The following is a 144179-nucleotide window of genomic DNA, read 5'->3' on the forward strand; positions in this document are numbered from 1 at the left end:
TGACACATTTTGATATATCTGAAATTTAGAATATCCCACGTGAATGGTGTTTACACAGACAAATCCCCTGACTGCAATCGACCACCCCGGGGCTCTACAGCTGCTAGTAAAACCGTGGCAAATTGCCAACGGTTATCAGATGCCTCCATAGCTCAGTGGTGAGAGCACTGGTCTTGTAAACCAGGGTCGTGAGTTCGATCCTCACTGGGGCTGGGATATCTTTTATCGGAGTTTTAACCTTTTGCAGTTGAGCCTGATAAACCCTCTTCATGAGGCACCATGGAGAAGTCCTGTGCAAGCAGACTCCCTAGCTCAGTGCTTAGGGTGCTGGTCTCCTACACTAGGGGTCGTGACATCCATGATCAATTGGGGCTATCATATAGGTCCATTTAAAACATGCTAGGATTTTTCTCTTCATTCAAGTGAACTCAGTCTGAATTTTGAGGCCAACTATTCGTCACATGATCGGAAACAGCTGTGTGACCACGACAGTGGCATTCGGGACAAATTCATGCATGAATTCAAGGTCCCCTTTGTTACCCAAGCGCAAGTATCCTTTAAGGTCTGGAAATCCACACCCAAGCCTTTAAATGCCTGGACTCGGCTCAGCCGAAGTTGTAACAACACATATCTTAAAGTGAACAAAATGTATCTTTTGCACTCAATACATGTATTTGACATAAGACATCCAAAGAAATACCACTGTTTGAATGTGTTGTTGCAATCTGTTTGTGTTTGAATTTGTTGTTGCAAGAGATCTTAGTCTAACAGACACGAGTGAGAATAAGAATTGATCAGTTCGGGTCCATGGCTAACTGCCTTCATAGCTCAGTGGATAGAGCACTGGTCTTGTAAACCAGGGGTCGTGAGTTCGATCCTCACTGGAGGCTCATTTTTCTTGTACAGATTTCTATCACCCAGGTGTCAGGATGCCATTGTGTTACCCGGACGGTGAATGTCCCCTCAGAGGCAAATCAGCCACCCAGCAGACATTTCAGTTACATCAACATGAGAGAATTATAGGCTTGAAAGGAAATTCTTCATCTTTGAGAGGTAAAGTAGAGAATAAGATAAACTACCTGAGTCGCGATTGACCTAATTTATGTTTATCTTGACCTGTCTCTTGTTTTCAATTCAGTTTAATATGTAGAATGTTCCAAATTTTCCATATCAGAATGTATTTGACTGCTTGAAGCGTAGCTGAGTAATTTGCAGTGAAAATGTTCAGCTGTTTATCAGCTGCCCCGGTGGCACAATCGGTTAGCGCGCCGTACTTATAGTCAGTACCTTCCCCATGATCACCATGGGATGAGGAATGCGGAGGTTGTGAGTTTGAGCCTCACCCGGGGCATGCATCATTTTGTTTACTTTTCTGACATTTTCACAAAACCCTCACTCCCATTTCTTCTCCAGCGTCATGAAAGGGAGTGTATGGCAGGTGAAAAACATCTTGTAAATCGCAACTGACACATTTTGATATATCTGAAATTTAGAATATCCCACGTGAATGGTGTTTACACAGACAAATCCTGACTGCAATCGACCACCCAGGGCCTACAGCTGTTAAAACCGTGGGCAAATTGCCAACGGTTATCAGATGCCTCCATAGCTCAGTGGTGAGAGCACTGGTCTTGTAAACCAGGGGTCGTGAGTTCGATCCTCACTGGGGGCTAGATATCTTTTATCGGAGTTTTAACCTTTTTTGCAGTTGAGCTGATAAACCCTCTTCATGAGGCACCATGGAGAAGTCCTGTGCAAGCAGACTCCCTAGCTCAGTGCTTAGGGTGCTGGTCTCCTACACTAGGGGTCGTGACATCCATGATCAATTGGGGCTATCATATAGGTCCATTTAAAACATGCTAGGATTTTTTTCTTCATTCAAGTGAACTCAGTCTGAATTTTGAGGCCAACTATTCGTCACATGATCGGAAACAGCTGTGTGACCACGACAGTGGCATTCGGGACAAATTCATGCATGAATTCAAGGTCCCCTTTGTTACCCAAGCGCAAGTATCCTTTAAGGTCTGAAATCCACACCCAAGCCTTTAAATGCCTGGACTCGGCTCAGCCGAAGTTGCACAACACATATCTTAAAGTGAACAAAATGTATCTTTTGCACTCAATACATGTATTTGACATAAGACATCCAAAAGAAATACCACTGTTTGAATGTGTTGTTGCAATCTGTTTGTGTTTGAATTTTTTGTTGCAAGAGATCTTAGTCTAACAGACACGAGTGAGAATAAGAATTGATAAGTTCGGGTCCATGGCTAACTGCCTTCATAGCTCAGTGGATAGAGCACTGGTCTTGTAAACCAGGGGTCGTGAGTTCGATCCTCACTGGAGGCTCATTTTTCTTGTACAGATTTCTATCACCCAGGTGTCAGGATGCCATTGTGTTACCCGGACGGTGAATGTCCCCTCAGAGGCAAATCAGCCACCCAGCAGACATTTCAGTTACATCAACATGAGAGAATTATAGGCTTGAAAGGAAATTCTTCATCTTTGGAGAGGTAAAGTAGAGAATAAGATAAACTACCCGAGTCGCGATTGACCTAATTTATGTTTATCTTGACCTGTCTCTTGTTTTCAATTCAGTTTAATATGTAGAATGTCCCAATTTTCCATATCAGAATGTATTTGACTGCTTGAAGCGTAGCTGAGTAATTTGCAGTGAAAATGTTCAGCTGTTTATCAGCTGCCCCGGTGGCACAATCGGTTAGCGCGCCGTACTTATAGTCAGTACCTTCCCCATGATCACCATGGGATGAGGAATGCGGAGGTTGTGAGTTTGAGCCTCACCCGGGGCATGCATCATTTTGTTTACTTTTCTGACATTTTCACCAAAACCCTCACTCCCATTTCACCTCCAGCGTCATGAAAGGGAGTGTATGGCAGGTGAAAGAACATCTTGTAAATCGCAACTGACACATTTTGATATATCTGAAATTTAGAATATCCCACGTGAATGGTGTTTACACAGACAAATCCTGACTGCAATCGACCATCCCGGGGCCTACAGCTGTTAAAACCGTGGCAAATTGGCAACGGTTATCAGATGCCTCCATAGCTCAGTGGTGAGAGCACTGGTCTTGTAAACCAGGGGTCGTGAGTTCGATCCTCACTGGGGCTAGATATCTTTTATCGGAGTTTTAACCTTTTTGCAGTTGAGCTGATAAACCCTCTTCATGAGGCACCATGGAGAAGTCCTGTGCAAGCAGACTCTCTAGCTCAGTGCTTAGGGTGCTGGTCTCTCCTACACTAGGGGTCGTGACATCCATGATCAATTGGGGCTATCATATAGGTCCATTTAAAACATGCTAGGATTTTTCTCTTCATTCAAGTGAACTCAGTCTGAATTTTGAGGCCAACTATTCGTCACATGATCGGAAACAGCTGTGTGACCACGACAGTGGCATTCGGGACAAATTCATGCATGAATTCAAGGTCCCCTTTGTTACCCAAGCGCAAGTATCCTTTAAGGTCTGAAATCCACACCCAAGCCTTTAAATGCCTGGACTCGGCTCAGCCGAAGTTGCACAACACATATCTTAAAGTGAACAAAATGTATCTTTTGCACTCAATACATGTATTTGACATAAGACATCCAAAGAAATACCACTGTTTGAATGTGTTGTTGCAATCTGTTTGTGTTTGAATTTTTTGTTGCAAGAGATCTTAGTCTAACAGACACGAGTGAGAATAAGAATTGATAAGTTCGGGTCCATGGCTAACTGCCTTCATAGCTCAGTGGATAGAGCACTGGTCTTGTAAACCAGGGTCGTGAGTTCGATCCTCACTGGAGGCTCATTTTTCTTGTACAGATTTCTATCACCCAGGTGTCAGGATGCCATTGTGTTACCCGGACGGTGAATGTCCCCTCAGAGGCAAATCAGCCACCCAGCAGACATTTCAGTTACATCAACATGAGAGAATTATAGGCTTGAAAGGAAATTCTTCATCTTTGGAGAGGTAAAGTAGAGAATAAGATAAACTACCCGAGTCGCGATTGACCTAATTTATGTTTATCTTGACCTGTCTCTTGTTTTCAATTCAGTTTAATATGTAGAATGTCCCAATTTTCCATATCAGAATGTATTTGACTGCTTGAAGCGTAGCTGAGTAATTTGCAGTGAAAATGTTCAGCTGTTTATCAGCTGCCCCGGTGGCACAATCGGTTAGCGCGCCGTACTTATAGTCAGTACCTTCCCCATGATCACCATGGGATGAGGAATGCGGAGGTTGTGAGTTTGAGCCTCACCCGGGGCATGCATCATTTTGTTTACTTTTCTGACATTTTCACTAAAACCCTCACTCCCATTTCTTCTCCAGCGTCATGAAAGGGAGTGTATGGCAGGTGAAAAAACATCTTGTAAATTGCAACTGACACATTTTGATATATCTGAAATTTAGAATATCCCACGTGAATGGTGTTTACACAGACAAATCCTGACTGCAATCGACCATCCCGGGGCCTGCAGCTGTTAAAACCGTGGCAAATTGGCAACGGTTATCAGATGCCTCCATAGCTCAGTGGTGAGAGCACTGGTCTTGTAAACCAGGGGTCGTGAGTTCGATCCTCACTGGGGCTAGATATCTTTTATCGGAGTTTTAACCTTTTTTGCAGTTGAGCTGATAAACCCTCTTCATGAGGCACCATGGAGAAGTCCTGTGCAAGCAGACTCCCTAGCTCAGTGCTTAGGGTGCTGGTCTCCTACACTAGGGGTCGTGACATCCATGATCAATTGGGGCTATCATATAGGTCCATTTAAAACATGCTAGGATTTTTCTCTTCATTCAAGTGAACTCAGTCTGAATTTTGAGGCCAACTATTCGTCACATGATCGGAAACAGCTGTGTGACCACGACAGTGGCATTCGGGACAAATTCATGCATGAATTCAAGGTCCCCTTTGTTACCCAAGCGCAAGTATCCTTTAAGGTCTGAAATCCACACCCAAGCCTTTAAATGCCTGGACTCGGCTCAGCCGAAGTTGCACAACACATATCTTAAAGTGAACAAAATGTATCTTTTGCACTCAATACATGTATTTGACATAAGACATCCAAAGAAATACCACTGTTTGAATGTGTTGTTGCAATCTGTTTGTGTTTGAATTTTTTGTTGCAAGAGATCTTAGTCTAACAGACACGAGTGAGAATAAGAATTGATAAGTTCGGGTCCATGGCTAACTGCCTTCATAGCTCAGTGGATAGAGCACTGGTCTTGTAAACCAGGGGTCGTGAGTTCGATCCTCACTGGAGGCTTATTTTTCTTGTACAGATTTCTATCACCCAGGTGTCAGGATGCCATTGTGTTACCCGGACGGTGAATGTCCCCTCAGAGGCAAATCAGCCACCCAGCAGACATTTCAGTTACATCAACATGAGAGAATTATAGGCTTGAAAGGAAATTCTTCATCTTTGGAGAGGTAAAGTAGAGAATAAGATAAACTACCCGAGTCGCGATTGACCTAATTTATGTTTATCTTGACCTGTCTCTTGTTTTCAATTCAGTTTAATATGTAGAATGTCCCAATTTTCCATATCAGAATGTATTTGACTGCTTGAAGCGTAGCTGAGTAATTTGCAGTGAAAATGTTCAGCTGTTTATCAGCTGCCCCGGTGGCACAATCGGTTAGCGCGCCGTACTTATAGTCAGTACCTTCCCCATGATCACCATGGGATGAGGAATGCGGAGGTTGTGAGTTTGAGCCTCACCCGGGGCATGCATCATTTTGTTTACTTTTCTGACATTTTCACAAAAACCCTCACTCCCATTTCACCTCCAGCGTCATGAAAGGGAGTGTATGGCAGGTGAAAAAACATCTTGTAAATTGCAACTGACACATTTTGATATATCTGAAATTTAGAATATCCCACGTGAATGGTGTTTACACAGACAAATCCTGACTGCAATCGACCAGCCCGGGGCCCACAGCTGTTAAAACCGTGGCAAATTGGCAACGGTTATCAGATGCCTCCATAGCTCAGTGGATAGAGCACTGGTCTTGTAAACCAGGGGTCGTGAGTTCGATCCTCACTGGGGGCTAGATATCTTTTATCGGAGTTTTAACCTTTTTTGCAGTTGAGCTGATAAACCCTCTTCATGAGGCACCATGGAGAAGTCCTGTGCAAGCATACTCCTAGCTCAGTGCTTAGGGTGCTGGTCTCCTACACTAGGGTCGTGACATCCATGATCAATTGGGGCTATCATATAGGTCCATTTATAACATGGTAGGATTTTTCTCTTCATTCAAGTGAACTCAGTCTGAATTTTGAGGCCAACTATTCGTCACATGATCGGAAACAGCTGTGTGACCACGACAGTGGCATTCGGGACAAATTCATGCATGAATTCAAGGTCCCCTTGTTACCCAAGCGCAAGTATCCTTTAAGGTCTGAAATCCACACCCAAGCCTTTAAATGCCTGGACTCGGCTCAGCCGAAGTTGCACAACACATATCTTAAAGTGAACAAAATGTATCTTTGCACTCAATACATGTATTTGACATAAGACATCCAAAGAAATACCACTTTTTGAATGTGTTGTTGCAATCTGTTTGTGTTTGAATTTTTGTTGCAAAGAGATCACTGTTTGAATGTGTTGTCCAAGGGCTGCACCTTCATAGCTCAGTGGATGAGCACTGGTCTTGTAAACCAGGGGTCGTTTGAACTGGAGGCTTATTTTTGTTGCAAGAGATCTTAGTGTTAGGATGCCATTGTGTTACCCGGACGGTGAATGTGAGCAAATAAGAATTCAGATACAGTTCTTGGGTCCATGGCTAACTGACCTTTATGTTTAACCTGTCTCTCAAGTGGATAGAAGTCCCAACTGGTCTTGTAAACCAGGGTCGTGAGTTCTGATCCTCACTCGGAGGCTTATAGTTTTTCTTGTCACAGATTTCTATCACCCAGGTGTCATTTTGGATGCCATTGTGTTACCTCCAGCCGGACGGTGAATGTGCAACCTCAGAGAATGGTGTTTACACAGACAAAATCAAGCCACCCAGCAGACATTTCAGTTACATCAACATGAGAGAATTATAGGCTTGAAAGGAAATTCTTCATCTTTTGAGAGGTAAAGTTGAGAATAAGATGAACTAACCGAGTCGCGATTGACCTAATTTATGTTTATCTTGACCTGTCTCTTGTTTTCAATTCAGTTTAATATGTAGAATGTCCCAATTTTCCATATCAGAATGTATTTGACTGCTTGAAGCGTAGCTGAGTAATTTGCAGTGAAAATGTTCAGCTGTTTATCAGCTGCCCCAGTAGATAGAGCACTGGTCTTGTAAACCAGAGATCGTGAGTTCGATCCTCACTGTAGGCTCATTTTTCTTGGACGTATTTCTATTACCCAGGTGTCAGGATGCCATTGTGTTACCCGGACGGTGAATGTCCCATCAGAGGCAAATCAACCACCCAGCAGACATTTCAGTTACCTCAACATTAGGGAATTATAAGCTTGAAAGAACATTCTTCATCTTGTGAGAAGTCTGAAATCGTCACCCAAGCCTTTAAGGTGAACGGCCAAAAGCCCCTCAGGACAAAAACCCTTTGGTACAAAAGCCCCTCGACCAAAAGCCCCTCTAGACAATAGCCCCTTCGTTAATTTGAGCACCCCTGGCAAACGCCCCTCGATTCATGTATTTCATAATAAAACACTTGTTTCAAATATTTCATAATAATACTTGACAAACAAACATTTCTCATAGCCAATCTCAGGCTTTCCCAAGGAGGAAATGGGTATATGGTTTATCATATCATGTCATTTATAATTCTTGTTGATTTGTTCTTATTTGTTTGATATATATATATTTCTTATTCTCTACAATTATTTGCTAATTAGATATTAATGTATATAGTATTTAGGGTCATTATATCATCAAGCAATACAATGTACCATGTTGTTAATCATTTCTTGTCTTTAATCATATTTTCCCATTAATACGTAAAGTGAGGGGCTTTTTGTCATTTTTCGAGGGGTTTTTTTTTGTCCTGAGGGGCTTTTGGTCGTGGGGCTTTTGTATTAAGGGGCTTTTGTCCTGTGGGGCTTTTGACCTAGACCCGCCTTTAAATGCCTCGACTCGTCTCAGCCGAAGTTGTACAATACATATCTTAAAGTGAACAAAATGTGTCTTTTGCACTCAATATTTGATATAAGACAAGATTGTAGACACCCCCAGGACTGAGAGTAAGTGTACATTGATCCTCGTGTTTGGTGATCATTTAACTCCGGGATCATTCACATGGTGAATTACCTCCTACCCATTACACTTGGACATTCTATTGTCCTATAGGGAGATCGCTTACCATTTAAGACCAAAGTATGATAAAAAAGACATTTTATTAATTTTACACTCCAAATGGATGAAACGTTGATAATTTATATCTGTTAAAGTGCTCATTGCTGAGAAGGAAAGAGTTAAATATATGTATATTCTCTCTATTTATTACATGTGGTAATATTAGGATGACGTCATATAATGAAAATTACAGTGACGTCATAGTTAACAATGTCATACTACGTTGCTGCATATCTCCCATTCTAAGATGCTTCTGTGAAAGATCAAAGGTGCCGACAGTACTTTATCAGACGTTAATGTGCACTTTTTGCATTACGTCACAATGTAATGGCGTCACTGCGCCATTCTAGTCTGCCCCTCGTAATCGAACAATTTTGCATTACGTCACAATGTATAATAGTTCAGGTCGAAAGCGAACTGTATTTTTTAATTTGCCTTGTTTTTCGCGACTGATTATAACTGGTAACAGCCATTTTTGTTTCCATTTAACAAATTGCATGCTTTTCATTCATTTTATCCCTGAAAATGTCTGCGCATCTTTCAAGCTCTATTTCTTAGTCGTATACTTATGGCAGTTCGAACATGGCGATTTCATCGGGACAAGTCTACGTTTGTGTAGTTGTGGTAACCCGCTGCTCCCTATTAAAGATTTTGATTTTGGCTTTTCATTCACTTCACAATGCATGCTACATCCTGTTCCAAAGGTGTTCCAAAAATTCTTAAAGGAGGAATTGTTTAATATAAATGTCAAACCAAATAATACTAAGCAAGAACGTTTATGTTTGTGCAACGGAAAACCATAATACACCAGCAACTATGAGCCTGCACAGAGACCATACATCGGTAAATGGTCTCTGGCTTGCAGGATGTCATTCCTGATTTTGTCACTTTCAGGGGTATTGGGGTAGCCTAGTGGTTAAAGCGTTCGCTCGTCACGCCGAATACCTGGGTTCCGGGACACCGGAAATGGGCTTCACACATTGTACCCATGTGGGGAATCGAACCCAGGTCTTCGGCCTGACGAGCGAACGCTTTAACCACTAGGCTACCCCACCTCCCTCAAGATCGCTGAGGCTCATAACATCTACTGCAGGTTGTAACGTGTGCTCATTGTTTTTATTATTGTCCTATAATTCTTGATAAAAACGCATATCTCTTACAATTTTATTTAAATGTTAACTTATTATACTGTTAATTATGTTTCTGATCATGTCTTGTTTTTCAAGAGTATGTAACTGAAATAATGTTCAAATCGGATTTAACCTAAATGTATCTCTTACTGGCAAGACGCCTGAATTAATGTGTAAGCAGAGTCTCATCTTGACTTCGGCTCTAAGATAACACGTGCCCCCGAGATAGGTGAGGTTGCGGCGTAAATGGATCACAACTGTAAACTTACAGACATCAAGATAGTCGATATGCCTGTACAATGTGTTGCCACCGACCTGACAATCTGTACAGTACAAAGTGTTTTATTGATAACATATTTCACGTGTATGTTTGGTTAGGTATAACACGTGTTGCAGGAATCAATGCGGTGATCACTTCTCAAGGACAATGTTCTACGTAACGGCTGCCTTATACATGAAATGTTTCTCTGAAAATTCAAAACTGATCGATGACCTTGTAGTAAACACGTCAACTTCAAAACATATAACTGCGTCTGTCACACAAACAGATGTAGACAATCAGTGACGTCATCCATCTCAGTGATGCAACATATAACTGCGTATGTCATTGTTAACACAAACAGATGTAGACAACGGATTGTAGGACAAAACCCCTGTGCACAAAAGCCCCATGGGACAAAAACCCCTTGGACAAAAGCCCCCTAGGACAAAAACCCATTAGGACAAAAAAAACAAATGAAGACCTGTGGACAAAACCCCCAAACATGTTTTAACTACTGAGTGATTGGCTTAAGTGACATGATTTTATTGAATCAGTAATAGAGATTATCAGGGATAGGGATTAACAGGCTTCCTTAATTAACTTAGTATTTTGTTTGTAAACAGTATTGAGGATGAAGCTTCATTATTGATTAGGATTAACTGACTTCAAGAATATTAAAAGCTTAATTAATCAACTTAGTATTTAGATATGTACACATTATTAAGTATTTCAACTCACTGTCAACTCACTGTCATATTACAACTGGTATAAATACATGCTCCATAAACTAAGCAGACAGTAGCATTCCAGTTTGTGCTAGTGCTCATAATGTATGTGATGTCGGCTGAAAAAATATTTGACTGATAAACAATCTTCATTATTCATTTGGAGCTTTGGGGTTTTTTTGTCCTACATGGTGGGGTTTTTGTCCTAGGGGGCTTTTGTCCTAGGATTTTTTTGTCCGCACACCAGACAGCTGTACGGAATCAGTGACGTCATCCATCTCAGTGATGCAACACAAGCGACGCCCATCCCAATATCAGTCAGTCAAAGACTGTAGTACGACCGTGGTTATGTTAGTGTGTTAGCGTGGTATATTTTTGTGCTTTAATCACATTTTACGCGTTTCATATTTTTCTTATGTATTTATATGTTAAACTTCTTTTCACAAATCAATTTTCAGGAGACAGCAGATTCTTAAGACCAAATCCCGGCCTTATAACTACCATTATACTTTGTGATAACAACGAACGTCTGATAGTACTCTATAGGCTTTTTTTCTGTTTGGAAGTCACTCTGTATTTAAACACGCCGCTGGACATGAAATGACGAGGCCTTGTGATTCCGAGAAAGGGTTGTATCCTCCCTAGGAGTGATCACTCGTGGTCGACCAGAACGCTGACGTTCCTTAACGTTATTAGTTAGCTGATGTTTTCTGGCCAATCAGCTGATAGACGAAGGATGGCAACCAACATCTCTTGCAATAGCTCTCAATAACATGTCAGCATTCCGCATACTAATAACTTACCATCTTTGAGCAATGAGCAGTTGTCAGTTGAGGAGGCCCACATACTTTGTATCAACGACGAAATAAATTGATTTTTCAAGTTATCGAGTTATAAAAACACTTTACTGAAACTTGATATTTGCTTATTTATGACGAGAACACGTATTGCACGTGATGCTCGATTTTGATCGTAGCACGTTCATATCTAACATCAATCTATCCCCTAAAGGTTAAAACAATAATACAAACAGACATGATTATAATATGAACATAAATGGCTATGACGGTTATAAATCACAGGTGTCGCGATACTTTTGTCCATGTGTATACTTCACGATATCCTCCAAATGTGATATATCACCATGTGGGAATATTCCCTGGGCCCATTCCCGAATCCCGAAACATATGACCCGTACAATCGAACCTGATATTTCCAATGATACACTTTTTCTTAGCTATATAGGTGCATACTGTGGTCATGTTTCGGAAAATGGGTTTCACGCCAATGGCAGTAATGAGCGTAGGTGAGTTGAGTCAAACGCTGCCTCAAATATTCTTTAAACTTTATGGTGAGGAACACCAGCTATGGGCTTCATACATGTACCCATATTGGGAATCGAACCAATGTCTGACGACTAACCACCGGCTATAGGCAACTCCACCACCCTTCTGCCATCACACATTTACGAAACAAAAAATGCAACAAAATTAGTTAGATATGCATCTTTATTTTGTCAAAGTAAGGGGAGACAACCCCGGCCTGAGGATGGAATGTACATCAACCTGTTTCTCTCATAACACGGCAAATATCGAACATACTGTGCCTCATGAAACGAGGGTCAACTCCAGATATGTGGATTTCGTCGTATATGTATAGTTAGATCAAGCTTATGTTATTTGAGAAACAGACACAATGTTATTTGGAAGTGGAGAGGAAGATGCCCTTTCCACCTTGGCGATGAGCATGATGGTTTACATCTCAAACAAGCATTCTCCATATGTCAACAATCAGCAGTTAACGGTATCAGCAGTATGACCATTCATTAAGGCGAATAGAGTCAACAACGTCTCAAAATAGTTCTTATAAAATAGACATAAAACAAAAAAACTTCAGTCAGAATCAGCAGTTTGGTATGTCTGTTGTCGAGGTCGACAAAGGCAGTGAGGTCCTTCTTCCAAATCTAAAGTTCCAATCCACGCTTACCGAAGTGAAGCCATCCATTCCGTCCAAACCTCATGAAGCGTTTTTCTAAATCGCCGACCCTCTCACTCAGAGCTTCATAATCAGCAAGCGGTCGGAGTCGAGGAACTTGGAAATCGTCAGTGGCATCTTCAGATCTTTTCATTGCGTCAGCAGATGCCACAGACGGTTCCTGCACCGACCGACGTTGACGACTGTGAGCGTTGTCGTTGGCCGTTGTTTCGTCCACTGTATCACGCTTACGTCGGTATTGCAAACCATTGTTGCTGGGGGCACCTCGGAGTAGTATGGATTTGAGCATGTCTTCTCCGGGGTCTGAGCGGCCGAACCTTAGGTAGGCTTTGTCCTCGTAGGAGTCGAAACGTTTGTCGATGGTATCTTCCAGACCGGATGTGCCACCTCGACCAAAGCGTAGGAACGGCTCACCGAAATTACGTCCAAACCTGAGGAAGCGTTTATTGAACCGTACGTTGTGATCTGAAACAGGGGAAGGAGAGTTATTTTACAATTTCAATTTGATTGTAACATTCAAAGAGATAAATGAAAACTATTTACTATGTGGTATGGTGGAGTAATGCACTCTGAAACAAGGTCCCAAGTGTAATACAATGTACATATAATATGCAGCGAGGGCATGATGGCGGTGTGCTGTATTTAGATGAAGGAATCAAGGGTTCTCCCCATTTGCATTGTAAAGTATGGGATCCATCTATGAGATTTCAGCTCTGTTGCAACGCGCACCTGCCATGTTACTGATATCAAGGAGCTGGATGTATGTCTAATTAACTCTCAGGGAAAATATGTTAAAGAAATACAAGGACGATACATCCCAAATGTCACTGTGACCATGCCCCGAAAAAATAAAAATATAAAATAACAGCAGGTATTACAAGGTTAAACTCGGCCACTTTAAGTTTACCTTGTTGTACACAAAATGATTAAAGTATTAATTTCTGACATAAAACATCACGTGGATCAGTTACCTGCAAGCAGGGAGATTAATGGTTTAGAAACGTTAATAACTACACTGCAATTATCTCGTGTAGTAAGATATCGATTTACGATCCCACCAGAATGTATACATTAAATGTTGGCAGCGGACAAGGCGGAGCGCTGATCATGCATTTAATTCTCCCTTTAACCACATGCCGCCATCACACAATAGACCCTCTCAAACACCTGGTACTCACATGTATACGTACAAGGAATCTAGTAAAATCTAAATATCGACAAGAACAGCTGGTATGTACATTCTGATGTGTCGGTGAATATAAACATTGGTTGTAGATTTCAACGATAGAAAAGTACTAAGGTCATGAAAATGTCCACGGAGACAGGCCAATTGATATTACAGTCAATTGTATGGGCGTGACATATGTTACGAAGTCGATGTAACATACCCGGGGTGATCGATGATATATCGAGTTATTGACTGTTCGAAACAACCAGACTGACGATATTAGATTTTGGACAACATTAGGTTGCTTCGCCAGATCCATCAAACTGACGGGATTCGAGTTAACGGAGTTCGAATAAGCCATGTTTCAAGAAGACGTGTGCGTACGTAACATGCACATTCGGTTCCATTTCAATATCTAATTCTTAGACTATTTTCCTTGAGTCTCGAAACACAAATTGATCTCCGCTGTCCAGCGTTTAATGGGTATCGATAATATCTGATCAGAAACATCTATTCACCTGGACGCAGATACAAAATAACAGCCGTGGCCGTAGTATTTTTCTGTACACAGTATCAGCATGACAGTTTATGTGAGGAGAAATATAGGAAGGACCTTCCAGTTCAATAAATATTGTTTGAACGGGTGTACATGTAGGTGTTGTTGTTGTTCTGTGAGTTTAAATCAATATGTGCATATATTTATACTCTGCGTTGCCTCACATGTCTGGTGAGCCTGGTCATACATAGCAGCCCGACATCACATGATGCACACGTGTCTTTGTCTCTAGCACGTGTTGTCACCTACAAATGTACATGTAGGGCACCCGTTCTCAAGGAAACATCCGAAAATTTGTCTTTGTGCTCATTTTCATCAATTATACGATCATCATGTGTGTAATACATGTCTGTGATTCTTTCTTTACGTTTAACTGCCATAACTGATCCACTGATGTATAATTGTCTTTTTATTATACTGCTGCAGTGGTCAGTATTTGAGATCGCTTAATTCGAAGTCGTATTAGCGGAGTTAATCCAACATCAGTTTTATGTGAAAGACATGCACAACGTGTAACATGAATGATATACGTCCAATAGCAAACATGTATAGGGCGGGTATGGGAAGTACGGTCTAATGCGTCCCTAAACAGAAGCCTACAGGCGTGGGTTCGAATCCCTGTCCGCCCAGGTTATGTTACAAGTTAGTCCCCAAAGTGGTCAATGTCTAGAGCCTGTATATGTTTGTTCTCATGGACCGGAAATTCGGTCAAATCATTGTACAGCTCCGCATTTGTTGATTCTGTTGAAACTAAAAGTCATATGTTAATTTTGAATTACGTCAGCTGTGTACAAGTGGAGACTTCCTGCTGCTTATGACCAAAGGAAAAACGTAGAAGAAATATTTTCGTTTTGAAGCACAGTTGGGTGCAGTCTTAATGTCTCGTCCCGAACATTTCTTTTGTAGTTGACTCAGAATAATTGATAAGGCTCCCGAGCTAATGATGAAACGCGGGGACGTCAGTTCACCAGATGAAACGCCGACCCAATTCAAACCAACATGGCTTGAGCGATGAGCATCATAAATCTGACAAAGTGATTACTCCTAGTTGTAAGAGCAGGACGATCTGTAATTACTGTACCAAAAGGGCCACGTAAACTAAAATTGTTATTCTCTACATCAAATTACAAGAGTTCAAGAAAATAAAATAATCGTCCTGACTAGGAATGTGTGATGTGTCAACATTATGACTAGCTGTGTGTGTGTGTTGTGTGAGTGTGTGTGTGTGAGAAAACATTTTCGACCAACAGTGTGTGAGTGTGAACACTTATGAGGAAGAGGTGTATGTATTTGTGACTCTCTTGTGTGTATGTGTGACACTCGTGTGTGTGTGTGTGAGAGAGAGACACTCTCGTGTGTGTGTGTGTGTGTGTGTGTGTGTGTGTGTGTGTGTGTGTGTGTGTGTGTGTGACACTCGTGTGTGTATGTGTAATTGCCCATTTCGTGTAATGAACATCTCTCTTGCAAATTTCATAAACAGATTTCTCGCCTATTTCATGACATAAGCCCTTGTCAAGTATAAGTGTTATAATCTTAATCAAAGTACTATTACTAAAGACAGATGCATCATATAAGCTAAGTAAACTTGTCGATTTTGCTTGTATCAAATATTACATTTCTGGTATATAAAGGGTATGTGTGGTTTAACACAAACCGAATTATCTGTTTGATTGGCACATACGAATCTGATGAGTATGTTGTATGTTAATGGTTTGGTATGGCTAAAAACAAGTGACTATATATTCCGGAAGGATGCGTTGTCAGCCAGTTGATAATTTACCAGTCAGACTAAATAGTACTCTCCTCCCCTCGAACTTAGTGCATATTTTACGTACGCTTCTCTCAGTTGTTGCGCCCGTGACCTGTGATTGCAGTGGGTATTATACTATTGGAGATCAATGATATATGTTTTCCGTGATTATATTGGAGATATACCAGCCTATCTATAGAAGCCCTGACCCCAGTCTGGCATTCACTACGTACATGTAACTGTTCACCCAAACAATGGGAGAAAGTTGAAAAGCGCATGTGTGACAGGAAAGAACACCTTAGTTAAACTGTATTCCCGGTAATAGTTTACGATATAATCGCCGTAAAAACAAGTACTGTTGCAGCGGTACGGGTAATTTGTATGAGGATATTCATGCATCGGGCCAAAAGACTGGCTACAAAGCATCTAAAACGGAATTCTATTCCCAGCTTTCAGTAGAGACAGAGCACCGGGGGATATAAACCATCTGCTGAGCGTTGAAATTCAACATGGACAACATCCCCAAATTCGAGAATACAAATCTGACATTTTTTAAACAACGGAGTTGCAACATCACACGCTCAAAGGCAATATGTGTGTGGTCCCACTTTAAGAGGGAAAACGATCCACAGAGGCGGATACAGCTTTTTGAGATTTTTCATCGACCACCAAGATGCCTCCTTTGTATAGGGGTATAGTTGATGGATGCCGGTACCAATCCCAGACTCGCTCAGATGCCCAGGTTTATATTTACATATAAAGTGAGTGAGTGGCACAAATCAGTCTTCCGTTGTAGTGAGGGGTGGGTTCACGTATAGAAGTTTAGGAGAGGAAGGAAGAGGGCTCTCGTCAATTTGCACGTATACTTTTGGTTCTATTGCGCAGCGAGTTTTCTCTAAAAGCTAGGGTGTTCTCTCATTTTAGCCGTGTCATTAGTCAAACACAAAATGTAAGAAGATCTCCAGAAGGATATGGACATTATCTCACTTCGACTTTTGTCAACAACTCAGTAAAAGCGATTCAACTCGTCGACACGTAGACGCTGTGCTGCTGCTGCTGCTGCTGCTGCTCGATCCCAGGATGAAGAAAGGTGTTGTCACAGGGTCAATTAAATTAGGAGACAAGGAATTGAAGACCTTTCCTCCTTCTGACCTTTTATTTGATTATCTTGAAAATGTGATAAACGGCTCGGTGATGGCACCTCTATCTACGTCGCAACATATATATTTCAACACGTCAATAAATTTCAATTCGGAAGTGAAAACACCTATTCTATCTGTTTTGAATAAGAAATCAAGTCCTAGTGATGTGTCAATGACTCGTCGGCGGACACTAACTATCAACTTCACCTATTCCGACGAGGTGGAGACGAACCCAGTACTCATATGTGATCAGCGATCACTCTATCAACTGAACTACCTGTAATGTCACGTCAGATCAACAATGATAATGATCTACGACACATAACATCCCTTCATGGACAACTAGTGCGGCGAGGTAGCCTTGTGGGTAAAGCGTTGGCTTGCCATACCGACGGACCGGGTTCCATGCTTTTCATTGGTTCGGTGCTGGAAGCCCATTTCTGTTGTCGTATGCCCTTTAAAGTGTACCTATATTTCTAAACAAATGTATGTATGTTGTATATGGGCCTGTGGCCTACATACGGAATAAAATACTTGACTTGACTTGACTTGTTGTCCCCCTCTGATCATATCAGGAAATGGTGGACACAGTGGTCTACATGCATTGTACCCACAGGAAATAAAACTCGGGAACCGCCTCTGTTGTTTTATCGATAGAGGTCAGTTGTTCGATCTCCTGTCTTCTTCAAACATATAGACAAACAAATAGCAAAATTGTTGTATAAGTGAAGAAATCTTGAACCACATTTTACATCAGCTCATCGCCTAAGGTCTGCGGCATGACGAGGTAGTGCTGTGATAAGGCTACCTAGCCGTCCTATACTGACTTTTCTTGATAATTGTTTTAGTTAATATTGTTTAAATTCCACTAATACAATTCCTATCCCATCTCGTCCGGGTGTCCTTGACAATCCAATGTGTTATGTCGCCGTTTCTTATGACATCATTAACACAATAGCTTCGTGATTAGTCCAGTCCACAAAGGGCGGATTTCAGCCAATGAAATTGCAAACATTTGCGAGAGAACGTCGGCGCGATTTCCCTGCTTGACGAGGAGACAATGACGTCCCATCTTGAATGAATGTATGGTGGCGAATGTTGTGTTTGTTTGTTGTGTAACGCCACACTCAGCAATATTATGATATATGATGATGGTCTGTAAATAGTTAAGCCTGGACCAGACAATCCACTGATTGACATCTTGAGCATCGATCAACGTAATAGGAATACGGCGACATGTGTCATCCAAGTCAGAGAGCCTGACCACCCGATCCCCTTAGTGGCCTCTAAGGGTAAGCATTAGTTGCTGAAGACCAATTCTAACCAGGATAACCGTTTGGTAACGAGTAGGTGCATGATAATTATCGTACCAGAATTGACATATGTCACACTGGATTATTGTGGATGAGTAATAATATTCTTCACATGTTGTATTGATATGGTGAATTAATTTGGTTTGTTGCTTAATGGCACTCTCAAACTGTGTGACGAAATCTGGGACTTTTCGGTTTTGGTCCAGACATTCCAGTGATTGATACGATGACCAACGATCCACGCCATCGAGGTACGTTAACAAACCGAACCTGACCACCAAGTCCGTGAAGTTGTATTTTCCAGCTGGCATAGTTGATGTCGACCTAGGTTGTTGTTTATTAAACCCGGTTTCTGTAACGCCCACATAAGGTTCCCAGATGCTACCAGATCTAACATCTCGCTGCATTTGAAAGAGCCTTCATCATATGTCAGACCAAAGAAGGGTGAAATGGCGATTTGATCACCGACCGCCGGCGCTCATCTCTGATATACATGTCACACAAAAACGGTAAACGCTAAACATGCTCGGAAATGAATGGCCAGTTGCTCCAATCATTGCTATATTCTGATCAAAATGATGGTTCTTTCTTTAAGTTTACCCGTTTTTGTATCAAATGCATAGCGAAACTTGGGATGAAAAAGACAAAGCAGAATGACATGCATTGACGTACAAAAGTAAACAGGACTTTGTCTTCGACAACCAAACTTTGATAAACGACGTAGTGGGGATTCCGGAAAAACAATCTCGAGGACGCTTATTCAACGGAGGAATGTGTCTTTCCTTTGGGAAGAGTTTCTAAAGAAAGTCAGTAACGCGACAGCTTTAAATACAGCCTGTCTTAACCCGATACGAAGATCAATTTGTATGTGTCAGGGTGACAGTGTTATCTCTGTAATGAACCAGCACAGTTTAGATGCGTTGTCAGGTGCCCCCTGTATGGCCTGGTTATCTCCCTGTCTCCCATGTACGTCTTACGCTGTATCAATAGACGGGCTACACAGTCGGCAAGGGACACTTAATATGCAGCCACGGGTACCAGATATACGTTTATCGTGAATAAGTGAATATATTCTCTCCGACGTCATTCTAGGACTAACTTTTCAGCTGATGTTTTGAAGTGAGATCTTAGCACCTGAAATACAATAAAACCTCTGTTATTCGGACAGTAGCGTTTAAATGCCAGGTAGCCTGCAGGTGTTTACTGGCTCTGAGCAATGTTTCTATAGCAACAGTTTCCTTTAAACGTTTTCTCCAAATGTGTCCACGGAGGTGAAGAAATGAACTGGTCTCACTTCTGTCTAATTCTGCCTTCTTTTGAGTTATTGTGCGAGGTTGAATATTAATTCATTTATTGCATATGTCCCAAGCCTTGACAAGACAAGCATGTTACTGGCAAACCAAACATCATGGACACAACTCATGAAAAATAACCAAGAAAACTTTACGTCCCTCCATTTTGGAATGATGCAAATAGCGATCCTGTCCTTATGTGACGGCAGTTTCTATACAGCTTATCTTCTTGAATGTAACACAAAGACTGATAACAGGTGAGCGTCGGGGGCCGATCAGTTCCACTATCTCAGCCTACACGTATGTGTTGTATCACGATTAAACACAGGAACTCTAGGGTAGGTATAGTCCCTTAGTTATTAATGTGAACAACAATAAATCAGTTTGCTGTTCTGTGCCTACTTCAAGTTCGGTTGTTGTTGCTGTTCTCGTCAGTTTAACTACAAACATCACCGTCGACGCCACAGATTCTCTTACCCCCGGTCTGTCTCCACACATACAGTGTACGCCCACTAAAGAACCCGGTCTCCTCAGAATATGCCTCCACCCCTCCTGTCTCCTCAGAATATCACCTTCACCAACCGTTTCTTCAGAATGTCATTTCTAGCTCTACCGTCATAACATCTCCTCCTTGTTTCTTATTCTCGCATTTCAACCGTCTATTCGGGTACTGTTTTAATATTTTCAAGTCTCAATATTTCGATTTCTCAGAAATCGCATTACTTCGAACATTTCCGTTCTTGAATCCCTACCTATATATACTCTCCCAAAAAAGAAACGCATATAGGAATTCCAACTGTATTTTTATGTTTATGTTGAAACATCTTGTAGGCTTCATGAGTCAATGAAATATAGCGAAATTGCACACTGGGAATGCAGACTTATCCGTCTTTGGCACCAACTCGAGGAAAGTCAGTTTGAGTGTCACATGGAGACGTGTGGTGGCGCTGAAGTCAATACCTCGTGTGACCACCGTGGGCATCCAGAACTGCACGGCATCGCCTCGGCATCGAACGAATAAGTCTCAGAATCTCGTGTTGCCCAATCGCAGCCCACTCTGCCTGTAGTGCCTGTGCGAGTTGCTGAAGTGTCTGGGACTGAGGGTTACGGCGTCGCATCCGTCTGTCCAGGGCATCCCACAGATGTTCGATCGGGTTTAGTCCGGTGATCTTGAGGGCCAGGGGAGCACATTGATGTTGTGGTTCTGGAGGAAGTTTCTAGTGTGACGTGCTGTGTGGGGCCTTGCATTGTCCTGTTGAAACAACTCCCTCTGGCGATCAATGATTGGAAGGAGGTGTGGGCGTAGGATTTCGTCACAGTACTGTTGAGCTGTCAGGTTGCCCTGGATCATCATCAAATCACTTCTCCAAGGGCAGGTTAACTCCCCCCACATCATAACACTTCCCCGGCCAAATCTGTCCACCTGGGGAACGCAAGCGTCGGCGAAACGTTCACGTCGACGTCTGTACACCCGCATTCTTCCATCGCGTCACGCCGAAATTGAAAATCATGCTGTTAAATACGGGTATTTTACGGATGGTGCGTTTTGTTGTGATGTTTCAAAACATAAACACCATAGGACTCATAAACAGAGCAAAACCTTTTGTAGAATGAATCACGTTTTAATTCATTGCTACATGAAATTGCTATTTTCATGATGCGTTTCTTTTTTGGGAGAGTATATTTACTTAAACAAACTGACAACTGTACATTATTTACAGAATTTCGGTAACTGCCCCGCCCCCTTCCTTGCCAAAGTCAGGTCGATCGCTAAACGCCCAGTCTGCACATACTACACCATAAGTCAAATGTCAACAAAATAAAACGAAATCTGCTTCAAAAATAACACGACCAACCTTTATTGAAATTTAATTAAGTCTACAGGGCTTGGGCTGGAAAGGACGCAAGCATCTATCGTTGAACGGGAACTAATTACTGGTGAAAAGGACAAAGTTGAATCTCAGTGAATGAGTTGACAGAGCTTGTGTATTTCCACAGAGACGACAGAGGTCGTTACAGGTGCGTCACACGACCTGACTCACGTGTACCGGGGCCAGGGTTAGGAACCTATCTGCCGATCATCGTAATTCTCCATCAAACTGTAGCAAAACACAAGCATGGAAGTTTATTGCTCCGGGCACCAACACCCACATGGCATGTCCATCCTGATAAATGTTTACCCATTACGGATGGTTCTAGTCTGTAGAGACCTGGCGCCCGGTTCCCTAAGCTACCGTAGCGCTAAGTCGTAAGTCTGTGTAACAGTATAGGAGGTACGACAGTCGTAGCGTTACGATACCTTTGGGAAACGGGGCCCTGGCATTTACCAGGACTGATGATCGTTCTAGAACCAAGAGGAACCTTCCGAAATGTGTTGGACTTGTTTCCAATAGTTTAACACAATTAAAAGAAAGCTGACAATAACCAGGGTCCCACAATGTATTCTCTCATTAGAGACAGGGCCCCTTTTGCCAAAGCCATCGCAGCACTACGACTGTCGTAAGTCTTTACAGTACAGGAGGTACGACTGTCGTAGCGCTACGGTAGCTTTGTGGAACGGGGCCCTGTATATGGCTAATGGACACCGTGGTTAAAATAAGCCTCCAATAAGAGTTAGATCATATATTCAGTTTTATATGATAAAACATACACTATCACCTGCTATATGTATTAATATTATGATTATTTATGTTCATGCATTAAAAGATCATATGTTCTTGCATACTGCCGGTATGGCTATTTCTGTGCCACCGATCATGTTCCAGTGCAGGGCGTATTGTACAATGATGTACAAATATATCAAACACCAAACTTGGTCAGAATTATCTCAACGGTCCTACGTGGATTAAGAGAAGTGAACCTGAACTCAATTTCAGTTCATGGGTATTTAGTTCTTATTCCTTTTCAATCAACTATCAAGGAATCAATAAGTTTTAAAAGTAGACACCTTCAAGTGGGGGCTACACAGCCTGACATACAGCATCGAATCACGATATTAACTACATTATGATAACCTTGGAGTCATATTAAGGATCCTATTTTCTAACTTGACAATTTTCCAAGAAAGTAATCCAATCCGGAAAAATAATATTCCCTTCGTTTTATAAAATAATGACACTGTCATGAGACAGCAGGGACTCTCAGTGTATGTAAGGTTTTCTGGATGTCAAATGAAGTTTCTTTCACGCCTGATCGATGATGAAATTATGTCTGTCGAGATAACGTTGAAAACAAAACTGTTCGTTCTGAAATATGTCACTCATTTTAGTGGGGTTTTTTTTGCATGGTAACACTTGCCGTAGCACAAAGTCCGTGACATTGAGGTCGTTATATAAGCATTATTCTCTTCAGACAAAGCACCAAGTCTCTGTGAATGTTCTAATACCGAGGAGGATGGCACAGCAGGTGATTACTTAGAGGATATGGACGACATTATATTGGAATCCCCTATAACAGAAAGCGAAATCTGTGATGCGATTGAACATTTGAAAAGAGGAAAATCGGCAGGCGTGGATGGAATTCTCTCTGAGATGATTAAATGTTTGCTACCAAAATAACTGCCTTTTCTTACCAAATGTTTTAATATAATATTCCAAACAGATGTATTTCCGGAAGTTTGGTCGAAGTCTATCATTGTTCCTATTTTCAAGAACGGAAGCGTGAACAACCCGAATAATTACAGAGGGATCTCGCTTATCAGTAACCTGGGAAAACTGTTTACCAGCGTTGTTAATAACAGACTTACACAGTGGGCAAATATGCGAGATTTATTACCAGAAGCTCAGGCTGGATTCCGGAAAGGATACTCAAGATAAGACCACATATTTACCTTGTTTGCAGTTGTCGAAAAGTATCTTTCATTTAACAAACGTAAGCTATATATTGCTTTTGTGGACTTCGCGTTTGATTCTGTAAATAGTCATTATCTCTGGGCTTGCCTACAGATGAATTATCTACACGGGAAGATGTATGCAATTCTCAGATCCATGCACCAGAACGTAAAATCGTGTGTTCGTAGCTACAAAGGCATAACTGATTTCTTCGACTGTCCACTTGGGTTACGCCAAGGATGTGTATTGAGCCCCCTACTGTTCTCTCTGTTCGTTAACGAATTGTACAATGAAATAACGCTTTCTGGATAACACGAAGTTCAACTATTTCCAGATATTTTTGAGCTCTTGTCGCTTCTGTTTGTGGATGACGAAATCCTCATATCAAGTTCCGTAACAGGTCTACAGAATCAGCTGAACATCCTAGCTAAATACTCGGACGAATGGAAGCTAACGGTTAATCTGGATAACACGAACATTGTCATATTCAGGAAAGGTGGTCAGTCGCAGCTCAAGAGAGATGGACATACAGAGGTGACACAGTCAACGTTGTAAAAGAGTATAAGTATCTAGGCGTCTTGTTTACACAAACATTGAGCATGAATAAAACTGTACAACAACAAGCAACCAGAGCGAAGAAGGCATTCTGTCAACTACAATCAGTCTTATATAAACTTGATGTTATAACACCCCAAATATTCTTTAAACTACATGTATTTGACGCCCAAGTACTACCTATTTTACTCTATGGGATGTCAAAGCTTTCATTCTATAGAAAAGGTGCACCTGTTTGCATGCAAGAAATTCTTAAATGTTGGACTTTCAACTCCTAACAGCATGGTGTACGGAGAGTGTGGGCGCTACCCACTGTACATCGTGTCTTTCACTAGATGCTTACGCTACTGGCTTAAACTGATTCACATGCCAGCTCATTGCCTACCGAAGAAAGCGTATAACATGATTTACCACCTAAACGAAATCGGCCTTGGCTTCTTCAATAAAAAACTTATTATTCACCTATATGGATTCGGTTTTGTGTTGACTTCTCAAACAGTGGGCGATTGCAACTCCTTTTTGAAGATGTTTCGTACTCGTGCTATAGACATGTTTAAACAGGATTGGCATTCAGGTCTGGAGGAAACCTCAAGATACAACACATATCGCACTATTAAATCCAACTTTGAAACTGAGACGTATCTTCACAACGTCAAATCTAAATCTCTTAGAAACTGTCTCATTCGATTTCGACTAGGTCTCAATGAACTGGAGGTCAATAAAGGAAGACACTACAACATCGAAACAACAACCAGACTCTGTAAAATATATACCATTTTATGTATCTCTTATGTATCTATGATGAACTCAGAATTAAATATTAACCTACATCTAATTTCATATCCACACATACTTTTAAGAAACTGTTATCTTGCAGAAATCCTACTACCCGATTTCACATTGCCTTATATATACACCATGCTTTAACATTACGCCAAACTTCGTTTTGTTAATTGAATTTATATTTTTGTTCAACCTATGTATATTCCTATATTGATATATACATGTAACTCTATTGTATATGGGTCTATGGTCTTTTGTGCAATAAAGCATTGATTGATTGATATATTGTCCGTGACGCTGAGGACGTTATACTGTCCGTGACACTTTGGACGTTAAACTGTACTATACAAAAAGTCCGTGAAACGCAGGTTGTTATACTGTCCGTGACACTGAGGATGTTATACTGTGACACTGTGTCCTTGACATAAAGTACGTGACACGTACGACGTCATACAGTTCATGACACGCGGGGTATTACACAGTCCGTGACATAAAGTCCATGGCGCGGACACAGATATACAGGGATGTTTTCAGAACGTATCTTCAGTTCAAATCGGACAATTTAACTTCAGTTGACATTATAGTTGTCGACCTGTGTTGGACGATTGCGGGTGTCTGGGTGTCTGGAACTGCCTTGGGTGCCACCGCTTATCTACAGTTGACAACTGTGAACGAGACAACACTGGCCAGTTGACAGGACACATTCACTGCCATGTAAACATCTACGGACCTCCGTAACACAATAGCCGCCATCTGTCACCTCCGTGTACTGATATGAATTGGTGACATTATCCATGGAAAGCGGTTAGATTTGCTCTACAGAATTATGTCCCTTATACGTGCCTCAAACCTATCACTGTGGACTCAAATTCTAATATCTGGTTGTCATGAGTAAATCGTTATCGTCGGAATTACTAGAGAGTTAAAACCCCAGGCTGTCTTCCGACATTAAGATGACACAGCTTGCTTTAACCATTGTTAAAAAGTGTTTTAAACCCAACTCACTAACTCACTCACCAACTAAATGTCAATCACGGAGGGCAGGTACTCATATCACTAGTTATTTAGGTACGTATCATAGTATATTTACTTACTTACCAAAGTTAACGTATGTTATATTTGGGATTACATTTTCTTAGTAAAGTACAGATTCTAGTAATTCCACTAAAATGGAAGTTGGACAACTGGTAGCTTTCGACCGTGGGAGCCGTGACAATCCCGGATGGGACTCAACCCAAAAAAGTCCTAGAATCTGTAATTTACTAAGAAAGTGTAATCCCAAATATAACATACGTTACATTTAACTACTTTCTAAAATGGCATTGTGTATTTACCAAAAAATTTACTCAAAAATACGAGTCGTGTATAACATCGATTGTTCATTTTAATAAATAATGTGTGGGCTTTTTTCAAGCACACGTGTCTCGCTTAAAGTGCAGGGGATGAGTCACGGCTATTGGCACCGTGACACGAGGATGAAGTTGCAGACATCGTGACGTGCCTACTTACCACGCAAGAGCTTTCCCTGCCGGGAGGTTTATACATTATAGGGGCCACCCCAGTGGACTTCCATACCCCGTACACAAGCAGAGCATTTACTCACGTAACACAATCTGCACTGTATGTACGTGCATATACGTACATTTATTTAGTGTTCATATGGACTTAACACGGACAGAGTATTTAATTGGTGTAAGACACACATATTCATTAGTCTGGTCATTGCTTTCAATACGTAAAAGTTGTTTTCTCAGACACCATGAGAGGAGAGTTATCTTCCATAGCATGTGCGTCTTTCATGAATGGTCTTCAAAGGAAAGATGGATTTGGAATCAAATTGGCAGAACAATTTACATCCATTCATTAATGAATTTTTGCATGAAGCAACGTGTCTACGTTTTCACTCCTTGAAACATAATGAAAACTCTTTCTGACCATGTGTGGACGCCCGCATTCATGTTTGAAAAGCTGTTTATTGAACAGCGTCGTTTTCAGAATATAGAACGTTCGCCAGTTGCAACAGATATATGCAGTTTAGATAATCCTTTGATGTTGACTTCTACGATCACATATACATACAATTCATATATATACCTATATACATTTACACCTTTGTACCTGGGGGTAAATAAACACTTATGAGACTTGTAAACGCGATCACATGACAAGTAAACCCACATAAGTATAGCCACACAGGTACTCATATGTTAAATACACATATACAGATTAGTGGTGTAACGATTCATCTACAGTATCGATGTTTGCATAGTCACCTATGCGATACGAGTGTATCGATACAAAACACATTTAGGCAATATATCAGGATATATAAATCGCGAGGGTCCATGATACATCGATGTATCGCCACAAGAGACGATATATCCCGATACTACTTAACTATTTCTTTGAGTGGCATTCTAGAAGTTGGTGGTATAGAGATGACAAGACTTTATGGATGATCAACTAGTGGCATTCTAGAAGTTGGTGGTATAGAGATGACAAGACTTTATGGATGATCAACTAGTGGCATTCTAGAAGTTGGTGGTATAGAGATGACAAGACTTTATGGATGATCAACTAGTGGCATTCTAGAAGTTGGTGGTATAGAGATGACAAGACTTTATGGATGATCAACTAGTGGCATTCTAGAAGTTGGTGGTATAGAGATGACAAGACTTTATGGATGATCAACTAGTGGGTATAGAGATGCCAAGACTTTATGGTATAGAGATGACAAGACTTTATGGATGATCAACTAGTGGCATTCTAGAAGTTGGTATGGTGACAAGATATGGATGACAAGACATTCTAGAAGTTGGTGGTATGATGCCAAGATGATCAACTAGTGGCATTCTAGAAGTTGGTGGTATAGAGATGACAAGACTTTATGGATGATCAACTAGTGGCATTCTAGAAGTTGGTGGTATAGAGATGACAAGACTTTATGGATGATCAACTAGTGGCATTCTAGAAGTTGGTGGTATAGAGATGACAAGACTTTATGGACTTTATGGATGATCAACTAGTGGCATTCTAGAAGTTGGTGGTATAGAGATGACAAGACTTTATGGATGATCAACTAGTGGCATTCTAGAAGTTGGTGGTATAGAGATGACAAGACTTTATGGATGATCAACTAGTGGCATTCTAGAAGTTGGTGGTATAGAGATGACAAGACTTTATGGATGATCAACTAGTGGCATTCTAGAAGTTGGTGGTATAGAGATGACAAGACTTTATGGATGATCAACTAGTGGCATTCTAGAAGTTGGTGGTATAGAGATGACAAGACTTTATGTATGATCAACTAGTGGCATTCTAGAAGTTGGTGGTATAGAGATGACAAGACTTTATGTATGATCAGCTAGTGGCATTCTAGAAGTTGGTGGTATAGGGATGACAAGACTTTATGGATGATCAACTTCTATATTTTGACAATGGCTTAAGACACTACTTAAGTACTACTTAAAGTTGTAAGGAGTATTGTACTAGGAATAAGATCGGAGTCTCTTTGAAATTCTTCTGAAATTTAAAAACAAATTGAACCTTATAGGAAGTTGTTTGTATCCGTTACATGAACAAAGGAGTTGGTGTAGAAGTGAAAGAGTGTGAACATTCTTAAAACTCTGTTTACTGAAAAATACTTGTCTGCAAGTAACTGAAATATGTTTAGGTGTTTGACGAATAACACCATTTATTCACAACTATGAATGATGTCTTAGCTTTGTTAAGAAAGAAAACCAAGATAAGATCAAACTTAGATAGCAGACTTAAGAGGTTTTCTTTCAGTGATTCTGAATTCTGATATAAATTACATTGAATTGTTTGTGAAAGAATTGGTGTAAGGGAAACTTCAGTTTTAAATTTATTTTCAGGTATACTGAATATGTTTGACTGTACCTTCATCAGCATGAAATGCTGAAATTTTATTAGATCAACAGCTCTTTAAGTGTGTGTGTGTGTGTGTGTGTGTGTGTGTGTGTGTGTGTGTGTGTGTGTGTGTGTGTGTGTGTGTGTGTGTGTGTGTGTGTGTGTGTGTGTGTGTGTGTGTGTGTGTGTGTGTGTGTGTGTGTGTGTGTGTGTGTGTGTGTGTGTGTGTGTGTGTGTGTGTGTGTGTGAATGTAACATAAATTCTGCTGTATCACAAATAAAGTTTCAGTCATTTTATCTATCATATCTGGTCTGTTTTTAGAAATTGTAAAGTATCGGGGGATACGTATCGTATCGCCAGCACTGTATTGTGATGATAAACTGGTTTCGGGATAGATCGTCTGTAGACTTAGGCCATGATACACAGCTCTAATACAGACGGAGGAAGACGCACCGGGTAAGCCGCCGCGACACGATGTACACAGTTGCGTCCCTTTGACGTGCCAGAAACCGGCAAATGTCAGTTCATAGGTCAATTCCGCCCTCTGTATGTGTGTAGGTTTGTCAGGTTTGTCAGCATCAATCCGTGCTTACTTCGTGCTTTCCTCGGTGCGGTGTGGTGGCCCAGTGGTTAAAGCGTTCGCTCGTCACGCCGAAGACCCGGGTTCGATTCCCCACATCGGTTCAATGTGCGAACGCAACAGAGCGCTCACATTTGAACCTTTGCGGTCTGGGAATGGTCTGACGGTGACCGGATGGTCATGTACCTCTAGCAATCAGATTACCATTACCGTATTTACACTTCCTCTCAAAACAATATCATAACCTCGGTTGCCAATCAAATTACCACGACCTCGGAGGAACACACGTGTGAAATGAGAGTTGGCGGGCGAATCATCTCATGTTAAACCTTTGTTCGGGGAAGCAGCTCAAGTATAATTTGTCTACAGCAGTTAGTCGAGTCGGCAGTAGAACTGCTGAAGTCGCGCCTGATCGCCTGAGGGACACCGTGCTTCCCCTCTGTGGTTAATCAGCATCACAAGTAGGTTTAACATGATTAATTCGGTGTCTATATTGACCATCTTCTGATGTAACGCGAGTGGTCATTAGATGTAATTTAGCCTCGTGTGTCCGAGTTGGAGAGTGTATATCGATATGTCTTTGAACTCTTCCCCATCAGGTCGGAAATGACATGGGATCTGTTATCTACACACGCCACAAGACACTGCACACTGAAATATGTATAGATATGACAGGTTGGGCGTTAGGCTCGAGACTCGCGTGGAATAGATATATTGTGTGCTTCAAACAGGATCATTTAGACTGAACGTAGGCCCCAGTTCGTGATTCCCAAGGTACAATGCTATTGTCTATGTTGCCAGTGATAAGCAATGTCTTAATGCATAAGATTTGCTCATTGATTGTTTGGAAGGGTTTGTGCATTTACAAATTCAATGCCACAACACTGACTACAGATTACATTGTTCTCCATGGGATTTGAATATCTCTCTCTGTCGGGTTGGTTTCTGTACTGAGTTGTACGTTTTAAGAACCTTGATGGCTATATCAACAGAATATATTGTGAGTATATAAGTTCGTGATATAACTTTCTGGGTTGTTTCTAATTGATTTATCGCCCTGTGCGTCTCTCTTTGTTTAACCGCAGACATAATGAATAAAACAGCATCCCGGGTGTCGTAGTGTCTATAGAGCGAGTGCCCCGAGGGTGGGCTGTCCGTGGTTCGATCCCCTGGCCGCGTCAGAAGTGATACGATATGGTACGTGTTACGTGGCGTCCTGCCTTCAGGGACAAACACCTGATTGGCCCGGGGACAGTACACTGTGTCTCAGCGGGTTTTCATGTAAAATTGCATTAGGTTTATCCGGTCTAGTGCCTATAGAGCCAGTGCAAGTGGCCACCCACGCTTGCCTTTAGATTAATGTAACTATCTTGACAGCTAAACACCCTTTCCCCACACCTCTCCTGAATTTGACAGTTTGGGTTTTTGTCTTTCGGCTGTTGCGTGAACTAAAAACTTGGTTTCACCTTCCATTAATGAAAGTAATTCATACTTTTAGACAGTTAGGTTAACGCTGTTTCTTTCCTTCTAAGTGAGTGATTGATTGAGCATTATTTAAGTCACAACACTGTTTCAGTATCATGTGTGCTACGTTATGGAAATCCTGAAATTTTCACCACTTTGATGAATCCTGCTATTACGTGTATGATTCTGACAAATCATTAAAGTACACAATTAGGGCGGAACTGGGATTTTAACCTTCAACTTGGGTTTCTGGCAAACCAAAAGTACGGGACGTTTAAAGGGCATGTTCTCTCCCTTAGAGTGAGTGAGTTTAGTTTTACGCCGCACTCCGCAATATCTCAGCTATATGGCGGCGGCTCTCCCTTAGACGTTTTTAACTATAACTGATATACTGAGCGTATTCCAAACATGAGTGGAGATTATTATCAAATAATGCGATATATTGTTTACTATTGTATATAATAACGGTACTACCAACAGGGCAGGTCATGCTTACCCTTCCGACGAACACCTGGTGTCATCAATAATTATCAGTGACCCTTCCATATAAGACTCTGCACTATTTATCCTTTAAAATGTGATTCAGATTTACACAGATACTCGATTATTCTCAGGATTCATTTTAATTTCGTTAGGTGAGACCAAACAGAAGATGGTGACTTCTTTGAGTGGCATTTTAAAGTTGGGAAGTACAATACAGAACTAACTTTATGAACAACTTCTTTTACTTCGTGAGTGCGACGTTTCGATACAGATTCTTGTACCATTAACAGTGGCAGTGAATCGGTACAAGAATCTGTATCGACACATCGCACTTACGAAATAAAAGAAGTTGTTATCCATAAAGTTTGTTCTATACAGAAGATGGTAGTTAAATAGTTTTGTCCAGCCTTCGTGGACCACTATGGCTACCATGAATCACACTACTAGCTGTCTAGATCAGTACAGTGCTCGATTCTAGTGAACCCACTTTGGCCAATGTATGTTAAATGCTTGACCAACTGATGCTGGAATGCTTTGCCCGCACCTACTGGACTCCTTGGTTGCGGAAGGTTCCAGATTCCAGGTTAATTGGTTTCATTTTAAAGAATTAATTCATTAGGATTTCATACTGTATCTGAGGTTCTTAACTATGTTTTGAACATTCTTAGCGTTTAACGTACATCGGTTAGTTTTGATTTTACGCCGCTTTTAGCAATATTCCAGCAGTTTCACGGCGGGGACACCAGAAATGGGCTTCACACATTGTACCCATGTGGGGAATCGAACCCGAGTCTTCGGCGTGACAAGCGAACGCTTCAACCACTAGGCTACTTTAACGTACATGAAATAGAAGGGATACAGTGACTCTGTCAGGCTGTACAACGCTTGCTCACCTCTCATAGTTATATGCGAAATACTCCTCCTAGCAGCTGTTATGTATCGTATATGAATTTTCCCTTGTCAAGTTATCCTTGACTGACGGTGGTGAGCACAAATTAACTTAAGTTAATTCTGACTGCCCGACGACTACGGTAACCTTTCCTGACTCAACTAACTTACATCCTAATAATCGGCTGCATGTACTATTTTGCATGGCCCGTAGTGGGCTTACAACAGAATGCGATGATATGTATCAAATATTGCAGATGTCCACGTGAAGCAACCTTCATTTACTCACTATGCAAATTTGTGCGAATTTTTAGAATCACGTGTGCATAAAAATGTCCTTGGATACGTGATTTATTCTTGTAATTTCGCCACATGTTAGCTCTTTAAGTCATGTGGAATCTGGGCGGATGATAGAGACTGGCTATTACAAACAGTATTGATTCATATTGCTCCAGGCAAAGATCGCATATTAGCTTTTTAATTGATAATATTGCAGATTGATTTTTCTTCTTGTTTCTGTGATATCTGACACAGAACATATGTACATGTAATATTGAGTTCAGTTAACCAGAGTGTGTTGTTGGCTGTTAGTGCACTCAACAGTATTCTACCTATACTCTCGAGTCTCGACCACGCAAACGAGTAAATAATGGAATCGGAATTAATACCACGCATCAACCAAATAACAATAAATTATTATAAGCTTTTCATTTCTAAATCACATTTGACATTCACATATTAACAGTTAGCGCTACATTTTTGTTAAAAGAATAAATACCCTTCAAAGATATGTTTTAACATGCGTATTACGGGATGTGTACTTTATGTACTTTGTGTTTGTTCTGGACAATACTAATCTAAAATCTGACATTGGAACGATGACGCTGTATTGCAGCTCAATGTTTCAATGAGTCACACTATGTGACATCCGGGTCAGAACATGTCTCAAGTAACCTATGCTGGTCGAAAAAGGCGGACCGCTCAACAGCTAGTCATCGTACCCCCGCGGCGTTGTTCGCTCACAATATCGATCACCGCAATGTCTGGTCCATACTTACCGATTGCGACATTTAACGAGTCATTAGATTCAGCAAATAACTCAGATCAACAATCGTCACCAATTAAAGAACAGCTTTCTTTTCTAAGAGCAGGCTTATACTTCATAAGTTATATTTTATGTACGTTTTGGTCGAATAAAGATAGGCTTATCTGATCTTCACATCAAAGACAAATCAGTTTCGTAGAAAGCTGTAAATGGACAAAAAGCCCAATTCGTTTTAAAAAATGACGGGTTTTTTCAGGAAATAACGCAAGACATAGGTATCATTGAGTTAATCAATCAAGTTCGTTAGCTTTTGATAATTTCATCTAGGTTCTTAACACCTGGTGAAAAACGATTATATTTTAGTGAAAAGGAAAATAGCGGTGGTATCTACATTAATCAATGTGCATGAAGAATTCATAAGAAGCATCTTATTCACGCAGAGTCCGAGGGGAGCAAGTCGATGGGGGGATCCAAAGTTAATGTTTAATAATTGATGGTTTTTACGAGAACAAATATTTTCGGGTCCGAAGGTACTGCCAGCGATGTGTCGCCCTTAATGTGTTATTTCAATTATCCCAGACCTGTCCGATGTTCAGCAATGTTAATTGCTATCAGAAACTAATCACTGCCGTGTATCCTAATTTGGCAAGGGATTTGAACTGCGCTTCACTGACTGGACTACTGAAATAGGAATCTGCTTCTAATGTTATAGTAACACAACATTCGACGTCAGGACTTAACTTAACAAGAACAACATTTTTAACTTAAAAATAAGTTAGCACATGTCATAATGTCACAATTTATGAAGTGTCAACTTTACAAAAATATTCGGTGCACCAGATGACTTCACACATCGTACCCATATGGGAATGGGCCTGACTAACGACCCCTCTCGGCCAGCATACCGCCCACTATTCCGCTGAGGTCGTCTCTGGATCAACCATGTACTTAACAGTTGTGCACTAACATACATTGTCACACCGACGGCCCTGAAGAACGATAGTGTCACGTCGTCTAAATACGTTACAAAGAAATTCATGTCAACAAGCACAGAGCCGCAAAATGACTACTCGATGGTTACCCTCTTCTTCATTTCTTTTCTCAGCTTGATTTTCCTATGTGCATGTTGAGTGTTACCAGTCGAGCAGGACTGTCTTTGTCTTTTCGCGAATATCACTGATTTTCTGGGATCTATTCATAACATTTTCGCCGCTATTCGGCTTTCAAGCCCAAGGGAATCTGTATGGACAGATAATGGAGACCTGTTATTCTCAAGGCTGATGTTTAATGTATAAGTGGAAAATGATATGGTATGAGTACGAGAACTTTACAATCAAATCAAGACTTAGTGATATATTGTAAGTTTGTCAAGATGATACATTACATTGCTTTTATGATATGTTACAACGTATAGATTACTCTGTTTATCAAAGTGCGTCGGTATAGAATGGCTATTCTCACGGTTATCAGACATGTTGATTCACACGGAGTATGTAATGAAAGTGGTGTAGAGTGTTGACGTTTACTGTTTCTGTGATCATAAAAAGCGAAGGTGCTGAGGAACCGATGATTGTTATCGAACACAAACTGTGTTTCGAATCCCCAAACAGCGTATCCAGTTAGCTAAAGGGACATAATCCTTCGCAGAGAAGAGACCGGCAGCGTGTCTGGAAACAAGTGGAGTTTGAAATAATATGATTTTTAAGTCTCTTTTAGAAACATTATCACAATATCACTATTGGATTCTAGAAATGGGCTTCACACATTGTGCCCATGTAGTGATTCAAACCTGGACCTACAGCGTGACACGGGATCACCTTATCCACTAGGCTACCTCACCACCCAGTCATAACTGTCATATAGACATGAGCGTGACACTTCAACATGACGTCACTGCCATGTTATAACGTTAAAGCAATTACCCATGTTCTTTGTCTTCAAATCTAAACGAACCGACCTTTACAAATTTGAAAAGAAAATGAAGATGATCCATGTTTGGATGGAATTTATTTACAGTTTCATTGTAAATACTTCAACAATCAATCAATGTATGTACGTAAACAAAGGTGAACACCCAACATGGCAGCTGGCCACAGTAACCTGCAAGGACATGTCAAGCAGTTTCAGAATGATAGACTCACGTTCTTTAATGGTGGTGGGTGTGAAACAGCGAACAGTCCATACCCCTCACTCTCGCCCCAAACAATTTCTGTATAAAGAGACATATTGCCCAAAATATGATATACTATGTTTAAAGAATCATAGTCTTTCTGATGACACAACCTAACTCTCGGCAGTTTCGGCTTTCTCTGTACTGCCTTCACCAGAATCTCGCTTTCCGAACCTCATAAACCTCTTGCCAAACCTCATGAACCTCTTGTCTTGTCCGTCACGGCCAAATCTCATGAAACGTTTGCCGAATCGCATAAATCTCTTCTCATCTTCTCCACTCTTTCCGAATCTCATGAATCGTTTCTCGTCTTCGCCGTCACGACCAAATCTCATGAAACGCTTGTCTGCTTCGATCCCTTCATCTTCATCTTCAATTTCTTCACCATCTTCCCCAGCCCTGCCAAATCTCATGAACCTCTTCTCCTCTTCGCCGCTCTTTCCGAATCTCATGAACCGTTTTTCGTCTTCTCCATCACGTCCAAACCTCATAAACCTCTTCTCTTCTTCCCCAGCCCGGCCGAACCTCATAAATCTCTTCTCTGCGTCTCCCGACTTGCCGAACCTCATAAACCTCTTTTCTTCTTCTCCCGACTTGCCGAACCTCATAAACCTCTTTTCATCTTCTCCAGATCTCCCGAACCGCATGAAGCGCTTGTCTTCACTGGTCAGCTCATCGGCGTCTCTTTTCTCAATGTCCTTGTTTCCCACCTCCACAGCCTTGGTCTCGACCGGGGCAGTAGCAACGGATCGCCTGCGTCTATTGTTTGGTGAATCGTCCAATGAATATGCGAGTAAGGAAGCACGTATGACGTCATCAAGATCTGAATCAGAACGCCCGAATCTCAAAAATCTTTTCTCCATATCGTCCCCATCCTTTCCTATTCTGTAGAATTGTCTGCCAAACCTCAGGAAGCTGTCCCCTGCCAATGTACGACCGAAACGAAGGAACCGTTTTTCTTCATTTTGAGGGGGGCCACCTGTAATTTAGAAGGAAAACTGGTTTATGGTTTGAACGTACATCAATGTGAGAAGACAAGGACGAAAAGTGGACGTAGATTACAAAACATGACACCACAAAACACACGAAACATGATCAGTGGAAGAGTTTCACCACAACATCAGAGCTCAAGCGTCAGCGTATATCGGGAGACAATGCGGTTTAGATTTGAAAGGGAAAGTTTCCAAGTGTTTTAGAGACAGGATAGTAACAAGATCGTTCACTACTTACCTAATATTGAATGGACTTGACTTCAGTCGACATCAGTCTTCGTACAAATATAACACGTACTTTCTACAAAAGTTGAAAATCTATTACAGCTTATAAAATCGCGATTGGTCGAAACGCACAGTGTCCCGATATACTAATGTCGTTGCTGTCTGATTCTGGGATTGCAAACATGGATATATTGGACATACATTTCAGACATTAGACGGACTATTTAACAGAAAAGCGTGAACTAGTGGCATTGGTAAACAAAACGATGCTGATGCCACATAAATATTATTCCTCATTTTCTAAGGAAAAAATCAATATATAGTGCTAAGATACCTATTACACAAAACAGATATTTGGCAAAAGACCAATAATAACGTTTATAGCAGTAACATCCCAGCATATCTATATAATAATAATAGTCATTTTCTGCATGAGTGGTCATTGTATCAATCACTTAAGTATCGTGTTGTCAGATTAATTGCAAGGCGCCGAGGTGTGGTTGTGATAAAGCTGCAGAAACACCTAGTTCACTACCTGAAACACTGAACATAGGTCATTCACCAGGTACCAGAAACTTTCTTAACAAATTGTGAAGAATCGAACCCGGTTCGTGGCATGTGGTGAGCGAACGCTGTAACCACTAGGCTACCCCCTCGGTCCCGCCGTAAACGAAACCACTGCGTGAGTCATATCACATGTGGGAGGGGATGCAGGTTGTAGACGGTTAGTTGAACCAAGAAGTAGAGCCAGGATAGCCTTGGTAATACCAAACCTTGTGTTATATTTGCAGTCAGTGGAAGGCAAAATGCACATCAAAGACTTGATAATATGTTTGAGTGAGTTAAGTTTACGCCGCTTATAGCAATATACCAGCAATATCACGGCGTGGGACACCAGAAATGGGCTTAATACATTGTACCCATGTGGGGAATCGAACTCGGGTCTTCGGTGTGACGAGCGAACGCTTTAACCACTAGGCTACCCCACCGCCCCACATTATGTTTGACAGTAATCATGTTTGTGATGAAAATGATACACACTGAAGTGTTTTTGACACACAATGAAACACAATGACACACAATGTGCACGTTTCTTACACACGTGTTTAACATTCGACCATTAATCGGTTTTAACAGAAGAACACTTATGTGAAATATGTTTTAACGCGCATCACCCTTGTTTATCATTATTAAAGCATAAACTATACCCATTGTGTCTTGGGTTTATGTTCCGGTAAGATAAGAAAGATACGAGCATTAAGATTGCATTCATCTCTTTAAAATCACTTGGATGTGTTCAGAGAGTTCAGTAAATGCTATGCAGTATCGGGTAGAACATTATATAACATGGTATAGTGAGGACATTATCTGTCCGATATGTGTTGTGAAAATCAGCTTTTCTGTGAAACCATCGTTGTTTCAACATGCTCCAATTCCTCCCGCGAGAAGGAACGAGATATGACAGGCACATTAATCTGAGTGATCATTTTACAAGCTGAAGACTTTCAACAGCGAGTAATTAAATTCCCCGAGAGGAAGCATACGATGTTATTTTACGGAACTCTCATATGGAGGACGATGTCATTGGATGGGAATTATTGCCGGTAGATTCCTGCCGTGGCCACACTTAGAGGGAGCGAACAACTTGCCCAAACCCTTTTAACCTTAAATGTAGTTAGGCCATTAACATCTTCTACCGTCCATGTAAGTCGGTGTCTTAGGACCTTAAGGGCTCTTTTGAAAGTGAACGCCCCTTTCGACACATGCATATTATGTGCTAATTGGGTATCAACTTATCAAGGCCGCAATGTTCTGAAGACAATGGGCTGATGTCAAGCACGTTTGCGAGGATACAGGGATAGAGAATCGTCGTGATGTGTAATACTCTTTCATAGACAGCTAAGTAGGATTGTGTTGCGCTTTCCGTTTAGCGTGTCTCTGAATGGTTGGAACCATGCCCCGAGCGAGACCCAATGGTTTGTTATCGGACGAATGTATGAGATTTCTTGCCACTCAAGGGGTCTATTGTGTTTGTTCTTCGGGAATTTAATGACAGTGGTTGTGAATGTCTTGTTCATTCTTTCAACGGTAGCATGTACTGTTGGAATTGTTTAGATTCTTAAATCTCGAGAGATCAGATTCCTCCGAACAAGATGGGGTGTTTACAGTAACGCAATACCCTATTGAGAATATGTTTGGGGGAATGGCTTTTATTTATTCTCTTTCCAATGCAATGGTTTTCGTTCTGTTTCTCTGCTACCGTTTTAGCTTTATACTGAGGCTACCTCTCATGAACATCCGTGCAAGAAGAACTGACTTCCCGGTCATGGCTCTGAAACATGTAGAACTCTGTTCACTATAATATTTCCATGATCAAACTGTCCAGTGTTGAGGTATCAGCATATGAGACATGCTTAGCTCTAAAAGTGTTGGTTAGGATTTCCTAGACTTGTATATTCCCGTACTTTTTAGATAAACAGTTGACTCGCCTTTGAGTGTGTTTGTGACGTGCGACGCCGACGGGCAGGATAAGCTTTCCTTGACGTGAACACCAGGTGTTATCACAGTCTGATAGCGTTTCATAAACACGTGCTTATGATATCGTCGGAATCGTGTAGTTTCTTCTGATTATGGAAAAGTTTGTTTCTCCGTATTTTGATACTAAACGTAACAAAACATGTGAAAATGTACACAGTCCGAAATCTAGAAATGAGTTGTACTTCATAAAAACCGCCCACCTCTCCTCCCTGGTCTCAGGCTAATCCGACCAACATATAATTGATTTGTTTTGGCCATCTGTAGAATTGCCAACGGTACTGCTTAAACAGACACGGGAAGAAAGGTTATCTGTTGATCCCCTTATACGGTACATACAATTACTCTCGTGGCGTTCATTGGCGCTGGCAGTTCATGTCTAGGCATTTACCAGTGCATCAGAGAATTAACACATGAAAAGACGAACATTTCTTTGTACTTTTGTCAGCCTTTTTATACAAGGTATCTTTTAGCACTTTGTTCAGAAGGTGTTTCGCGATGAGCTAAGATATCAATTGTATGCGGGGAAAAGAGATAAGGGAATATAAAGACAACAGTCATGCATACAATTCTCTCGACGGGCCAATGGTCACTTTGACATCCAGTTTATGCTGTCGGCGATTAAATAAGCCTTGCTTAAGACACCAGAGCTTAAACTTCTTTCATAACGTCATATTTGCATGACGCAAGTGTCTACTGTTCAAATCCCGAGGTCATCCGTGATGGGAGATTATTCTATTCCTTACTTCTACAAAATCATGATCTGATATCAAGTTACAAATATTTATTTTACGTTTGATGCTCACGCAGAGAATATACACGAAAGAGATACTTTAAGCAGAGGTTAATAGCCAATCGTATAAAACATATTTTCACAAGTTTCTCATCCGACCCCTATTCAGCGACCGTCAATAAACAATCTGCCAGTTCAATGAAAAATACACAAAAACGGACTAGCATGATTTGGCCTGTCTGGTTTCCACACCAATCTGGGGATTTGCTTCTGAAGACATTTAAACTGCCCCATATGAGAAGGATTACTACAAAGTTTGAAATGAACATCATCTTGCTGATTGCTATCGATTTCTGTATGGAAAAGCGGATTGGGGAATACAGCAAAGATCGGACACATTGATAAAATTGAGTGTCACTGAGAGGGAAAAACTGAAATATCATTGACCCTTTCACGTTATCCGCTTATGTTTGGGAAATTGACAACGATGAGAGGGACGACGTGTGATTGACAGGCAACATACTTCCTGAGTTACAGATATGGGCCTTAATTCCATCATAGCGAACCGTTTTCAAAGCCACTGGCAATATTTGTCTTTGCAATGCTGGGATAAAATGTCATCCGCTGATACTCTATTAAACAAAAATCTTTCTGTTATTGAGTGAGTTAGTTGAGATTAATTTAACGGTTTTTATAACGGCTTGTGAGCTAGTTGGTTAAACAATCCAGCATGATGCAAGGCGTAGATAGTTATCACTTTGACGGCACGGGGACATTTTACTTTAACTGATACGAACTTTACAAAGAAAAAAGAACATTTCTTCCACACAGGTACAATGTGCATTAATTAAACTTCAAGAGTTTAAATGCGACACATGTTAAACTTGTCTTTTAGAAATAAAATACTTCAGGTAAGGAGACACACTGCCCCGCTGTTGCCATTGCATCTTTTGCAACATTTGTGCTACTTTTGACAACATTTTCCCAGTAAAGTACAGATTCTAGTACCATTTTGGGTTGGGGTCCCAAACGGGATTGGAACCAAAACCATGGGAGTGAGGCACCAAATCGCCGGCACACAAAGTCAGCGGTCTAATCTACTCAGTGCTGGCGATCAGGTGCCTCACTCCCAAGGTTTTGGTTCCAATCCCGGATGGGACTCAACCCAAAATAGTACTAGAATATGTACTTTACTGGGAAGGTGTAATTCCAAATATAGCCTATATGTTACATTTGACCACTTTCTAAAGAACATCGTGTATTCACTGATATTTTGTAGAATTCCAATCAATTACTTTCATAACAACGTCTACTTTCATGTATTCATCTGGTGCCTGGGGAGGAAGTAGCATTACACCGGCAGTATAAGTGATAAAGATATTGTTATCACTAAAAGATTGATGACTTCTTTTGTCAAATGCCAAACTCAAACCTCACATGTTGTTCACGTAGATATCCACAGTGCACTAGCAAGCTAACTATGTAGAATGCACTACAATAGGAACAGTTGAAGCTGAGAAGATGTACGTTCTTGCCGTAGACACCAATCTGCTGACATTGTGTATGCTAGTCAACGTGCTTGACAAACTTCGTTTTATACAATGAGGAAGCACATTGTCGAGACGGGTGTATTTTGATGGGGATGAAGATGACGATACTGATGTTTAAAGACCAAAGTGGCATCTACATCACCTCTGCTTGCGATCACTTGTCTGTCATCGGAAACAATATGGGTTTTGTATGAACATCCTCAGTATGTCTGCGTGTCACTTCATTAACTAAGGTTAGTACTAAAAGACAGTGTAGCATTATTGGAAGATAGAAAAGATAAACAACCAGCAGAGGCGTAGGGGAGGACCTCCTGAGACCTATCTCCTGGAACTGTTTATTTGGCATTAGAGGACGCAACGTGCCCTGCAAGTGAATGTACAAATTCACTTCTGTTTTAACACCACGCTGAATATTGATACGGCCCTCTATGTTGGCATCAAATGAGCTTTTGGTTCAAATTTAGCTTCCTTCGTAATTTCTGTCACTTTTTTATTTAACATTAGTATTTGCATTTTTGTTTTACCATGACAGCAACTTATTCGTGTGTATTCGTTTGTATTGCCTTCAATTGTTCACCATTTCTTCAAGAACACTTAACACGGAACTAAACGCTGCTTGGTCGCCATTAAAACCCGGTGTCGGCGTATCTGTGCGTTTAAATTGAGCCGCAGGTCAGGGGACAAGGATATGATACTGACCGCCATCTCCCCAGTAAAAGGCAAGTGACTTCCTCAGCTGTATAGGAATCAATTACCACAACAGACAGGCCAACCTTGCTGATATACACTTTCGTACATTTCGTTCAAATACTCCACGTCTTAAGCTGGTTTGCGCTACGATATATCCGCTGATGGCGATCCCTGTTAACTTGTGGTCTCAACGGATCTTAAGAACAGATCTTGAACCTGGTTAGAAATCAGGTGTAGTTTTTAATGCTTGGCTTTTAAGTTTGTGTTTATTTCTAATTCTTTTTATGAACCATGAAATTAGCCTCGGATACCGTTACCTTGAAATGAATTATCGCCTTATCGCCCCTTCTTTTTATGGGAAGGCATAGTGCAATGAGGAAATTAGTTTCACCTCTACCTTCTTGGATTCTCGTTAGAGATGAAAAAGATCATTTTAAAAATGTTTTAACGTCTCACAGGACAAGACATCTACATAGGATCTAATGTAAGTTGCAAAACAAAGGACATGGATGTTTCTTCGTGTAGAACACCCGGTGTCACTATATTGAGTTACAAGTGTCTCTAGAGGCGAGGCTTCCGTGGTATGTCGCTTCTAGTCACAGAACAATCATACGACTAAATACCCTTGAGGTATCGATTTTATGACTCACAAGGTAAAGTAAAGCCTTCAGAAAGTTTTATGGTAGACATGATAAAAACATTTCCAAAATTGACAAAATGCCTGATGCAATTCCCTATTTAGACGAATTATGCCCCCGTGTTTTTAGGTGAACAACTGACATGTCTGTATCTCTGTGTGATGGATGGCATGGGTGAGGCAGGGTGAGCTCATCGTTTCCAGAACAACTAGCGCCATAAGTAATTTGTAGCGATTCATAAATACATGTTTATTATGTAGTATTACTATGCTGCTTTTAGCAGAGAGTATTATTTGCTATTGAAAAGGTTTTGTAGTATTTCTTTCTAGAAACGTTGCTTAATCGCTGAGTGATATAAGCGTCCATCTGGGAATAGCTGAAGGCCATACAATGGCAGAGGACTTTACTTCGGTGAAACCACGGGATTGTCCTAAAGGGTCATAATCGATGAACCGAGGATTCGAACACACAGTTATCGGATCCTTTTGGTAGTAAGGTGGTCATAATTAGTATTTGCCATCTTGACATGGAATTATATCATCCCAAGGCAATGGTCTTCACCTTTGTTTTGTTTCACCCAAGCCCCACTGTACCCAGGTACTACTGGAGTAATGGCGTGGATGTCAGGAACAGAGCCCAACAAGTGGTGATGTTAAACAAACAGACACTCCCTTTAGAATAAATCTACAGAATTGATCTGGTAACCGGATTCAGCATCAGAAAGTCGCTATTGACAAGTCAACACAAGACAATGCCAATCGAGATGCCAATTTGTGATTTGAATGTGAACAAATCAATTCTCCAGTTGGCTTGTCATTCACATCGGCTCCCATGACACTACCGAAGGTCCCTATGGCTTGAGATCATGAACTCGCAAGTTGGTATTATTTAGACGTAACCGGGAATTTCGACCAATAATTGCATCAAAATCAATCAGTTGGAGATTCACCTTACCGGGTCTATAGTTATCATTAAACGGGAGCAAGTATTGTTTTCTGCTGCCTTTGTGGTGAAAATGGGTTCGTTTAGCTTTAAATTTGTTTGGTCGATAGTTGGGGGCAACGACAATGGGTCTCACACTATGATGAGTACTTGACGGTATGACCAGTGAATGATTTAACTGTAGGTAGATTTTTATAAGCACACACAATGATATGTAGAGCATTATCAAGACAGAGGCCTTAAAGTGACATATCTCTTCTGATATAGCATATACAGCATTGGCTGATTTCAAAACGCCTCAACTATGCCCATTGTTAGAAAAATGGGTACCCGGTGGTATAAGTCATGTGACCATTAACCTTCTAGAGCCTCACAAGCAACGCCCGGTTACCCGGGGTAATAATAATCAGATTGTGCCCACTGAGCATGCTTATGTATGGAAATAACGCCTTAGAAATACACTACTATTATGATCATTATTATCAAAGCTGTTGATTATTCGTTATCCCAGTTATATCATGTAAGCATTTTCACCTGAGTGCCACGTTAAAGAAGGGCAGTCGTCCTGGGAACACTAATCCTCGTGTTGTATAGGTCGCGGGTTCGATCCCCGACCGCGTCATACCAAAATACGTTAAAATATGGTACTTGTTGGTCCCTGCCTGGCGCTCGGCATTAATGGGTACAACAAGGACTGGTCGGCTCGGAGTCAGTATAATGTGTCTGAGTGGGGTATTCATGCTTCACTGCGGCATTGTATCTCAGTGGGCTAGCACTATAAAACCAGCTTCAGTCTGGGCTAGTACAAGCAGCCGCACATACACATACACACGCATGCACGTCATCATATGAGCGAAATATTCTCAAGCACGACGTTAAACCCAATTTCACCTCACCTCACCTCACCTCACCTCACCTCACCTCGTGTTGTATATTGGATAGTATGAAAGTACTGGTATTGGATATCGTCGGATATATAATATTTATTTCCCGTTACTGTTTGCAATATATTTGTTCTCTTAAAGGGCGAAGTGAATTGTTATTTAATTACTTTACTTTTCGTGTCAAGAGTTGCCCAAATAGGAAGGTGGTAATCCAGGGAATATGTCATTATACACCAGTAGCACAGGTGCTTGCTGGGTTTGTCTCGTTAGAAGTACATGTAGACCCAGTGTATTTTCAACAACATAGATAGCAGAGGAATTATAAAATTAATTATAAACTATATATCGACGAACCATTTCACTAATCTCCTTCCCAAACAATGTATGTGTGAACGCCAAGGTCAGATAAACAAGTTAAGGACGATAAAATGCCCCTGTCTCTCTTTTGTGAAAAAGAAAATCGAAAGCTTCCAAAGCACCTCTCCTTTTCTTGCGAACCAACGCGTGTGTATTCCCGAATACAGAAGGTTGTGGCGAAATACATTCAATCATACATGGCGGAAAGGAAATCTGATAATGAGGATGAAGACCTGTGTCAAAATGAGAGTACATATTTGCGATGTGTCAGAACGACTAGCTGACAATATTTGAACTTTGATCTCATATTGTACCCCCTACTTAACCTCTAGATCTGTCAACGGAAGTTTAAATGTCGCAAAACTCGAAATATTGAATTCTCCGCAAAAAATATGATGATAAACTGTCTGTGGGAATTGAATTGGTTTCAGTGTTGACCTCAAAGGTCTGTTTGTGAAAAAAATCCGATATTGACTGACAACCGTTCTATCTACAACGTCTTGGAGAACAGTAACTGAATTGTTAACATTCAATGTTGAAGACTCAGGAGATTTCTTTGAAATGCTGATGTTTGCCAAATTGGATTTATGACTCTCATTTGTCGACTCTCAGTGACACTCTCTGTTAATTGATGTAATTTTTTGCTTATTTCAAAACATATCGTTTTACAAGCACACATGACCCCTGCTTCAAACAGATACCGTGTGGTTATAAAACTGTATGTCTTCGTTGAATGACTTGCACTGGATGACTTTTTTTGCCAAGGATTACACACAATAATTTCCTGTTGTCAGTGACGCCCACGGGGCTTCCTGTAGCGCGTCAACTACGATGTATGTATATACAAGAACACGCAGTTAGGGCTACGGGGGCTTTAAGAACTATTTGATCTTGCTCCTCGAGACGGGAGAGATGAACCCGAGAAATCGTTGATATCTGACACTAAAGCGTTGATGCGTTGAAAGAAGCCCTCAATGTTGCCTCACTCTTTACCCGCACGTCCTTCACAGATTATGGTTACCACGTCTCCCGACCTAAAAGTTTAGCATTGTATCTGCATTATAGACTGACTCGGGTCTTCAGGAGTGTGATTACAAATCCTGAAACGTGATCAGCTGTGACCTTCAGTAGACGGCGTTTTTATCGTCATGAACTGGATGTCATTGCGCCAACATAGATTCTTTAAGAATCACAAAGGAAATAAGTCAAGATATGCTTGTGAAAAACTTCGTGTCGATACTGTAATGATATTAGTATATTTAAAAGTGTTTGCGTGTCCAAAGGTTGCTTCAGTAAAATCATCTGATGAATGGATTTCGTCATGTTCGCTATTTTCACATGTGCTGAGAACATTTTGACAGGACCTCTTTTACCAACTGAAATAAAGGCAGTTAAACGCTACCCACCACCAAATCACGCATTACTTAATCTATCAGTTTTATTGAGAACTGTATAAACTAATTATTTAGCTTTACCGGTTCAAATCCCTTGACAGTGATTGGAATTGAATAGACAGGGTTTAAAACTACTTATAGACAACAGTAAGTGTCTTACTAATTACAATTTTGATACTACGTATTATTTTTACCATGGAAGACTTATAGAACCAGAGATTTCGGGAAAACATTTGGTACCAAACGTTTGCAGATGTCGCTTTTTGTGTGTGTTATTAATTTTGTTGGTTTTCATGTAGTTACTCCGAAATGCTGCCAAATGTGTGGAGGTTATGTATGGTGTAGCAGGGTGGTCAGCATACTTGTAGAGCCTAAGGATGACATGATGACCGTTATAATAAGTCAGGACCAAGATAATAACCACACCGACCATATCGCGACGGACCAAAATATACATTTGTCAACTTTCCAAGTGTTGTATATAGTTTGACACAGACACATAACGACCAGTAGATTATGATACCAAAAGCAATCCTCAACATGTGATAAGGTTATTTGAAAGGAGGGCTTTAAATTCTCGGAAGGTTGGAAGTTATTGGGCACTGCGCACAAGTTTGAAGTGGGTTCATTGCACTTCATGTTCATGTTTGGAAAGTTGGAATTTTCGTGCAGTATGGTGTACGCATGCGCCGTATATAGCAGCCTCAGTGTAGTCTGTCCTAATACGTGGTGGTTTATGGTAGCTATCAGTTGGCTTACCGACTTTTTACTCTTGAAAACCGTTGATGAAAAATGAAAGCAGACGCTCCACTATTTTCTTGTCTTTTTTGTCATAACATACATGAAAGTTATGTTGAATGAGAAAAGAAAAGGAAATTTCTTTATACTTTTTACATTTTTTTGAACAATGACAGAAAAGAAAATGATTTTAAAGCAACATATTTCATGTGAGTATTCTCAAAGAATTCAACATGTACTTCTTGTCTTAGGGGCGGCGTGGTAGTATGGTAGTTATATCATTTTTCGTTACGATTGAGCCCCGGGTTCGATTCCGCCCATGGGTCCGATATGTGAAGCCCATTTTCCTAAAGCTATACTAACTCACTTTTTAGTCAGGCAGAGGGGCACTATGATTTCTTATTCAGTCGCATGCTTATCAAGAACGACAGTAAATGTCAAAAAAGCTTCACACAGGAATCTTGTTCTCTACCCAGATTTCTGGTATTCAGTTTCAGTGAATCCTTAAACACCCCTACCATCAATGGTAGGTGTACTTTGACTTTTCAGTTCCAGCGTGTAAGTCCCATTACGTTCCTTACGCCCATCAAGCTATTGTGCCCTTATGAATCTCAGGACATCGTATCGATCTGCCCACGTTTGTGTTGTAAAGCTGACGTTTATTGGGTGTTGGGGGATTCCTGTAGAATATCACATGTAACCAACCCTTGAACTAATGCTGGAAAGACGAAGCCTGTCTCGTAATTGCAAAGGGATCTTGTTCTGAATAACTACAAAAGTAATTGTCTCACGAATTCTCCTCACTTGTGTCTTGATCTATGACGAAAGCACCGAAACTTAATATGTTACATTTTGTTTTTCTTGACCACAGTTTCTCTGCGTCTCTTCAGCTGTGTAAATTACAGCTGTAGAAATACATCAGAAACTGAGTTGTCAGGCTCATAATGGAATTAAGAGGAACGTAAACGATGGTTTCATTGAAAATGTGTTTTGTATGAATTGTATGTCTGGGACCTGGTACTTTGTGCTCTATGTCCGTGCCAGTGTTGGTACAAGATGTACTGATTCCTGCTCATTCGTCCCAGACATAGCACGAACGACTGCATTAGTGACTCACTCTTACTGAATACTGTCAATTCCATACTGATTAATAATGATTAAAAATTGAGTGTTAATTATGGTTCCTGATAATTTCACCTTATAGTAAGTAAAACCTACCGCAAGCCAGTGCAACGGGTTGAGGGCATTGTTTGATACACAGATCTGATGGGGATTTTGGCGTCCTCGCAGAGTGAGTGAGGGAGTGTAGGTTGATACTAAATTCGAATGCCAGATTAATATAGGAGAAGTGCCTAAAATGACGCAGGTCCTAGATGGTATCACTTTTATCAACCCCCTAAAACAACTAATGCGAATCTGTACTTTGTACCACCAGTCAAAGACTTCCACGTGTAAGGGACCCTCTGCACCGCAAACTGCGTCGACGTAGACGGCTTGACTACCCCTTCCTTTCCGACGTTTCTGACGACTTCAGAAAATACGTCCACTACACAGCTATTGACATGTAACGTAGAAATACAACGTAGTCGTTCATCGATGGTTCATAGAAGTATACTTTCCTAAAGCTGAATAGATACAGAAGATGCTGTATGCTTGTGGTGATGGAACTTGACAGCAGAGGTTTTCTACACCCTATATAGTCTAACCAAATACCAATATAGCTGCAGAACATCAACCTAGCATCGTGGGCCAAGCACTGTCTTTCGCCACTTACGAAAGCACATGCGAACATATTACTATATAAGAAATTGATAGCAAACCACATTGATTCAATTATGTTGGACTACAATCCTGAAAATAGCTGGTTCAAGGAGACCTCGGCATCAACACAAGCACCTCAAACACAGTTATACATTAACACTTCAACACGGAAACAAATTGATCCTGAATGGGAACTCCATCAAACAGACTGTGTTGTGAAATAATGATGGATGTCATTTCGCTCTTTCTACGTCCACAGATATTATCTTAACACGTCCGAAACAAAACCTACAAAACCAAGCTGACACTCCATATGCATTATACACGCTATAAAGACCGGAGACGCCTGGCTCTGAGAAAGGAACGCCTCTCATTATGCAAAATGCAATAATACATTAGCGTTTAGGATATGATTTTGATCAAACCGACACCGCTCGTGTGTTTATGACAGCTGAAGGAACCCCTGTCGATAAATATGTAAAACTGACCTTATTATGCAGTAATATGTACGGCGAGGTCTATATGCCTTGACATGGCCTGACAGGGTTACTTTGGAGTGAGTGGTGGGGTTGATTGTGTTAAACTGCTTCCTCTCCAACAGTGGTGAGGTCGTGTAGACCGGTTGCTAGAACGTTAGTGAGTTCGGTTCCATATACGGATAGGTTTCGTTAGGCTCAGTGATGTTTAGGTACAACTAATGTTTCGGAAATATTGATGTTCAGGCTCAGTGATGTTTAGGTACAACTAGTGTTTCGGTAATATTGATGTTCAGCAATACTAATATTGCACACAAACTGGCATTTCGGTAACACGATTATTCAGTAACGATGACATTGCAGGAACACTGATGTTTCAACAAAAAACACATACAGTTTGCGATTTCCTGTTTCCTGAGAGTTTGTTGGTGTTTTTGTGTTCTTGATTACAGCAGATTACGGTTGATTTAATTGTGCCCTGTTATTTAATCTTTTACAAGATAATTAAAAGAGAAGAGTGCTCCAAAAGAAGTTATCCAATTCCGATACCTTTCATTCGAAATAGATAAATAATAGAGCCAGGTTGGATCCAATTTCGCAGTATCGGAGACAAATTAGTATGTTTTCACAGGCATCAGGTGAGAATGAGGTTTACAGGTATAGAATGCCCATCTTAACGTATTAGTCCAACTGAACTCCGAAATTCTACACCCATCAGTAGAACCGCTGTAGATATTCACCGCATTACAGCATTAAAATGAAGCCAAAGCCAACTCCCAAAGCATGCCCACTGTGGACCTAGTGAAAACATCGAAGTAGTGAATGAGTGAGTTTTAGCGCCGTTTTGAACACTATTTCAGATATACAACGGCGCGTCAACTGGAGGCGGTGGTCTTGGACGAACACCTCTTTCATAGAGTCGATGTCTTACAAACAGACACGTAACGATCGTAGGTTTATGGCACGTCCAGAGGACACGAATCTGAACAACTTACTGTACGCAGCACGTTCATCTAATGGAAAACAGGTGCATAGAGGTAGACTGTGCAATAATGGTATTCTTTCTAGATGTACAAGTTGAAGCACTTGAATAAGTGCGGCAAGGTTAACGGCGTAGAAACAGTAGTGAGTGAGTGAGTTTAGTTTTACGTCGCACTCAGCAACATCCCAGCTATATGGCGGCGGTCTGTACATAATCGAGTCTGGACCAGACAATCAAGTGATCAACATCATGTGCATCGATCTACGCAATTGGAACCGACGACACGTGTCAAGCACGTCAGCGAGCCTGACCACCCAATCCCGTTAGTCGCCTTTTACGACAAGCATGGGTTACTGAACATCAATTCTAACACGGATCTTCACGTTAGGAACAGTAGTTCAATGGTTAATGTTTGCTAATCAGGGAGGGAGTATCGGAAACATCTGAACTAAACCCTTTTGGTGAAAACCTTAAACCATGGAAATTTACCAAGGATGGTGATCGTGGCAAGTATTGGATCCGAACCCTTGATCAACGAATCCTGTGTGGTGTGGACAAGGGGTACAGCTCCTCAAGGGACAACCTGTCTGTTTGTGCCTGTGCGTGTGTGTGTGTCTCTGAATGTGTGTGAGTCAGTCTTTGTATTTGTCTATTTCACAGAACATCACCAAATGTTATTATTCGAGGTGGCATTAATATATGTCATTGTATCCTCATTCTGTTTAAGATTTCCTTGTTTAACAAAGAACCATAATTAGCTCCTAAATTGACAGGGTTTGTCTTCCTCAACACTTTAAGATCTCAGTATTCTCTCATTTGCAATTTCATCTTTTCGTCAGGACCAACGTCCATATCGCTTGTTACCTATAAATATCTGAACATATGACCTAAGTTATGCATTAAGCATTTATTTTATAACCCAAAGTAACGGTAATGTCAGCCGCAGGTGTGGGGACGTACTAATGGAGAGCATTTAACATACATCCACTAGTTTGTCCCTGTTCGTATTTGGCACTGCCGAACATCGACTGAGTCTAAGTGGTTCCCAGATTAATGACCTTATCATTTACTCCGGGAGATTTAATTGCCCTATCAGTTTGTCAACACAGCCACTTTTTCTCAATACGAATTGATGTTCCGAATTTTAGACTTCTTTTAAATGTGAGAAGCTGGATTCTTACCACTCAGGATTGCACAGATTCTGGAGTTGACGGGTTTGTTGCAGAAGTCGCTGAAGCCGTTGATGCAGCTGATCCACTTGATGAGCACAACCGCCAACAGGGCTACTGATGTCCAGGGCCGCATAACTTGGCCTTCTGCTAGACCACGGAACAGGGGACCCTTCTGCAACACAAGGGTACGTCTGTCAAGTCAACAATGAGAAACTTCAATAAAACAGACCTCCTGTACATATACAACGTCAGAGGAAACACAAGCATCGTGGTCTTTATTAACACAAGCAAATCCGTTAAGTAACCCTCTGGTAGGCAGCAACCGATGACAATTTTCAAGTTTGTTTGGTTTTACGCCGCTTTTAGCAATATTCCAGCAATATTGCCGGGGACACCAGAAATGGGCTTCACACATTGTAGCCATGTGGGGAATTGAACTCGGGTCGTCGGCGTGACGAACGAACGCTTTAACCATTAGGCTACCCCACCGCTCCCTCAAGTTGAGGAGCAGCAAGTAAGGGGCCAGTCCGGAAGCATGAACGTTATGGGGACCCGAGTTACAATAGGTCACCAACACTCTATTGCTTGCTGACAGAGAGACGACTAAGTGACATCGGAATGTCGGAATCTGTGGCTGGTTTAACTGTGATTCACAGCGCTATTGTTCATGCTCTCACTCACTGGTTTAGAGATAAGTATAGACCACCGTGGTATAACATTAGAAGTATCAGGATATGGAAACACTCTGGTAAAGCAGGGTCTGCTCATTACAGGAGAGAAGCCTTCACGAACATATAGACTATAGCACACAACTTTTAAGTGCACACATTCACCGGAGTGACAGACAGTTCGCATGCTGTATAGTACCCCTTGTGGTGTACACTTGCTGGTTAAATAAAGTTTCAGTAATACAATCAATTACTCGATGAAGAAACTACATGCTGAAAAAACGTTTCCGAACAAGGATTCCACGGAGATTATATTAACATACAAAGCAAAAGAATCCTAATTTAGATTTCAAGCCTCCCCGTGATGCTTCCGACCTCAGAAGTATATTTGAAAATAAGCAGCCCGTATATTATAAAAATCATCCTTAATTAACTCTCTTGATGTATGGGGTTCGTTAAGATTGTCTTCGTGCGATCAATGGTTGGTGTAAACAATTTCATACGAACGTTCATTATGAACTCAAGGCTGAACATCTTCAGCCAATTTACAGGAACTCTGGGGACAGTGGCAGGTACTCTACGCCATTAATCATCAACCCTGCTTGCCACGAGCAGCGGCAATACAGGGCGCCTTTGTTTCTCCGCAAAGTAAACAGCGGGTCGTATTCCAACCAGACATTCAAAATCAGCTCACTTCCTATATTTGTTCTTTCACGTTCACGGTTATTTTAATTACTATTGCCTGGAGATTAAAATTCGGTTAATTAAAATCGTCATTACTATTCACGGCAGTATATTACTGGGATTATCAAAATATTGTTAACCTGATCAATGTCCTAAGTGACCAATTCGAACTATTCTGTAACGCTTTGTCAACGATACCATGATATATTGACTACACATGCAGTAATTAACACAAGGCATGTTGCGATGTTGTGTTGTTGACTGTTTCAAATGGTTTCAGTTACTGTCAAAAAGATAAAATAGAAAGGTCTTACAATTGTTAATTGTTTTGGATTCCACGAAATGGAAGGATCGAAACGAGTCCAAAGAAAGGTATTGAAACATGGATTACGTCCTTAAAAGAAAGTCTAGGAAATTGAAACCCTGTTGATTTAGATTGATTCGATTGTTTTTCCTTTGCCATGATCCCAACAAAGAACCTTTTCGGAAACTCTTTAAAAACCAAAAGATCTATTTATGATAAGGTGATCAGGCGTTTTTCTTTAATTCATTCTAAACAAGCTCTCCAAATCTTTTCGTCAGAAATATAAGTCGTTTTAGATTGTGTACTGATAAATTAGACTGAATGCAGAACATTGACTGGCCCATGTTTTTACAACACGGTGAAAGTGCCCTTCTGATGCGCTTAACATGCTTGTTGCATTGTGTTTTGCTTTTAACCCCACCATTAGCACTCAGATCAGCGTTCATGCAATGCCCTGGCATTATCGGTTTCAAGAAACGTGATGTATTGGTATAATGAAACAATACCACGAAAAATATATTTAACGAAGAAATAGCTATATCGATTTCTTTTAGGTAATGGAGTGACGGAGATGTTCGCGAACACTTCAACGTGATTGGTTGTGCAAGGTCCTATTTGTTTTCCCATGTAAACTTCATATTTGGTATGGTTGTGTCTATACTGAATAAAACTCTGAAAAAATCTAAGTTGGTGCTGCACGTCTATCTCTGTGCACAAGCTCATAAAATTAGTATGAAATGAAGTATTTCCTATGTTTATGTAATCTTAGAGACTTGTTTTCAACACCAGAATTGTTAAAATATATTTCTACATCAAACATAGCCTCTTCATTAGCCTAAATTAACAAACAACTTATGACAAGATTTCCAGAAGACACTAGAATTACCTTTTTGCACTTACAAAGACTACAATTTTATAACTACTATAAATACTACACTTCATTGCCGTAGAAGCAGTGCCCGCTTCCCAGGAGAACGATTCTCATTATTCACAATATATTTGCTCTAAATAGGTTCTCAGCGTATCTAAAAAATAGATATGACAAATGAACATGACACCAGACTCGAGGTTACTTGGACTATTGGAGGAATTGTCTCCCAAAGGAATTGACTTTCATCAATCAAATATGTCTAAAACAAATATGATACATTCATACAATATTCTATTCAATCTGTCCAAAGCTTTATTGGAACACCTGGCATCACCACGTTTTGATAGAGGTTCATTCACTCTCACAAAGTCAGTACATTCTTCTGATATAGATTTCGTTTTCTTTCCATTTGGTTTCTAACAGGTGCCAAGCAGCAACAGAAGCGAATACGTCAAGCGACTCTCAACGATCAGCAAACATATTCTGTACTTTATTTGTTTACAGTGACAAACACGTCGCTGCCAGTCAGAAGGGAATCGTCTGTTAAAGTCAAATATATATACAGATTGGTTCACGGAACATCCTTGAAGCACAGTGATAGAGCCCAAGGGACTGCGATGTCCGTATCCCCATAAAGAGTAATCTATTAGACAAGTAAGGAGTGAAATGGCCATGAGATGCTATATCCCGGAGTTCGGAGGGTCAGGGGAGTAATAGTTCTCCTTGTTTCATGCATCCTTGTGTGAGAAGCGACGGCGGGATACAGCACTGCCGTTATTCACGTAGAGGCACGCTCTGGACAATTATAACATATGGGAGGGATTCTCAATGATCTCTTCTTTAGTTATTTCAAGATTCGATGACTTACGTTTGTCAAAACAGCAAATTTGTGAATAAATATTACATTCTTTTCTTGGAGCAGAGGTTCGTTCGTGATTTTGTCTCACCAAATGGTAAACGTCTGAGTCCTTCAGTTTGGCTTCCTTCAATAATGCTGCACCGTTTATTGGAGAAGAGATATCCTCTACATGATGAGTCCTGGTTGCCTCGTTAAAATGGTAAACATTAAAGTACTGTACTTTCTGGCCTGTATGCTGGTGTTAAAGCTACTAACTCTCTGTGTGTGTGCCACTTTTATTGTGTTTGAATTGTGCTTCTTTTCGTGCGGATATAAAAATCTTAACGACATCGTTATGGACTCAGTTGTTCGTATAATCCCAAATATCAAAATATGGAACTTTCAATGACATAAACAAATCAAACGGTCTAACTGGTTTAAACCCAACTTGATATAATCCCAGCAAGGTTTGCTGATAGTTGTTCAAGGAATAACAGCGACCACTTTCAGTTTATATTGAACAAGTTGCACATTCAGATACAGAAGCGAGAGGATTCTCTCATTTTGAGGATTAATCGATAGAAGCCAGTTTGTAACGTAATTATTGAAGACATTTCAATTCGTATCTCAATAGCACATGTTATTAGCAAAACCCTTCTTCCTGTTAATGTCAAATGGACAACGGGAGGCCACAAAGAGAGGTGGATGTAACCATAAGCTGTGCGCTATGTGCAGCCTGTTGTCTCGGGCACGTATTATTAATGTAACGGTTGACATTTAGATACGGTGAATAGATCACGGGTGTGTATCTCACACATAGCCTGCATGGTACCACCCTGTTTGAAAGTTTTACAGGATCATACCGGAGATTACTGCAGCGTTATTATGCAGCGTAATTAATGTTTGTGTGCGTGTGTGCCTGCGTGCGAGTGTGTGTGTTGTGTGCGTGTGTGTGTCACTGTCTGTGTGGGTGGGTGTCTGGTGCGTGTGCGTGTGCGCGCGTGTATGCGTGTCTGTCTGTGTGTCTGGTGTGTGTGTGTGTCTGTGTGGTGGGTGTGTCGTGTGGGGGTGGGGGTGGGGGTGGTCTGTGTGGGGGTGCTAAGGTTTTATGGTGCTAACCCACGGCGGTATTATTCTAAACATTTCTTTACCAAGGATACACCTCTCTGACATAGAACACCTCCCACTCTCCGGGATGACGTCACTTCCGCAGTAAAGCAGTAAACGAATACCTTCATTGCATTTGAAAAACCTTTCCTACTGTAAAGGTCCATGTATCGCAATGAACGAGAAACCTGTTTTTCAGTGAATTAACAGCATTAATTCTGCAAAACATTATTTTCTAGTGAGTACTGAAGTGTAAATAATTGTAACTGTAGTTTTCTGAGGAGGTGTAAAGAAAGTATCTATTCTTGTTTTATGCGCATTTGATCATGTGCATGTTAATTGTAAAAGATGTTTCTGTTTTTCATTCAAACCGGGATGAAAGCTAGACCATTGATCGCGCTGCTACCTGACACCTACACGTTAGAAACGACCCACCGTAGACCATTGTTGTTCCTTAACTACCCTCGGGTCCAGCTAAACCATTCGGGCTTAGCATGTGATATGATTTTTACCATGACTCTTTTTCTGCCACACGGGAACTCACATGCTTGGTACATTTCAATATTAGACGAATAAGCGCGTAGGAAAATATCTCCCCGGAACATAACAAAGTTATTTTGAATTTTTTTACCCTACACAGCTCAAGAATCTACCAAAATGGTCAGGCCACTGGGTTAGCATAGTTTCTGATGTGTAGATTTTATAACTTTTTGTTCATTAAATCAATCTCTATCATCGAATAGCCTTAGGGGAGATCCAGAGACGCTGCTGGTTTCTGGAAATAAGGACATATTCCTCTAACAGACTCTTAATCTGATTCCAACCTTACCAAAACTCTATTAGGTTGGCAAAAACCTGGCAAGAAAGTGACATTGATGCCGATGCCGAAGGTAGAATGGTGAAGATTAGAAGGTAAGTTTGGTAAACACAGCTAATACACTAATGCTACTACACAGATGCGATTAGGCATTGCATTACACAGTCTGACCCATGCGTCTGCCTACGCTGCCAGATTGTGTTCCAGGGAGATCCGCCTCAAGCGACAGGACGAAATAGCAACATTGTTGAGTTTTGACTTAGAGACAATCTGCCTTGTGTTTTTGTTCACATATTTGACACACTTTTGTGAATACCATTAGTTGTGTTTCGCTAGACCTTCGGCGTTTCCTGTCCACAAATCAAAGTCTGGCACTGAATAGTCTTTGTGGGAGTAGAGTCATGACTCGTAATTCTTCGGGTATCAAAGAATCATTGGGGCTAAAGAGGCCCTTGGGATGGTTCCAAGCCTAGATTCGCCCTGATTCTGTACCTTGTTTTGTCAGTCACAGAAGGGACAAAACCATGATTCTACATGCGGAGGAAACCTCTGCTAACTGCAGAGTCTATTGTACAATTCTGACTATATCATGAGTATATGTCTGTTTGTTTGTGGGGGCGGTGGGGTAGCCCAGTGGTTAAAGCGTTGGCTCGTTACGCCGAAGACCCGGGTTCGAATCCCCACATGGGTACAATGAGTGAAGCCCATTTCTGGTGTCCCCCGCCGTGATATTGCTGGAACATTGCTAAAAGCGGCGTAAAACTAAACTCAGTCAGTCAGTCAGTCAGTTTGTGTAACGGTGCATTCAGCAATATTACAGCTGCATAACGGTGGTCTGTAAACAAATGAGTCTGGACCAGACAATCCAGTGATTGACATCATGAGGTAACAGGGCAGATGTTTATGAATCACTATCAAACAGTGATGATACCAGGTATATCCTCCCCAACCCGTGGCACTTGTCATAAACAGGCAGTCAGTAGTTCACATGGAAAAACTGGGAGCCTATGGTTCAAGTTAAAATAGGGAATTTTGGCGGTGTCTGAATTGCTTTTGGCGGTCTCACTTGTCGCCTTAAGTCAGGTGGGTAAATCAGTGGAAGGGAATTGTCTATTTGCTGGTTACTAGATGATATCATATCAGCTAAAGTTAAACTTCTTGCCAGAATTACATAGTTTTGATTTTGCCACCCCGAGCAGAATTTCCGATTTACACTCATTCAGAACAAATCCGCAAGAAATGGAACACAGTTTGTGCCCAAGGGGAGGCCTGTTTCTTTATTTACAGACTTTATGGATAGCAACTTCTTATTTTTTGGTGAATGCGAAGTTTCGATATAGATTTTTGTACCGCTGTCAAGCTTGACATGAAGTCAAAATTATACTTCCCATCTTCTAAAATGCCACTCAAAGGCGTTGTCTGTTTCTTGTCTAAATGTTTTACCGAAATGTTTTACATGTTCAGCAAAGTGGTAACCGTCTAGGAACTGCATCGCATTGGCTTACCTCCCTTACCTAAATGAAACACGATTTATGCGATGTAAAACCAAACTTACTCACTGGGTCTGCTCCTTATATTTATTTGTTCTTAAACATGTACTTACATCACTGACGCGTTTGTGAACATTATTGTTCCTTATTATAACTACACAAGGAATGTCCACTGCCGTACGAAAGCTAAAACAAGTAACAATGTTTTCTTTCATTGGAAACAAAATGATGTGTCTTCTTCAAGGTAGGACTCCTTAAGGGTTAACTGAATTCTTGATTATTTTAACGCGCCCCCGATGCTTTGATATAGGTTCGTGCCATATGTTGCTTCAAGACACTGTCCTGGAACAGGTTCTAAAAATATTATATAGGCGTATGAACTTTACAGTATTTCATTTTCTGGACACCCGTGAAGGTCCGGGTTAGAATTGATCTTCAGTAACCCATGCTTGTCGTAAGAGGCGACGAACGTAATCGGGTGGTCAGGCTCGCTGGCTTGGTTGACACATCGGTTCCCAATTGCGCAGATCGATGCTCATGCTGTTGGTCACTTGATTGTCTGGTCCAGACTCCATTATTTACAGGCCATCATATAGCTGGAATATTGCTGAGTGCGGCGTAAAACTAAACTCACTCACTTATTTTCTTGAAGGTTTGCTTAAAAGAGAAAGGAAGAAACGTGTCCGTCCGATGGTACAATTTACGTCTTTCCGGCGGACTGGTCAGGCAACTTTGTCTATGGACATTTCGTAAATGGCAGGTGCTACCTGTAATGCTTACCTCTTTGTGAACACCTGGTGTTACAACATGCTATAAGTGATCCATTCATATAATTCTCACCGCTTTTCCTTTAATAGAATATTTCAGCGGATAGCCGAGGCTGGTTATCGTCCTGACTTTTTATAACTTGATATATAACTATTTATAGCCAAGGCATAATTTTGTCATATCCTTGTTGCTTTTCATATCATTTCATTGTGAACAGTCAAAATTAATTCAAAAGAAGGCCCTGATCGCATTGTGTAAAACACTGTTGGCTTCAGAAAGCCGTCACCCTAACATATATTTGGGCCACCGGTCCCTGTAATGTCGCTGGAAGTAGGTTTGACTGAGTCTAGGGCGCAAGACGGTTTATAATGCTATAACGGTAATTAACATGACAGTAATGGCGGTGTGAGTTGGGAAGATGAGGATGGTGATGATGCTCATCTGGTTACGGAAGGATGAGATGCATTTATTGGAACAGCGCTAGACAAGCCAGATGCTCGACTAGAGTAGTCGCTATATTCTCAGTAAAAACCCTACACCTACTGGAGTCCTTGTTAACAATTCATAGACTTCCTTGTAAACAGAAGACGTCTCAGCCAGAGAAAACCACAGTCTCGATTATCATCTGGAAAAGGTTCAATGGCGGGGACAAGTATATGAATGGATCTCTGAAAATCACTAATGACACTAGGTGTTCGCGAAATTGGTAAAATATTCTGAGGCTGATATCATAAAATATGTAGTCACATATTCTATGAAGAGCGAAAACGCAGTCTCACATGTTTTATACTGACAAGATGTATTTATATTTTAATGAATGTTTAGTATTTGCTCAAGTGCTCACTTAGGTCATGAAAAGTATGGTGATATATAATTAGTTGCTAGTCGGATAGATTATCAATACATTTTATCTTGTAAATTAATATCAGTATTTGAACGTCTTCGTTATCTCGAGGGTAATTTTCCTGATCTTGATTACCTTCGACGAATGGGGACATTTTTCTATCAATGTATATTCAGTCCACACCTACCGTTCCAACAGTATTTACTCTTTGGTATAGAAACTTTATACAATATTCTGAACAAATATTGTTCAACTGTGATTGTAGTTTTAAGAAGGTAGTTTAATTACAAACATGGTTGTAAACTGGTACTATTTACTTACAAAAGTTTCGATTATGTTACATATAAAGCTTGGGGATTGATCTGTTACACACACTATAACCGTTCTTCCATCGTGCCTGCGACAGCGCGTGGAAGTACGAGATTCTGGTATATAGAGTGAGTGAGTGTAACACTGCTTTGAACAGTTTGTGGGAGAAAGGCCAGAGGAAATTCAGGCGCCAGGTGTTATGACGCTCCACAAACCGAGAAGGTTTGCCGTTTGGCAACGACCAACCGAGAAACATACTTCGAACCTAGGATGACTTCTTAACGGACACAAGTCTGCACAGCGAATGGTGGTGCGTTCGACACCTGGGCCTCCGTACATTCTCATAAAGCTCTTGAATTAACATAAGCATAAATATTTCTCATCTGTGATGAAATAATGACTGGTGAAATTCCTTATTTGAAGTTGTACCATAAGTGTTTCCTTCAGTTGAACATTTGACTTTCCTTTGGCTGTGTTTGTGACGCGGTATTGATAAACAGATGCAATAGGTTTCTTAATGTGTAATCATTTGTTTATTGTTGTTATGTCTGTATGCCGCTTTGTTCCGAGTTGCTGCTATCTTAGACGTATTATCATTGTATGCATATTATTAATACGTCAGTGTAGCCTTGACAACAGGGCAATTTAGTGTATTTGATAGTGCATGTATAAATATTCTGTAAGTACCTATACTGCCTTTTGTTATAGAAATCATCGATAAAGGAGGCCAGGATCTACTTTATTTGAAGCCCAATTGGATTTGAGAAGTATATGTATGAACACGTACAATGTTGTTATTTTGACGTGATAAGTAACATAAGTTAACATTCTTTCATTATAGTTTATGAAGTAATCAGGAGAAGTTTTATTACATACATTACATGTTGTTCCAGATAATGTTGAAATGTATACTGAAAATATACCCAAGTTTTAATCAGCACAAGCGATAAATACTTTTAGTTTAAAAGAACAGGAATAAATTCAGAATCCCGACAAAGGCCTCCCTAATACAACCTGTCGCATCTTTAATTCAAGCATTGTTCAATTTTATTTTAAAATGCCAGATTTCCAGCGTCTTGTTACCAGACCACTGACTGAATATGCAGTGTGTGCAATAAAGGTTTTTTCAGACTTCCAGCTCGTTCTCGCCGCTTTACTTCATCGCTCTTCAAACTAATTCAACTATACCCCTGTGTCTACCGATTGTTTGATATAGAGCTCAGCGGCGTCAGAAAACCACCGCTGTCTCACCTCTCACGGGCTCACACAAACCGAGGAGGACAATTCGCGTGACGCTATTATCTATTTGCTGGAATCTGGTTAAAATGTTAAGAAGAACAGCCTGCAAGACGGCAGTCTTATCTCCACAGTGTAATTATCACATGATGCTAAATTACACATGTTCTGAAGGAATCAATGGTTGTGGATTAAAAGTGAGAGTTGATTCATGACCTGTGTGGCTGTGTAATTGATACCCGTCTTCCTTACATGATCGTCAGCTGCTTTAATGTTATATCCATGCTAACACGAGTCTTGGTCATGTCGATAGAGATTGTTTTACATGTTGAAATATTAGTCAAACTAAAGAGGGTCTATATTGGTCCCGAATAATAGCAATATATACATGAACTGAAGAAAACAAGTTTCAGAGAATTTACTTTCTGATAGAGTCGGAATCGTACAATCGGGCAAATGGATTTCTTCTGAATATGGAAAGTGTTTTGTCGCTTTTTCACACATTTGGGTTTAAAGGAAGATTTCGTTAATGTTTTGGGTTTGCTATTTTCTATTTGTGTCTTCATCAGCATTTTTAATTGTATTTATTGCTGTATGAAAGAATCCGTGTTGAATAATTTTACTCATAAATATGATACAGTTGAAACCTGATAAGTAAAATTTCAAGGGACTCGCCAAAATTGTTTACTTATAGTAGTTATGTAGTAATAATATAATATCTACAATTGGTATAGTATTAATCTCACGTTAAACCTTGTCTATATCATGACTGCGTGTAACGACATTTAAACCTACTGAACTAACTGCTGTTGACCACACGTCAAATCTTCGTAAAAACCTATTGATGAAGTCGGAACAGAAAGTATCACAAAGGGGAACGGATATAAACTTCTCTTCTCGTGTACATATATCCACACTTCTGCTGCAGAATAAAATAGTTCACTTACCTGTTTTCAATATCCTTGGTATGTAGTGGTCTAGCGTTTGTTCCTACGGCCGTTATACCCTGTGCGCTCGGAACTGTGGGTTAGTCAATGGAAGAAACTAGGTACGGTGCGTCTTTTATGCCACAAGTCACGTGACCCATGAGTGGATGTGGGCAAAGTTTAAACAATACTTTTGGACCTCCCACATATTCTATCAATATGCAAATGTGCACGCGCGGCAGTGTAGTCAGCCTTGTCCACAAGACCCTTCCAACAGCCGATGTTTAGCCAGCAAGTTGAAGTTTCTACCAATTATCGTCATGTTCTAAATGATCATTGATCGTGCTATTGCACGGACAAGCGGTGTATGAATTTTGACTGCGCCTTCGGTTCAATCAGCTGGGCACGCGAGCAGCAAAGATGGTCGCTTAATTTCATTGTAAGTGTATGGGCCTCGGCTGAGGCCAGGCAGGATGTTCCACCATCTCATGATTCAAGAATCACGAAGACAAAAACGATGAAAAAATCAAACAAAACAAACTTTCATTAGATTGTAAAAGTGCCGGCAAGATTCCGTAACTAGCTTGGGAGTGTCTCTGAAGGATAGAATCTCCATTTGTCTTGTAAACATGTCCTTCAATAACAAGCTATTGTTTCATTCAAATAAGAAACGGAGTGGTTCCTAATCTTTGGAAAATTTGATGCTTTGTTTTAGAACTGTATAAATGCAATTGTTTATGATTAATCAATAATTTCATTTTTTGTCATTTACGATTTTTCGGGATAATATATTTGGAAAATAGGCTTATCTGGAGTGTTTGACCTTGGACAGGATACTGTGACCCTGGAAACGGTGTGCTAATAACAACATGCAACAAGTCGCTTCCTATTTCGAATATGACACGTTTGATAGATTGTCACACCTCAAAGTCACGGAAGCAATTTAGGAACGTGAAATAACTATTATCAACATGTTTAAACAAACGAGGGTACAGACCATGCTTGACATTTAAAGGCTGTAATGCAACTCAAGCTATTTCTCAATACGACATTGCGCGATCATCAATACTCTTCGAAAACTTTCCTAAGAAATATGATTCGCTGAGAAATTTATCTTATACCTGATGTCTGGGGTATGTTCTATACGTGTTTTACAATGCACGTACATCTCCTATCTTGTATGCGTCGGATCATAGGCATTACGTTATATAGAGAAAAGATGTGTCTGGTGTTCAATTCGAACATCAAAAGGATTCCTTAACTTAGTATACGTTCGTACGGGGCGTATCCGAGCAGTTAGACTAAGTTAAACCTAACTGTGACAATATGTATAGTTATTTGATGATGATTTCCGGAATTGAAACATAAAGGTACATTTATAGCCTATCATCGTCATCTACATCAGCGTAATTGTACAGGTTAAAGTATACCAATGCAGAAAAGAGTGTTAGGCTGATCCTGGTACAACCAAGACTCGTCATCAACTCAAGGACCAAGCTCCCTCTTACACGCAACCAAGACGTCGAAGGAGGACAAGCTCCCTTTTTCACAGGAAGTACTACCCAGGTGAACTCCCAAAGAACTTTGCAGAGAAGATGAAAACTATCCAACACTGCAGTTTTTTACTTTAAACTTTCAGAATATCTGTGTTCCTGGCAGAACACCCGGGCACCCGGGCACCCGTCCAGAGTTAAGACATTGAGGCAACCAAACCTTAGGCAATGAGAAGTTGGACAACTTTGTATATGAGATTATAGCGTAACATTTTATGAGCGAGGAACCAATATTTGCCGTGTTTTCCTGAATCTTGTCAATCATCTTAATATTAAAATGGACGGGGAATTCAATTATATAATTTTAATTGAGTTCTAAAAGTGACGAGGTCTTAGACTGTACACGAGAATACTATGCTAATAAAATGATCGAGCCACGCAATCAAGTCGCTTAAGGTAGTGCGTTGTGCCAAAGCTGGACAATGTGTTAGACACTGAATACAATCATAGCATAATCTACATTTCATATTTGCGTTATTATGCAAAGTCGCACATTGCGTGTGTCGAGTGGGAATTGCGGGTGTCCTGAACAGCAAGCAGAAGGTCTTCAGTTTCACGTTTGGAGCCAGAACGTTTACGTTTGGAGCCAGAATTTTGTTCTTCCCATCATACTGCATTTGAACTACATACAAATAGTCTTTGCTTGAAGACCAAGATTTGGGGATTTCATATGTCTGTTTGCATGGTTGACACTCATTTCTGTACCGCTCAGCAGTACGACGCCGGCAACAAATATACATTGAGACTGTCCGGCATCCTTGGCTCGTTTAAAATACTGTAGAATGCCTTGTCATCGTCTTGTGTTTTAACAAGTTGCAGAGAAATATATGTGTGCAAACGTGCATGTCATGACGAACCTCTATGCCAATCAAGCCACGCCATTCCATTGTATTTGGTTAATGTAAGCGACTGAGGGAAGAGAGAAGGTCTAGGGATCCAGTGTTTGACATGTATCTGCGTGTGAGCATGTCAATACCTGAATGTTTAAATTCGAAAGGACGGGTACATTACAGGTATTTATGGCTTTCACCTCTTAGTGAGCATTCAACCCTGAACTCAAGATTTTCGAAAGTCCATATTGGTATTCTACCTGAATTTGGTCTTGTATGTGGACACTCTGGAGTTTGTCCTTTAGTTGCCACGTTTCAGGTTGGGAATTCTGCGTTATAGTCGAATCGAACCCGAATGTCACGAAAACTTCATTGACATAGGACTTGACAAGGCTAAACTTGGGGTTTTTCAGTTTGGATTTATCCTTGGCAAGACTGTCATTCGTTTCAAGGAGGCGATAGGAGCTTGAGCTGTGGAAGTTCAGTATGATAATCTTCTTCGTTGTTAAGCCAAAAAGTAATGGATTTATTGACAAACAGGACATCGGGGACCAATGGAATCACCCTGAAATATTCATCATTTGATAGAACTGGGATCCGCCACCATCCCATGTGTTGTGTTGACCGGCAATTCAATACTCGAGTAAAACAAGTCAGCCTGCCCCTTCGGGAAAGTCAAAACATTGCAATGACCTCAAAATCCATTCATAAGGTACAGAACTATACGTTTGCCTTTAGTCAATCGATCACATGAACGGTTACTCCATCACAGCAAGTTTTGTCTTATCAGGGATAGTGTTTTAAGCCAGTAATGGATCCTTTCTACCCCAACATCCCTTTCTGGTTCCTTTCTGCGCAATCTATGTTGAAGGATTCTTTGAGTGCTGACTAAAGGCTAGTACACTTCATTTATTTTATAGAATATCACAAAATTAAAATAGTTTCAATTGAAAATAGAACATATTATAAGATAATCAGAGACAAACTTACAAGTAGAGAAACCCTATGACACTCGAAGCAGGAAACTAATATTCTGTAATTAGTGTAAAAAGATTAACGGTTCATATGTTAAAATTTTTAGTCTGTGTGCCCGAAGTATAGTGTTTATAGAGTTAAAGATAGATAAGTGAAAAGTCTTATAAACAATCAAACGCAAACAAAACGTAATTAATTTGTGTAAAACATATTGATATTGTTCAATGTCATCCTATACTCATTCAGTGTTTGATTTATGTGGCATTGAACTGAAATGAAAGAAATCTGTCCATGTGTCCGTCACATTCTAGCACCGTGAGCATTACCCCTAACAATGTTCAAGTATTGTCTTTGAATGCTTTTAGTTACCAATCAACTTCGTCATCACGAAATTCCCTCCGCTTTAGATGCTTGAGTCTGCCTCTTCTGGTTGGATTATTGCGACTAGAGGATTTGGCTTCCGCCTGACACATGTGCATCCTGCACCGTGGATTCCCTCGTGGATTCCAGGGCAATGTTAGCACCCATTACTGTCGCAAAAACTTGGAAATTAGAATTTCCTTGTCATAATGGTTTTTTTCAGGATTTATAACTTTAAAATTAATTGGCGGCTGTTAGCCTAGTGGTTAAAGCGTCAGCCCTGCGTTCCGAGGAACCTGATTATATTTCCATGTGGGTACATGTGCGAAGCCAATCCCTGGTTTTACCCCCGACACTCACTCACTCTATCGACCAATGGTCTGCCAGGTCTGAACTCGAATACTTATATTTTCAAAACTCGGCAGTTCTAGAGCAGAGTTTCGGAATCTTGGGCCACTGGGTCTCTTGTAAGCTGGGGCAAACTTGTCATACAGCACAACAACTTAACTATATGCTGAATGTTTGACAATATCTTCAGCTTGTTAGTGCTCACGATCGTTATCAAACAGTAGTGATACAAGGTGGCTGCGGAAAGGTGCCCTTGTCTCGTCCCACTGCTGGCCCCGTCACAAACACACGCACAGGCAAGTCAATTGTCCAGCTGAAAAACATACGTTCACACATGTGAAAACAGGGAATTGCATGGACCATCATCTTTGTAACAGTGTCGGGGTTGAACAAGTCCTCTACATGTCTACCATACAAGCCCCCTTACGATATATGTGTATTCATAACCACATCTTGTTGACAAGGAAGAATGGAGTTATGATTGACAGGTCGATACAAATGATATTCCGATGTGCTACTTGATAGTACGTGAAAGTCTGACCGATATTTGAATATCCAAGTTACTTCCCCCGATATGTGCTCTTTTTAATGGCCATCTGTCTGAGGGAATTTGTGATATGTCCATCTGTCAGAGAAAGAATACCCATCCCCTGTAAACAAATACTTGTATATCATTTTCGGCATCTGTACAAACCCCTGAAATACATGTCATTCGATTCCTTAGAGTATCTCGTCGCAAATAGTTGCAACACTCACTCACTCACTCACCCGCTCACTCACTCACTCAAAAAAGTCAAAGATTAAGATCCCGATTTCGTCATATCCCGAATACATGATAAGAGGGAGTTTACTATTAAATACGGATGATACCAGGCGTTCACGAACCGGTGGGAAAGTTCTGCTCCACTGGTGGCACCCTTCACAAAAACATGCAAAGAAAAACCAAGTGGGCATCTGAAATGTTAGATCTCATGCATTTACGGTAATCTGTTTCATTTTTGTATTGGTTGGGGACGGGCTGACACTGGCCTCAAAGTCGTGTAGGGGACCGCAAGTCACGTGCAGAGTTGCGTCCCTTACACATGCTAGGAACCGATGATCGTGGGTTTGTATCCAGATTAGCCCTACGCTTCACGACAGTGATTAGCGTCTAAATATAACCGTTGAAACCCTTCCCCCTCATCACAAGACAGCAGAATTCAGTGAACTATCATAAGACTTGCACCACCTTGGGACTCCTACGTGAAGCTGACAGCCAGGATAACACTGACCAAAGCAGACTTAAATCAGCCTCTTCCACAGGAGATCAAAGATCTGCTTCATACTGGTGTGCTTAAATCACTCAATTGTGTTCATATCATAGTTAAATATTGAAAAAAATACTTTTCTTTCGTGGCTATAAAGTCTTTACCGGAAGCAGTTACACTATTTGTAGATCGATCTGTGTTTCACAGGAATTAAATTGCTCCATAAATATAACTTGGCAAATAATTGTTCAGTATAGTCGTTGCAGACGGTTAATCCCTATAAAGGAAACCGTTTATACACTGCATCCAAAGACAATAGCTCAACTAGGCATGATCACATGACGTGGGGTGGAAATATATGTCAATATTGCCTCGTTTCATATGAATTTCAGATAGACAGATGTTCATAGCATCTATTATTACGACGATGTAATATTCAACGAAATAAAACTGACACAAATATCAGTCCAATATCATTGCCATTGTTAAAAATGGCATTTTAGAAAGAATCATAGATGGGAGTGTTGCTACAGTAGATAAAGAGTGTTGTGAAAGGAGTGTTATGCTTTGAAATCTGGTACCGTTTTCCGGTACATGTCTAGGAATAGTTATTATTGTCATCTGTAAAACTACCAAATTATAACTGCATGATAATGGTAATATAACTTAGTAGTCCGATTTTGGAAACAGTTTCTTTCATGGTCATTTCCTGCTGTTTCATTGGTTTGATTCTTGGCAAATAGGCCAAACTACTTAGAGTGAAATGAATGCATTACAACGTTGTTTAAATTTGGATAGCTTAAGCTTAAATCAGCTTGGACTGCCAATTTGTCTAATATTGTTGCCTTTTGACACATAAAGTGCATTTAAATATAATAAATAAACAGTTTCTGTCATTAAGGAAAATCATAAAGTATTAAATTGGAAATTAAAGGCTTTGGAATCACCAATCGATGTTTGCAGGAGCATGTTCATAAATGAATGCTATTGTATCAACTATCAAGTAATTATAAGGCTCTTACAAAATGGCATCAGTTAATTGTGGAATCCGAAAGAAGGTGACGGGTCGTTACATAATTCCTGTATTGAAATGCAATTACGACGCAATAATCAAGGATTACGTGACAAATATTCAAACAAACATTACCTAGGGTATGAACGCTGTTTACAAACTTAATAATTACAGAATACCAAGTTCCCCTGTGGCAGTGCATCCTCATCCAAACTTTGGCCATCTGGCAGTGTTAAATAATGTATAGATACGTGTTGTAATGTGGATGTCATAGCAAGGCCTTGGTGGTCTTCTCGATGGTGTAACCGGCTGTGTGATGCAGCACTCTCCTAATGGTGTCTGTTGTCATCGTTAGCCACCTGTTAAGCTATAATGAACAACGGCCGGTGTACATGTACCCATGGCTATGTATTAGGTTAAGTATCGGCGGCGATAGGACTTAAATTAGCTGACCAGACCTGTTACTATCCGGTCGATTCATATTGAACATTAGGGGGACCTTTGACGCCGTGTTAAATTGCTGTTTAATGTCTGTCCGTCAGTTGAAACCTGATCAGTTGGTGAGTAAATGTGTTTACGGCCGCTTTGAAAGCTACTTCCGTTATCTCGCGGTTATGGGGGTGTATAACATGTATATCGTGTTCACAAAGAAAACAGTTTGATTCATTTGTAATCCACACAATTAAACCCTGTCCCATAACCAGCAATCAATAATGCGACTAGCACGCACGTGCATACATCAGTCAGTTTCCTCTGCAAAAGTCTTCCAATGTAGCATATGTTAATTTGGGACAGTGAAGTACACAATTCTTGAACTTTCTTGAGTCACATGCGGGATTCGAACCCATACTATCAGAGTCAGGCACCTAATCGCCAGCACACAAAGTCAGCGATCTAACCCAGTCAGCCACCTCCACTAACATGGAAGTCTGACAGCTGGTAGTCACGTACTTTTGTGTACCCAACTCATAAGTGTAAACTGACGCATCGCTTCGCTTGTTCATACACAAACATTGTATGAAATTGAGTTTATCACAACTGCATCATAATCAGAATCAATACGATTGACACTAGTAATGTTCCCCCTTCTTTGAAAGTGTCAACATCAGGAACAGCATCCCACGCACAAATGTAGCGCGTCAGCGTGCGGCACGTGCAAAATATAGGATGAGGTTAGGTTTAATAGACATAAACGTTCTATTATAGGATATTTGTCGACAGCACTTAACTTTGTTCTGCCACTCGATATTAACATACATATTTCATGATCCACTACATTTTGTAAGGGTATACCAGAACATATCAACGACTTGGAAGATAAAGTTCCCATTCGTTACACCAGCGTATGACGTATATTGCTGCAGGTTTCCAAACATAATACCATGCTACATGTTGCTCACAGTCTCTATCAACACATTTAGACATCGATATGGCACTTATAAGCCCTGTTTACCCAATACACACGAATGTGATAAATGTTTCTTTGTCAAACAGCTATTTCGCGTATTTATTGTTGTCTTGTAAATGCTACTTGGGAACTATCAATATGAGCAATTGCTTACAAGAACTTGCTTACACTCAAACAGTAATATCCCGGTACTGGAAGACTACAGTCGGCTCTTTCCTCGTCAGTATTGATTTATCTGTCCAAGCTTCATGATACAGTACTTACAGGAGAGGTCTCTGGCGAAAACAAATATGTATATAACAACAACTATACGAGTGTCTCTAAACTACTGCTCGCGGTTGTAACAAGCATTGGCATGAAAAGGGATCACTTGAAGCAGGACCTAACGACAGGGTGTACTTGGTTACCTACAACAGCAGGGCGTATTCGGCTACCTGTAACAGCAGGGGGCATTTGGTTACCAATAGCGGGATGTATTTGGTAACCTGAAACAACAGGGTATGTCTGGTTACCCATGATCGGGTATATTTGGTTACCTGAAACAACAGGGTATATCTGGTTACCCATGATCGGATGTATTTGGTTACCTGAAACAACAGGGTATTTCTGGTTACCCATGATCGGATGTATTTGGTTACCCGAAACAACAGGGTATATCTGGTTACCCATGATTGGATGTTTTTGGTTACCTGACACAACAGGGTATATCTAGTTACCCATGATCGGATGTATTTGGTTACCTGAAACAACAGGGTATATCTGGTTACCCATTATCGGATGTATTTGGTTACCTGAAACAACAGGGTATATCTGGTTACCCATGATTGGATGTATTTGGTTACCTGAAACGACAGTTTGTGTTTGGTAACCTGTAGCCCTAATGTGTATTTGGTAACCGATAACAATAGTGTGTACTGGTGTACCTGTTAAAGGATGTGTTGGGTCACCTGTATAGTAGCAACAATATGTATTTGGTTACATATGACAAAAGTGTGTATTTTGAAAGCAACAATTGTAATGCTAAAATTAACTCGATAATACCAAGAGGTAAAAAAACTGTGAGCTTATCTTGCTCCACATATAAAGACACGTCAATTGTTACACTGAACAGACAAACTTACAAACAATATAACAAATACCAACACTGGAACTACGAACTATAATAGAAATGACTAAAAACTTTAATCACATAATGTCGAGCTATAAAACAAGTGACTCACAGTTCAGCTATATCGTGAAATTATGATATAATGAGTTGTTACACTATGTTATCGCGTCTATTGTTTTGATTCATCTATTGTAATATTCACTGAAGGCGACAATAAGATGCAACACTGTTTATTCTCCTGATCACCTGGTATAATACCAACAATAATTCCCTTCGATGTCAGATGTAGTTCAAATGTCTTGATCAAGTAAACCTGAGACACAACTAAAGTGTGTGAAGAAGAGTTTCTATACAACAAATCCGTACATACAGACAGGAAGACAGGTGTATTCAGTATTAACGGCCTCATGAGCCAGGTTACATTGGAAGATGATATCAAAATTGTACTTTCTTAACATGTTATATAGGTCAAAAAGTCTTTTATACAACTGGTGTGAGTGAGAGTGTTGCTGTGAGGGCAAGACATGCTTACCCTTTTCTCCAACACCTGGTGCCTTTCCTGATTCATACACTTGTCACAACTATTTTGCCATTAAGGACTAATCTATTTCAGCGGATTGTCGAGACTGGTTAGTGAATATGTCTTTGCAGAAAAGACGTCCTCCGGGCTGAGATATAGGGCCGTCTTCTGTGGCCATATCTTCTACTGAAACTGTTCATTTTCACTTAATGGTTTGGGTGGTCAGGATCTGTGAGTGGGTTCATTGTCTTCATCATACTCCTTCAGCGAAGGTTCATTGTGCTCATTATACTCCTTCAGCGAAGGTTCATTGTGCTCATTATACTCCTTCAGCGAAGGTTCATTGTGCTCATTATACTCCTTCAGCGAAGGTTCATTGTGCTCATTATACTCCTTCAGCGAAGGTTCATTGTGCTCATTATACTCCTTCAGCGAAGGTTCATTGTGCTCATTATACTCCTTCAGCGAAGGTTCATTGTGCTCATTATACTCCTTCAGCGAAGGTTCATTGTGCTCATTATACTCCTTCAGCGAAGGTTCATTGTGCTCATTATACTCCTTCAGCGAAGGTTCATTGTGCTCATTATACCCTTCAGCGAAGGTTCATTGTGCTCATTATACTCCTTCAGCGAAGGTTCATTGTGCTCATTATACTCCTTCAGCGAAGGTTCATTGTGCTCATTATACTTATACCTTCAGCGAAGGTTCATTGTGCTCATTATACTCCTTCAGCGAAGGTTCATTGTGCTCATTATACTCCTTCAGCGAAGGTTCATTGTGCTCATTATACTCCTTCAGCGAAGGTTCATTGTGCTCATTATACTCCTTCAGCGAAGGTTCATTGTGCTCATTATACCCTTCAGCGAAGGTTCATTGTGCTCATTATACTCCTTCAGCGAAGGTTCATTGTGCTCATTATACTCCTTCAGCGAAGGTTCATTGTGCTCATTATACTCCTTCAGCGAAGGTTCATTGTGCTCATTATACTCCTTCAGCGAAGGTTCATTGTGCTCATTATACTCCTTCAGCGAAGGTTCATTGTGCTCATTATACTCCTTCAGCGAAGGTTCATTGTGCTCATTATACTCCTTCATTATACTCCTTCAGCGAAGGTTCATTGTGCTCATTATACTCCTTCAGCGAAGGTTCATTGTGCTCATTATACTCCTTCAGCGAAGGTTCATTGTGCTCATTATCATTATACCCTTCAGCGAAGGTTCATTGTGCTCATTATACATTATACCTTCAGCGAAGGTTCATTGTGCTCATTATACTCCTTCAGCGAAGGTTCATTGTGCTCATTATTATACTCCTTCAGCGAAGGTTCATTGTGCTCATTATACTCCTTCAGCGAATTGGTTCATTGTGCTCATTGTGCTCATGATACTCCTTCAGCGAAGGTTCATTGTGCTCATTATACTCCTTCAGCGAAGGTTCATTGTGCTCATTATACTCCTTCAGCGAAGGTTCATTGTGCTCATTATACTCCTTCAGCGAAGGTTCATTGTGCTCATTATACTCCTTCAGCGAAGGTTCATTGTGCTCATTATACTTCTTCAGCGAAGGTTCATTGTGCTCATTATACTCCTTCAGCGAAGGTTCATTGTGCTCATTATACTCCTTCAGCGAAGGTTCATTGTGCTCATTATACTCCTTCAGCGAAGGTTCATTGTGCTCATTATACTCCTTCAGCGAGGGATATGGTCCATATAACAGCCATAGTGTACAGGTTCAGGTATCTATGACAGTACTACAGTACTACACCACAAAAGCATCCAGAAACTCCAGTCCTCAGAGAGCTGGACGTAACATGCTGACCAACATATCACGTTCTCTGGAACGGACGAAAAACGATTACCGATTAAGGTATTGCCCACAACCTCTTTACCATAATACATCTTAGCAACCACTTGTGTATGTCCTTAGTAAAATGTTCCTGAAGGCATTTCCACGTGACTGTCAGCAGCATGTGACAAGGACGGTTTTGATTGGTCCCAGGTGGACCGTACTCTCTCCGTCCCAATGCTGGGCACATTCCATGCTTCATGGTGATCTCTGGGCTGTTCAGCTTTAATTAATGTCCGCTTTTAATGCAATAGTATTCTGATTATACTCCTGGTCAAGAGGGGAAGAGGCAGGGAAACGTGGTTAGTGCGCTTTGCAATTGCCAGGTGGATCGACAGGGGGCAGTCATTTTGGAGAACCAACATTTTAGCTGCGCCTTGGCATCGGTTCGATTGATAAAGTGAACAACAACATCATACCATTAGGCAGATGTGTGGGAGTTAGGGCTAATGTATAAACCACTTTTGCCCTTTCTGCTCTACGGACATGGTTAACGCATTACTTATTATGGTTTTCAAACTACCCAGTTTCATGAAAATTATCAGATATCTTAAACCTGACTGATGTGAGGTGATAATGAGGTGAGGTCAATATAGTGATAATGAAAACTGAGTCTTTCATTAAACTGGATTAAATCTTGAATTCACAAATTAAGGTGGGACTCCTGTAAACCCAAACCTACAACCACACTCACACCCACACCCACACCCACACCCACCCACACACCCACACCCACAACCACACCCACAGACACACACCCACATCCACACTCACACCACCCCACACACATTCACACCCACATTCACACCCCACACAGACACACCCACATCCACGGCACACATGTAGCAGAGCGTGGAGTCATCCCACAGGTGACATCCATTCTTTGTCAGTGTAGCAGAGCGTGGAGTCATCCCATAGATGACATCCTTACCTTGTCAGTGTAGCAGAGCGTGGAGTCATCCCATAGATGACATCCTTACCTTGTCAGTTTGTGGACGGGGTTAACATATTTGGTCATGTGGACAAGATGTTCGACTTCTGATCAGAAGGTCCGTTGTTCGAATCCCACCACGGGACCCGGAGGACATTTATGGCTGCTACACACCCACGCCACACACACACTCACACAAACGTCACACACACTCACACACACGTCACAAACACTCACACCTACGTCACACGCACGTCACAAACACTCACACACACGTCACACACACACTCACACGTCACAAACACTCTCACACACGTCACAAACACTCTCACACACGTTACACACACTCACACACGTTACAAACACTCACACACACGTCACAAATACTCACACACACGTCACAAATACTCACACACACGTCACAAACACTCACACACACGCCACAAACAGCCCTACATGTGTTAATCAGGACGATATTTAGCGTCCGTTTCGGTTTTGCTATATGCAGTATCTCCCCTGAGTGTATGAACAGCGATAAGGGCAAAGATCAAATACAATCTCGTCGTGCAGGCATAATGGCTTACTATGACGTCTAAACATTGTCTTCAAATATATTTATTAAGGTATTTAAAAAAGGTAAAGACATTCCAACATACAATCTGTCATGCATATAGCCAATAAAATATGCTATAAACGAGTCACCACAGACATGACAATGTTCTCCGTATCAGTACTGTGCCCCGGAGACCGATCTAGTGTTTTGTTATTGGGGCAGACCGTTGACCATCCGCATGGGTACAACGCACGGGCACTCCCTGCACTTGAAGCTGCCGCTGATGCCACGATAATTCATAGTCTTTGATATATCAAGTCAAACAAATAGCGGTCCTCCTGTGAGATGAAAGGCCGTTTGTTTCAGTGCTTAGGTCTTGTCTAAACATCACTACTATCAATAAATCCTGAAGCCCTGGGGACCCGGATGACGGGGTCCGGCTAGAAGCACACAGCTGGGGACCCCTGGCTTATGAATAGGAATGTACGGCTGGGCAATCTGTTCACTAGCTTTGAATACAAATTTGTTAATTCTCACAAGTATTTATGTAGCATGAATGTCGGGGTGGTTTTAATAACTCAATCGATCTTTTGATCTGTTGTTTCCATGATGTGGGACCCCTGACATGCTACACCATGTTAAGTCGACTATGCTCGTTTCAAGAGTAGGAAGGGGCGGTGGTGTAGCCTAGTGGTTAAAGCGTTCGCTCGTCATGTCGAAGACCCGGGTTCGATTCCCTACATGGGCGTAATCTGTAAAGCCCATTTCTGGTGTCCCCAGCTGTGATATTGCTGGCATATTGTTAAAAGCGGAGTAAAAGTAAACTCACTCACTCTGGAGTATGAAGGTGATAACTCAAGAAGGCCGATGTATTTTGCATTCTGGAAGATTTTTATATGACATTCAAAACGTCAAAACACTAGTATATTTTATCTTCGTTTCTGTGTCACAAACGTTATGGTTACTGCAAATATAAAACTGAAGCGATAAAACCCTTTCAATAATCATAAGAAATAACGTATACGCACTGTCATTGAGAAAGTGATCAAATGTAACACATTTAAAGCACATTTAAGCACTGATTTTCTATCACTTTTCTACACGTACCATCCGGGATTTGAACCCATGCCCTCAGAGTCAGCCATCTAAGTCACTCAGCCACCTCCCCTTCCACAAAAATAAAAGTCAGACAACTTGTTGAACTTGTAGTGCAGACCACGGACTTAGTGTACCCCTCTGACAAGTGTAAATTGGCACGGATCCCACGGCGGAAAGCCAGGAATACACAATGCCATGTAGAAAGTGGTCAAATGTAGCACATGTAACATTTGGGATAGCACGTTCACAGTAAAATACAGCTTCTATAGTACTGTTGTTGTGTGGATCTGAATCCCAGATGCGACTAAACCCAACAAAATTACTAGAAAGTGCAATCCCAAATATAACATAAATCATAAGAGATCTCTGGTAAAATCATAATCCTCTGTTAATATATCACTATCAAATAGTGATGACACCAGGTGTTCGGGAAAGGTGAAAGACATCGGGCACATATACGTCAAAGTGTAAAATTGCCTCCTGTGTCCAACTTAATAGTTTTGAAAACTTTACTGAGGCCTAGAATGTTGTAACATTGATCAAACATATCTTGAGCAAGAGTCGCATGATGTAATTTTGGAAAAGTTCTCAGAAAGCAAATACTCAGTTGTCATTAAACTGTGAAACGTTGACACCAAGGGCTGGCGCTGCTGGAATGTAGCTCGACAATGTGAAATTTCGCAGACATTGTAAAGTATATACGAGGGTTTCGGAGAGAGTGTATGGTTTTCCAATCAGCGTCTTTTTGGATACTCTTTCTGGTGTAGTGGATGGGTATTCTACAATGGGTGTTCAGACGTTGATATATGGACATTCATTCATCCATTGACAAATTGATATTATATACAGTTACTTGCACGCCCTATTTGCGTCTGTATATACTGCCCATTATGATCCTGAAGTTAATTTCATTACTCGTCGCGTCTAGAGGAGAGTCCGATGCCAAATTAAACGTTGCTTGCAAAGAAACATCCCATCTGACATTGAAACATTGTACGGTTTCCTTAACACATCTCTTGTCGTAAGAGTGGAATTAAATTCGGTGTAACAGTTAGACGTAGTGGTCGCAGGGGATTTTTTTGATGTTTTGTATGGTATAAAATGAACACTACGCTTCCTATACATGGCTATTGTTCTATGGGACCCTTATGGGACATTGCGCTGAGGACTTGGTGATGAATCTGAACATTATTCCTCTCTAGATCTTCCATTACAGGTTTATGCTCCTGAGGGGAAGGTTCTGGCAAATTTAGGGCGATGCTTTATGCCTTGTTCTAAAACGTTTCTCTGTCGTTTGGGATTTGTGTGTAAACTTGGTGCTGGACTGAGGAGGAGGTAGGTTTATATCCAATAGGAACGGACAACATGTGGCAGTTATGCCCCTACAGGCTGTAGCTCGTGAGGATTGGCGTATCCATTTGTTGGCTTTAACACGTGTGGTCAGCCGGAAGCACGTCAACTTGTACCCAGGGAGGCGTGCACCCTGGGTGTTATAAACACAATACTGGATAGCTGCCCTGCGAAATAATTTACCAGGCAGAGAATATGTACAGCGATTTATTAGAAGGAGAAAAAGGTTTCACGTGCTAACTCATTAAATAACACAAACTCACAGCTAACCTTTTTATCGGCCATGTATTCTCGATTTCACAAGGGTCGTTAAAGAGGATAAGGGAGATAACTCCCGGCTCACCAACATATGAACCAGTAGAAATTCACGGGAGCTATTCAAAATGAGATTGCAACTATTGCACCGTAAGAAAATATCAAAACGAAATCAAAAGCCTGTTTCATTCACCCCTCTCTGGTTAGGTCAAATACACTTCGATTATGATTTTCGTTTATTCACTTTATGGCTTAAAATTGTTAATTATATTTAAGCGAATCAGAATAGTCTCTCAAACATTGAATAGTCTTGTACAACCGAATTTAGATGCCAAAATGATTTCTTTTTTAAATTTTTAAAGCTATGCGTGGAACTAACCGTTTATTATGTCGTTCTATTTCAAACGCTTAATCGTGTAACACTTAATCACCTAGTATCACATTCCGAAACGTTAAGAGTCATCAATCATAATCGATTATGACATATCAGTAGTGTGTGAGTACATTAGAATCACGCCAAGCCAGCGTGTTACACGGATTACTTTGTCAAGGTGGAGTGCCCGTAACAACCCAGAGCCTGATCAAAGGCCCTGCATTGCCACATGATGACACTGGGATTATCCTACAGCCTCATTTTAACACACAAATCGGAAGTTACCAGGGTTTTAACACAACCTCTCAACATGACAAATTTCTGATTTTCAGATACTGGGACTGACACAACTCATTTCGTGTGGCATGTCAAAAACCGGTTCCCGTTTTCTTTTCTCATTGTAAGTCCGGTCACGTCTCGCCATGAGACTCTCCGATATATGGTCATCGTGGGGTTCATTACGAATCAGAGAGACCACAGTGTCATGTTTCATCTTCCCTTGTCGTCTCAGATGAGACGGGTGAGGGCGCTGAAAACATAACCCGAAAAAACTTTATTCAATCAGGTGTTGCCATGGACACGATTCAGTCAATCGAAGTTGAAAATTCAGACACAGAACTTGCATGTTGCAATGTACCAAATACATAGGAACTGCCTCTCTGAAGACGTTCGCATCGTTCCTTGTACCATGAATAGAGTTCAGTTGATTAAATCCCACCTCTAATTTGTTCGAACGAATTTATCTGTTATCTGGACGATCGCTGCTGGTAACAGGGTCACTGCTTCCTCCCAACTCCTCCCCCCCTTAACACCACACACACACACACACACACACACGCGCGCGCACGCGCGGGCGCTTCATCCCTCATCCCTTACCCCGTGCGGTGGGGTAGCCTAGTGGTTAAAGCTTTCGCTCGTCACGCCGATGACCCGGGTTCGATTCCCCACATGGGCACAATGTGTGAAGCCCATTTCTAGTGTCCCCCGACGTGATATTGCTGGAATATTGCTTAAAGAGGCTTAAAACCAAATTCACTCACTCATCTCTCACCCCAACGCACCCGCACACTAACTTGTCGAAGAGACAATCACATCTGCCCATTCAAACACACATTAACAGGGCCTTCGGACCAACAGAACCACGATTCATTCACGAATACAGTTTTAATGTTATGAATATCGCTATATTTCTCTAAAATGTACAGAGGGAACCTTCAGAATGCAATATGACACTCAGATGCCCACGGGTGTACTTAGCCGTATATGTAACCCAACACTGGAACCTCAACTCTACATGAAATATTATATAATACTTGAAAACGGTATAAGAGACCATACCGAAACATCGCCATTGTCAAAATAAAGAAGTTGATGATCCATAAAGTCTTGTCATCCCTATTCCACCAACTTCTAGAATGCCACTACAACACATAATACATAGCCATCTGAAAAAAGGCCGTTTCTCTATGACTGATTCGGATTTTCTATTACTTATCCTTAGTCAAGTGTCACGTTACGAGAATAGATGCATAACATCAATGAGCGAGTTATGAACACAGTGAGGCGCCATAGACAGGATGACAGACAGGGGCAACGTCCTACCATTGATCTGTATAGTTGGGCGTCTACTATGGCTGTTGTGTACGTCGCAGATGATATAAACCATTCAGCTTGACAGATTCCATTGAAACAAACGTTCCATGTCCCGGAATTGGCTTTACTTGGGTGTGAATCGTTCTGGATCAGGTTCCTGATAATTTACTACCCGTGTAGTTGATAAATTTACCATTTTGCTAGTTTCATAACATAGTTTAATTTCGTGTTTTTGTGAAACAATTACCTTACATGTTGCCACTTACAAATTCCACCGTTTATCATAAAATCCAATTTAAACGTAAGCAAAACCAACCCGATTGTGATGCAGAAGATATAAAACATCCACGCAACAGAATAATCAAACTCGGTTTTAAACGAAAAAAGATTGCACAGGGCGTAGTAGTGGTGGACATTATAGGAAGGGATCACTGTAAATCGGTGATGACACCACGGGTTTATGAAAGGAATAAGCATGCCTTACTCTATCGGTAGCATCAGCCACTCACGCAATTTTTATACAAAAAGTAATGTTTGCATTCTTTCTTGAAACTTTAAAACCTTTTTTATTCTGTTATCAATTGCCTCCATCGACCAAAATGACAACACCTATTAACGTAACATTCAGACAGTCCTACGGAGTCACTTAGTATTGGAGAAGCAGGAAGCGTCACAGCATATTGTTAACTCTGTCTTTTGAGAATGGAGGTTCCAAATATGATTTTGAAAAAAACATAACTTTTTTTTTTTCGCTAGAAGCTACGCCGCAAACGTCCACAGTCAGCTAGCCATTTTGTTTTCAACTGGTCTCGTGTGTCTGTCATTTGACGCTGACGTGAGCGTAACTTTTCTCAGGAAAACAAACAAGAATCAACGTCATCGACAAGCTTTTTGTCCATAGGTAACGTCTTTTAGAAGGGAAAATGTCAGGCAAAGCCCCTCTCAAGGGGCACACACTCACACAGAATTCCCAAACCAGTCAATCATAGCATTTCGATAAGGTTTTCGCATGCTTAGGCCATATCAACCCCCCGTCAGGGGAACGGATGATCGAAGCACTACCTTCGTGGACTGTGTCCCTTCGCGGAGGAATCCAAATTGGGAAATTAGCACGTAATTGGACCATTATGATTGGCTGCGTATCTTGTAACAGTTAATCAGGCGAGGTGATCAAAAGACCAACGTTACGTTTACATTTGTCGTTTGTTTAGGAGAGTCGTCCTTACGCAATAACGATTAATGCGCTATGTCCGATCAGACAGCGATTAGGCGGCTCTTTGCCGAGAGGACATGCGTGAAAAAGACAGTGTATCATTACGTGAAGTGGAGTTCGGCGCTTCCCTTGTCTGTCATTAGATGGGAAAACTGACATCCTTGAAAAGAATCATTGTGACATCGTGACTGTGACGTGAATTGTTTCTGACACATACAAAACAGCGAATGACAATATGATCTAAGAAAAGGAAAATGGAATTATATGCAGAATCTTGGAGGCATAGTTTCCCTTTGTTGTGATATGAAACGCTTCCTGTAGTTAGCACTGAAAATTTAATGTTTGAAACATTTTGAACCCGCAAAACTGCCATTTTGAATTCATTAATATGTCAGTAACTGAGATATAATTATACGGCAGATTGGGTTCTTTGTACGGTTAGGCATTGGCGAGAATTACAAACGAAAAACGTCCGACTTGAATATTTATTAGAACTGTTTATATAGAGGAAGAGAAAGCTGGACTGGAAAATTTGGATTTGGACGTTATATCATTTTATCTGAACACGCTTAAATCTCTACACACGAAATGCATTGAAATTGCGAAACGCCCACATCACCTCTATCTGTTTATGTTTTGGAATACAAAACGAAGCGTCTTTTGCGTGTTTAGGACAAGAGGACAGTTTTTACATTTGGACAAGAGGACGAATTTATTAGGTAACATGAAAGCACTACACGCGGAGGAGTTGACGTATTGTGACATCACAGTTGAAAACTGACGTAACGTTGCTTCAATCGCAAGGAATCGAATATCCCAGTGTGTTTTTTGTGTGTGAGTGCGTGTGCTTGTGAGAGAGAGATATATATAGAAAAATACCTTAATTCAGTTAAGTATATATGTATACAGCGATTATTGCGGATCTACTTTCAATCATAAAGTAAGTTGCTAAAATATCAAGCGCAGCTCTGCTCAGCACACTGCCTCCGACAACAAGGTTACCCCCGGTGGCATTTGTAATGTCACGACATTTTTTAAGTCTCCTGAAGATGATAGACAGTTTCTTGGCAACATCAATGACATCAGATGCTAACCTGTCACTCCTTGACGCTTTGTTCTGCTATTTTGATTTTGTCTGACCTGATTACTGTTTTCTATATAGATGTTTCAGTGGTTAGCTATGTGACTGTGAAGGGAGAGGGACCTTATCTTAAAGTCAGTCCTACTACTCCGACGGTTAAGTATGCGTGTGCTTTAAATCACTATAAGGGGCGGTGGGGTTGACAAGTGGCTAAAGTGTTCGCTCGTCTCGCCAAAGACCCAGGTTCGTTTCCCCATATGGGTACATTGTGTGAAGGCCATTTCTAATGTCCGCCGTCATGATATTGCTGGAATATTGCTGAAAGTGGTGTAAAACAATACTCACTCACTCACTATTCATGTTTATATACCAAGTGTTCACGAATATGTGGGCTCACCCTGTCCCACTGATCACACGTACAGTCATAAACACAAGCAAAGGCAAATCAATTGGTTGGCTGAACAAACGCGGGCTGATCCTGATCTTGTCGGGTTTATATAGTTGACTTTCCTTTCAGCAGAGTTTCTACTTATTATGAAGGTAATTAACCCGCTTTTGTTATTAATATCAGAAATGTCAGCCGTCAACTACTACTTTATGAAATGAATGCCCACAACAGCAGTATGACATTCTCGTCAGCTGATCAGGGAAATACACTCAGAGACATCGCATAATGGTCGCTGGTTCTTGCTGGCACCACGGCAACTGTATGTAAGTGGGAAATGGGAATGACCCCCCCTAAAGTAGAGTGGCCAGATCTTCCCACTGTAAGGCATGGGTTGCCTTCTTTCTCACGCACCTGCCATGAAGCTGATTGTGCTCTAAGCATAACGTCTAGGTTGACAACACGCCCATGCAGCTGTTTGCGTCCACGGTTGGTCTTTCTAAGGCAACATCTATAATATTACATTCACTTGAAAAGGCGTCACGGAAATATACTTGTGAGGACTTATAGTCCTCAAGACAAACCTCTAAATTTCGGTTTATTCACACATGCAACTTTCGACCAGGTGACATGCTCATGACTGACTGAATTTAGTTTTACGCCGCTTTTAACAATATTCCAGCAACATCACGGCGGGGGACACCAGAAATGGGCTTCACACATTGTACCCATGTGGGGATTCGAACCCGGGTCTTCGGCGTGACGAGCCAACGCTTTAACGACTAGGCTACCCCACCGCCCCTGACATGCATATGCTCATGAATATAGCATCTGTGTATTTGCTACCAGCCAGTGTCATGAATATAGTATCGGTGTATTTTCTTTTAGCAAGTATCATGAATATAGTATCTGTGTATTTTCTTTTAGCAAGTATCATACCACACTGTCCTTACAGAAACAGAATCCGGATCTTCTCAAAACCGGTATTTCGTTCAGCCGAAGAAGCGTTTCTCCATAAAAGGCATACAATTATTTTTTTATATTGGATGTTTGTGAAGTCTAGGTAACCAGCTTGCATTAAACGTCGAATTTGATATTCCTTTATTATTATATCATGCAGGCAGATATGTATTAATATTTAAATATTTACACCCCAAGGAATCCAGCAACCCCCATTGGTATGAGCAAGTATCAATGAAACAAGATCTGTTATGAATTAATTTGGTTCATGTAATTCGGCTATATATTCCGGCAATATATCTACATTTATGAATAGGTTACACCCAGCTCCGAATAACGTGTAATCACTCCGATCCACAGACATTATCCCATTCATTCCAAATTCAGGAAAACCACATATTTCTACTGGAAAGGTCAACATACATGTTATTTTTATGAGACGTTAACAGGGCGTTGGTAAGTTGATTAAACAACATTTCTCACATAACTGGTTGATAAGTAATAAACTTCTAGATAAATTATTTTTTCGAAAGGAATGCAGTTGTAAACGATTAAGTTAAACTTTAAGGGAACATTTAAATGTGGCAAAACAAAAACCCACTAGTTTTTGTTTCTGATAACTATCTGGTTCTAAATTTAAAGATTTTCATATTCTCATAAAACCCTAGTCATCGTTATGTCAGCCTATTCGAAATAAGTATTATACTTTTAAAGTTCCTGTAAGTACTGTAAGAGTCGTGTAATGTGCACCCACTGGGATTCCAGGCTGGAATTGGACCGGTGGCTCGCCAGAGACCGTATACAGATGGAGTTGACACTCCACCGATTGAGGCAATATACCCTGACGTCGTCGAACGTTCCTCATAATATCAATCACTGGGTTTTCCTGGCCTAGAGTCGATTATGTACAGGCCATAGACTTTTGCTGAGTGGGCCGATAACTAGAAAAACGTACAATGCGCCTCTATCTTTTCAGAAAACATCTGATTCTGTTTAGCCAAGAAGGAGGACATTTGTTCATTTTTTCCCGTAAGAAGGATACGTTAGAGAGAAAAAACATGTAATGTAGACAGAGGCAATTGTCCTTACTGATCCTGGTCTTCATTTTGTTGCCTGATTCTTTTTCTTGGGACATGACGTTATTTAGGTTTTTTATATTATTTACAGGAAATTACACAAAGTACGATTGTATTTCAGAACCCTGGGGGGAAGGGTTCTCTCTAACCAAGTTCCACTTTTTGTTCCGGGATGAGAATATAAAAATCAGAGGGTCAAAAAGATTTATGCGTTGGTTTAAAATGTTACTACGAACAGGAAGTTTTGAATGGTAATGTTGATTATAAACACATTGTTCTCATGAACAAGTTTTCAGGATGAGCGCTCACGGATTATGTCAGTTATGACTGGAACTATCCTTTCATGCTTTAAATCGAATCAAAAGCTAATGCTTGCATTTGTATGCCAAAATGAAAACATGTTTATATGAATGAATAAATGTTTCTCATGTCGGATCAGCAATATTTCCACCAAGAGAAGAGTCCGTGGTATGACTTCGACTGCATGTGTTTATGAGTCACTATTAAACAGTGACGACACCAGGTGTACTCATAAAAACGCATCATCACAAACACATGCAGAGGCAAGCCAATGATCCGCCAGACAAAAACAACGTTGAATATCACGTCTTCCTCCTTTAAACGTGAGGAGACGGAGGATGCTTATGTTTTGAAATAAATGAAACCATATTGATATGATAATTTTGTATGTGTCAGTTGATATTTCATTAACTCTTAGAGTATTAAAATTTAGATTGTACTGTAGGTTAATGGTTTACATTTTCAAATTACGTACAGCACTTCAAGTACGTGCTGGGGATCTAGCTCGTTCAATAGTAGGCCAGATAGACCTGTTTGTACAAAATCAATGCCCTCACCCAGTACCCATATAGTCATAGACGAACACACGAACTACCACACACCCTAAAACACACACACATTCTAAAACATAGACACACAAACACTAGGAGAGAGAGAGTGAGAGAGAGAGAGAGAGTGAGTGCGGAGTGAGTGAGTCCTAAGCACGCATACTCTCATCCCCGAGGGCGTGTCTGTAGGACATGTACCTGAGGAACTATTCAGTAATCTAAATTGTTCATTCTTCATTTGTTTGATTTGTTTTCCTTTTATAAAACCTTATCAAGCATTCAAAGCAAAAACTATACCTTTGCCCCCAACCATCCCTTACCAACCGTCGCCACTCTGCCATCTATAGAGCATAATGTCTGACCCGCGTACGTCAAGTCCCCGTTATAACGTGTTTACTTCATAGCCGGTGTAAACTCACTTCATTAATGTTCAAAGGTATTGAGAAAAGTCAATAAACACCCACCTCTGTCCGTCACTAATCAAAATTTGGACACAAGGTATCTACATTCTCTCTCATCGAATTTCTCTAAATAGCCTGTGTAATGATAGCCTGTGTGTACCTTACTTCCTCTTAATGCCTTCACAGACAGTGACTTTATCAATTCCCGTAAGGCCATGTAATTATGTTTAGATTTTCCGCTTTATATTAATCCCGAACAATTTCATTGACGTATTATATCAAGTACTTCAATTCCTAATTCTGACATTTCAAATTAAATGGCGTCCCCGCCGTGATATTGCTGACAACTTCAAAACGCGGTGTAAAACTATATTCACTCACTCAAGGTTCTAAGGTTCGGATTGAGACGGACTGGGGACGTAAACCCCCTTTGTCCCGACATCTTACATGTCTGCATAGGTGACCCGTGAAGGTCCGGGTTAGAATGAACCTTCAGTAACCCATGCTTGTCGTAAGCGGCGACTAACGGGATCGGGTGGTCAGGCTCGCTGGCTTGGTTGACATATGTCATCGGTTCCCAATTGCGCAGATCGATGCTCATACTGTTGATCACTGGATTGTCTGGTCCAGACTCGATTATTTACAGACCGCCGCCATATAGCTGGAATATTGCTGAGTGCGGCGTAAAACTAAACTCACTCACGCGCTCACTCTACATAGGTCAGTCTTTCCGTCGCCTTTGTTCCTGCCTTGGGCTATGGGCACAAGGTTCCCCTCTCGATACAGTGAGTGAGTTTTTTCCAGCAATATCACTCTTTCGTTACAGCTTATATGGCTTCATTATCTTTGATTTCATTTAACACATATGGTCACAAATGTGAAAGGGATCTGGGACAAGTTGTCTAACTTGAAATACCCTGATATTACATGCATGCATCTTAGGAAGGAACAGAAAGAAAGTATAGAAACTTTATAGACACAAGAAAACGTTTTGAATGATAAATAAAAGTTTGTACACATTTGAAAACATATTCATTCTGTTGAATAGTCTAAACTGGACTTCCAGTTAGTAACATTAATGACAATGTGATCGGAGAGTCACGTTATACAATACTTTTCAAATTTAACATTAACGTATCTCTTTGAATGTTACACAGTTTACATTTAAATAGGTAGTGATGTATATTTTCCGCATTACCGCAGTAATAATAAGAAGAAACTTTCATGTTGAAACGATACAGGTCATAGTATAAAAATCTCAACTTGACTTGAAGCTTTGCAATGAAGGCCGATCAGAAATATTATTGCCGTGATCCTTCCAGCTTCTGTATCTAGGACTTCCCCGGTAGATGACGACGCGTAGTGATCCGTTAACTATCATTCACGACGTCAAAATGACGGAACAATTGGCTCGACGAGACAACGTGTAGACCGTTGCTTTCGACATAGCGACTGATGAATTAGGCGAATGCTCAGAGGGATTTTACCGGTGTGTCTGAGACACGCGTCAGCCTGCCAGTGTTGAATAAATATGTAATGTAATGAATCATGAATTTTTACATCTACTCAATTATTGAGAAGTTGGGCGGTGCGGTAGCCTAGTGGTTATGCGTTCGCTCGTCACGCCGAAGACCCGGGTTCGATTGCCACATGAGTACAATGTGTGAAGCTAATTTCTGGTGTCTCCCGTGATGTTGCTGGGATATTGCTAAAAGAGGCGTAAAACCATACTCACTCACTCACTATGGAGAAGGTTTTCATTCCAAAGGTTTGACAAGTAGTCTGCAGGGATTCCTCACTAGTTCGAACCTCCCAAATCCGGACACTTATATTGTCGAATACCTGTTTTGTGGGCGTCTATATTCCTCTATAGAAACATAACTATGCACCTATGATCTGTAAATCTGGAATTCTTTTCATCTGGATGATGTCAACAGGAACATAACGTCCGGTCAACCCGGGGTTTCGCGGTTTCTGAGCGCGTTAGTGCTGTTCATGTATATCTTTCGTTTACTAAGCTAAAAATAATTCCGAATATTTTAGGAATCGTTTTAGAGGGCTGAAATCATATTGGGGCAAGAAACCATACACTCTTCCTTTAGACTGGGTGTCTATGACTGGGATTCACCTGAGGCAATCGCCTGTGGAGGTGTCCTCAAATCTTCACGTCGAGAGTTACCGTGTCGGAGTAAACGAACTGATTGTAACTGTAATTAAATTGGACAGACACCTAACGAATTAGTCAGTCAGTGAGTACAGGGTTTGTGGTGTACATGTGTGTTGACAAGTGATAACGTTTATTGGTCCACAGCTTGTGGGGAACCGACCTATATCTATTATCTTATCAACTATTAATCGTTAACAGTACAGCAACTGTCATATATACGGTAGGGTAGTATTTTTCATCTCTGAAAAAGTGGGTTCGAGTACCAAAATGTTGCTAAATGCAACTTCTACTCAGTAGATATCTGTATCCTTCACAACTCCTCACACAGCAATTTGTCCCCAAACATTATATGTTTGTATGTTTGATTGTGTTTAACGCCGCCCTCAACAAACCTCCAACTGTATAACAGCGGTCTGTAAACAATCGAATTTGGACCAGACAATCCAGTGACAGTAAGATGGTGGTTTGTGGTCTATTGCTTAAAGCATTGAAAACCTGATATCCATTTCCCATAAGGAAATGTTAAAAGTAGATCTATTTATAGATATCGCGAAATATATCAGGGAAAGCGTTACAGGTTCGAACACCTGGTGTAAGCACTATTTGATCACTGCATTGTCTGGTCCAGACTCGATTATTTACAGACCGCCGACATATAGCTGGAATATTGCCGAGTGTGGCATAAAACTAAACAATTTAGTATTCATTAGCAAGTGTTTGGACTTTTCATTTAGTACAGATTTCTTATGAATATATGAATATGTAACTATTTTCGCATAATATATATGGTGTATCTTTGTATATCTAACAGAGATGTAGTAGGTATGATTCAATGAAGGTTGGGGAGTTTAGCGTCAATGCAATCATACTGCGAGGGAGTAAACATGTAAACAGGAAATAATTCTGTATCAGAATATGCTGCACAACACTTCCACCATCAAATAGAACGCCAATATGACCACTTCCGACTTTCCTCCCACCACCAGCTGACACGCCTTGATATAACGGACTATTATTTAAAGCAGCGATCAGCTCCATCATTCCCTCGGACTGTATGAACTCTCAAATATTGATGCTTGCTGTGTCGCTGAAGAAGGCAAACGGGAGACAGATGCTCATGTTGTATTTGATGCTCCTGTTTGACGGGTTCATTATTTTTGCATGTTGTGTAACGGTTTATCTGCAAATGGATATTGGCTTCAGAATGTGGAATCTGCAAAAGGAAAGCCATTTTTGTATCATATGCATCTTTAATCACGCTATCTAGAAAGCACACATGCCTGGGAATTATTTTGGGACATATTACCACATCTGTGTTCTGTCTCTTCAGAGGCTGGTTTGTACAAGACGTTTATTCTAACCTCATTACAAGATCCAACCTAATTGTGGACCAAAGTGGTCATTGCTTCAATCTTTGACACTCCAGTAGCACTGACTGATTGCCACTGTCCACACCTCGGTCGGTACTGGTCAAGGAAATGAATGCTTAGCAAAGAAGGCATAAATGTTGCAAGGGTAACTGAGGCGCTTACACGTGTACTAATATCTTAAATAGAACACATCACCTACTCGTTAGGTTGATTATTCTGGCGGTGATGTTACATATATACTTGAACTGGGTTGAAGTCACCTAGGCTCATCACAGACTCAGGGGGATTTAAAGGAGCACTGATCCAAAGCGATTAATGTTTCACGCTAACTATCTAATTACGAATCCGAGCTGCAAGCTGGTCAGTCTCTGCTCCTTCGACCGTGACGGACACGGTACTGGCCGCCTGTCCACATTGGCAGAATTTCCTCAACAGTGGGACATTAGGAATGGTGGATGTCCATCAGACGCCGTTATTTGAAAATATCCCCCGCAGTTCCTGCTTGATTGTGGCATCCCAGCAGTGTAGGCTTTGGATTTACTAATGCGTGGATGGTATAATGACTGATACAATTTGATCCTATTTCTGCTTTCGTTACCTCGATATTTAATCACGTCATGTAAAAATATTATATCTATTACCTATGAGATTATAAACACACATTTGATTTATTGGAATCCGTAAACTAAACAACCCGACTTTGTCATTGCTAGAAAAATCTGAAAAGTTACTTAGGTAAGGAGGTATATAGAGTTTTTGACTTAAGTACACAGCAAATGCTTATATGTATTTCTCATGCAACAATCAAGTTTCGTTCTTATCCTCAAAACATTGTCTACCCCTACGTGTTTTAGGCAATTAAAATTGTATGCAGTACAGCGATTACTACTCCCTTGCTGTATATGTGTCATTCACTTGATGGTCAGTTAATGAATTCAGAACAGGCATAATGAGATTACCCGACAAATGTTCCTCCTTACTGCAAACACAATACCTGCTTCTACAACGTAGTGTTTAATAAGTATAAGTATATATATAAAGAAAGACTTCTATTCCTTTGAGGGAGAGAATAGAAGTTTACAGCGCATTAGATACCTAACGTTCATAAAGCTTTCCTTCAAACAATAAATATACTGTACAGTTCTAGATAAATACAGACTTTTGAAAATAACACCTTCGTAACTCGATTCATTGCCCCATGGGGATGAAAATAGCTAGACCGTGTGTTACCTGCTATGGAGTTAAACACTCTCGTATTAGACAGTGGTATGTGGGTGAGCGAGTTTGGTTTTAGCTAAAGTCGAGGTAAAACTAAACTCGACCAGCCAGTTACTCACTCACTAACCCATACGTCCATACTACGTTTCCTACTTTCATATGGTGCTACGTTAAGATCACACCATAATTGAAGAATCTCATTCTTTTCCTTCCCACATTACACCAGATATATACTTCACACATTATACTCACCTGCAAATATTAGATACAATGTCTCGGTCCTGTTTATCTGCAATTGACACTTCCAAGAAGCATGGAGCCTCATCGCTGAATAGCAGATTGTCTACCTGACGCGGAATACTATAGAAGTGCTCCCAGATCTTCACGCGGATGTATTCATAAGCAATCACAATTTTCTTAACAGTGCAAGTATTTATAGCTGTGGAAGAGCTGGGCCGGTAGTCATAAGCAATCACAGTTTTCTGACTAATTTATTTACCTCGCTCTTCACACCTAGCTAAGTGTAACACTAGGGAAGATAGTTAGGATAGATCTGAATGGGCATGAAAATAAACTATTCTAAACCCATTTCATTTGATTTGATGCTAAAGAATCATTCCTACTAATGTTTTCAACAACTAAGACCTTGACGTTAACGTGTTTATTCCTACATTTACATTGTCTGATTTAAATATTCATCAGTCTTCAATCAGTAACTTTCTATTCTATAAACAGGTATTTCTCATGACATAATTCAAATACAGATATCTCATGTTTTCCTGTTGATACAAGTAAACTAACTATCATCATGATATACATGCAGCATATTTGGATCACGCTTAATTGCGTACTTCTGCTCAATACTAAACAAGTAGTACGGGTTGCTTCAGAGAGATAGGTTGCAAATCTACAATATTAAATAACAAATTACAATTTTACCACAATTGTAAATTTCCCCAAAACACATTATTTATCTTCTCGAATTACGAAAATTACCGGGGAAATAAAATTAAAAGCATTTCCTTTAAATGTTTCCTGACAACAATAAGTATATTTCAGTAATTTGTATGTAAGGATAAACATACCGATATCAAACCCACTCTAATCATAACAAGCTAGGGAAGCGTGTTACGTGAACTCCTGTTCTCTCAATGTAGCACGACATTGTGTGATACTCGATTCTGATTGGCTGAGAGCTCATCAAAACCGTACTTAAATGGCAGTTTAAGACCGCTAATTAAAGTGACCGATTCACCGCGTATGAATACAATGAACGCGTTGACCCTTTTGTTTGTAAACAAACATGTCGGACACCGGCAATTTCTACCTCGGCAGCATCTTTGATGTTTTTGAAATAAAAAGCGAATAGTTTGAAGAAGAATTTCTTGACCCTAATCCCAGTGAAGAAACTGCGAAGCTGGAAAATTCGTCAGCAGCGCAAAAGCGGCAGTATTCAAAACCGGGTCTAGATCTAGCGGGCATGACGTCGACAACACACGTCGGCCCATACGTCCTAACCTGACCGCTTCCGTCCCGGCCGTAATGCCCAGTCCTTCCACTTCCACTGTCCATATATCCCACATAAAACGTGGCATGTCAGGTCTTTTCCAAATTGGGAATAGTAGGGTGGTTATCAACAATTATTTTCGCGAATAAACAGTGTATGAAATAATGTTGTTATAAATGTCTGATTTTGTTCATTACACAACCTATGAAGCTGAACGGGACGATTGCTAGCGTCAATGAAACCACACCATACGTTGTTTAATGCATAATTTGAGTTCGTTGAGCAGTCAAACAGCTCTGTTGTTTATCCATTTGGTAAGCGGGCGGTGGGGTGGCCAAGTGGTTAAAGCGTTCGCTCGTCACGTCGAAGACCCGGTTTCGATCCACACATGTGTACAACATGTGATGCCCATTTCTGGTGTCCCCTGCTGTGATGTTACTAGAATGTTGCTAAAGGCGGCATAAGACTAAACTCACTTCAACATTTAGTTTGTGAGCCTAGGCTTATTAGCTTATTTTTACATGAATACTAATTACTTCAAACAACACTGTGCACTTACTGAATATATTCTTTCTGATAAATATTAAAAATGAATCTTGCCAGAAAGCTGTCGCAGAAACAATGCAAACTTAAGGTCAAAAACACAACTTTCATATCCGAATATTATATCACAACAATTAGGCATTTGTTGTTTCTTTGATTTCAGTCACTAACACAGATGGATGTGTTCTTTCTTTGGCATGTGAAACCCGATCGACCTTGCTGGTAGATATCACATGGGTGGTATAACTCCCATATCGGCGGCATGTTCCTGTCCATCTGTACATTGGGTAATCAATCAGTGAACAACGCAGGAGCTGGAAGGAGTTTCGGATTTCTGTATCGAGTGAATGAATGACGCAGGACAACTGTCATTAACCTAGATGATGATATATATCGTTCAGTGTAATAATAGTGACAATTTTGAAAAAAACTCACCGTAGGTAATAGAAGGCCAAGAGAGAGAAATCACTGACGTCAGCCTGTGGTTCAGATGGTGTAAAACACACCATTGGATAACGACATGCTATATTATTAAAAACGAAGCAATGTTGCATCATATTGCTTGAAACAGACCCCATAGCATCAAACATTGTTGAAATCAACATGTGCAAATTTGTGTTTCTTTGTGAAGTTAGAATCCATATTAAACCCGTAATATACATTTGACCACATATCTAGCAGTCAGAGATACACTGTTTCCAAGAATTTGCGTGTGACAGCGATGTTTGTTTACGAGTACATTTCAGTCTTTTTTGAGTGTAGATTGGAGTTGTAAGAGATGTTATTCACTGTCTTATTATATTCAGGGTATGATAGATTATTTCTGGCAGTGTAGAGTTTAATCTCATTATTTTATTGTTCATGATACAGAGAGGAATAGTTATGACGTCACAGATATTATACGAACACTTCATTATATGAGAGATTTTCTAAGCGTTCCTATAAGAGATTAAGTGTAAACATTTCTGAATTATGAAGAAGTTATTTATCTAAGTTTTATGAGTGTACAAATGACAAAGAGAGAGAGTAGATAATAGAGAATCTATTGTATACTTATGAGAGCTCATTATTGTTTTCAGAACTCCATGATCCAAACCTCCTTGTGTTTGGGAATAAATGGTGTTGGAAGACCTCCCACAATAGACTTGTTCTTTGACCCGTGAACCACCACCCATTTTGTTTTCTTATCAATTAATGTAAAATGGCTTTTGTTACAATTTATGACTTCTGTTAGCAAAATTGCTACATCAGTACAACTCCTATTTAATTTGAAATAATCGTTTCCGAGAATCTCTAAAGAAAACTAAATCTGACAGAATAACAACAATCTTCCATTGTTTTGCAGGACAATGTCAAACAATTTGATGTCAAGAATGAATGTTGATGGGCAAAACGGCAAGTTTTCTTTTAAGAATACAAGGTTGTATTCAATCATCTCTGGTAAGTTAATTACCAAATGCAGCATTTTCATCATGACCATAGCAAATAATATATGACAGTAAAGCATCGTCTAATTCATCCTAATTCATAGTCTAATTGAATAATCAACTTGCAATTGAGGATTTTCTTTGAAAATGTTTAAGAAAACTTCCATTCCTTTAGTTGAAAATATAAATTGTTTACACTTTTCGTCATATTTTGTATGGATGCTGTTCATATACATGTTACATATGTTCACATGCCAAGTTACAGCAGTGAAATGAACCTTTCAAGTGATTGATTAAACAAATACTTGAATCATTTAAGACAATATATCTTCCATATAAAATTATTCATGTATTTAAATATAAAATTTCAGAATGTGTCCTATCTCATGGGAATGAGATGGGAATGCATCCGAAGCAAATTTCAAGAAAGAGTTACGAACGTTTCTGAAGTATCCACCTGACCGCCAGGCAGGGAGTGGCAGAAAGAAGAGGAGCTAATAATTGTGTTTTTGGAGTTGTAATTGAGTTGAAAAATCTGAACTGTGGTATTGAAATTGGTGGCGTAAATGTCAGTTTAATGCTATATGCAGATGATATTGTGTTATTAGCACACACCTACAGACTATGTCATGTGTGATGTTTTACATTATGCATTAAACCACGTTTCTCTGTGTGTGTGTGTGTTCATAAAGATTTCATGAAAAGTGACTTGTTTTATGTGCTGTCTTCAGGTATAGTTCCTGGTCATCTTGGATTCCTTTCATGGTGAAAGTAATTGCATTGTGTTTATTCAGGGGTCTGTCTAATACCTGAGATTCAGACAAAATGTCTTCTCGGGATAATTTCCACCTTTTCAAGATAATACAACAGTAGATAGTTTTTCCTAATTTGGAATACTCTTTTCTTCTTACTGGAATTATACGTCCAACTGACATAAATCAGTCTGGGCAGGGAAAATCTTTTCAGGGTAGCTTTTTGGGTGTTTTAACTGGGGGCTTGGGGTGCGCACCGCCCCAGTTTAGTGGTATTGACGTCATGACGTCGTATGTCAATACAATTATGCATTAGAATCAGTCAATTTCTATCAGATTGGAAAACCTTCATCTAAATACTTTACATTTAATCTGCATACGAACGATCTTCATGAACATTCGTTCTCCTCATTTCATTAACTGAATTGGGCAAAAGATATTGGTGAGATCAAACCCAACACTTAAAATGCACCACGGGGAATATAACCCGCATGCCGTTTTAGTCTTAAGGGACCACGTGAGACAGCAGATGTACTCACCACGTATCCAGGGAGTCGTAGAACAAAAAACACATATCGTTCTGCTCTGACAATACATCACATGGACTATCACTCATCACGTGACAGGAAGTGAGATTCCCAAAGGGAGATAATCATCCGAGAAATAGGATTGTGCACGGAATGTATGTATATGATATTTGTGGTATGGTTGTTTGTACAGATACCAGAGATTGACTTACAGTCCAAGCGGCACCAGTGTGTAATGGTTATCTGGATAACAGTGGTGAACTGGAGGTGAAATCTAGATTACTATATACATACAATTCGCAGTATTGTTTTGTTTCCTAATTGTTTCACATTTGGGAGTTTCAATTTGTCGCTTGTTTTTTATGTTGTCTTTTTCTTCAGCGATGAGGAAAAGGTTTTCATCACGTGATCTAAGCTGTTTCAGTACTCCCTATTGTGAGATTCATTTCACTTTATTGATGTGTGTAACCTCTTTACTATGGACTGTAAGGTTTCAAGGTTACCCTTGGCAGCGTGTTATACATCCGACATCAAACAAGATCACAGAGACTTCTACTGTTACATGTGTACGACTACACCTGTTACGGCTACGTCTGCGACGTTTTGTACAACTGAGACTACATGTACCACTACGAATATCTCTGTGACTGCAATTATTTCTCTGACTCTATATGACTGCGATTATTTCTCTGACTCTATATGACTGCGATTATTTCTCTGACTCCATATGACTGCGACGATCCGTAGGACATTGACTACTACTACAACTTCTGCAACAGAGACTACTGCCATGGTTATGCGTGTGGTAGCGACTACTACTACCGTTATCTGTATGACCACGTCTAGTACTACGACTATCTGAGTGACCACGTCTAGTACTACGACTATCTGAGTGACCACGTCTAGTACTACGACTATCTGAGTGACCACGTCTAGTACTACGACTATCTGAGTGACCACGTCTAGTACTACGAGTATCTGTACTACGACTATCTGTGCGACCACGTCTAGTACTACAACTATCTGAGTGACCACGCCTAGTACTACGACTATCTGTGCGCCCACGTCTAGTTCTACGACTATCTGAGTGACCACGTCTAGTAATGTGACTATCTGTGCGCCCACGTCTAGAACTACGACTATCTGAGTGACCACGTCTAGTAATGTGACTATCTGTGCGCCCACGTCTAGTACTACGACTATCTGTGCGACCACGTCTAGCACTACGACTATCTGAGTGACCACGTCTAGTACTACTACTATCTGTGCGACCACGTCTAGTACTACGACTATCTGAGTGACCACGTCTAGTAATGTGACTATCTGTGCGCCCACGTCTAGTACTACGACTATCTGAGTGACCACGTCTAGTAATATGACTATCTGAGTGACCACGTCTAGTAATGTGACTATCTGTGCGCCCACGTCTAGTACTACGACTATCTGAGTGGCCACGTCTAGTACTACGACTATCTGAGTGACCACGTCTAGTAATATGACTATCTGAGTGACCACGTCTAGTAATGTGACTATCTGTGCGCCCACGTCTAGTACTACGACTATCTGAGTGGCCACGTCTAGTACTACGACTATCTGAGTGACCACGTCTAGTAATGTGACTATCTGTGCGCCCACGTCCAGTACTACGTCTATCTGAGTGACTACGTCTACAACCCGACTCCCAGTCCGACTGCGACTGCTACAGCTCTCTGATCAACCGCGACTACTACTGCGCCTGTCTGTGCGACAACCACAGCGTCTATCCTTGAGTATGACTACCACTGAAACTGAGCGAAGTTCTTCGTCTCTGAATACGAGCGTGACCCCTGTGACTCCTACTTCTACTGAAATGGCAACAACGTCTACTGTTACGTGCACTGTGACTTCCAATACGACCTTGACAAAATGAGTAATCCATATTTTCGAGTGGGACAGAGCGAGATCAGATCAAACAAGACATTGTAAACAGGCTTCCTGGTCATGAAGGCGAGGCTTTGTTGTTTGACAAGGTCTGCAGGAGACAAGGAGATCGAGGCTCATAAAACCATCTATAAAATCTTCCAAACAAGTTTTCATTACCATAGCAATTTCAACAGAAAAGTGTTGCTAGGCAATATCGCAGTTTCTCACAACTGACAGTAATTAAACTCCTGGTTTCTGTCCGTCAAACCACTGGATACTTACTCAAAATGCCATCAAGTTTCCGATATCTGATAATCTGCCAGGTTCCAGAATCCGGTGGACGTCAGTAGATGCCTCACTACTGGGTGTCAACATCGGGCGTCATTGATTGGTCGCTTCATTTGAATAAGCCATGAATAATTAATGGTGTTAATGATGTCGGGCTGAAGAGCTTCCTTCTTATACGTACCACGTTAGTGCTTAGGGTGCACTGTGTGACAATACTGGGTACACAATCATAAATAATGGAAAATAAACATTATTGAAGCTCACAAGCCATTTCGTCACATAACGAAAATATAACGAGTATACTCCTAAATCATATTGCAGAAGTTGACATCCTTAAATTTCAACTCTATGTACGTACATCAGTGAGTGAGTGAGGTTAGTTTTACGCCGCACTCAGCAATATATATATGGCGGCGGTCTGTAAATAATCGGATCTGGACCAGACAATACAGGGATCAACAGCATGAACATCGATCTACGCAAATGGGATACGATTATATGTGTCAACCAAGTCAGCGAGCCTGACCACCCGATTACGTTAGTCGCCTCTAACGACAAGCATGGGTTACTGAAGATCAATTCTAACCCTGGATCTTCACAGGTTGTACGTACATCACCATTCAAAGACTATTTCATTACTACAATCACAAATTCAGATATGACAGAAAACAGATTATCTATTAATGTAAAAGTCTTATAACTGAACGTAAATGAAAGTCGGAGATTTACTTCGAATACACGTGTTTAGTTTGACATTGACTGCCTGGAGTATCGGAGAAAACATTTACTCTGGGACACTGGAGATTTCCTGAATGAGCAACGTTAATTCTCCGTCTTCTCCTCATCGTTGTGTTAATTCATTCAGCACATCAGTAAGTGAGCTCGAACTCTTGTCAGCTGACATCCCGTTCTCTGTCCTCTAATTGCCTGCCATGGGACAAACACCTATATAATTACGTCCTGGGCTTCTCCAGGATTTAATTAGGAAGTACGAGACAACCAATCGTTTTTGAAATATGAGGTGATTTGTCGTAAGGTGGTGGAGCTTTCACTTATGTTGAATTATGCATATATTAATAAACAAATTTGACACTGAAAACGTGCTTAAATAAGGCAATGTCTGACGGAATCTAAAACTGTAATACAAACCATTAATTAGGGACAACTGGGAAATAATGAAAGCTATGTCATCCCCATCCTCGGCATCCGGACGATCCTGTAGGAGTGAGTGAGTGAGTTTACTTTTACGGCGCTTTTTAGCAATATTCCAGCAATATGACTGCGGGATCCTGTAGGAAGCAATGATGTACGTCTGTATTCATAATCCAGTTGTCAGTATTAATGAGGCTGAATTTCATGTCGAGTTCCGTACTTCGAGTCAACCAACATTAGATCTGGATGGTGACCCGGCTTTAGCGAGACGACGATATTATAGGTTTCTGGTGACGCTGCCTAACCGATACAACCTGCTGATAGAGATCTGTCACTATCGATACATGGAGATTAATATACGTTCCGAGTTACAGCACCTTTAACGATATATGGAGATAAAATGGACAAAAGTACATCTTGGAGAAATAACTGAATAACACGTTCATTCGCTTAAAGAACTGACATGTTTTCATCCTCTAAGTCATTACGCATGTCCAATTCATAACGTACATCTAATAGTGAAGACAATCGACACACAGAATAACAAGCCTTTCACAAATTACATCTCTTTAATTTTTTAATGTTAATATTCGTCAATCATAATGCCCCTACAGTGCCTTCAAATAGTGTTATTACCCTCTGCCAACAGAAGACAAATGATGCTCCAACTACAAGCGGTCAATTAGTGTTTTTCCACAAAGGTCCCATCATTTGATGAACGTAACAACACGGGGCCAGATTATTATCCTGGACTGTTTGTAAAAATGGCGACATCCGAAACGGTGCAATTTTCCTGCATCTTGCGGGGTTCAATTAAGTCGCCGGTACACACAGATGAAGATAATCATATCTTGACATAATCAGAGAAGTTGAACTAGGGAAACTTTGGTCAGCTATACAGAAAAGTTGTGGAGATTAATATTCTGCTGCCGCCAACTGAAACGTTCTTCCTGTGAACCCACTGAATCTGTCCCATCGTCATTGTTTCAAAACAATATGTGTCACGAACTGAACTCATATATGTGGACGGGTGTAGATAACGACAATAATTGATGAACACTTCCCAGTAATTATACCCCGGTCATCAATTATTGGTTACATGTCATATAACATTGTTATACAAACATTTGACTAAATTTGTTTTTCAAAATGTGTCTTGGGTGAGGTGATCTTAGTGATCCTGGACATTAAGGACGTTGAGCCTGCTTATAAATAATGACCACATGCACAGTCACGTGTGTGACAAATGAGACGTTGTCACAGCAGATGTTAGCAGGAGGTGAAGACAGATCACGTTGTGTAACAAGCAACGCATGAGTTCATTTACATTCTCTTTAACGTTGTGTTGGATCAATCCGATGACTGATGGTATTTTGCTGCTGCTCAAAACTTGTTTGTGTGCTCATTTTGATCAAAACGTTTGCGTTTATTTCCTCAGTTTGAACAAAAACAATCCACATCGGAAAGTTAGAGAGTAAGTTAATTAATACGTCATTAATGTCTGTATAGGTATTTAACAGATCTTTTACCTAAAATGAGTAATTGCAACTGGTTTGAAATTTGAAAACTCGTCTAGGCAAATAACAGGGTGTCAGTTTAATGAAAAATGAAAGGCATGTAATTTAGGTCACGAAATGTTTGACCTAACTATGTGTCATCGTAACCCGATATGTGTCATCGTGCTCATGCTATCAACTACCTGTTCTCTCAGTCCAGAACCTGTGATAAACAGGTTTTGTATCATTTAATGCTAACCGTCAAACATAACATTCAAAACCGTCCAAAGATGACGGATGTCGGGCTGGGAGAAGTAACCAGCAACATTAAAACTGTCCTAATTTGGTTATAAAACGAATACATTTCTCAAACATATTTCTTTCTTTACGAGCGGCAGGATTTCTGCATTTGCGAACATCAAACGTAATTCAAAATGATCATGTCATGTTTATTAGACTTAACAGCGTCATTTAATGAGTTATTGTGTCACTGCATTGTCTGGTTCCTCACCTGATTGTCGCAGGTGAGTGTTGTGCGGCGCCAGGCTGTAAGTACCCTCTTTCTAAACATATCGTGTGAATAATGGCAGATGCGTGTTGTGCGGCGCCAGGCTGTAAGTACCCTCTTTCTAAACATATCGTGTGAATAATGGCAGCTGAGTGTTGTGCGGCGCCAGGCTGTAAGTACCCTCTTTCTAAACATATCGTGTGAATAATGGCAGCTGAGTGTTATGCGGCGCCAGGCTGTAAGTACCCTATTTCTAAACATATCGTGTGAATAATGGCAGCTGAGTGTTGTGCGGCGCCAGGCTGTAAGTACCCTCTTTCTAAACATATCGTGTGAATAATGGCAGGTGCGTGTTGTGCGGCGCCAGGCTGTAAGTACCCTCTTTCTAAACATATCGTGTGAATAATGGCAGATGCGTGTTGTGCGGCGCCAGGCTGTAAGTACCCTCTTTCTAAACATATCGTGTGAATAATGGCAGCTGAGTGTTATGCGGCGCCAGGCTGTAAGTACCCTATTTCTAAACATATCGTGTGAATAATGGCAGCTGAGTGTTGTGCGGCGCCAGGCTGTAAGTACCCTCTTTCTAAACATATCGTGTGAATAATGGCAGCTGAGTGTTGTGCGGCGCCAGGCTGTAAGTACCCTCTTTCTAAACATATCGTGTGAATAATGGCAGATGCGTGTTGTGCGGCGCCAGGCGCGGCGCCAGGCTGTAAGCACCCTCTTCTAAACATATCGTGTGAATAATGGCAGCTGAGTGTTGTGCGGCGCCAGGCTGTAAGTACCCTCTTTCTAAACATATCGTGTGAATAATGGCAGCTGAGTGTTATGCGGCGCCAGGCTGTAAGTACCCTCTTCTAAACATATCGTGTGAATAATGGCAGCTGAGTGTTGTGCGGCGCCAGGCTGTAAGTACCCTCTTCTAAACATATCGTGTGAATAATGGCAGGTGCGTGTTGTGCGGCGCCAGGCTGTAAGTACCCTCTCTTCTAAACATATCGTGTGAATAATGGCAGGTCGTGTTGTGCGGCGCCAGGCTGTAAAGCACTCTTCTAAACATATCGTGTGAATAATGGCAGGTGAGTGTTGTGCGGCGCCAGGCTGTAAGATCGTGTGAATAATGGCAGCTGAGTGTTGTGCGGCGCCAGGCTGTAGGCACCCTCTTTCTAAACATATCGTGTGAATAATGGCAGATGCGTGTTGTGCGGAGCCAGGCTGTAAGTACCCTCTTTCTAAACATATCGTGTGAATAATGGCAGCTGAGTGTTGTGCGGCGCCAGGCTGTAAGTACCCTCTTTCTAAACATATCATGTGAATAATGGCAGGTGCGTGTTGTGCGGCGCCAGGCTGTAAGTACCCTCTTTCTAAACATATCGTGTGAATAATGGCAGATGCGTGTTGTGCGGCGCCAGGCTGTAAGTACCCTCTTTCTAAACATATCGTGTGAATAATGGCAGGTGCGTGTTGTGCGGAGCCAGGCTGTAAGTACCCTCTTTCTAAACATATCGTGTGAATAATGGCAGGTGCGTGTTGTGCGGAGCCAGGCTGTAAGTACCCTCTTTCTAAACATATCGTGTGAATAATGGCAGGTGCGTGTTGTGGGGCGCCAGGCTGTAAGCATCCTATTTCTAAACATATCGTGTGAATAATGGCAGCTTAGTGTTGTGCGGCGCCAGGCTGTAAGTACCCTATTTCTAAGCATATCGTGTGAATAATGGCAAGTGCAACCGGTGGGGCAGGACAATCATGTTTATTTTTTTGTGAACACCTGGTGTCATCATTGACTTTCATTGATCTTTCAATATACCTTTCACAGCTGTTTCGCTGGATAATCAAGACTGGTTACTCTCTTGCATTGGCGCTTTGAATTTTCACATACGAGATATTTTAGGTCTTCCACAGCTTAGTAAGAACTTCTTGTGAAACGTGACAAGGAAAAAGGTTGATGAGAAACTGACGGTTACCAGTATGACATCGACTTGACTTCATCATGTTTAGAATGCTATCCCAAGTAGGCATGATCAGTGATATCACCATTTAGTCAAATAGTGTCCCACCTCTTTTGCATGGGACCAAGATTTGTTGCCAACTGTTAGAACGTGGAGTTAATAAAGTTTTTGAAGGTTGGATATTCGATTCCATTCCATTGGCTTACGCCATCGGTTCTAAATGTATGTTCACTCGGCAAATAAACTGTCTCCATAGACTGTTCAGTTCTTACTTCTACCACCAAGGATGTTCTCCAGCTCTCTCTCTCTCTCTCTCTCTCTCTCTCTCTCTCTCTCTCTCTCTCTCTCTCTCTCTCTCTCTCTCTCTCTCTCTCTCTCTCTCTCTCTCTCTCTCTCTCTCTCTCTCTCTCTCTCTCTCTCTCTCTCTCTCACTCTGTGTGTGTGTGGAGGGGGGGGGGAGCTGTTTGTGCTGGAAAGTTTTAGGGGGAAAAGCAGTTCTGAAATTGCACAAGTTTTGTCATCATGTTTTACGTACAACTTGATCGGAGATGGTCTTCATAAACCCACGTTTGTCCAAGGAGGTGACAGTTGGTCTTTTATTGATGTGTTCAGTGGCTAATTCTTACCACTAAGGCACATATATAGGTTGTTGAAATAAATATTTCTGTTTACCGGTTTCCTTTTCCTTTTGTTAAGGGGGCGATGGGGTAGCCTAATGGTTAAAGCGTTGGCTCGTCACGCCGAAGACCCGGGTTCGAATCCCCACATGGGCACAATGTGTGAAGCCCATTTCTGGTGTCCCCCGCCGTGATGTTGCTGGAATATTGCTAAAAGCGGCGTAAAACCAAACTCAGTCAGTCAGTCCTTTTCTTAAGTGTCATGTTTTTAACAGTAAGTCTTAACTGGCATGCAATGAAGAAAAGTTAACTTACTACTTCACGATAACACGATGACATACCCTAATGCGGTCGTCACTCAAGATAATAACAGAGAACAAAAACTATTTTGTCATGACAACTTCTTTAAATGCATCAAAAGCCGTGAAAAAAGGGGGATTTTTTTCTCTGGCGGCTGAACACATTGAATGATGAAGTTGAGACATGGACAACAACTGTGGGGTAAAAGTTAGACAAATACCATTCCCACGTGTCGGGGGTAACGTGATGACAGGCAACAGGGAGGTATTACCCCAAGGTGTCTTTTTTTAAACTTCAGACTCACTCCAGCACATGTTTCCAGCTCACAGTATGATTAGACGCGAGAGCAATTTGCAAATATGCGATAAGTCGACGTCGAGACTGGTTTGGTCATGCATAAACAAAACCCGATTACGTTCAGTAACGTCCCAATGCCGTGCACCAGCAAAATGGCAAATCCTAACGACCTTTGGAACCAATAGAACTTCATCAGGCGGGAGATAGATTTAACACAAACTCCCTTTACATGGCATCAACACTACAGCTGTGCGTGCATTCTCCATCAAGCTCATGATTAGCTGCTGGCTTCTGAGGTTGCACCTCCTGGTTGACGGTGCCCCGAGTATTGCCTCATAAACAATCAGTAATTGACGGGCACAATTTGCATATTAATTACTTAACACCAATCCTTGGTGAGCCGTGTTTGGTTGTGACTGTAAACGGAGGTATTATACTGCTATTATCCCGGCACAGTGTTCCTATGGGGCGTTGTTCACTTCTGGACTTCCCGCCAAGAGATTTATAGCAGACGTACGTACGGGCATCTCGAGGCGCAGTTGTCAACGGTATATATGGACCGACACGCTAGAAAGCGTTGCAGTTTCGTTTGTCTTTATTAGTATGTTAATTGCCTTGTTTGTATTTCAGTGGTCAGCTGTTCTGGACACATGAACCACGTAGTCGGTTTGGCTGCTGTTGAAGAGGTGTCCAATAGAGACTGGACGCCACCAAAGGTTACTGACCATCAACAATGCCCGCTTGTCTGATTGTCAGATCCTCCCCCTCTATAGTATTGACCTTCTCAAGTATCTACAGTTGATCAATCAAGTAAGAGATTGAAATAGGCAGGAAATGATTGCAGTTTGTACACACTTGCATCTGATGGTATAGATAACTGACATTGACGTCAGAGAGCATCCCCATGGTGTTATAGGAAAACAACGTCATTTGTTTGTGACGCTGGAAGAACACATACAGAAGCCGTCCTAGGAATATTATATACACTGTGAAATCTAACCCTTTGTTTTAGGGCCGGTCCTTCCTTGTTATTTCATGCTTTTAAAGGGCTAGTCAGGAACGGGTGGTCAGGAATGGGGCTGCTTATTTGTGTGTCATTTTGCCCTGACGGCGTGATAAGTCGACTGGATGACACCTGGAGGGTCATTGTCTCAGCTGTTTAGAGTGTTCAGTGACATAACTGAACTGTTGCTGAACTTATACTGAACATCTTCCCGAAGTACTGTCCAGTGTACAGTCAAATCCAACATATTATACATTGGTCGTAAGAGGTCATAGGTCTAATCAATACGACGTTACATAATATGTCACTCACTCACTCACTCTACACAAGTGGGTACGAAGCATATGATCCAAGGGAGTTAACTTGAGTAATGAACACTCAGTTATTTCCCGAAGGGCTCTAACATTGTCACCGTAATGACAAACACTCATATACCACTGCCGTGTGGGGTATAAGTGCTGTACATCGACACACGTTCTTCTCCCCGTGGGCCACCGACGTTCAAGCGTTCTCCATGACACGGTTTTACGGCCTAGCTCAATTAGTGTTCGCCAAAACTAGGATCACCCTTGGGTACACTTCATGACAGGGCTACAGATAGAAATATTTAAAGACATCTAACTAAGCTGCTCGTTGTTTTCACAAAGACGTTTGAACGTATTAATGTGACGTTATTTTGACGTCTGATAGACAGGCGTTAACGTTTGTTCACATTTCAGCGTTGAGTGGTCATGGCTGGATTATTGGCCACGATAGTTTTTTAAGACTCCCCTGACAATATCAAAGCCCGTTTCCTCGTAGGCCATCATGTCCATAGGGGCGGTGGGGTAGTCTAGTGGTTAAAGCGTTGGCACTTCACGCCGAAGACCCGGGTTCGAATCCCCACATGGGTACAATGTGTGAAGCCCATTTCTGGTGTCCCCCGCCGTGATGTTGCTGGAATATTGCTAAAAGCGGCGTAAAACCAAACTCAGTCAGTCAGTCATGTCCATAACCCTACACCATGTGTATATAGGGAAAGCATTTGTTTTTATTTACTAGGCCGTGATGTGTTACAGTGATTGCAGTATATAAGACAGGACGGAATTGTGATGAAACACTGACAGAAGAAGTAATGAAAGAAGTATATAGAATGTGACAGTTTCAGAGACCGCCTCCTTGATCAAGTGGTGAGAGGGTCTGTCCTTAGATTGTAAGGTTGGTGATTGGCCGCCAACCATTAGTGGATACAAAAATAAACCTGTGGTCTGAGAGGGACCCCCATCTTATACTGTACATGATAATTCAGTAGTCTAGCTAAAGCATACGGTCTAGCTAAAGCATAATTCAAGCAGCCACACATGCACGCACGTGCGTGAACATCGATATATGAATGCAACGCTCTTGAAACCGACGCAATCATATGATTTCCATTGTTTTATATTTGTCACATAAATAGACATAAATTTCCACACAGTGTTTATTTAAAAGTTATAAAGTCTCAATCAAAACTAACTTATTTGTTGATTGTAAAATTTCTTCATTTGACATCATGACAACCCTCATGGAAATTAGTGTTTCAAACTAAACTAATTCAACACGTTTATCATATCCGACTTTGCTGAACACTTTTTGATTGTTCATTGTTAGGGGGGAGGTGTAATGTATTGTGGAACAATGCTGTAACTGCAATATACTATATGAAATGCAAAAACAAAGAAACGCAAATGTCGACAAATTGGAAATATCTGACAAACAAACTCCATTCATACAAAATGAATAGTTCACCTGAATATCAATTTCTCATGTCTGCATGCACCGGGACTAATTTGTGCGGTTATAATAAAGTAAGTTTAAGAAATACCGAAAAGTAGTGGAAACGCAAAAACGCAACCATGTCCACGTGAAATGAACGTGCAACATGAACTGACAAAATATTCTGCTGAATTTCTGTTTTCTGAATGATGTTTTCTGAATGATGTATTAACTTCTGTATGATGCTTTCTAAATGAAATCTACAATGTAAATTTTAAACTGGAGTCATTGACCAATGGGAAATTTTTTAAAAATATATCTAAAAAAATGAATTTGTCTGTCATCACAATCGTACAACAAGTGAAAGGGAAAAAAATGTCAACGCAACAACACCCGGCCAGCTGCAGGCACAGAACTCCGGTCCGGCCTCAGCCAGGCACCATAACAAAACTACGGAACCGTTATCAGACCTAAGGGTCAACAGTTGCCCTACCCAGAACGTATCAAAACTGCAGCTTAGGACAGGTTCATGCGGGTTCGTCACTCTTGTGACAGCCTCAGCACGACCACCGCCACAGCTGCAGCAACACCAGGCCAGAGAGGGAAGAACCCGTGTACGTGCTGCAGGTATCCGCCCGAGATGACCAGTAGGAGGCGTCATTCTGACTGATCAACATCGTCGGGTGCCACTTCAATATAGTGACAGGGGCGGTGGGGTAGCCTAGTAGTTAAAGCGTTTGCCCGTCACGCCGAAGACCTGGGTTCGATTCCCCACATGGGTACAATGTGTGAAGCCCATTTCCGGTGTCCCCTCGCCGTGATATTGCTGGAATATTGCTAAAAGCGGTGTAAAACCATACTCACTCACTCACTCAATATAGTGACAAGGTCACAGAGTATGGTTTAGTGATGGTTATGGTTATGTTTAGTGAGTGAGTGACTTTAGTTTTACACCGCACTCAGCAATATTCCACCTATATGGCGGCGGTCTGTAAATAATCGAGTCTGGGCCAGACAATCCAGTGATCAACATCATGAGCATCGATCTGCGCAATTGGGAACCGATGGAATGTGTCAACCAAGCCAGCGAGCCTGACCACCGATCCCGTTTGTCGCCTCTTACGACAAGCATGGGTTACTGAAGGTTCATTCTAAGCCGGACCTTCACGGGTGGTTATGTTTAGGGGGCGGCGGACCAGCCTTATGGTAAAAGCGTCCGCTCGTCACGCCAAAGACCCGGTTTCGATTCCCCACATGGGTACAATGTGTGAAGCCTATTTCTGGTGTCCAAGCCTTGTTATAGCTTGAATAGTGCTAAAAGCGGCGTAAAACCAAACTCACTATGGTTATGTTTGGTTTAGTTTCTGTTTGGATTCAGTTCATGAGGCAGTGTTTAACCAATAATTGGTGGATAAGAATGCACTACCGTCTGCTGTCAGCAGTAGTGTGGAAGTTAGTATCTTTGGATGCATTTGGGGGGTAAATGAAATATGGAATCCTTTAGAACAGCGATAGACTAATCCAGCATATCATAGAAGGTTTTTCGAGGTATTTGGACGTTTTTATATTGAACGATGCAAGAGAATGTGCCCACTGTGTAATATAGATGTGGAAAGTGAAATCCATTTTTTACTTGTATGTCCTTTGTATAAAGATTTGCGTACGAAATATATAGCTGAATATTATCTATGTAAGCCACCTTCATTAGCTTTTAAACTACTTCTTTCATCAACTGACCAGCATGTAATAATAAAACTGTCGTACTATATCAATTATGCTCTTATTAAACGTAACAATCTGATAAAAAGTTTTGTAGACCCATCGTATTTCACTACTAGTACATAATTTACTGCCTGTATCATGATTTGCTGTTTGGATCACTAATTACTACTTATTGCACCATATGTATAATGTATATGTATAACTCCAATGTATATGGGCCGGAGGCCTTTTGTACAATAAACATCTTTGACTTGACTTTGACTATATAAGTGAGAAAGCGCATGTCTATCATCTCACACTATATGAATATTGTGTGAAGATCATATTTTCACCCTGGATATCCAGCTTTGGCGTATTTTGGAAGCTGAACCACTCTGCCCCGTAGGTTATCAACACCGACGTCATTGTTGTTACCGCTGTTATTGTATTACCTACTACCAGCGTAACTGCATTCAGTAATTTAGTAAACCAAGTTAATTATATAAGGTTTTGTTAACATATCTTTGTTGTTTATTGGTTAACTTTAAGATAAACGTATTGTTTCAATTTGGAAATCGGCACGTAACAATATATCGATCTACCAGTTATCGAATACCCTCGTACAGAAATAGTAGCGACACAAACTTTCCAGAATCAAATGAAATTTCTTCTAAAGCAAAGTTCATTGTATGATTCCGTAGCTTTTGTTTATGGATCAGTATCAGATATTGCTGATACGAGGTGACGCGAGAAGATAAGTTTACCCTGCCATACCCGTGCCACCTATACAAATACAAGCGAGAAGATCAGTTTACCCTGTCATACCCGTGGCACCCGATACAAATACAAGCGAGAAGATCAGTTTACCCTGCCATACCCGTGGCACCTATACAAATACAAGCGAGAAGATCAGTTTACCCTGCCATACCCGTGGCACCCGATACAAATACAAGCGAGAAGATCAGTTTACCCTGTCATACCCGTGGCACCTATACAAATACAAGCGAGAAGATCAGTTTACCCTGTCATACCCGTGGCACCTGCCACCCGGGATACAAATACAAGCAAGAAGATCAGTTTACCCTGCCATACCCGTGGCACCTATACAAATACAAGCGAGAAGATCAGTTTACCCTGCCATACCCGTGCCACCCGATACAAATACAAGCGAGAAGATCAGTTTACCTTGCCATACCCGTGCCACCGATACAAATACAAGCGAGAAGATCAGTTTACCCTGCCATACCCGTGCCACCCGATACAAATACACTCGAGAAGATTCTAATAATAATAATAAGAGTATTTATATAGCGCTGACTTCCACCACACAAAGGCAATGCTCAAAGCGCTGACAAGTCACAGTTCATATGTACAAGAAAATGCATGGATTTATGAAACATATTGTTGAAAGAGGTGAGTTTTGAGTCTATTTTTGAAGAGTGGCAGAGTTGGTACTAGTTTTAGATCGAGAGGCAGGGAGTTCCAAAGGGTAGCAGCTGATAGTGAAAGGACCAAGATCAGTTTCACATCCATATGGAATCTCTGCTTAAAGTAGAATCGTTGTACAATTGTGTAATGAACATATGAATCACTATCAGATAGTGATGACACCCGGTGTTGGCGGAATCCGGCCCTACAGATGGCTGGTCAGTTGTTTACGGCAGTACGTGTAGTACGGTGCAAGTCACACTAAGGAATTGCATCAGACATATTTGTCACTGATTAGTCAGATTTGGATATGTCATCCACATGTCTACCATAAAACAACTTGACAATTTTACATTGCGATATGACGCTCTTTGAAATCTTGAAAATATGAGCATACGCTGTGGTCAAAAGTTGATATGTACACACCAAGGCTGGATCGGTTGGAATATCGCCCAACATGAGGTGAGGTGAGTTGAAATTGGGTTTAACGTCGCGCTGGAGAATATTTCGCTCATATGACGACGTGCATGCGTGTGTATGTGTACGTGCAGCTGCTTGTACTATCCCAGACTGAAGCTGGTTTTATAGTGCTAGCCCACTGAGATACCATGCCACAGTGAAGCAAGAATACCCCACTCAGACACATTATACTGACTCCGAGCCGACCAGTCCCATGACTGCCGAGCGCCAGGCAGGGACCAACAAGTACCACATTTTAACGTCTTTTTGGTATCGAACCCGCGACCTTCCGCTCTCCGGGCGGACGCTCTAACCCCTACACCACGGAGGCGGTCCCCAACATGAAGGGAAAGTAAGTCTTAGAATATATATATGAGTGTGTGTGCGTGCGTGCGTGCGTGTGTGTGTGCGTGCGTGCGTGCGTGTATGTGTGACATCAAGTGATATCACTGGTCTATCCAGATGGCCAAATCAGTGAAAGTGTCTATTTGACCGCTATTGAGCTGTTTCATATCATCAATACACCTGAGGGTATAGTTAGACGTGTTGGCCTAATTATCCTCGTTGTTTCAGTTGTTTTCTTTTTGTTTTCCCATTCTGATCAGAAATTGCGATTCATATGAATATGGAAAGCAGGACAGGGACAGTCGGTACCAATGGAGATTCCTACATGAGTAAATGACAACTAAACAACTAAACGCTGAGTCAGTCAGCGAACAGTGTATGTTTTCCGTATGTATTTGATAACATCTCCATAAAGAAGGTCAGTGTATAGGATCACCAGTCATAACTATCCTCAGAAATAAATTCTAGATGTTTCGCCGGAAACGAGACCAAATCGTTTCATCATTAAGGGACCCGGGTAACAATACTTTAGAACGTGGACGATGTTGACACAGTGGACAGACTTGTGACTGATGGACTGAGCACCATAGCGGATTGGTGGATCTTTGTTCATAGGTACTCGTTTAACTGGTCTAAAGCAGGAATATTCAGCCCTGGGATATCGCTAAGGATAAACAATATTCACTCACTCACTCCAACAATTATTAAGCGAAATCGAAAACTAGTAATCTAAGCGGGATGTCAAAACACTGACCACCGAGCTACCTAGTGTTCGCCCTTAAGAGACATTCAGTAGACAATCTTTACCCTGAATCGGGCTGACACAAATTCGTACTTCCGCATGACAACTTTGCACAATAACTATCTTAAACTTTTCTCCTCCACACAAGTTACTTGCTCGAATGCTTCCTGAACCGACCACACAGGAAGAATTAGCCGGACGGTGCCTCGAAGATTCCCATATGAAATTCAATATAAAGGTCTTGACTACTGTGAAATGTCTTGAAATGTTGTCTGCGTCGATATCGGGAACATTTTGGCATTTTGTAAATGAGGTAAACGCATGTGACAGGTGCCCCACGGGAGGGAGGCCTGTCGATGCACAGATACCCGCGGCGGGAGTCGGACATTTGACTGTGGATTAGGCAGCGGAGGGTGTCGATAACACTGCGTTAGGTCCTCCCTGGGCCAGTCGTCCTGCATATAACGTGTATCTATTGTTATATTAGTATTGTCAGGAGCAAGTTGTCATGGGAACAGTATGTGAATCGTGTTGTTTCCTTTCATGCTGCATTCATTAGACCACGTAGAAGGGTGTTGTTAATCTTTATTGTGATTTCATTAGAACATGTAAAAGCAGGTTGTGCTCATTCATGACGTATACGATAGATGATGTGGAAGTATAACGTTGTATTTTTATCCGCTACTATTTTCCGTGTCCACGTGACACGCTGAAATACCTGAAAAAACGTAAACACTCTCTTGATATATATTTTAAGGATCTTAGAGTAACCGTCCTACTGTTAAGACCAGAACAATAATATATATGTTCGATGCCGTAAATTCTGTGGATAATTGCTGCCCCTTTAGATGGCAGGATCCGCTAATCATGCGCTCCAATGCATTTTTGTCTTGTTTCAAATATAAGGTTTTACCTGTATCTGTATGGACGGGAGCCTGTCGAGACACGACGGACAAAACGAACTGAGGTCACGACGGTCAGTAAGAGCGAACAGTCTAATGTTTAAGCTGTGCAGGGTAAATCTGTATAGGTCACGTGTCCGAAATGGCGTATATTGACGCCAGTGTTTCCTTGGACAGTTAACTTGAAAAAAGGTATATTGAATACAATAGTGCCCCAAGAGCGTTTATACACATTTCTTATGAATGTCATGTTTCGTCGCTAAGTAAATGCCTTAAGTCTGACAAACAGGATTATCCCATTCCACAGATCGCCTTGAACAGTCATGATGAGATGCGGCTTGTGTGTCCGTGAGCTAAATGAAGTAGGTACCTTGCGTGAGATTACAGTTGGTGTCAAATCAATACGTGTCTTCTTATCAACAGCGTGAAAGGATGTGTCACTTAAGGAAGTGTTACCATACTGTAGACTTTTATGGGAAGTTTTTGTGATTAGAATACCAAATATATATCTGTATTTTTACCGTATTTCATGTAAAACACGCCGCTGCTCAGATAAAGCTGCTAATGAACAAATTCTCCTCATTAAAAAAACACAGAAGGAGTTTTGCCCATATGCAATAACTTCCGCTACATAGTCTGGAGTCCAGTTTTACAGAGTGCTCGTATACTACGAAAGTCGTTAGTCGAAAGTGTGGTCCAGCGTTACTTTGACTTTGTAAATGAGCTCAGGTGAGATGTCAAGTTGAGATTGTGAGATTCTAACCAACGGTAATTGGTGTCTCACTCACCCACTCACTCACTCACTCACTCACTCACTTAAAAAAATTTAAGAAACTTTAAGAAATGAAGACCAAAATACCTGTAACTTTGACTGTACTTGGTGTGCCTGTTTAACGGTGGCTATGGGAAATCTGCATATTGAAAAGAACAAAAGACCTGTCTTAAAAACTCATTGATTCTGCTGTGTTTTGGTATTCAGTAAATAAAAACTATTTACAGCAAAAAAATTGGTTGTTTAATTTGAAGATTTTGAATTCATAATACAGATTGCACTGTAGCAGAGAACGACAAAGAAAATCGGCAGAGAACATCAAAATAGATTGAATCAGATTATACTGTCACAAAGTTACACACCTTGGTCATTATAAAGGTTTTTCTATAATACATGTATATGATAGGATATCAAAAAGTGAAATGTAAGAAAGAAGAATGTTAATACCCAGCGCTTAGCTTTCTTGTTAGCTAACACTTGTCCTCTACCTGCAGCCTTCATCCCAGCACTGACACAGGAAGGAAGCAATTGAATGAGCAGTGGGTAGTTCCAGAGTCCGAGGAAATACAAAACTGTTTTTTTTATATTGAGTAGGCGGCCAATTTACAGTCGGTCGGGCTATGAGAAGCACAGAAATAAACCCACGTTGCCCTAATCATAAAACCATACCCCTCAAACACTCACTCACTCTCGTATTTGAGCTGCCCTGTGAAATTTAAAAAGCATCCCGTGGTACTTGTATCAAAATTGAACCACATCTGTCTAACTCTTGTGCTGTAAACATGTAGCGGGAACAGAAGGGCCTAAACAGGTTATGTTGGACGACGGGCTGTTGACGGTGAATAACACAGCTCTCCTTGTATTACAGAGGACATCAGTATCGTTACTATCATTGTAACTTCATTATGGCGTCTCGATGGCTCTTTGTAACTTGCTGTAATACATCCCAAGGTAACAATTGCGACTTTCATTTTTTTAGCCATCTTTTTAGGTGCAAGTTGTGCCACAACTAGTTTTTTCTCCGTCCTTAATTAGCTCACCTTTCACGCCTAAAAAACTGCTTTCCAAACAACGTATTTAAAGTCTTGATGAATCCTCAAATGACCAGAGACCGCGGATCAATCATCATTATCTATTTAGACGCCTGGGCAACCAAAATGGCAGCCATGAGCTCCCTCGGGAGTTAACGATCAATAAAATTTAGCCAATAGATATTCTTCCCACAGAACCCGGATATGTCACTGTCAGATTGAGGAAGGTTAATTAGATGCTATTTATTTTTGATCGAGGAATGAGGAATGCATAGATATAAGTTAATAAGAACGACTGCATCTGCAGGATAACTGTATTTATGAATCTTTGTAAGTAGTTTACCTCTTCCAACGGAGAGTTCATTCGAAAGGGCGGTAACTCTTTAGGAGACTTTTCGCCACCGTGCACAGAATAAATACGTTTGTTTTCAGAAATGCATCGTACGGCTTCCCAATGGACGAAAGCGCTTTGTAGTCATGACATTTAAATATTTTGCTTAAAGATTGCTGACAGTTGATAATAAGCAAGAAAGACAATTTCGCTGTTTTTACCTACTCTGAATTCAGTACTCTATCAAGAGATTATTTTAGCCGCCATTTTGGTTATGGAGACATGCAAACTTGAAATACACTGGCTAGACTCTACATGGGAAATTCTCAAGAGAAACAAAATCTATTTGTATGTAAATGTCGTTTATACACTGTACAATTATACCATCAGAACAAATCATGGCCAGAACATAGTAGACTTAACTATCCTGCACAGGGGAGAGAAGGAGTGCGTGCGCGCACATCAAGAAATATGGATATGGACGGCTTGTCGTCACGAAGCGCTTGCTTAATGTGTCATCGAATTCATCCCTTTACAATGTTTACTGTGTGATCGGGCTTTACTGTTCACTGTGTGATCGGGGCCAGCTGTTCGGCGAGAGTAAAGTTTGGTGTTTACCGTCTACTGTTTGTGTGACTGAAGTTACCGTCTATTGTTTGTGTGACTGAAGTTACCGTCTATTGTTTGTGTGACTGAAGTTACCGTCTATTGTTTGTGTGACTGAAGTTACCGTCTACTGTTTGTGTGACTGAAGTTACCGTCTATTGTCTGTGTGACTGAAGTAACCGTGACTTTTGTTGGGTTTTTTTGTGTGACTGAAAGTTAAACTTCTACATTTGTTGTGCCTGTTCATGATACTTACGTCAATCATTGTTGTCAAGCAGATAGTATTTGTCCCCTAAAAAGGCAAAAAATAGAGTTTTCATTTCTCTTGGGGAAAACCGATATAATTATTTTCTGAAAATCCTTATCTAAAACTTTAATGATTTAATCAAATTGAAATGCACATAGTTGATCGTTTGCACTGGAGAAAGTTGCCCAATTAACACTGGCATTTTTAATCTTATTCATGAAATAGTATGAAGGTATTTAACACAAGGTTTTCGATAGCATATAGATTAAGGGTTTATAGGTGCCTCCGAGCGACATGGTCAAAAACGGAAATCTATTAAACACGGGATATAATACAGAGCTTTCGTCGAGAGAATCTATAACTAGCAGCTTTGAACGCTGGTGCGGGGGTGACCATCGATAGTGCAATATTCGCAATAGAATGTTTCGAAACGTACTGTTAATCAAGGGATTTTCCATTCGTCAAAATGCAAAGTTGGAACATAGATATTTCTGAATGTACTGCGATGCACTTCAGCAAATACGGTTGGGATATCAGTTCTCATACCTGTGCTTCGAGACCTTTGCGCTGAGGGAGTTTCTCCCGAATTAAAATCAGCTGGATTTGACCGAAAGATTCCCGAACGTGGGCGTTAAGCCACATAAAAAATATTCTTGTTTCTCATCACTTTTCCAAAAAAATATGGGTCGTCGGGCGGATTTACATTTTATTTTATCTTATGTCCAAAACCCCTTGATTTCTATGGAAATTTACACCTTTTCTCCGATAGAAATTCAAAACTTATAAGTTTGAAAGATTCATGCACATTTTCAGAGTCAAAGTTTTTACAAACTTAGGATCGGGTTGAATTGACATAACAACCAAAACCCTTCAGATATCAAACAGTGTTGTGGGAGTTTTTGTTTTATTTTGATTTTGTTTGTTTTTTACTTCGGCAATCGTAACAAAACAAATTGACGGTTTTTCTGAAACTACTGAATGGGATGAAGGTGACTGACAAATCGTAAATGGTATCTTTAGACAACATGTATATGTGCAGTATGTGCTTATGTGGCAGTTACATCACTGCCTGGACGAGCTTCAATTGCTGCTGTACGCCTCACCGATCCGCGACCACTGACATTGTAAAGTATATTATGCAACGTTTCGTATCGTTAGTTCGTGAGTGAGTAAGTTTAGTATTACGCCACACTCAGCAACATTGCCGCTATATGGCGGCGGTCTGTATTTTATCGAGTCTGGACCAGATTTGTTTTATTGCTTTACAAATAAAATGATGATCATACTATCAAGGTATCGTACACTGTCATATAGCTGGAGTGAGTGAGTGAGTTTAGTTTTACGCTGCACTCAGCAATATTCCATTTATATGGTGGCGGTCTGCAAATAATCGAGTCCGGACCAGACAATCCAGTGATCAACAGCATGAGCATCGATCTGCGCAATTTGGGAACCGATGACATGTGTCAGCCAAGCCAGTGAGCCTGACCTCCCGATTCCGTTAGTCGCCGCTTACGACAAGCATGGGTTACTGAAGGTTCATTCTAAGCCGGACCTTCACGTATCGCATCGCATCGCATCGCATCATATCTACAATGCGTACACTCCTCTAAACTTGGCATCTGCCCCGACAATCGCCCCTTGCTGCCCCGACAATCGCCCCTTGCTGCCCCGTGTTGACAAAAAAAACCGACATGTCCTGGACAATATGTCATTCCTTATAAGTTGTATTACTTTCCAACTTGCACACTCTATCTCGGCCACATTATTCCAGGAGCTGGGTAAGTATACAGCCACCAAAGGCTGCCAACAGTCTGTGGCATTTCTAAAGTTCACGAATCTGATTAGTTAAAGAATCAAAAAGAAATAAATGAGGTAACCGTACCCATGTTTCATTTTGTGCGACTTTTATTCGTAACTATATCCCATTTTCTATTTACCGAACTAACGGTGACGCAAAAGCAGGACTCTCCACATCTACTTCCCCGGGTTTTCAACGTAATCACAAAGTCCTCAGCTCAAAGACTCGGACTGAAATTGAAGATGTTTCTGATAATTATTCAAGTTTTTTAACTAAATTTTAACAACCCTAATTGCATTCATGTTGAAAATACCCATTTTGCATCGACAGTGATGCGGCGCTAAATCCTATATTCGGTGTAACACAAGGCAAGCGTTATTAGAGAACTCGCCTCAACGGAGTTCTAGCAAATCTGTCTTTTATCACGAAACCAAAGGCCACCAAGCTTAAAGGTCACATGCAACGTAAAACACAACTTTGCAGATTCTGATACCTTTCGGTATGGACTTACCGAAACAAAGCGTAAAAAATGCAAATTCAAACTTATAAAGTTGAAAAGTAACGCGATGAAAAAAAACGCGCGAAATCGGAGTTCAAACGTTTCACTAATTTTCCCCAGACTTTTCTGGGGAATACGGGTTTCAACAGCTGGGCTGCGCTCATAGCACGTGCGCAGTGAAATAGGTTCGCGCAACTTGGAAGCGGGCTGTCTGGTGAATACTCGGTGAAGGCTTTGGTGTGAGCTATTTTCATAATGTTTTGTTGATATCTCACAGGCGCGAGGTTTTTATATGTTATGACAGTAAATAAACTGTTTATATAATTTCATTTGTCTATTTCACCACACGTTCTTCTTACCGAGTCACTTTCCCAGTTCGATACTTAAAAGCAATGTCATTATTTAGCGTTGACACAATTTCTAACTGTGATATAGATATGTCGCTGTCACAGACAAAACTCAATGTCTTGTTTTCTTGACACCTGTGTGTCTGCCTGCCTGTCTGCTAATGACAATATTCAATACACAACTGCGATCACTGACCACATGCAATTTGAACTTAACACCAATCAGGCTATACACCATAAACAAAACGCATTGATTTATGGCCCGAGTTCGGTCTCTGTCACATTATGTAATTACACAGACAGGCAGGTGTGATACTTGAACACATGACATGTTATGATGTCTGTTGATTGCAAAATGTTATACACAAAAAATGAGCATGTACAGTTTACAAAACCCAACATCTCTATATATACACACACAATGAGCCGTGAAGGCGGCATCTGCAAATGAACCAGCCGTTACACTTGAGTGCACACCCACCCGCTCTGACTGGGTTCGGTATCCCGGCTGCTTCGTTTCGAGGGAGGTAAACCCAAGTACAAAATATTGCACTTTTGATTTGCGATTATACGCTTATAATTTTGTTTATTTGTTTTTTCATAATCAGCCATGCATATTATATGTCATGAAGAAGTGATAATTGTGTTTTAATTATGTTTGATTTTTTGGTTGCATGTGACCTTTAAGATTTGGGAATATGCATTATGCTTCAAGTATACAAACATCTCCATTTTATCTGTCGTGTTAGAATTGGGAATATGCATTATGCTTCAAGTATACGAACATCTCTACTTTATCTATCGAGTTCCATCCTACATTTGGAACCATATTTCTGGGAAGCCACTGGATACACTAGAAGCTAAACAACATGACAAGGTGTTTTCCTCAGAAAGGTTGCTGGATTCAAGTAGGAATCCCCATGACAGAGTCCATAGGTTCTTTAAGTTTTAAGCAGTTTTTCAGCAATACATGACGTGGAAAACAAGAAGAATAGGCTTGGCATAGTTGACCCATGTGGGGAATCGAACACGGTTCTTCGATATGAACAGCAAACATTTCAAGAACATTTCTACTCAGCTCAACAATTCACCCTGCTTATAATTCTTGTCTGACAAAGTAAATCTACATTTACGAAACGCTACTATTCCGACTTATTATTTAATCTATTGTGATCGAAATGTCGTTGCTATTAAATACATTTTCTTCTTGTAGGAATTGTGTACTTGCTGTTCTGCAGCGTCCAAGGCTTGCAACTTGTTCTGCAGCGTCCAAGGCTTACAACTTGTATATTTACGGTATGCAAACTGGACAACGAATGCCGTACAATTTTATCTACTTCCTACTTCCTCTCGTTCTCAACATCGTTGCGATTGGTGGAGAGTAGCGTCCCTTAGCCGTGTCAAGATCCGCTGATCGTAGGTTCTTAGCCGTGTCAATAATCTCTGATCGTAGGTTCTTAGCCGTGTCAATAATCTCTGATCGTAGGTTCTTAGCCGTGTCAATAATCTCTGATCGTAGGTTCTTAGTCGTGTCAATAATCTCTGATCGTAGGTTCTTAGTCGTGTCAATAATCTCTGATCGTAGGTTCTTAGTCGTGTCAATAATCTCTGATCGTAGGTTCTTAGTCGTGTCAATAATCTCTGATCGTAGGTTCTTAGTCGTGTCAATAATCTCTGATCGTAGGTTCTTAGACGTGTCAATATTCGCTGATCGTAGGTTCTTAGGCGTGTCAATAATCTCTGATCGTAGGTTCTTAGCCCCGTGTCTCTGATCGTAGGTTCTTAGATCGTGTCAATAATCTGATCTGATCGTCAATATTCTCTGATCGTAGTTCTTAGTCGTGTCTGATCGTAGGTTCTTAGCCGTGTCAATATTCGCTGATCGTATTCGCTAATCTCTGATCGTAGGTTCTTAGTCGTGTCAATAATTCTGATCGTAGGTTCTTAGACGTGTCAATAATCTCTGATCGTAGGTTCTTAGATCGTGTCAATAATCTCTGATCGTAGGTTCTTAGCCGTGTCAATAATCTCTGATCGTAGGTTCTTAGAGCCGTGTCAATAATCTCTGATCGTAGGTTCTTAGTCGTGTCAATAATCTCTGATCGTAGGTTCTTAGCCGTGTCAATAATCTCTGATCGTGAGGTTCTTAGTCTGTGTCAATATTCTCTGATCGTAGGTTCTTAGTCGCTGATCAATATATTCTCTGATCGTAGGTTCTTAGTCGTGTCAATAATCTCTGATGATCGTCAATAATCTCTGAGGTTCTTAGACGTGTCAATATTCTCTGATCGTAGGTTCTTAGTCGTGTCAATAATCTCTGATCGTAGGTTCTTAGTCGTGTCAATATTCTCTGATCGAGGTTCGTAGGCGGTTCTGATTAGGTTCTTACGTGTCAATATTCGCTGATCGTAGGTTCTAGACTGATCGATAGGTTCTTAGACGTGTCAATATTCGCTGATCGTAGGTTCTTAGACGTGTCAATATTCGCTGATCGTAGGTTCTTAGTCGTGTCAATAATCTCTGATCGTAGGTTCTTAGACGTGTCAATAATCTCTGATCGTAGGTTCTTAGTTGTGTCAATAATCTCTGATCGTAGGTTCTTAGACGTGTCAATAATCTCTGATCGTAGGTTCTTAGCTGTGTCAATAATTTCTGATCGTAGGTTCTTAGCCGTGTCAATAATCTCTGATCGTAGGTTCTTAGCCGTGTCAATAATCTCTGATCGTAGGTTCTTAGCCGTGTCAATAATCTCTGATCGTAGGTTCTTAGACGTGTCAATAATCTCTGATCGTAGGTTCTTAGACGTGTCAATAATCTCTGATCGTGGGTTCTTAGTCGTGTCAATATTCGCTGATCGTAGGTTCAATCGTTGTTATGATCCTAATTCTGTCAGCAGTTGGTTGGTTTGTTGTTTAACGCCGCACTCAGCAATATTGCAGCTATATGGCGGCTGTCTGTAAATAATCGAGACTGGACCCGACAATACAGTAATTAACATCATGAGCATCGTTCTACGCAATTGGGATACGATGTCTGTCAGCAGTAGATCCTGTGAGTCAGAACGAAGAGTTATAGTCAACTGATCACTTTGCGCCGTCCCAAACTCAAGATCATTCCAGCTATATGAAAACGTGAAGATCCGGGTTAGGATTGACAGTCAGTAACCCATGCTTGTCGTAAGAGGCGACTAACGGGATCGGTTGGTCAGGCTCGCTGACTTGGTTGACACATGTCATGGTATCCCATTTGCGTAGATCGATGCTCATGCTGTTGATCACTGCATTGTCTGGTCCAGACTCGATTATTTGCAGACCGCCACCATATAAATGGAATATTGTTGAGTGCAGAGTAAAACTAAATTCACTCACTCACTCCAGCTATATGACAGTGTACGATACCTTGATCGTATGATCATCATTTTATTTGTAAAGCAATAAAAGAAATCCCAATAATATTCGTGTTAATATTATGATTCTAGAAGGTACATTGTACAAAAAGTGAGTGTCAAATTAAAATAGAGACATTTTATTGATGGTGCTTTTGGTGCAACTGAACTACCTTGAATGTTAGTTACATTCGGCCCCAGTATTCAGACATACACTTGTACATACAACCTGCACCCTAGACAATAACCAGGCTCCACTATACCAGGCTGGACACAAAGGACATGGTGCCACAACTGTTGCTCGAAGTGTCTTGTTGCCCCCGAAAACTATCAGACGGTGCTTCGCAGACAATAGCTGCAAGATTACTGACGTGGCAAATACGATTTGCGTTCAAATGTGAACGTCGATGGGACCACGTTTCAATCCCAGAAAGTAAAATCTCTTATCTTGTTGGGAATTTTTTATATTGGTAAGTAAAGTTGGACAGTAACTCCCCGTAAGACAGATGAAGTGTTCCAATAAGGCTATTCCTGGGTGGTAGATCCCATCAAGGAGGATGTGTATGTACCGCGAGGCCGGTGGGGATTGCTCCAACACTGGGGGGATTTACAGGTTTACCTCTGATGTCACACGCTGGTGGTCGGCAAGACTTTACCGGTATACTTCAAACAGACAGACACACAGACAGGCAGACAAACACACAGGCATGCAGACAGGCACACATGCAGACAGATAGACACACACACAGGCAGACAGATAGACACACACACAGGCAGACAGGCACACAAGCAGACAGATAGAGACACACACAGGCAGACAGACACACAGACAGGCACACAGGCAGACAGATAGATAGACACACACACACAGGCAGACAGACAGACACACAGGCAGACAGACAGATAGACACACACACAAGCAGACAGATAGACACACACACAGGGACAGACTGACAGGCACACAGGCAGACAGATAGACACACACAGGCAGACAGACAGACACACATGCAGACAGATAGACAGACAGACACACACAGACAGGACACACACACACACAGGACACACACACAGACATACACACACACACACAGGCAGGCATACAGACAGGCAGACAGAAAGACACACAAGCAGACAGACAGACAGACACATAGGCAGGCAGGCAAGCAGACACACACACAGGCAGACAGGCAGACACACAGGCAGACTGATAGACACACACACGGGCAGGCAGATATACAGAAAGACAGATAGGCAGAGAGACAGGCTGACAGACAGACACACGGGCAGACAGACAGACACACAAACAGACAAACAAACAGGCAGACAGAAAGACAGACACACAGACAGGCAGGCAGACACACACACTGGCAGACAGACAGACACATAGGCAGACAGACAGAGACACTGGCTGACAGACAGACAGGCATGCAGACACACACAGGCAGACACATAGGCAGAGAGACAAACACAGGCAGACAGACATACACACAGACAGACAAACACAGACAGACAGAAAGACACAGGCAGGCAGACAGACAGACACACATGCAGACAGACAGACACAGGCAGACAGACATACACACAGACAGACACACACAGGCATTCAGACAGACACACTGGCTGACAGACATACTGTCAAGGCCATCTATGGCCGACAAGTGAGTATGATTGCCGATGGTTTTGGAGAAAATGCCTGCTTACTGTAGAGGAAATGATTTGTAGATGTCGCAATAAGTTTTTAGACCCGTGGAATGGCGCTGCCGATCGAATCTAGCCCTACATAGGTGCTGTCAACGTGGCTGGAATTAATAAACGAATTTAAAAGGTGAGTATTCGCTGTCTTGGGTGATCCATGATTTTGGCTTGGAATTGCGGAGGTAGTTGTTTTCGGTGAGTCGTGGCGTATAACTTTTGAAATAATAATCCGATTGTGACCATTTATAGCTCATTTTGTAGGGAAATCATCTCGCTTTTGATCCGTATGCCTCGACAGTGCCTTAAAAATAGTTTACGTGGTGAAATCTAACTTAGATTGAGGAGGGGGTGGTTCCCTCGTTACATCCCTTTCCTTTTATATAGTACTAGGGTTGGGTCTATATACCTATATGTCTTTCTAACGCTGTTTCTAAGCGTGACACGCCCCTGTGATCCGAATCCTCCAACAACGCCGCGATATCTCTGCCAAATCCTTTCTCGGATATGGATTCACCGACGTTTTGTGACCTCAGTGAGGCGAAGGTGCCAGACCTGCATCAATGTACACGGTGGACATCCTCGCTACTGACCATGTGAACTTGCTTGTGAACCCCTCATGTCTTCGTGACTCATTTCCATATAACAGGTGCGCTGTTCTTATAGACTGTTGATCAGTACCGTACCTTGAAATATTTGTCTCTCCATGTAACAGTAAAAGTTTAACATTAATTCTGTTTGTTGGTTTTGTGTCACATGAACTTTTACCTTTGAGTATACATACAGCATGATCCCCTGACGTTCTCATAACTTATATGAAGTCATATTGTCGTCCAGTCGCACTGTCACCTACACACATGGTCGTCCAGTCACACTGTCACCTACACACATTGTCGTCCACTCACACTGTCACCTACACACATGGTCGTCCAGTCACACTGTCACCTACACACATTGTCGTCCAGTCACACTGTCACCTACACACATTGTCGTCCAGTCACACTGTCACCTACACGCATTGTCGTCCAGTCACACTGTCACCTACACACATTGTCGTCCAGTCACGGGGCGGTGGGGTAGCCTAGTGGTTAAAGCGTTCGCTCGTCACGCCGAAGACCCGGGTTCGAATCCCCACATGGGTACAATGTGTGAAGCCCATTTCTGGTGTCCCCCGCCGTGATGTTGCTGGAATATTGCTAAAAGCGGCGTAAAACCAAACTCAGTCAGTCAGTCAGTCAGTCGTCCAGTCACACTGTCACCTACACACATGGTCGTCCAGTCACACTGTCACCTACACACATTGTCGTCCAGTCACACTGTCACCTACACACATTGTCGTCCAGTCACACTGTCACCTACACACATTGTCGTCCAGTCACACTGTCACCTACACACATTGTCGTCCAGTCACACTGTCACCTACACACATTGTCGTCCAGTCACACTGTCACCTACTGTCGTCCACACATGGTCGTCCAGTCACTGTCCACACTGTCACCTACACACACATTGTCGTCCAGTCACACTCGTCACCGGGTTCGCACACATTGTCGTCCAGTCAAACTGATCACCTAACTCACACACTGTCGTCCAGTCACACACACGTGTCACCACCTACACACATGGTCATCCAGTCGTCTAGCTAGTCACACTGTCACCTACACACATTGTCGTCCAGTCACACTGTCACCGACACATATTTTGTTGTCTACTTGCATTGTCAACTACCCACCTTTTCGTCTACTAAGATTACCAACTACCCACATTGTTGTCTGGTAATATTACCAACTACCCACCTTTTCGTCTACTAAGATTGGCAACTACCCAACGTTTCGTCTACTAAGATTACCAACTACACATTGTCGTGTAGTAAGCCAACTACCCAACGTTTCGTCTACTAAGACATTAACTACACACATTTTCGTGTACTAAGATTACCAACTACATGCCCACGTTTTCGTCTACTAAGATTACCAACTACCCACCTTTTTGTCTACTAAGATTACCAACTACCCACATTTTCGTCTACTAAGATTACCAACTACCGATCTTTTCGTCTACTAAGATTACCAACTACCCTTATTGTCGTCTAGTAAGATTACCATACCCACATTGTCGTCTACTAAGATTACCAACTACCCACATTGTCGTCTAGTAAGATAGCAACTACCCACATTTGTCGTCTACTAAGATTACTAACTACCCACATTGTCGTCTACTAAGATTACCAACTACCCACATTGTCGTCCTACTAAGATTACCAACTACCCACGTTTCGTGTCGATTCTACCCAGATAGCAACTACCCACATTGTCGTGTAGTTGTCGACTACTAAGATTACCAACTACCTACATTGTCGTCTAGTAAGATTACCAACTACCCACATTTTCGTCTACTAACATTACCAACTACCCACCATTTTCGTCTACTAAGATTAACCCACATTGTCGTCTACTAAGATTACCAACTACCCACATTTTCGTCCTCTAAGATTACCAACTACCCACATTTTCGTCTACTAAGATTACCAACTACCCACATTGTCGTGTGGTAAGATTGTCAACTACCCACATTGTCGTATAGTAAGATTACAATCTACCCACATTGTCATCTAGTAAGATTACTAACTACCCACATTGTCGTGTAGTAAGATTACCAACTACCCACATTGTCGTCTACTAACATTACCAACTACCCACATTGTCGTGTCGTAAGATTACCAACTACCCACATTGTCGTGTGATGTGATAGCAACTACCCACATTGTCGTCTACTAAGATTACCAACTACCCACATTGTCGTCTAGTAAGATTACCAACTACCCACATTGTCGTCTACTAAGATTACCAACTACCCACATTGTCGTCTACTAAGATTACCAACTACCCACATTGTCGTCTACTAAGATTACCAACTACCCACATTTTCGTCTACTAAGATTACCAACTACCCACATTTTCGTCCTCTAAGATTACCAACTACCCACATTTTCGTCTACTAAGATTACCAACTACCCACATTGTCGTCTACTAAGATTACCAACTACCCACATTGTCGTCTACTAAGATTACCAACTACCCACCTTTTCGTCTACTAAGATTACCAACTACCCACATTTTCGTCTACTAAGATTACAACTAACCACATTGTCGTGTAGTAAGATAACCAACTACCCACATTGTCGTGTGGTAAGATTGCCAACTACCTACATTGTCGTGTCGTAAGATTACCAACTACCCACATTGTCGTGTAGTAAGATTACCAACTACCCACATTGTCGTATGGTAAGATTACCAACTACCCACATTGTCGTGGTAAGATTACCAACTACCCACATTTTCGTCTACTAAGATTACCAACTACCCACATTTTCGTCTACTAAGATTACCAACTACCCACATTTTCGTCTACTAAGATTACCAACTACCCACATTTACGTCGTCTCTTAAGATTACCAACTACCCACATTTTCGTTTAGTAACTCTAAGATTACCAACTACCCACGTTTTCGTCTACTAAGATTACCAACTACCCACATTTTCGTCTACTAAGATTACCAACTACCCATATTTTCGTCTACTAAGATTACCAACTACCCACATTTTCGTCTACTTACAATGACATCTACTCACGATGCTGGATGCTAACATTGTCATGCTTTAACCTTGTTACTATAGAACCGATCTAAGTACAATCGACCATACACAACCTGCACACACGAGCGCACACATGCACGTCGTAACATAATGGAAAGAAGATAAAGCCTTATTAACTTACTCACAATTCAGAGACATAACAAACTGCCATTTCTGTGACCGGTCTCGAAAGTACTCAGAACGTTTCGAACAATGACGAATATTGTCGAATGCTACTACGATTACACAGTATGAACAAAACACCGGTAATGCCACCATGAATACAGCGTGCTCGTTAAGACAGCAAGTCCCGCGGTGACAAGATGTAAGATATCTGATAGATAGACTGCGTCACCTCAAACTGAGCCTGAGCGGCGGTATCCGTGCTGACTTTATGTGTTTTCCGCTATCTAATGACTCGTGTGCATGAGAAATACCAATGGAGGACAACTGTCTTAATTGCTGCCTTCCTCCATCAAACTCCATGGCGCCACAATCCCAGATTATACAGATTACCACGGCCAGTCCACCATTACCAAGTGGACAATGCTTCCACTGACCCTAAAAGAGCATCATCTTCGTCTAACCTACCTGGTCATCTTGCATCAGTGCTCAACGACGTGACCAAGAGTCGACCCCTGGTGCCAAGAGTACTGACATTACCCTGGGGTGATTCTAAGTCAGGGGTCAACCTAAGTGGCAGGGCCATATTCCTTCAGACGCTGGCGAGGAAAGCGCTACCATCAGCATCAGGCACTGTCGCCATCTGTAGAAGCTGTGAAGTTTGCCTAATTATTTTAATTGCGTTTGTTGAAACGCGTCTAGGTTAGCCCCTGGGGTTGCCTCCCGTCATCCCAGCCGTAAAACGGACATAGCAGCATTGTTTGGGGAACCGGCTAATAGTGTAAGTCATCCAGAGATGTCTTCAAGTAGATGGCGTCGTCAATTATTTCAACCGGTATTAGTTGCTGACATTTTAGTGTTTATTACTTCGCTGGGGTTCTCGCAAAACAGGCAATGGCGTCCTCACCGATAGGCGCCACTGTTTCGTATTCCACTCATCCTGACAATGCATGCTCTGTATTTCTTACACACCCGTGGTCGAGAAACCCATGTGAGAAAACTGGTATCGCACATATGTGTGAGATCGATTTCTAATCCCATGGTTGGCTACTCCATGGTGATGACCTAGGGTCAGGTTATGACGGACTACTTTCTTGATTAAAATTCATTGATAAGTTACTCGTGCTTCAATCGAACAGAAACATGTTACTCGTGCAAATAATACCCCTTTACACCTATCTGTTATTTTCGCGATTGCAACATAAACAGGGATTTATACAATGAGTCACAAGTAGAATAAATATAACACGAATCTATTCATTTTCTAATTCATTTTATTAAAACTTTTGATTTCTAGTCATGAATTCAAAATGGCTCGAACAATCAGTGATACCCGTGTAAACAATTATGTGAATATCGCCGTTAGAGATGAAGCCCGGGATTCCCTTCGAATATTCAAAATGTACAACTTTGGTACTTTTACTGGAGAGATGCAACAAGTGTCATGTGTCGTCTTGCAAAAATACCTGACACGAAAACGTCAGTGCCTGTCCATTGTGAGACCGATTTGCCTCGTTTCTTTGATGCATTGATGAAGATGACATTTTTCACAGATAAACATGATGAAGACCCACTTCCAGCTCCGAGATACTATGTGATTCCAATGTTATCAAATTCACTCATGACAATCATAACCAAAACACACTCGTTGAACCAATGTATCAACATGGAACGTTTTGCAAGGCTTCATGAGTGCAAATGGCGGCACGCGTCCTTTCTATTCAATCGAACATGTACAGGAACGGTTGATCTTCACATAAGTCATTGCCTAAGATATTCCTCCGACGCATGATAATGCAAAGTTCATGTCTTCATAACATACAGGATGTAATCAACTCACATTTCATACTGACAACTCCGTATTACATTCCAAGGGGCAGTTTCAGGATGTGGCGAAGAAGAGTAGTCCCCCCATTGATAGTGAACGTAACCTCAGCAATGTAACATTCAAGCACACTGGGTGCACCTAATTACACACACTCAAAAGTTTTGGCTCCTGTCGGTGGGATAACGTTGAACGTAGACTGGTACACAAGTTCAGAGATATCCAAAACAATCCGATGACTGCAACCACCAAGCGATAACGATGACGTCACACGCTCACATTTTTTACGCTTGCAAGAATTAAAACCATCCACATTTGCATGGTAACATAATCGTTTTTGAGGGTTTAATTAATTTTCTGTGATCTTATCTAGTTTTCATTATCACTATTGCCTTGATGATGTGAAGAGGTGGCAAAAAACCTTTTTGTGGAGGGTCACCATGGCGATGAGCAGTGATTAGGAAGCCAAGTGACGTCACTCATTCATAAATGTTGTGTTGTGTATTATTGCGCAGCTGCGATGAGAAAATATGAAATTGAGATTCAATCTATTCGACCATAGAATGGTGCGATTTTATGGCGTGTAAGAAACAGATTACTGTACTCGTGTCTGTCAGATACCATTTAACTTACAACTCGTTGTAAGATAAATGGTATCTGACAGACACGAGTTTAGTAATCTCTATATAACAATAAAAACATGGTACAGTCATCACAATATATATCGAGCATGCCAGGTCAGCTCACTGTAAGTCAACAGGAGTCCTTTGGTGTACACTTAATGTCAGGGACAGATCCCGCTACCCTTCCAGCCACACGTACCCTTCATACACCCGCTACCATTCCCCCAGACACATTCAATATTCCCCTACCCCCTGTCGCCACACATACACCACTTACACAGCACCCCTACCCCAGACAATACATAGATGATACGCTGGATTTCCCTTAACGGTCAGTACTTGACTGAGTCTTGGTTTATGCCGCTGTCCACAATAGTCCAGCAGTATAAGGAGACACGAGAACAGGGTTTCACACATTTTACCCATGCATGGATTCGTATCGTTTAATGAGGCCAAATTCAAACATTGTTGTGGTTCCATTTTTTTATTTTTACAATTATTTTAGAAGTAAAGTACGAACTGATAACACATTTATCAATGTGTTATTGTTGATTCAATCAAGCTTGCGGCCACCATGTCGACTTTCTCTATCGGAATAACCGATGTCCGTCGGTGCCGTGAAAAACAATGGTATCTGACAGTTTATTTTATTGATACCGCTCAAAATAATAGGGTCGGCATCAGAATTCAAGGGTCGGTCTGGTAATCGTCACCACAACCATTTTTAAGGCCTAAAAGAACGCTTTGAACGTTTTTATCACGATAAAAAGACCAGATGACCAGATCAGCTACAACATATGATATTAGTCCACAATTGACGTGATCAAATTTTCTATATATCAAAGATATCCTAAGCACATCTTCCCAAATATGTTTGTTCAGCTTCTTCTGAAGACTAAACGGGTCGTATTTATAAGTGGTTTAATTTTACCATACTTAGACATCGATACGCTGCAAAAATACCCACCATCAAAATGGCCTCTTTCATACAATGACATCAGTGGTTGGTAATATGGTAAAAGCTACAGCGCATATTGGGCGCTAATCAAATTACAGACCATTAAACCTTGTTTTCCCATTAACCTTAAGTGCTCGGCCATGCACGCGCAGTCGTTACTTATATGAAGGCATATGTCAATGGACTGTTTTATGCCCCAGGCACAGGTGACGGTCTCTGCTTATATAGATGCAAATAGACCCAGCTGCGCCGTTATTAGATGTGCCATGTCGTAATTCGGCGACCTAGACGGTGTCCCAGTCTACATGATCTCGTTGGCGTGAAAATCTGGATTTTTGTATTTAGCGTTTGTTTAGCTACCTGGTTAGACCTTGTTTGGACAGATATAAACACCATGTTAGATCACGTATGTACAGACAGATATAAACACCATGTTAGATCATGTATGTACAGACAGATATAAACACCATGTTAGATCATGTATGTACAGACAGATATAAACACCATGTTAGATCACGTATGTACAGACAGATATAAACACCATGTTAGATCATGTATGTACAGACAGATATAAACACCATGTTAGATCACGTATGTACAGACAGATATAAACACCATGTTAGATCACGTATGTACAGACAGATATAAACACCATGTTAGATCACGTATGTACAGACAGATATAAACACCATGTTAGATCACGTATGTACAGACAGATATAAACACCATGTTAGATCACGTATGTACAGACAGATATAAACATCATGTTAGATGACGTATGTACAGACAGATATAAACACCATGTTAGATCACGTATGTACAGACAGATATAAACACCATGTTAGATCACGTATGTACAGACAGATATAAACACCATATTAGATCACGTATGTACAGACAGATATAAACACCATGTTAGATGACGTATGTACAGACAGATATAAACACCATATTAGATCACGTATGTACAGACAGATATAAACACCATGTTAGATCACGTATGTACAGACAGATATAAACACCATGTTAGATCATGTATGTACAGACACATATAAACACCATGTTAGATCACGTATGTACAGACAGATAAAAACACCATATTAGATCACGTATGTACAGACAGATATAAACACCATATTAGATCACGAATGTACAGACAGATATAAACACCATATTAGATCACGAATGTACAGACAGATATAAACACCATGTTAGATCACGTATGTACAGACAGATATAAACACCATATTAGATCACGAATGTACAGACAGATATAAACACCATGTTAGATCACGTATGTACAGACAGAAATAAACACCATGTTAGATGACGTATGTACAGACAGATATAAACACCATGTTAGATCACGTATGTACAGACAGATATAAACACCATGTTAGATCACGTATGTACAGGCAGATATAAACACCATGTTAGATCACGTATGTACAGACAGATATAAACACCATATTAGATCACGTATGTACAGACAGATATAAACATCATGTTAGATGACGTATGTACAGACAGATATAAACACCATGTTAGATCATGTATGTACAGACAGATATAAACACCATGTTAGATCATGTATGTACAGACAGATATAAACACCATGTTAGATCACGTATGTACAGACAGATACAAACACCATGTTAGATGACGTATGTACAGACAGATATAAACACCATGTTAGATCATGTATGTACAGACAGATATAAACACCATGTTAGATCACGTATGTACAGACAGATATAAACACCATGTTAGATCACGTATGTACAGACAGATATAAACACCATGTTAGATCATGTATGTACAGACAGAAATAAACACCATGTTAGATCACGTATGTACAGACAGATATAAACACCATGTTAGATCACGTATGTACAGACAGATATAAACACCATGTTAGATCATGTATGTACAGACAGAAATAAAACCATGTTAGATCATGTATGTACCGACAGAAATAAACACCATGTTAGATCACGTATGTACAGAGAGATATAAACACCATGTTAGATGACGTATGTACAGACAGAAATAAACACCATGTTAGATCATGTATGTACAGACAGATATAAACACCATGTTAGATCACGTATGTACAGACAGATACAAACACCATGTTAGAACACGTATGTACAGACAGATATAAACACCATATTAGATCACGTATGTACAGACAGATATAAACACCATGTTAGATCACGTATGTACAGACAGATATAAACACCATGTTAGATGACGTATGTACAGACAGATATAAACACTATGTTAGATCACGTATGTACAGACAGATATAAACACCATGTTAGATCACGTATGTACAGACAGATATAAACACCATGTTAGATCACGTATGTACAGACAGATATAAACACCATGTTAGATCACGTATGTACAGACAGATATAAACACCATGTTAGATCACGTATGTACAGACAGATATAAACACCATGTTAGATGACGTATGTACAGACAGATATAAACACCATGTTAGATCACGTATGTACAGACAGATATAAACACCATGTTAGATCACGTATGTACAGACAGATATAAACACCATGTTAGATGACGTATGTACAGACAGATATAAACACCATGTTAGATGACGTATGTACAGACAGATATAAACACCATGTTAGATCACGTATGTACAGACAGATATAAACACCATGTTAGATCATGTATGTACAGACAGATATAAACACCATGTTAGATGACGTATGTACAGACATATATAAACACCATGTTAGATCATGTATGTACAGACAGAAATAAACACCATGTTAGATGACGTATGTACAGACAGATATAAACACCATGTTAGATCACGTATGTACAGACAGATATAAACACCATGTTAGATCACGTATGTACAGACAGATATAAACACCATGTTAGATCATGTATGTACAGACAGATGTCAACACCATGTTAGATCATGTATGTACAGACAGATATAAACACCATGTTAGATCATGTATGTACAGACAAATATAAACACCATGTTAGATCATGTATGTACAGACAGAAATAAACACCAGAATAGACCACGAATACACAGAAATACACACCAGAATAGACCACGAATACAGAGAAATAAACACCAGAATAGACCACGAATACATAGATATAAACATCAGAATAGACCACGAATACACAGAAATACACAGCAGAATAGACCACGAATACACAGAAATAAACACCATAATAGACCACGAATACACAGAAATACACACCAGAATAGACCACGAATACACAGAAATACACATCAGAATAGACCACGAATACACAGAAATAAACACCAGAATAGACCTAGAATACACAGAAATAAACACCAGAATAGACCACGAATACACAGAAATAAACACCAGAATAGACCTAGAATACACAGAAATAAACACCACAATAGAACTAGAATACACAAAAATAAACACCCGGTAAAGCGGCGTATACACAGACATAAACTTCAGGTTAGACCATGTACAGATTGATATATACACCGGGATAGACGATGTACAGATTGATATAAACACCAGGTTAGACCATGTACAGATTGATATAAACACCGGGTTAGACCATGTACAGATTGATATAAACACCGGGATAGACCATGTACAGACTAATATAAACACCGGGTTAGACCATGTACAGATTGATATAAACACTGGGTTAGACCATGTACAGATTGATATAAACACCAGGTTAGACCATGTACAGATTGATATAAAGCACCAGATTAGACCATGTACAGATTGATATAAACCACCGGGATAGACCATGTACAGATTGATATAAACACCGGGTAAGACCATGTACAGATTGATATAAACCACCGGGATAGACCATGTACAGATTGATATAAACACCAGGTTAGACCATGTACAGATTGATATAAACCAACGGGATAGACAATGTACAGATTGATATAAACACCAGGTTAGACCATGTACAGATTGATATAAACACCAGGTTAGACCATGTACAGACTGATATAAACCACCGGGATAGACCATGTACAGATTGATATAAACACCGGGTAAGACCATGTACAGATTGATATAAACACCAGGTTAGACCATGTACAGATTGATATAAACACCAGGTTAGACCATGGACAGATTGATATAAACACCGGGATAGACCATGTACAGATTGATATAAACACCGGGTAAGACCATGTACAGATTGATATAAACACCGGGATAGACCATGTACAGATTGATATAAACACCAGGTTAGACCATGTATGTACAGACAGAAATAAACACCATGTTAGATCACGTATGTACAGACAGATATAAACACCATGTTAGATCACGTATGTACAGACAGATATAAACACCATGTTAGATCATGTATGTACAGACAGAAATAAACACCATGTTAGATCACGTATGTACCGACAGAAATAAACACCATGTTTAGATCACAGTATGTACATGTTAGATCACGTAGACAGATATAAACACCATGTTAGAACACGTATGTACACCATAAACACCATGTTAGATCATGTATGTACAGACAGATATAAGACAGATCACGTATGTACAGACAGATAAACACCATGTTAGATCACGTATGTACAGACAGATATAAACACCATGTTAGATCACGTATGTACAGACAGATATAAACACCATGTTAGATCACGTATGTACAGACAGATATAAACACCATGTTAGATCACGTATGTACAGACAGATATAAACACCATGTTAGATCACGTATGTACAGACAGATATAAACACCATGTTAGATCACGTATGTACAGACAGATATAAACACCATGTTAGATCACGTATGTACAGACAGATATAAACACCATGTTAGATCACGTATGTACAGACAGATATAAACACCATGTTAGATCACGTATGTACAGACAGATATAAACACCATGTTAGATCACGTATGTACAGACAGATATAAACACCATGTTAGATAGATACAGACAGATATAAACACCATGTAGATGACAGACAGATATAAACACCATGTTAGATGACGTATGTACAGACAGATATAAACACCATGTTAGATCACGTATGTACAGACAGATATAAACACCATGTTAGATCATGTATGTACAGACAGATATAAACACCATGTTAGATCACGTATGTACAGACAGATATAAACACCATGTTAGATCATGTATGTACAGACAGAAATAAACACCATGTTAGATCACGTATGTACAGACAGATATAAACACCATGTTAGATCACGTATGTACAGACAGATATAAACACCATGTTAGATCACGTATGTACAGACAGATATAAACACCATGTTAGATCATGTATGTACAGACAGATATCAACACCATGTTAGATCATGTATGTACAGACAGATATAAACACCATGTTAGATCATGTATGTACAGACAGAATATAAACACCATGTGTAGAAACACCATGTATGTACAGACAGAAATAAACACCAGAATAGACCACGAATACACAGAAATACACACCAGAATAGACCACGAATACAGAGAAATAAACACCAGAATAGACCACGAATACATAGATATAAACATCAGAATAGACCACGAATACACAGAAATACACAGCAGAATAGACCACGAATACAGACAGAAATAAACACCATAATAGACCACGAATACACAGAATATACACACCAGAATAGACCACGAAACACAGAAATACACATCAGAATAGACCACGAATACACAGAAATAAACACCAGAATAGACCTAGAATACACAGAAATAAACACCAGAATAGACCACGAATACACAGAAATAAACACCAGAATAGACCTAGAATACACAGAAATAAACACCACAATAGAACTAGAATACACAAAATAAACACCCGGTAAAGCGGCGTATACACAGACATAAACTTCAGGTTAGACCATGTACAGATTGATATATACACCGGGATAGACGATGTACAGATTGATATAAACACCAGGTTAGACCATGTACAGATTGATATAAACACCGGGTTAGACCATGTACAGATTGATATAAACACCGGGATAGACCATGTACAGACTAATATAAACACCGGGTTAGACCATGTACAGATTGATATAAACACTGGGTTAGACCATGTATGTACAGATTGATATAAACACCAGGTTAGACCATGTACAGATTGATATAAAGCACCAGATTAGACCATGTACAGATTGATATAAACCACCGGGATAGACCATGTACAGATTGATATAAACACATGGTAGACCATGTACAGATTGATATAAACCACCGGGATAGACCATGTACAGATTGATATAAACACCAGGTTAGACCATGTACAGATTGATATAAACCAACGGGATAGACAATGTACAGATTGATATAAACACCAGGTTAGACCATGTACAGATTGATATAAACACCAGGATTTAGACCATGTACAGACTGATATAAACCACCGGATAGACCATGTACAGATTGATATAAACACTGGGTTAGACCATGTACAGATTGATATAAACACCAGGTTAGACCATGTACAGATTGATATAAAGCACCAGATTAGACCATGTACAGATTGATATAAACCACCGATAGACCATGTACAGATTGATATAAACACCGGGTAAGACCATGTACAGATTGATATAAACCACCGGTACAGAGACCATGTACAGATTGATATAAACACCAGGTTAGACCATGTACAGATTGATATAAACCAACGGGATAGACAATGTACAGATTGATATAAACACCAGGTTAGACCATGTACAGATTGATATAAACACCAGGTTAGACCATGTACAGACTGATATAAACCACCGGGATAGACCATGTACAGATTGATATAAACACTGGGTTAGACCATGTACAGATTGATATAAACACCAGGTTAGACCATGTACAGATTGATATAAAGCACCAGATTAGACCATGTACAGATTGATATAAACCACCGGGATAGACCATGTACAGATTGATATAAACACCGGGTAAGACCATGTACAGATTGATATAAACCACCGATAGACCATGTACAGATTGATATAAACACCAGGTTAGACCATGTACAGATTGATATAAACCAACGGGATAGACAATGTACAGATTGATATAAACACCAGGTTAGACCATGTACAGATTGATATAAACACCAGGTTAGACCATGTACAGACTGATATAAACCACCGGGATAGACCATGTACAGATTGATATAAACACTGGGTTAGACCATGTACAGATTGATATAAACACCAGGTTAGACCATGTACAGATTGATATAAAGCACCAGATTAGACCATGTACAGATTGATATAAACCACCGGGATAGACCATGTACAGATTGATATAAACACCGGGTAAGACCATGTACAGATTGATATAAACCACCGGGATAGACCATGTACAGATTGATATAAACACCAGGTTAGACCATGTACAGATTGATATAAACCAACAGGATAGAGACAATGTACAGATTGATATAAACACCAGGTTAGACCATGTACAGATTGATATAAACACCAGGTTAGACCATGTACAGACTGATATAAACCACCGGGATAGACCATGTACAGATTGATATAAACACCGGGTAAGACCATGTACAGATTGATATAAACACCAGGTTAGACCATGTACAGATTGATATAAACACCAGGTTAGACCATGGACAGATTGATATAAACACCGGGATAGACCATGTACAGATTGATATAAACACCGGGTTAGACCATGTACAGATTGATATAAACACCGGGATAGACCATGTACAGATTGATATAAACACCAGGTTAGACCATGTACAGATTGATATAAACACCAGGATAGACCATGTACAGATTGATATAAACACCGGGATAGACCATGTACAGATTGAATGGCAAAGGCAGCTGCAACATCACTCCCAACCCAACAGGATGTGTCTGTGGTGACACTTACATTGGTGATACTGGCAGGCCCATTGCCACTCGGACTAAAGAGCACAAAACATCTGTGAGCAAATCAGACTTAAAAACAGCTCTTTCTGAACACTTAGTTAAGAATCCTGACCATACCATCAACTGGCAACACACAGAAATCTTAGCCGTCAACATTAGCAATTGACGTAAACGAAAATTAATGGAATCTATCCACATAAATCGGTCTAAACCTGAGCTGAATACGGACCAGGGTGTCTTCCTTCCCAGTGCATGGTGCATTAACTAATTTCATTCCAACAATGGTGTTCACCTAAAACATGCTGTACATCCCAATGTTTCTGTTATTGTACATCACAATTTCTGTCACTGTATACCCTTTACTGGCTTCCATCTATGGTCATTCACTCTATGTAAACATGTTGTACACATTATGTATACCCTATTTTAACTTAATTCTCTCACCAATCTGTTGTAATAACAACTCTGTGGCTTCATGTACATACTATATATACCTTTGTAACTATTGACGGTCATTCACCTGATGAAGGGGCAAGTATTAGCCCAGAAACGTCGTGTGTAAATAATAAAGAAGTTGCACATCCATATCAAGTGTGTTCGTATTACCCTACCAACTTCTAAGTTTAAACTTTAACAATCCTCATATTTTAAATATTTCAAACAAGTATAACAAATACTGACGTTTGAAAACAAAAGTGAGTTGACCCTTCTCATATCCACCTCTCCGTTAAAAGGAAAGTCCGTTGTTGATTGCGACACTAAATGAATAATGATGAATAATCTGCGACATCCCGTGAAGACAGTATCCGCCGTAGCAGGACCAGTCCGTGGACGTCTCAGGTTGTCTACTACTATGTTGTTGTAGGTGTTGGTTGTTGTTGTGTGTTGGCGGATATTCCTCAAAGTGACAACACAAGTCCGTCTGCGGGTCCACAACGTTTTAGGTTCCACTACACTAAATCAGTATCACATGCTCCCTGCGCGAGAGCCGTATGTAAACAAGTGAAGAGAGACAGAGACATGTGACAGCTGTGATTGGATGAAATAGTGTAAGATGTTTATGTTTTTTAAAAGCACACCCAACCAGTAAGTAAAACTGACCACTATTTTAAGTATTTAGTGCTGTCATTTTTATCACCATCACTTATGCTTATGGTGTGTACAGATATTTTCCAGTAGGTGACATTTGGTGCGGAACTGGGGTTGATGTGTTCCGCTTCCTGTGCTCGCAAAACGAGCCGGACAAGTTGGCCTGATATTTTGTTTTATGGTAGTTTAAAGGCCAGAGTGTACCCATGTGTACATGGAATGGCTGTTGATAGCCTGGATATTTTAAAAAAAAATATAAGGTTACTATAGAAGTCTATGGGAAAACATTTGGTGGTGTGTAACCTGTATTGTGAGCTGTGTTTTAACTAGGAGCTTAGTGCTCAGCTCCCAGTTCCAAACTAACTCACTAGCGCTCATTAATTTGACTATATCTCAGGTCTGATAATCAGTTTGTTTCCCTAAAATGGTAATATGGCAAGACCATGTGGAACCTCGTCCACAACCCACATGCCTCTCGTGCAGTGGTCATCAGGATCATCCTACTCTTGACCTAATAAGACCATAGCAGAAAGCCACAGTCTCAGAATTTCAAGAGTATGTTTAAATTCTGCATCCATTATCAGGCTAGCGGCCAAACAGCTGACCAGTACATGCCTGACCTGTGACCTCGTTACATCCCCCATGCGGCGTTAGCTAAGGGGAGAGAGGGAGGCTATCGGGGTTACGACCCAGCCAGGAGTTCCCCCGGCGCACACTGCGCATGGCACACCGTATAGTGTATGTGGTATACAGTATATTGCACTTGATATACTGTATACTGCATGTGATAACAGCGCTGCCCGATCTGCACTGATCTCCAATAAATCTTGTGCCAGATGTCTAGCTTGCTGACATCGCAACGACCACCGTTGTTAGGGGAATGCCAAGAAGAGTGTTTTGATAATCCATCAAGATTTTTAGCATTCGAAAATTCTGTGCGACAAATAATTATATTCTTATTGATTGTATACTGGGAAGAATCATTTGAATTAACAAAACCCTTAAGTTTGTATATAATAAATACAAACCAGGGTCTATTAGACGATGGCGCCTATAGAACAGGCATGTATTTATGAATGGCTCTCAGTTAGTGATAGAGCCAGGTGTTCGAATGTAACATCAAGAATAACACCTCAACAAATGTAACCCGTTCCTTATTCATTTAACGGAATCTATTTCTTATCACCAATCAGTTTAAATATTTTTTCGAAAATTCTTTTATCGTTCCATTCAGTAAATAGCTGCATTTTTAAACCATTTGTGCTACAATTTGAAACAAAACCATCTAAATTTTAAAAAGTTCACGCATATATTTAAACACTGTTATTACATGCATGCACAGAATAGATACACACCGCACTGATCTGTGTTCTGTTTTTCCAATACAATATGTAGTCACAGGTGACGAACAGTTTAGGAATGACAAGTCTTGATGGATGATCAACTTCTGTATTGTACAATGGCGACATTTCGGTATAGATACTTATACAGCTTTCAAGCATGAGGACGACAAGATTACCAAAGCGTTCCTTCATTCATTCAACATCCAAGCTGAAGCTACGTCCTTGTTTCAGATCCTGAAGCATCTTCCATCACGTCAGTCGGCTACTCTGGGATGAAAGACGGAACCAATGGACCAAACCTACGACGATGTATCTACGCCAGGGTTTATATATGAGATTGGCGCAATCAGCACAGACACATGCTTCCAGAAGCCAGCGACTTCAAACCATGTGGCTGACATGTCTTACGTAAACTTCTATTTTGACGTATGGAAAAATGCAAATGTTTTAACACTAAAGATTGTGTTGTTGAGTTCAAACATCGTAGGAGGCAAGGGCCTGTTTAGAGTGCACTCACTCACTCACTCACTCACTCAATGTGGGTGTTGCATGTGACCTGTTGCATTTGACTTGGTGCCTCACTCTTGACAGTGTGGGTTCCAATCCAGGATGGAACTCAACCGGAACAAGTACTAGAATCTGTACGTTACTGAGAAAGTGTAATCCCAGATATAACATGTGTTGCTTTATGTCCACTTTCTAAAGGCATTGTGTATTTGTACATGAAGCTACGGCAATGGTATACTATATGTTACTTAGGTTGCATGTTGCAACATGTTGAAGTGAGTGTACGGCACAGTATTGAGTCATGTTGCTGTTTCAGTTGTGTCTCAAGCACGTTGTGCATCTAGCTATGATCGCACGTTTCCTTAATAGTTCCCTCAATAAACTTCATCACATGTTCACCTCCAACGTCTACTTGTATGTTGACCGCCCGGTAGGCATGATCCCCACTGACAGCAAGCTACTCCTAACCAGTTAGATTTAGGTAACAGTTCGAGGATTATCTGTACAATGAACCATATATTGTTTTAAGCTGTTTGCCTGATGGGTCATGGGAGGTCACCCCAAACTAATCATAGTGATCTTCATACGACACCATACAGTAGGGGCACTGTGGACACTTCTGCCTCCACGCCAGACCTTGTATTGGCCCTACAATGCAGTGCACAAGGCAGGGTAACAACAAGCACCACGGTTGTGGTATTCCTGTATAGTGGGGCCGGTGACTGCACCACGAACCTCCCGATCTCCAGGCAGACGTTCTGCCCGCTAGTTACAGTAACAGGAACAAGTGAACCTACAGCGGTTGTAAATGCGTTTTTCCAATGTACTTTAGTTAATGCTAATCAATAATGTCATATTTCCGACAAGCTTTGCTCATTTAAATAAAAAACAAGAAAAATCTGCATTTATTTCCTGTCTAAACAGACTCAGCGTAGAATACAAGAAAATATGTGACATTATAAATAAGTTAAATACGATGCAAATTAGTTCAATGGATCATTGAAAATCAGTTTGACATCAGGTGTTCGCGAACCGGATAACCATGCCTTGCCCGACCTCTACCTCCCGCCAATTATGAAGTTTACATAAAAAGTAAGTGTTTGTGCGTTGCCTCGAAGTGCGGAGATTCCTCTGCTTTCATGCAAAAACTGTGAGTGCGTGAGTGTGTTGAGCTTTAGGCCGCTTTTAGCAATATCCCAGCAATATCACGGCTGGGAACACCAGAAATGGGCTTCACACATTGTACACATGTGGGGAATCGAACCCGGATCTTCGGCGTAACGAGCGAACGCTTTAACCACTAGGCTCCGCCACCGCCCCTTTCAAGCGAAGAGTAAACTTTAAGAAAAAACCCGTTTTGCAACACAGTTGAGGAGCAGTTTAAAAGTTTCGGTCAAGTACTACTGTTTTCCACTAGACCGCACGTAGCTGCTGAATTGGATCTTTTGTTTATGATTATTCTGATCATATTTTAACATTAGAAATAATGAAATATGTTCAATTATATATGTTGAAAAAACTTCATTTTAACATTTTAAATGGGTACGTGCTTTGACATATAGATTTGTTATTTTGTCTATGAATATAAATCATGTAATCATTATTATATCCGGGTTAGAATTGATCTTCAGCAAATCATTGCTTGTCGAAAGGGGTAGTCGGGGTCGGATTGTCTGGCTCGCACATGTGGTTGACACATGTCATCGTAGCCCTGTTGCGTAGATCGATGTTCATGATGTTGATCACTGGATTGTCTAGTCCAGGCTCGATTAGTTACAGACCGCCGCCATATAGCTGGAACATTACTGACTGCGGTGTTAAATAAAGAAACAGATTAAGAATCCAACAAGCACAGCAACGCCTTCAAATGTGCAGCGATTGTTTCATTATGGTGAACCTGCAAAGAACCAGCTGGTATTCTCTAATTCAGTTGTCACAATTTGAATTTCAAAGCTTTGACACTCATGAAACGAGATGGGGCTTGGTGTGACAATGCCTGCTATTAAATTAAGAACTTTTCCTCTGATGTCGAAGAATGAACAACTCGGTTAATTTAAACCATATGGATAATTATACGGCCATTATTGTTATTCAAAAAATACAAATTATTGATATTTTTATAACAAAATGAAAAAGGTTGCAAATAAGTTTTTCAAACAAGGTTTCGACACCTCAGGTCTGGTTAAGACTTTCCAGATTGATAATGGCAGACAATAGAGTTGTTTTCTGGGTGTTACCCGTCACCTCGCAACAGGAAGAGCGATGTCATCCAGACCTTTGGATGGAGTTTAAACACCTGCTTATTAACTGTCACTTGCCTTTTTACTGAACATCGTGTGAATGGAAGGTGCTACTGGTAGAAGATGTCTACTCTTTACGAGAACACCTGGTGTCATAACGTGTTTTCAATAATCGATTCAATTCCTCTATTGCCGTCACTGTTTTACCTTTCACGCCTTAAAGAGTCTTTCATTAGATATTGACGAAGTGAGACAATGGGGATGTGGCTCGTTTCCATTGATTCTCATCACTGTGGTAACAGATGAACCAACTGGCATTCAGAGAATATCTATGTTATATGAGCTTCTGTAACAACCGGGAACACAAACGCAGAACAGATGTGCATTTGTGACGCTCCCGGTGATGGTGGAAATATTTTACTTGTCTTCGCGTTAGAACCAACTTACCCCAGTGAACTAACCCATAGAACACGTGAGCAGATGGAAGTAAATGTCTCTCGAGAATATCTGTGTACCGCTCACTGTTCATATTCCCTTCAAATACACAGAGGGGCGTTGCCACCCCACACGGTAAATTTCGGACTGTACTTTGGGCGCTGATACAAGGTTTTTCAGTTTGTTTGGTCCAGAATTTCAGTGTATTAGGAAACAGCCACACAGAACTTTCATCTGAGAAAATCACATTGTCCCAGTTAAAATTTCTATGCTGTAAGCACAAGTTCAACCTTCGCTGCTTTTGTTCAGGTTTCATGATCGGTGTTGGAATTCCTCAACTTTTCTGCCAACCCATTGCATGCAGCTCTGTTTTAATTGTCTCCTTACAGACAGCCACAGTTCCTCTATCAATCATATCCAGCCTTAAGTTTTCTAAACTCCTTCGTTTGTTTTTAGAAACAAGAATACCAAGCCGCCTCCTGTCACCGACAGTCAATTTTCTGGGCCTACCTGTGCCTCCCTGGTGCTCAATGCCATATCCATTTGCAATAGTTCTCAAAACACGATAAACAGTGGACAAAGGGATGCCTGTTCTACTTGAAATCACTTTAGCTGATCTGATGTCCTTGTTATAATACTCTAAAATCAACTTCCTCTTCTCTAAATCATCCATACTGAGGATCACTGAAAATGTCGTCTGCTAGCACGTAAACAAAGGGGGATAACTCTTCACAAACTAATGAAAAAGGATTAACGGAGTTGTCTCTCTTAAATGAAACCAAGCACTTGATAGCTGGTCAAGGTTGTTTATACTAGAAATCCAATTAAACATATTCCTAAAAGTCTCAATAATTTCTGGTCATACTATATATGGT

The 144179-nt window shown here is 40.8% G+C and overlaps 2 protein-coding genes and 13 non-coding genes across 15 annotated transcripts; 13 read left to right on the top strand and 2 right to left on the bottom strand.

Moving 5' to 3' along the window:
* Positions 1–141: 141 nt before the first annotated feature.
* Positions 142–213, top strand: Trnat-ugu. Its single transcript has one exon. It is a non-coding gene; the product is annotated as a tRNA-Thr (tRNA).
* Positions 214–817: 604 nt separating this feature from the next.
* Trnat-ugu lies at positions 818–890 on the top strand. The gene has a single exon. It is a non-coding gene; the product is annotated as a tRNA-Thr (tRNA).
* A 351-nt stretch (positions 891–1241) lies between these two features.
* Positions 1242–1351, top strand: Trnai-uau. The gene is made up of 2 exons: positions 1242–1279; positions 1316–1351. It is a non-coding gene; the product is annotated as a tRNA-Ile (tRNA).
* A 248-nt stretch (positions 1352–1599) lies between these two features.
* Trnat-ugu lies at positions 1600–1672 on the top strand. Its single transcript has one exon. It is a non-coding gene; the product is annotated as a tRNA-Thr (tRNA).
* Positions 1673–2276: 604 nt separating this feature from the next.
* On the top strand, positions 2277–2349 carry Trnat-ugu. The gene has a single exon. It is a non-coding gene; the product is annotated as a tRNA-Thr (tRNA).
* A 351-nt stretch (positions 2350–2700) lies between these two features.
* On the top strand, positions 2701–2810 carry Trnai-uau. Its single transcript has 2 exons — positions 2701–2738; positions 2775–2810. It is a non-coding gene; the product is annotated as a tRNA-Ile (tRNA).
* Positions 2811–3060: 250 nt separating this feature from the next.
* Positions 3061–3133, top strand: Trnat-ugu. Its single transcript has one exon. It is a non-coding gene; the product is annotated as a tRNA-Thr (tRNA).
* A 603-nt stretch (positions 3134–3736) lies between these two features.
* On the top strand, positions 3737–3808 carry Trnat-ugu. Its single transcript has one exon. It is a non-coding gene; the product is annotated as a tRNA-Thr (tRNA).
* Positions 3809–4159: 351 nt separating this feature from the next.
* On the top strand, positions 4160–4269 carry Trnai-uau. The gene is made up of 2 exons: positions 4160–4197; positions 4234–4269. It is a non-coding gene; the product is annotated as a tRNA-Ile (tRNA).
* A 250-nt stretch (positions 4270–4519) lies between these two features.
* Positions 4520–4592, top strand: Trnat-ugu. Its single transcript has one exon. It is a non-coding gene; the product is annotated as a tRNA-Thr (tRNA).
* A 602-nt stretch (positions 4593–5194) lies between these two features.
* On the top strand, positions 5195–5267 carry Trnat-ugu. The gene has a single exon. It is a non-coding gene; the product is annotated as a tRNA-Thr (tRNA).
* A 351-nt stretch (positions 5268–5618) lies between these two features.
* On the top strand, positions 5619–5728 carry Trnai-uau. The gene is made up of 2 exons: positions 5619–5656; positions 5693–5728. It is a non-coding gene; the product is annotated as a tRNA-Ile (tRNA).
* A 250-nt stretch (positions 5729–5978) lies between these two features.
* On the top strand, positions 5979–6051 carry Trnat-ugu. The gene has a single exon. It is a non-coding gene; the product is annotated as a tRNA-Thr (tRNA).
* Positions 6052–12411: 6360 nt separating this feature from the next.
* Positions 12412–13156, bottom strand: LOC124288331 (FMRFamide neuropeptides-like; the record flags this gene model as incomplete). Its single annotated transcript, XM_046724847.1, has 2 exons — positions 13150–13156; positions 12412–12885 (listed from the first exon to the last, which is right to left on the bottom strand). Coding segments are annotated over exons 1-2 (481 nt in total), but the record flags the coding sequence as incomplete, so codon positions are not given.
* A 21974-nt stretch (positions 13157–35130) lies between these two features.
* On the bottom strand, positions 35131–62358 carry LOC124288343 (FMRF-amide neuropeptides-like). The gene is made up of 3 exons (XM_046724861.1): positions 62263–62358; positions 51389–51551; positions 35131–36289 (listed from the first exon to the last, which is right to left on the bottom strand). The coding sequence occupies exons 2-3, from the start codon at positions 51510–51512 to the stop codon at positions 35424–35426; spliced, it is 990 nt and encodes a 329-aa protein (XP_046580817.1). The 5' UTR covers positions 51513–51551; positions 62263–62358; the 3' UTR covers positions 35131–35423.
* Between the last annotated feature and the right edge of the window lie 81821 nt (positions 62359–144179).

This window comes from Haliotis rubra, unplaced genomic scaffold (assembly GCF_003918875.1).
Source record: "Haliotis rubra isolate DU_JTF1 unplaced genomic scaffold, ASM391887v1 Scf415, whole genome shotgun sequence".
Taxonomy (NCBI): domain Eukaryota; kingdom Metazoa; phylum Mollusca; class Gastropoda; order Lepetellida; family Haliotidae; genus Haliotis; species Haliotis rubra.

Bases quoted from the DNA above. Each gene is read 5' to 3' on its own strand.
- LOC124288343 (XM_046724861.1), bottom strand. From the start codon at position 51,512: ATGCGGCCCTGGACATCAGTAGCCCTGTTGGCGGTTGTGCTCATCAAG. The intron at 36,290-51,388 runs GTAAGAATCCAG...TCTAAATTACAG, and splicing joins AATCTGTGCAATCCTGAGTG to GTGGCCCCCCTCAAAATGAA.